A 144179-nucleotide genomic window follows, 5' to 3' on the forward strand; every position below is an offset into this window, starting at 1 on the left:
CACCTCACCTCCGCCTCTGCTTCACTCATGTCTTGTAACACCCACCTCTGCACAGAGCCTGTTCTGGTTCCCAGGCTCCCAGTAGTCTTCCTTTCTCTGATAACAGTGCTTTTAGCTTTATTATCTTGTTTGCTCAGTTTTATTGAAGTGTAATTCACAAATAAAATTGTAGTGTATGAGGGTGCCTGAGTGGCTCAGTTGGTTAAGAATCCAACTTCAACTCAGGTCATGATCTCACAGTTTGTGGGTTCGAGCCCCACGTCCAACTCTGTGCTGACAGCTCAGAGCCTGGAGCCTGCTTCGAATTCTGTGTCTCCCTCTCTCTCTGCCCCTCCCCTGCTCGCACTGTCTCTGTCTCTCAAAAATAAATAAACATTAAAAAAATATCAAAAATTGTAGTGTATGGTGTACATTGTGAAGATTTGATATACGTACCCATTGCGAGAAGATTCCTCATATCTAGTTCATTAACATACCCATCACCTCACGTAAGTACCTTTTTTTTCCTAAAGAAAATTTTGGGGGGGATCAACTTATAATTTATATATATCTACATATTTAAGTTTTTATTTTAATTCCAGTTAGTTAACATACAGTGTAATATTAGTTTCAGGTGTACAATATAGTAACTCAATACTTCTGTACAACACTCAGTGTTCATCACAAGTGCACTCCTTAATTCCCATCGCTTATTTTACTCATCCTCCACCGTGTCCTCTCGGGTAACCATCAGTTTGTTCTCTATAGTTTGTTTCTTGGTTTGTCTCTTTCTCTCTTTTATCCCCCTTTGCTCCTTTATTTTGTTTCTTAAATTATACATGAGTGAGGTCATATGGTATTTGTCTTTCTTTGACTGACTTATTTCACTTAGCATTATACTCTCTAGCTCCATCCATGTTGTTGCAGATGGCAAGATCTCATTCTTTTTTATGGCTAAATATGTATCCCATATTGTTAATAATGGTGCTACAAACAGAGGGGTGTGTGTATCCCTTTGAATTAGTGTTTTTATATCCTTTGGGTAAATACCCAATAGTGCAATTACTAGATCATAGGTTAGTTCTATTTTTAACTTTTTGAGGAACCTCCACGCCATCTTCTACAGTGACTATAACAGTTTGCATTCCCACCAACAGTACAAAAGTGTTCCCCTTCCTCCGTATCCTTGCCAACACCTGTTGTTTCTTGTGTTGTTGATTTTAGCCATTCTGATAGATGTGAGGTGATATCTCATTGTAGTTTGATTTGAATTTCCCTGATCATAAGTGATGATGAACATATTTTCATGTGTCTGTTGGGCATCTGTATGTCTTTGAAGAAATGTCTGTTCATGTCTTCTCCCCATTTTTAAATTGGATTATTTGGTTTTTAGATGTTGAGTTGTATCAGTTCTTTATATTTTGAATATTAACCCTTTTATCAGATATGTCATTTGCAAATATCTCCTCTCATTCTGCCTTTAGTAAGTTGCCTTTAGTATTGTTGATCGTTTCATTCTCTCTGCAGCTTTTTATTTTGATGTAGTCCCAATAGTTCATTTTTGCTTTTGTTTCCGCTGCCTCAGGAGACATATCTAGAAAAAAGTTGCTATGGCCAATGTCAGAGAAATTACTCCCTGTGCTCTTTTATAGGATTTTTATGGTTTCTGGTCTCACATTTAGGTCTTTAATCCATTTTACATTCTTACCTTTTTTGTGTGTGTGAGAACATTTAAGTTCTAGCCTCTAGCAAACCTTGATTATACAACACAATGTTATCAACTAGTACTTCCTATTTATTGAGCTCTTTGAGCTCTGTGCCAAGTGCTTTACAACCATTATCTCATTTGATGCTCACAACAAGCTTGTGAAATAGATAATATTATTACTCTCACTTTATAGATAGGAAAGTAGAGCTAAAAGAGGTCAAATAATTTGTCTGAGGTCCTGGAAGTAGTAAATAGCAGTGGCAAGAACTGAACCCAGGCATTCAGACTTCAGAAACTAGGGGCTTAATGTTCCAACCATGCTGAGCTTCTATTAGGTTTAGAGACAGTCATATTATGTATCATTTACTGGCTGATTCCTTCACCAAATACTTATTAGGCACCAACTCTATTCAAGAGACCTGACTTAACGCCGTTAAAAGTATGTATTAAAATTGTCTCATCCTAGGAGCTCCTGGGTGGCTCAGTTGGTTAAGTGTCCAACTCTTGATCTCAGCTCAGGTCTTAATCTCAGGGTCATGAGTTCAAGCCTCGTGTTAGGGCACCCAGCATGGGTGGAGCCTACTTAAAAACAAAACAAAACAAACAACTGGACTGCAGGACACTTGAGGGAAGCTCCTATGTTTCCTATCTCTCTTTTGTCCCCTACTTTTCTTGCCCACTCACTTAAATGGCTAACAGACTGCTGGGCACAGATGCTCACCCAGCTGGTTAACGTGATTACATGACAACATCCATAGCCTGTGACACATGCCACAGATTCCCATATTGGAGGGGAGGTTAGAAGTGACCTGGTCCATTTTCCTGACTCCAAGCAGCCCTAACTACAACTATATCATTCAAGAAAATACAGTCATCAAATTTAGGGGTTGACAAACTATGGCTGTGGGCCAAATCATGCCTGCCAACTGTTTTTGTAAGGCCCACAAGTCAAGGATGATTTTTATGTTTTTAACTGAATGAAAAGAATGGAAAAAAGAACAGCATTTTGTGATGCATAAAAATCATATGAAATTCAAATTTTAGTACCCATAAATTGTTTTATTGGAACACAGCCATGCTTATTTGTTGCATATTGTCTCTGGCACCTTCACATTGCTGCTGACTGTGCTGTTAATTGCAGGTGCAGTCGTGACTTGACAGTGTTTCAAGGGCAAGCTGATCATTGTACTGTAACATCTCCTTTCATTTTCTATTACCAGTCACACCCATCATGTCAAACAAAAAAAAAAAAAGAAGAGAAAAGTAGACTTCATATGTCCTTCTTTTAAGGCTCAGTGGAACATAGTCTGTTGTCCTTCTCATCATGGAATTAGAGGACAAAGAATTACGTTTATTATGCAGTGATGCTGCTGCTGTGTTGAGATCATACAATCTATGTTGATGTCATCAGACTAAGCACTCATCAGAGGTTTCCAAGTTGGGTGCCTGGGGGGCTCAGTTGGTTAAGCGTCTGTCTGACTTCAGCTCAGGTCATGATCTCATGGTTCGTGAGTTTGGGCCCTGCATCCAGCTCTGCTCTGGCAGCTCAGAGCCTGGAGCCTGCTTGGGATTCTGTGTTTCCCTCTGTCTCTGCCCCTCCTCTGCTCATGCTCTGTCTGTCTGTCTCTCAAAAATAAAAAAATAAAAACATTAAAAAAAAGTTTAAAAAAACAAAGTGCCCAACTCACAGGAAACAATGGTCAGAAAAATCAGGAAACTGAAATTGAGACATATCACAGCAGAATTTCTTTACAAAAAAATGTAAGCAAAACCACAACTAAGTAAGTTTCCAAGCAGCTCTTTTGTTAGCTAAGCAAGGAAAGCTTTTCTAGTTGGTGAGTCAATTAAATCATATTTGATTGCAGTGGCTGAAGAAATGTATCCAGAGAACACAAACTTGGTTAAGGTCACTAGCCTTTTGGTAAAGAGTGAGGACATTGGGAACATCAACCGTCAATAAAAAACAAGGCAAATAAATGGTTTTGAGTGATTTTCTTTGGTTTTTGATGAGTTGGCAGATGTTTCTGATACTGCTTAGTTGTTTATTTGGATAGTTAATACTGAGTTTGAAGTACCTCACAAATCTGAAGTACCTCTGCGATAGTCTGTGCAATACCTGCCTGCAAGCATGTTCTCAAAGTGCAGAAAATACTGATTTCCTGAAGTGGAATCTGCTACTATATGTTACAACTGATGGTAAAAACACAGTTGGAAAAGAGCTTAATTGGAAACATTTTCAAAGCTCATGAAACCGTAGTGTTTAAAGCCTATGATTAATGTTGTGTTATTCGTCAGCAGATACTTTGGACAAAATGTTGGAGTCTTTCATGTTTTTGAACCAATGGTGTCAATGGTGAACTTCACTTCCTCTTGTGCACTTAATCATCCTCAGTTCTGTGATTTTTTTGGGTCAGAAATAGAGGTTAAGTAGTCTCACTCGCTCTATTCCACAACAGTTTGAAGATTTAGCAGTGGTCAAGTTTTTCTGTGATTTTTTGAGTTCAAGGCTAAGCTTGAAATTTTTATTGAATGAGAATTATCTTCATCCACTATTTTTTAATAGAGATGGCTTTGGAAGTTAGCTTTTGTGGCAGACTTGATAATGTTTCTTAATGAATTTAATTTAAATTTACAAGGCAAATGAGCTCTTAAATGTGGAACTCCTACCATGCTAAAGTTGTTTCCGAGATGACTAACACTGTCTAGATCACCAGTAATGTCGAAGTGTGCCTTCCTGTGTGTCAAAAGATAGAATAAAAAGTGAAGCTGTACTGCCACACAAATTTGTAGCAGATGTATTTTCTGAGCTCAACTCTGTACTGGCAGCAGTTTTTTGTTTTTGTTCCTTTTTTTGTTTTTTTTTGGGACCTTGATGCAGGTACAAAGGAAATTTCCGTTTCCATTTAACTATGCAATGGAAGATCTTTCCCCTTAACCTTCAATTGGAAGGACTTACACTCTTTAATGTAATGCTATGTTAAAAGGCAAATATCAAGAGATGAATTTAGTAGAATTCTATAAATATCTTCCAAGTGATGAAAATGCTGAATTAAAATCCTATCTATGGATTGGCATCAGTATTTGGCAATATCTATGTGTGAAAACACATTTTTAAATATGGAATATCTAAGATCTTTTTACACATTAGCATCGGCAGATGAACATTTGCAGTCGATTTTGATGATAAGCAACAGCTCTGAACCTCAATTAGATGAATGGTTACTCCTTAAAAAGAGAATTACATTTTTTTCTCATTGTAGACCCGTATTACAAAAAATTGTATTCAATTATTAATATCATATTTTGAATTTTGTCAATAAAAATTGTGGAAGTTTGTTTTCTCTCTCGTTAAATATAAGTATCAATGTAATATCCTTAGCCACAAATGCCAAAAATATTTATTATCTGACCCTTTACAGAGAGAGTTTACCTACCCCTGATTTATCTATACTGGAAATGTCCAAGGGACAACCCAAACGAGCAGACAGACAATCACCAAAGGATCCCATTTCTTTTATGCTTTGTTTCTTGTCAGAAAATACATTCTCAAATCTCATTCTTGGCCCTGAAGTTGAGCTGATTTCTTCTGGTATCTGGCATCTCATCAGTGAAGAGCAAGGTCAACAGGTCATTGTGGAAATCTGTTTTAATTTGCTCTGAGTCAGTTCTATGCAACAGAATAATGAAGCCCTTTACTTGCAGTAAAGAAACGTACAGGTCTAGCCACCTGTATTTGCTAAGCTGGTTTTCATTTATGGAACTCTCTCCCTCTGAAGCCAGTAAATGCTGCTTGGGGTAGGAAGGGTGAAGTTGAGGACACCCTCTGGAGTACCTGAAGTTGTTGTGCAGGGGGACGAGTTCAAGGGCCTTTGGGCATGCTTGGGCTGGTGGAGAGAGAACTGAGGAATCTTCTATGCCAGTAGGAAAGACTGGGCTCTCAGTGGGGATTAGGCGTGGCTCAGTCCTCTCCCTGGGCCTGAGCTGCGTGTTTCTCCTTCTGTGTCCCCATCTCCTTTCTCTGTCATTTTGTGTGTTTGTTCTCAAGAAGAGGGGGTAGTACCCTATTTTATAGATGAGGGAATCGAAGTCCCGAGAAGCTAAGTAATTGACCTAGACAACATAGTCAGTGTGAGGTGGGACTGGGACTTAACCTCAGGACTTCTACCTCTCAGTCCTCTGCCCACACCCGTGTGTAACACTGTGCCCACACCCCTCCGTAGCACTGCGCTGGCCATAGTAGAGATTTTGAGCCCTTGTTGGTTGACTAACTGAAAAGTATCTGAGAGGACTTTCCCATTCAAATGCTACTGAGCTGCCAACCCACCATTAGACTTGCTCACACTTTACCAAGGCACTTGCTTTTTTTTTTTTTAAGTTTTTATTTAAATTTCATTTGGTTAACATACAGTGTGATATTAGTTTCAGGTGTACACTGGGGTGATTCGGCAGTTCCATACAACATCTGGTGCTCATCACAAGTCCAGGCATCCTCTTTCAAAATGTGGACTGACATAGTAAGGCATTAACACTGGTAAGTTCTTTTTTTCCATTACTCATACCCAAGCCAGGAAAGTTAGTGTTAGGAGTTTGGGGAGTAGAGTCAATAAAGGTTGTGAAAAGGTGAGTGAAGGATGTTGAAGTCAGATTTTTCCTCTCTTCCATTGCTTTGCTCAGGGCCCCTCAGGACTCGTATCACACGGACACTTGTCCTTCTATTCTGGGGCATGAGAGACACAAATCGAAATCTTCCAGGTAATGCCAGTGGTTCCAGGTAACCTTTCAAAAGGTACACCCCATGGTGGTGACCAGCCTGTGCTTGGCCGTGCCCTCTAACGGAGGCGGCCCTCCCCAGGGGGCAGCCTGTGCCATTCCGGATAGTGCTAGTCTTGGGGAACATACATCACTGGGAGATGCAATCTATGTTGGACCTCTGCTCCTTGGTTCCCATTCTACCTTCTGGAACAGTGTAAATCAAGGCTTATTGAATTCTTCCTCCACGTGGTATCACCAAACAATTGGCCAGGCCCCCTCTGACACCTCCTCTTCTCTGTCCCTATCGATTCTGTTCTTGTCACCTTTCTCATGTGATGAGGTCTCCAGAACATTCACAACCCTGGCCGTGCCGTCTCCCGATATGCTACAGTTTGTCAGCTCCTCTCATAAAATGCGGCACCCTGGACTGGCTGGTGCCCATTCAGTTTTGTTTATGTAACAAATATTTATGTGAGCTTGCTCTGTGCCAAACCCTGGGCAAGTGTCTGAGGGCTCCTAATTTTGTGGAACTTGGTTAATACTCAAATAGCCATGTCCTAAAACAACAACAAACTGCAGTACATGATGTGAAGGAGTGTATCATATCTGGAGAGATTCCTGACTGCTGAAGTCAGCATCCAGGTGGTCCTCCTGCTACTGGCCTGTGTGGACAGACCCCGGACATGACTCAAGATGGTAAGTCCTGGGCTTTCATAGAGGGCCTGAGGCACACTTTGACTACCCCCTTCCACAGAGGGAGGAGCCACTTAGGCACCTTCAGACCTGATGTTCTGTAGCCTCCAGTCTCTCTGCCTCACTCCCTTTTCTTTCTATTTTGGGGAAGACACAGGCAGAGATACCAAAGTTGCATAAAAGAGTCTTGGGAAAGGTTCTGGTGGAGTTTTGAGATGTGGCTCCCAGGGCTCAGCTCAGCCAGCTTGCAAAAATGCTTTGTCTGTGTGGCTTTCATTAAAAAAAAATTTTTTTAGATGTTTATTTATTTTTGAGAGAGAGAGAGAGAGGTAGAGAGAGGGAGAGAGCACGAGTGGGGGAGGGGCAGAGAGAGAGGGAGACACAGATTCTGAAGCAGGCTCCAGGCTCCAAGCTGTCAGTACAGGGCCTGATGCGGGGCTCAAACCCACGAACCGTGAGATCATGACCTAAGCCGAAGTCGGATGCTTAACCCACTGAGCCACCCAGGCGCCCCGCATTTTTCTTTTATTTTTAAAAATTTATTTATTTTTGAAGGAGAGAGAGAGAGATAGAGCATGAGTGGGGGAGGGGCAGAGAGAGAGAGGGAGACACAGAATTTGAAGTAAGCTCCAGGCCCTGAGCTGTCAGCACAGAGCCCAATGCTGGGGCTCGAACTCACAAACTGTGAGATCATGACCTGAGCCGAAGTTGGCTGCTTAACCAACTGAGCCACCCAGGCACCCCTGGGCACCCTGCATTTTTAATAGACTTAAAGGGCTGCCCCTCAGCATGATGTGATGTTCAGTCATGAAAGAATTCTTGAGATATCTTCGGTGCCAAAGGTGCTTTTATTAGAGCACAGGGACGGGAACCATGGGCAAGAAGAGATGCACTGGGGTTGTGATGAGTGATTGGTTACATACTTTTAAGTTGAAGGGAGGGGTAGAGATAAAGGAAGTTTCCAAAAGGATCTTTGTACGTTAGAGAAGACTTACAGGATCCTTGAGGTCTGGCTATTGTCACTCTAAGGTTGCTTTTTTCTCTAGCAAAGCATTAATGTTGATGCTGTTGTGAATTCCTCAAGGAATGTCCTATTCTGTCCATCTCAGGGATTTATTAGTGGGCTGAAAATTATAAGGAAATTTAATTGTATCTATATTTATTTTGCCTTTGTTCTCCTCATTAAGCAGAGGGAGAGCTTTTGTTTCCTCCCTGGTCTTACCTGGCTCCAGAATGCCAGTTTAGGCCGAGGTTGGAGCAATTGTCCCAGGATGGGCCGCTGGCTGAGTCTGTGCACACCGTGGCTGGAAAAGTGTGGAGGTCAGTGTGGCACCTCCCATGAGGACACAGACTGCATGGCACACAGTTATGAAGTGAGGTCCTGCTCTGCAGAAAGCTGGGCTCTTCACCTTGACTCGCAAATGACAAGAAAACATCCAGTGACTTCTAATATCATCACTCTTGTTGCCCACGTTATCATTATTATTGCTGTTACTATGCAATGATCGTGGCAAAATCTAAAAAAAAGTTTTATCTCACCCTGGGGTCTCATAGCTCCCTGGGGTCAGAAATAGCCAGAAGGCATAACTGGAAGGGCCTGCCATGAAGAATAGGCCTTCCTCAGATGACAGCACTGGAGCTGGCCCCTGTGGCCGGGTTCTGACCATGCAGAGGGTGAGGCCCATGGGGATGAGAGAGCTGAATGGTTTCAGGCATAGGTTAGGCTTGAAAGGAGTTTAATCTCAGCACATGTAGTGGGTCAGAAGGCAAGGGGCCCACTCTCAATATTCTGTCTTGCCCTAAGTACTGAAGACCTGGATTTGGGGTGGGACCTAGTTATTAGAAGGGAAGAAGGTTATAAAGTCCAAAGAGCTGAAGACAAAACAGAGGCAGAAGGTCTGGAAGAGAACATGAAGGCCGCGTCAGGCCTCTTTGGGGTTAACCTGAAGTCACAAGTTATGGGGCGAGGTCAGCTGCTTGTTCCACCAAAAGCTTTCCTGGAAGGAATTTATTCAGCTCTGCTGTGGGGACAGTTGAGCAAGTTTGCAGTGCCTCTGTAAGGAAGCACCTGGAAACAACCACCCTGAAGTGAAATCAATGCATATTATTCTGTGGGCTTGGGAATTATCTCATAAGAAGTTGTGAGCTTGGTGCTGAGGGATGTTGGAGTAACAAAGGCCAACAAAGAGGTTACTATGCTGTTTAAACAACAACAAAAAAGCAGAGTGGAAGAAGTTTGAATTATTAGATTTCCTTTACCAGTATTCTGGGAAAAAGCATTCTGTTTTTTAATTTAGAATTCCTCTCGGGGTGCCTGGGTGGCTCAGTCGGTTAAGCATCTGACTCAGTTTCAGCTCAGATCATGATCTCACAGTTTGTGAGTTCGAGCCCCTCATCAGGCTCTGCACTGACAGTACAGAGCCTGCTTGGGATTCTCTCTGTCCCTTTCTGTCTGCCCCTCCCCTGCTCTCTCTCTCTCTCTCTCAAAAATAAATAAATAAAAACTTAAAATCCTCTCAAGGTGAAAATATTTTCTGTCCTGACTCCCTGTCTCCTGTAAACTTGTGATATGTGGTATCAGACTCCTTAGTGGTCTTGTACACGTGATAAGCATGTCCCGGTGCCTGGCCTGAGGATAAGGCCTGGTGTCTCATCAATATACATGACTATTGTCATTTGGCTCCTCAGTCAGGTAATCTGCATGTGGTCCATGTGGATAAGACTCCTGGCACCTTGAGACTCCAGGGTGCACCCATGAGCTGGCTCCTTAGCCATCGGCCTCCCAGTAGAGTGCACTTCAGATGATTCCCCAGGGGTGGCTGCTACTTTGCATGTTAGCTTTGCAGCTTTCTGGCTGGCCTGAACCCAGCTGAGAGCTGCCACAAGTTCACCATTAGATTTGAATTTGTAGTTTCTTGTTATGGAAACAGGCTTTTAATAAGAGTCAGAAAAACTGGGCTCACATCCTGACTCTTTCATCAATGAGCTGTGGGGCTTTGGCTAGTCACTTTGCATATGTGTTCCTTAGTTATTTCATGTGCAAAACAGCTGAGAGTGGGAAGGAATAAGGAGTGCATTGGTCCTGTTCCACTGTCAGTCCTGGCTCTAAGATGTGACCGACATGGTCTTGGCAGTGCATCCGGAGTCTGGGAGAGGTACCCATTCCTCCACACTAATCAGCAGCATGAACTCATGGAGTTGCTCTGGAATCTGGCATTTCCAACATGCCTCCCTCTGGACCACAACCTTGTGGTCTTCCTTTTCTGCCAGTTTTCATCTCCTACAATTATGACCAGAAATGAAACGAAATCAATGAAAGCTCAGTTTCTCACCAGGTCCCAAGAGACCATTTGTAGGGAGTGCATGGGATGAGAGTAGATCTCAGATCAAGGTCCAAGCTATGAGGGGGTGGAGGGGATAGAGCTCCTGGGTAGGGGTGAGGTGGCACTGAACTGGCACAGTTGGCACCAGGTTAATTGGATCCCTAGTCGGGATAGGATGTGTGTCAATTCTCCTAGCATAGAGCATGGTCCAGCACCTTGCTCAGGGCTTAGTGGAAAAGTGCTGAGTTGGGATCAGAACAGCAGAACCGCAAGACTGAGTGCTCCTGGGTGTGAGCCTGCCTTGGGCTTGGATGCTTGCTTCTTCCTGACTGGTGGTGAAGCAGCCATACTGCCACTGATCCCTGGGTGTGGAGTAGGCATGTCCTGAGCTCCTACAGTGGGCCTGATGGTCCTCTGAGTGCTCTCTATAGGAATTGGGGGACCCCAGCTAGTGGACTGGCCTGCACGTGGCAGGGTGGGCTCTCATAGATCAGCTCTATTCGGAGGGTTTAGTGAAAGAAAGCCAGCACCTGGGCAGGGGCAGGGGGGCGGCAAGTGACTGATTGAACAACATATACAGGGAATGCTAGATGGGGGTATAGGAAGTAGTAAAGGGTTTTCTATTGGAGTCCTCCCTGGTGCAGAACACTTTAGGACAGGTGACTCAAAATGCCCCTGCATTTGAGCTGTACTTGAGCTGCCATTGAGCTGGTCATTGGAGGCCCTCTAGTTAGGGCTCTGAGTCTTAGGAATGGAGCTCTGATGTTGTTTCTGCAATGCAGGGAGGTGGAAAAGGAGAGGAAATGAAAAAGGATGGCAAGAATGGAGAGATGAGGAGACAGAAGGAGGGGAGAGAAGTGAGAAAGGCAGCTCGTCATCCCTGGGGCAGCTGTAGAGAGTCAGGGACACCTAGGCCATGGAGGGTCTGTGTGCCTGTGACCACTGGCCTACTCAGATTTGCCCAGCCGGCGCCTCATCCCATGTCACGCTGCCATATCAGACATCATACCACCCATATGGGTCTCCAAACAGAACGACTGTTGCTGTTGGGGAGATGTCTGCCATTTTCCAGAGAAGCCATTCCTTAGGGTAGAGAGGCAACCATCCCACATAGACATAAAATCCCACATCTAGAATTCACACAAATCTCTCAAGTTTGTCAGCATTTGGGACCAATTCAACAAACATTCACTGAACATCATCACTACATGTAAGTTACCTTGTGTGGTGCTGGGAATAATAGAAAGCCAAGGGACTTAGGATCTGGTGGTGGTGGTGGTGTATTTGTATAAACAGGACAAACACATAAAATAGATGTGGTGAAGCCGTAACATGCTAGATGGCTACAATGGCCCCTGAGCTACAGATATGAAGGATTTACAGAGGAAAACAGTATATATCTACCTCTAGGTTTGTCAACAGCTAGAACTGACAGGGGAAAGAGAGATAGAAGTTTGTAGTGGGGGATCCCTGCTCCACACTGAACAATGCTAATGGGCTCCTGGGCTCACAGGAGACAGACAAATGCAAGCTGGACATTTCAGTGCTGACATGAAGGTATCTGAAGGCACAGCCAAGAATAACTTCTCAGCTGTGAGAAGTATCAGAGCCTGGGCTAGAGGCTCAGGAAAACAGAGGGGCAATTATTTATTTATTTATTTATTTATTTATAATATGAAATTTATTGTCAAATTGGTTTCCATACAACACCTAGTGCTCATCCCAACAGGTGCCCTCTTCAATGATCATCACCGACTTTCCCCTCCTTCCCACCCCCCATCAACCCTCAGTTTATTCTCAGTTTTTAAGAGTCTCTCATGGTTTGCCTCCTTCCCTCTCTGTAACTTTTTTTTCCCCTTCCCCTCCCCCATGGTCTTCTGTTAAGTTTCTCAGGATCCACCTAAGAGTGAAAACATATGGTATCTGTCTTTCTCTGTATGACTTCTTTCACTTAGCATAACACTCTACAGTTCTATCCATGTTGCTACAAAAGGCCATATTTCATTCTTTCTCATTGCCAAGTAGTATTCCATTGTGTATATAAACCACAACTTCTTTATTCATCAGTTGATGGACATTTAGGCTCTTTCTATAATTTGGGTATTGCTGAAAGTGCTGCTATAAACAGAGGGGCAATTTAAATCTCTTTTCTGGTAGACTAGAAGATTCTTCTTTGGTTGGGATGACTTAAGTATTATTCTGTGAAGAGATAGAAGGATATGTGATTTGATTGAATCATATGATTCTTTCTTTGCAATCTGTTTCTCCTTCCTAGCCCTGGAACACTTTGGAACTGGGGCCAAAGCACTACCCAGCCACCCAAACCTAGGCTCTAGGGCAGAGCCCACAATGGACAAACCTTGTGTCCTTGGGTTAGTTACTTGCTCTCTGTTCCTACATCCACATTTGTTGACCCTGGAGCCAAACAGGGAAAGTGTGAGTGTCTGTAGACACCTGGTGGCAGTTTGAAGGCGTTAAAGTCAGTATTATCAGAGCAAAGCCCTGTAGGTTGTTCAAGTGTGTCTCAGGTGCCCCCAAACACTTCCTGGGTTTGAAGGCTAAGTTATTCAATTTGAGGGGTTCATCATGGGAAGATGGGACTATTTTCTAAGTCAAGTTTGTCTAGAAATTCATCCTTGTTACGAGCACAAATGTTCAGACTTGGTTTAATTTTTACTATTCCTACAATCTGATTGCAATGATTTCCTTTCTTAGTTCCATAGATTTTATTCCAGAGGTAAAATGCTTGTGGATCTAGGACTAACAAAGAGTGTAAAAGGTAGCTGAAGTTTTATCATGCTTACCAAGTGTCTTTCACAGTCCCACTATTATCCCCTTTTATAGATGAAAAAACTGAGGCAGAGAGAAGTGATATAACTTACCCAACCAAGGTCACAGAGCTAGGGAAAGAGACAGGGTTTGAACCCAGACTGTTTTAACCTCACAATCTCTACTTAAAAAATTTTTTTGGAGTTTATTTATTTTTGAGAGAGAGAGAGATTGAGAGAGCATGAGCTGGGGAGGGGCAGAAAGAGAGAGAGGGAGACACAGAATCTCAAGCAGGCTCCAGACTCTGAGCTGTCAGCACAGATCCTGACATGGCTTGAACCCACGAACCATGAGATCATGACCTGAGCCAAAGTCGTACATTCAACCAACTGAGCCACCCAGGTGCCCCCATAATCTCTACTTTTAACTTTTAATAAACAATTGTTGACTGAATGATATATATGTTTATTACTTGAGGAACTCTGGGGGTAGAGTTGTATATTTACTATCAAGTACTGCCCTTTGTCAGGGTTTCTTATAGTGATTTTTTGGAATGTTTTAAAATTATTAAAAAAATTTTTTAATGTTTTATTTATATTTGAGGGATACAGAGCATGAGCGGGGAAGGGACAGAGAGAGATGGAGATACAATCCGAAGCAGGCTCCAGACTCAGGGCTGTCAGCACAGAACCCAACGCGGGGCTCAAACTGGCAAACCATGAGATCATGACCTGAGCTGAAGTCGGATGCTTAACCGACTGAGCCACCCAGGCGCCCCTAAAATCACCTTTTTTATTCAAGTGTAATTAACATAGTGTTATATTACTCTCAGGTGAACAGTATATATTTTTCAACAATTCTGTACATTACTCAGTGCTCATCATAGAAAGTGTACTCTTAATCCCCTTTATCAATGTTACCCATTCCCCACCGACCTCCCCTGTGGCAACCATGCGTTTGTTTTCTGTATATGAGTCTGGTTTTTTGTTTGTCTCTTTTTTTCTTTGTTCATTTGTTTCTCAAATTCCACATGCAGGTGAAATCATGATATTTGTTTTCCACTGACTGACTTATGTCACTTAGCATTGTACTCTCTAGCTCTATCCATGTTGTTGCGAAAAGCATGATCTCGTTCTAAGGTTGAATAATATTCCATTGTAGATATACACCACATCTTCTTTATCCATTCATCTATGGATGGATACTTAGGTTTGTTCCATATTTTGGCTATTGTAAATAATGCTACAATAAATATTGGGGTGTATATATCTTTGCAAATTAGTATCTTCGTTTTCTTTAACTTTTTTGAGGAACCTCCATACTGTTTTCTAAAGTGGCTGCACCAGCTTGCATTCTCACCAACAATGCACATTGTTGTGATTCCTTCACATCCTTGCCAACATTTGTTATTTCTTGCGCTTTTGACTGTATCCATTCTGACAGGTATAAAGTGATATCTCATTGTGGTTTTGCATTTCTCTGATGTGGAGCATCTTTTCATGTTATCTGTTGGCCATCTGTATGTCTTCGTTGGAAAAAAGTCTATTCAGGTCCACTGTCCGTTTTTTACTTGGATTTTCTTTTTTTTGGTGTAGAGTTGCTTAAGTCCTTTATATATTTTGGATATTAACCTCTTATCAGATATATCATTTGCAAACATCTTCTTCCATTTAGTAGCTTGCCTTCTTGGTTTTTTGATGGTTTCCTTCACTGTGCAAAAGCTTTTTATTTTGGTGTAGTCCCAGTAGTTTAATTTTGCTTTTGTTTCCCTTGCCTTAGGAGACATATGTAGAAAAATATTTCTATGGTCGATGTTAAAGAAACTACTGCCTATGTTTTCTTCTGGGATTTTTATGGTTTCAGGTCTCACATTTAGGTCAATAACCCATTTGAGTTTAGTTTTGTGTATGGTGTAAGAAAGTGGTCCAGTTTCATTCTTTTGCATGTTGCTGTCCAGTTTTCCCAACACCATTTGTTGAAGAGACTCTTTTCTGCATTGTATATTGTTTTTGTAGTTCTTTTAAAGGTGTAGACAACCTATGAAGGGTTACAGTAACTCACTGATGTGAATTTATTCATTAGATGTTTTCACTGCTTAGTGAATGGAAGTTCTAGAAGGGGCTAAGAGGAATTGTTTGGTTCTTCAAAGGCATTTCAATAAAGAGTGTTCCCCCCGCCCCCGCTCTTGTTCTGAACAGGATTAAAAATTAAACCTTAAACCAAAAATACAGTAGTGAAAATGCCACCTGTTTTTCTGATAGTGATTAGATTATAGGCAGTGGCTCTAGGTCTGCTAGCTAGGGCTCGCTCATACTAGACCTCAGAATTAGTCATATTTGCCCACCCAGTGGCAACCTTGGGGTGGGGCACACATCCCTGCACAAGTATAGGTCCTGTTATGGCCTGGAGCACCTGTAGTTCCCAAACAGAAGCAGGGCAGACATGAGCCAATTGTTCTTACAAAAATTTTCCAACCAGTCCCTCTACCGTCTCAGGGGTAAAAAGAAAAAAAGGGTGGAAAGAGACCAGGAGTGAGGAAAAGGTGCTCACATCCAGAAGAAACCTTAAATATCAGATTGCACAGATACATTGCATCATTGTACAGGTGCCACAGAATTCCAGGGAGGGGAAAGGATTTTGATAAGTGACTGTTGCAAGCTTGTGAGGGAGATGAGCCAGGACACCAGACATCCTGACTTGGGTCCAGAGCTCCACCTACATCTCACTATGCTGTTCTCCTCCAGAAAGAGGGAACAGTAGGAGTAGGAAGGGGAAGGAGGACAGTAGCAGTGAAGCCAGAGTAGTGGGCCCAGTAAACAGAGCATAGGGTGACCCCTTTAGCACTTTGGAGCATCAGTTGTTGGAATCAAGCCCTCTCTGTCCGGCTGATCTCCTTACATCCTTACAGCTTTACCAAGAGTCAGAGCAAGAAGGACAATTTGAGATCACCTACTTTAATACTAGGGTTCTCCAGAGAAACAACAGAAATACACTATATATAGTGTATATATTTATTATATGGGACTGGCTCATATGATTATGGCAATTTCAAAATCTGCATTGTGAACCAGCAGGCAGGAGACCCATGGGAGCCAATAGTGGAGATCGAGTCTAAAGGCAATCTGCTGGAGAATTCCCTCTTGTTCAGGGTAGTGGGTCTTTTTCTTCTGTTCAGACCTTCAACTGATTGGATGAGATGCACCTCACTCAGTTCATTCATTTAAATATTAATTTCATCCAGGGAGCCTGGGTGGCTCTTAAGTCTCTGACTTTGGCTCAGGTCACGATCTCACTGCTTGTGAGTTCGAGCCCAGTGTCCTGATCTGTGCCATCAGCTCAGAGCCTGGAGCCTGCTTCAGATTCTGCGTCTCTGTCTCTCTGCTCTTCTCCCACTCCCACTCTCTCTCAAATATAAACATTAAAATTTTTAAAAAATATTAATTTCATCCAAAAACACCCTGTAAGTTGACACATAACAGTAATTATTACACGTATTCCCTTGATTGTCCTTGTTGGGCTGGTCATTTTCCCTGATATTAGTTATTTGAGTATCACTTTCATGATTTTTTGCAGTATCTCTGTATCATTTATTTAATATCTTCTTTAAAACAATGTTTACTCCCTTTTTATAACATGGATGGAGCTAGAGAACATAATGCTAAGTGAAATATGTCAGTCAGAGAAAGACAAATACTATATTATTTCACTCATGTGGAATTTAAGAAACAAACAAACAAGTAAGGGGGAAAAAAATAAGAGAGAGACAAAGCAAGAAACAGACTTAATAGAGAACAAAGTGATGGTTACCAGAGGGGATGGGGAGGGGGTGGAGGGATGGGGGAACTAGGTGATGAGGATTAAGGAGTGCACTTGTGATGAGCACTGGGTGATGTATGGAAATGTGGAATCACTAATTTACACCTGAAGCTAATATAACATTGTTAACTAATGAATTAAAAAAAAAACACTTAAAAAAATAAAGCTACTAAGCAGGACCGTTCCATTGCCAGAGGTAGCACGTACCCCTTTATTTATGCCTGGATTATTTCATCTCTAAGATCATAAAAATAAAATCAGATTTTGTAAACACACACACACACACACATACACATACACACATCTTAGCCTTATACTAAAATTCTATTTGAGACAAATGGTGTTAGTTGCACTAGTTGCAGTTTTTTCTAGCACGGGTAAGAATAACTCAAACACTATTAAAAGTGCACGTAGCACCTACAAACCCCCCATTTTGCACACGTCTTTTGGGAAGGAGCATACCAGCCAGGGCTGCAGGGAAGGCGCCGAGGCTCCCAATGGCCACCAGGAGGCGTCAGCGCCCGCCGTCCCAGAGGCCCCAGGTGCTCGACCGCAAGCGGAGGCGAGCGGCCGGGCTGGGAAAGGCGGGGGCGTCACCCGCGGTGGCGGGGGGGGGGGGGGGGTTGCTGCCGGGGCCCGAGCCGAGTCCCTGCCCGCGGAGGTAAGGGCGGGGCTGCACGAGGGCCCTCCGGGAGGCGCGTGGGGGTGGCGCCTGGAGCCGGCCGGGCGCGGGTCCTAGCCGGGGCGCGTGGGGGGGTCGAGGGCTGCGCTTCCGGGCAAGAGCGGTCTGTCTTCGCCCCCTCAGTCGGGAAGGGCGGTGGGAGCGCAGGGGCCCGGGAGGCGGTCCCGGGGCAGCGGCCTCGGGTTCTTAGCTGCTCAGAACCAAGTGGAGACCCCCGGCCGGCTTGGGGAGCACCATGTGGTTGCTGAGGACCCTGACATTTCGTGGGTGCTCCGTGGTGCTGTCACGCTGTCCAGCGCGTGTGCGCGAACACTCCCAAAGCCTCCTGTGCGCACCTTGTCCTGATGTCACCTATGAATATTCTAATGTGAATGGCTTCGCTGATTTACTTAGTTGGAAGTATTTGTTTATTTTAAAAAAATGACTTTATTTTTATTTATGTTCTTTTTCTAGACAGAATGAGCCAGTGTGCCAGAAGGGCAGGGGCAGATGAAGAGAGAGAGAGAATCCCAAGAAGGCTCCACAGACTCTTGGCTCGATCCTATGACCCTGGGACCATGACGAGCAGAAATCAAGAGTCAGGTGCCCCTATTTGTTTATTTTTATTTTTTTAGTTGTTTATTTTTGAGAGAGCGTGCAAGCAGAGAGGGGCAGAGGGAGAGAGAGAGGGAGACACAGGATCAAAGCAGTCTCCAGGCTCTGTATATGGGGCTAGAACCCACAAACTGTGAGATCATGACCTGGGTGGAGGTCAGATGCCTAACTGACTGTACCACCCAGGCGCTCCTGTTTATGTTTATTTTTATTTTTAAATTTATTTGTTTTAAATAGGCTCCACATCCAGTGTGGGGCTTGAGCTCACAACCCTGAGGTCAAGAGTCCCAGGCTCTATGTGTGGACTGAGGCAGCTGGGCGCCTCTTGAAAACATTTATTTTGAAAGGAAACTTTCTTTATGTATAGAATGGTGACAACCATGCCAGCATCAAAAGATTGATTAATGAAATAATGCCAGAAGTGCATGGTGTTACTGTTATTACTGTAGGTGGAAAAGGAGTTCTAGGAAACACTGTTACATGTTCAGAGACGATTTTAATTCTCTTCCAGGAGCTTTGGGAAACTCCTTGACTTCCACTCTATTCTCCTTCCTCCCGTTTATGTGTAGTGTGGCAGTCCTCACTACTGAAGGGAGAGATTCCCGGCAATTCCATTTACCAATAAATAGAGTTGCCAGCAGGTGGCCCCAGAGCACCATGGGTGTATTTGCACTTTTAGGTCCTAACATCTGCCTCACACTCTGGTACAGGATGTGGGGGTGGGGGTATAGGGTTGAATGAAGGTATGGGTAGGAGCCCCTGGCTTCAGGGAGAATATAAATGATTTATTATTCTGGTCTTTTTTTTTCACAAGGTTTTGGCCTTTATTAGATTCATTCATATAATCATTCAACAGATATTTATTGAATGTCTACTCTGTTCCAAATGCTATTCAGAGACTTGATGTGCATCAGTGAATTAGAACAAAGGTCCTTGCCCTCACAGAGCTTACATTCTAGCCAGCAGCAATAAGGATAATGAGTAAATAAATTATATAGTTTGTTAGAAGCATTGTGAAAAAGAAAAGTATAAACCTGAGTGTGTGGGGATATGGGGGTTGGGGTGGGCAGTTCAGAGGATGGCTAATAGGCCTCATTAGGAAAGCAAAATTTGAGCAAAGTTTCAAAAGAAATGAAATTAGCCAGGAAAGAGCTGGGGAAAGAGTGTTCTAGAGACTATGAAAAATTTGCAGCAGTTACATTAGGTACCCTTTTATAGATGACGTAACTGAGGCTCAGAGAAGTGAAAGGACTTGTTTAAGGTCTTATGGGAGGTTACTGGCAAAGTTGGCATAGCTTTACCACCTCATTCCTAGCCCCATGTTCACGTACTGGATCATATTACCACTCTGTGTTTGCCAGGTGATGGCACCTTCTTGTAAAGCTGCCACTACACAGCCTGCTTAAGAGTGACTCAGGTGAGCTGGCGTATTTCCCCCGTTGGGTGATACTAACACTGCCCGTGGTCTTTTTTTTTTTTTAACGTAACGAGTAAATATTTCTTTTGCTGAGTGCTGTGGAGGCAAGAAATGAGCATAGCCCCTGCACCTAAGGGACCAATAATCTATCCGTAAACATTTGGGTCTTCATTTCTTTGATCTACTTTCCCTACTTCCCCTAAACAAGTCCACTGATGATCTCTACCTACAGCTTGGAGTTGAATCAGTCCTCAAACTTGGTCACTCATCGTTAGTTTCTAGGTTCCTGGACTCTCCCTAGATTCGTTTTGCTGCCAGTTGGTACACGGTGCCCTGTGTATCCCCAGGTCACTCCTTCTACTCTGTGTCGGACCCATCTATGAGACAAGGCTTATGCTTTGTCTCCTAGGCTTTGGTTAGATGCCCCACCTGGATCCATTCTTCATTCCCCTTAGAACCATCTCTGTCACCTATATTCACAATTGTTGAGATCTCTCCACTTGATTGGACACTCTGTGTCTTCCTCCTTGGAAACTGTGCTCCTTGGGCATTCTGCTTGGTCTCCTTTGGCTGCCTTTTTGTGCCAGTCACCTCTCTCAGCCTCTGGCCCTGAGAACTCAGGACATGTACTGAGTCACCTTCCTGGCCACATTTGCTGAGAGGAGATTGTGGTACCTGGTGTTAAAGTCCTGGGTTATGGTGCCTGTGAAGCAGCAGAGAAGGACAGAAAGCTGTATTTAGGTAGTTGACAGCTAGTAGTTTAGAGGGGAGATGAGCTTGGTAAGCTTGCAGTGGATAAGAATGAGGAAGCCTGGTGTTGAAGGATGGGTAGAATTAATAGGTGTAGGGGAGAGAACAGTGTGGGGGTGAATGTGGGGTGTTGTGGGATAATGCGAGATTAGCCTGAGTAGAACAGAGAGGGTGTGTTTGGGAGTGCTGTGGGAAACTTGTAGATAGGCAGGGCGGGGTTGGAGCAGGGCCTGGAACACCAGGTCAAGAAGTTTGCATTACAGAATCTTAAACTGTTCTTAAATAAAGCTCCTGGGAAGCTGGCGGAAAGACATTAAGGACAACATGTCATTAGGACCTGTATATCCACCTGCCTATCTTTGAGCATCTCAAATTTACTACATTCCTGAATGCTCCATATAAAAGAGATTCCCTTGGTTATTTTGTCATAGTGTCCTGTTTCTTTTTTTTTTTTTATTAAAAAATTTTTTTTAACGTTTATTTATTTTTGAGAGGGGCAGGAAGAGAGAGACAGAGGATCTGAAGCAGGCTCTGCACTGTGAGCACAAAGCCCGATACGGGGCTCAAACTTACAAACCATGAGATCATGATTTGAGCCGAAATCAAGAGTCAGCAGCTTAACTGACTGAGCCACCCAGGTGCCCCCATGGTATCCTTTTTGTTTCTGTTTGCTTGTTTATTCTCAGTTTCCTCTAGAGTGTCCTAAAATTGCTGCCAAATGGCAAGGACTCTGTCTGGTTCTCTGTTGTATCTAGAATGCAACACAGTAGCTACTAAAGGCTCTTGAAATATTCGTTTACTGAATGAACAGTGTAAACTAAATATCTGTTTCTCTAACTGTGCTTTACCTTCTGGCTACTTGACTTCTGTTAGTGCTAACACCATCTGGCTGGCCTGCACAGTAGAGATCTTGGAGTCAACCTTGATGTTGACATGAACACAGAAACTGCTCCTGAAGTTTACATGGGCTGTACTCCCGCTGAGGCCTTGTTTTATACTCTGTTATGACAAGATAACACAACGTACCCTGTTGGGTTTTAATTTTTTTTTTTTTGACGTTTATTTATTTTTGGGACAGAGAGAGACAGAGCATGAACGGGGGAGGGGCAGAGAGAGAGGGAGACACAGAATCGGAAACAGGCTCCAGGCTCCGAGCCATCAGCCCAGAGCCTGACGCGGGGCTCGAACTCACGGGCCGCGAGATCGTGACCTGGCTGAAGTCGGACGCTTAACCGACTGCGCCACCCAGGCGCCCCCCTGTTGGGTTTTAGATGTGAAGGCTGAAAACATCGAATGTAAACATCGAGGGAAAAGGAGTTAGAAATCATTGGGAAGCAGGGCTGCTGGCAAATTGCAAATTACATATTTCTAACTATGATATTAACTATGCTGATCTTTTCCAAGGGGCAGAATTACATAGTGGTTAATAATAGTATTAATAATAGTATTAGTTGTTAATAATCATGTTAGATTGCCGGGCTCAGATCTTGGTTCTGCTGCTTACTAGCTGTGTGTCTTTGGGAAAGGGGCTTAAGCTCTCTCTGGCTCTGTTTTCTGATCTGCAAAATACAGGTAAGAATAATATCTCACAGAATTATTGTGACAAATTTCTTAGAGCAGTGCTAGCGTGTAGTAAATGATCAACAAGATATAGGTACTATGAGCTATTATTATTCAATGGGCCATTGAGATAACTTATGTTCTATTGCTATTTTGAACTGTTGATCTGAAACAGGCAGCCACATTTCCTCAGGGAATGACCTTTGCAAAATGTGACCAAGGATGTAGTGAAGGGAGGTTGGGATTTGTTGAGGATGGAGTTTCTGCAGGAGAGGTGGTGGCCATAGAGAGAGGTACCAGGTCTGGATGCGATTGTTTCAGATAGAATGTGCACATGAACTCCCTGAAACAATGAAGGATGTGCCACCACTCAGCTCTCTATGTGCGGAGCTGCACAGAAATCTAAAAGAACTCTGCTTCTCCTCTGGTTTTGCTTTGTAGGGGGAGAAGGCAGCCGTGTCTGAAGCCAGGCCGATGATGACCATGGTGGTTGGTGCTTGCCCAAGCCCTCCTTTACACTCTTATCCCCTCCTTCCTCACTGTGACTCTGTCTCTGCTCAGTCAACACAACCAGAAGTTTCATTCCAGGAGCCCTGGTGGTGCAGAGGTAGGACCAGAGGGTTTTGAGATTTTACCAAACTTTTTTTTTTTTGGAAATACAAAATTTTATTTTATATTATTATTTTTTTAATATGAAATTTATTGTCAAATTGGTTTCCATACAACACCCAGTACTCATCCCAACAGGTTCCCTCCTCAATGCCCATCACCGACTTTCCCCTCCCTCCCACCCCCAATCAACCCTCAGTTTATTCTCAGTTTTTATGAGTCTCTTAGGTTTGGTTCCCTCCCTCTCTAACTTTTTTTTCCCTTCCCCTCCCCCATGGTCTTCTGTTAAGTTTCTCAGGATCCACATAAGAGTGAAAACATATGGTATCTGTTTTTCTCTGTGTGACTTATTTCACTTAGCATAACACTTTCCAGTTCCATCCATGTTGCTACAAAAGGCCATATTTCATTCTTTCTCATTGCCAAGTAGTATTCCATTGTGTATATAAACCAGAATTTACCAAACTTTTTTTACCTATAAAAAGTGCCTTTCTCCCCCTGTGCCCCACCATTTCAGGCACTTAGTATTCTCACCACCTCCCTCTGACAAACAGAGCAACAGTGGGTTTGATAATCAATTATTTTATACTTTAGAGTGATTTTTCTTTTACTGAATTTTGAGATACTGGGAAGTGAAACATTTTAGAGCTACAGAGGCAATGGTGGCAGATCTGTGCGGTATTGACGAAGTCTTTCCTGGACCTTCTGGGCTTCCCACAGGTGTCCCCTGAGGCCTGTCAGTCCAAACCAAGGGGCCGGTGGGTGCAGATGTTCATTCTTCCCTTCTAAATGCCAAAGACAGCTAGCAGGTGTGAGACGATGGTATGGGACAGAACCTGTGTTTTTTTCTATCTCGCTTCTGTCTAGAATAGAAAAAAGATCACCTGAACACAAATGGAGGGGAGTTTGGAGAAGAAATAAAGAGTAGGATATAGTGTGTGAGACTTAGCTCTTCCTTTGCCCAGACTGAGTGTGAGGGATGGTGATTTTTTGTGTGTCAGAGAGGGATTGACGTATTTTCTGAATAAGGCCTTGATCAGCATGGCTGGCCGTCTTTATAGCACATTCTCTGTAAGTGAATGTTTCCAATATCAATGAACAGTCCACTTTGCAGGTGTGGGCATGCCAGAGCTGAGAGGACATGGGCCTCCCTGTCTTAGTGTCTCCACGGGAACTTTGTGCCCTATAGGGAGGCGCTCTGGTGCTATGAAGGCATGTCTTGGCATAAGTATTGGAGAAACTCAGCCTCCCAAGTTTGCCTTAGCCTAAAAGTGGCCTGAGAGGGCATTTGTGGAAGTCTAGCGACCCCTGTCCCCTTCCTGGGTTCTTGCCTGTCTTCCTCTTCACCACCCTGGTCCAGTCACTTTTCCAATTCTATCTCCAGGAGGATTTAAGTCTTGCATATTGATTTTCCGCTGTTGTATGGGCCTATTCTGGACTCTAAATCACACGTTTCTTCTTAGGTGGCCTGTCTCCATTCGTTCCTTGACACTTCCCCAGAGCGGTTTTCAGGGTCATGGTCGTTTCCCAGTCTGTCAGCTCTTTATCTGCAGTGTTCTGGGATCGCTCTGCCTGCTCCCTCAGGTCCTTTCAGTCACTCAGCATTGACCCCATTTCCTGACTGAGCGTCTGGGCTTCGACTTTGTGATGATTTCCTTCAGCGTCCCCTCTTCCTTGGTGTGCTCGGCAGCTTCATGTCTAACACACCGGTCTCCAGTTCTCTGCTTATTGGTTGCTGGTAGGACCCACCACTCCTCTTTAATTGAAGCTAGAGTTTTGGATCATGGAATTATACCCTTAGAATTTCAGTGGGATTTGTGAGGTAACTATCTCCTCACCTGACTGAAACCGGGCTTTTCCTGAATGACCCTGCTGTCCAGCTGTTCCCGTGGGTGTACCCCTCTCTCTCCACTGTGCGTGGCCTGGGTTTTCTGCTCCTTGTGTGGCTTCTTTCAACAGCCACACCTCCACTCATACACATACACTCCGCCCTCTTACCATCCTCATTTTTGGCTCAAGTAATCTTCTTGCCCTATAACCATATTCAATGAGAATGTTGGCACCTCTCTCTTGCCTCCCTGGCTTTTGTCATCATTCTGGAAAACTTCCACATTGGTGACACATCTGAATCCTTTGTTTCTTATACCCCATCGATTCCCACCTCTACTCAGCTTCAGCCACCCATTGAAATGGCCACACCTCAGACCTTGTCACCACCCATAATCGTTCCATCTCTGAAGCCATGAACCGTGAAGTTCCAATTATTGATCTCAAAGCACAGCTTTCTTTTTTAAAAACATTTATTTATTTGTTGTGAGAGAGAGCATGCATATGCACACACACACACACACACACACACACACACACACACAAATGCGGGAGGAGCAGAGAGAGACAATCCCAAGCAGGCCCTGCACTGTCAGCACAGAGCCCAATGTGGGGCTCAATTCTCACAAACTGTGAGATCGTGACCTGAGCTGAAATTGAGTCCGAGGCTTAACTGACTGCGCCACCCAGGTGCCCCTCACAGCACAGCTTTCTAGCTGTGACTCCCAGGTTCCCACTAAGCCTGTTCTTAAAAAGTGGTCTGTATTTTTATTTTGAGCAATTGCATGCTTGCCTCCTAGAATTGATACTAATAAGCATTATGTCATATTTGCTTCAAGTCTTACTCGAATGAATAAAACAATAAAGGTACATTTAAGTCTTTCCTGGGGATCTCCTCCCAGCTTCTTTTTTTTTTTTGAAACATTTATTTATTTTTGAGACAGAGAGAGCACATGAACAGAGGAGGGTCAGAGAAAGAGGGAGACACAGAATCCGAAACAGGCTCCAGGCTCTGAGCTGTCAGCACAGAGCCCGACGCGGGGCTCGAACTCACGGACTGCGAGATCATGACCTGAGCTGAAGTCAGACGCCCAACTGACTGAGCCACCCAGGCACCCCTCCTCCCAGCTTCTAATCTGCCCTCCTCCTCAGAAACAACCATCTCATGAATTGAGTGAAAGTGTGTGTATATGTATAAAATGTAATATTGTTTTTTGTTCCTGTACATAAGTTGCAACTTGATTTTCACTCAATGTTGTGTTTTTGAAAAATCTGCAGATACATAACAAATAGTCCATTCCTTCTGAGTGTTCCATAGCATCCCAGTGTAAGAATAGAGTGCGATTTATTTGTCCATTTTCCAACTTCATCAGCACAAAGAGTGCTGCATTAACACCCTTGTAAATAGCTTCCTGCACAGGACAGTCAGTGTGGCGCTGTGGCTGTACGGGACCTCTATGTGCATCTGAAAGGCTTCCTCTTTGCATGGACCTAGTCCTCTGAGCATACAGCTTGGCAAACGGAAGGGCCTGAGTGAAGAGAAGAGTTCTTGGGTGGATGTAGCTTTCTGTTCAGGATGCATGGATTGTTAAGGGTGTATGGATTGAGTTTCTTGGACTTGCTCCCTCTGGGCACCTCTGGACAGGGGACAGATCACATAGCCATCTTTGGTGCCATGAGTTAAGAACAAAAACTTTAGAGGGGTGCCTGGGTGGCTCAGTTAAGCGTATGACTCTTGATTTTGGCTCAGGTCATGATCTCACAGTTCGTGGGTTTGAGCCCCATGTTGGGCTCTGCACTGACAGCATGGAGCCTGCTTGGGATTCTCCCCCCCCCCTCAAAATAAACAAATAAACATTAAAGAAAAAGAACAAAAACTTTATAGAGTGACACTGTTGTGGTTTAGATGTTAGCTTTTGTAGATTCTCAGCACCTGGATCCTCAGCTGGTTAAGTGTACGACTCTTGTTTTTGGCTCAGGTCATGATCTTGAGGTTCAGGAGTTCAAGCCCCACATTGGGCTCTGCGCTGACAGCACAGAGTCTACTTGGGATTCTCTCTCTTTCTTCCTGTCTTCTGCCTCTCCTGCACTCATGCACTCTCTCTCTCTCTCTCTTTCTCTCTCAAGATAAATAAAAATGTGCTAGCTATTGTGACTGTAGCAAACTACTTAATCTCTGTGCTCATCAGTAAATTGGGAATATGGAATTCTTTCTCTCATGGGTTATATAGTAAGGGTTATCAAGAGGATTATATATAGTGGCTTTTAGCATATAGTAAGTTTTACATAAATGTTGGATATTCCTTTAAGGTATAACAGCAGGAGTACAGCTGTTGGTTGGGAGGGTATGCACTTTTTAAATACACCTATTCTTTATCCCATCTCTACTTTTTAAGTCTTTATTTTATATCTAGCCTGGATCCCTAATCACACTTTTGAGACCGTGGGCCTCTGTCATGTTATAGTGCATTGGGATTGTTCTTGGCAATGGGAAAACATCCCAAAGAGGAGCAGACAAGTCACCCAGGCCACTCCCCAAAGTGGGCAGAAGGAAAGGATTGGATTAAGGGTGCAGTAAGAGTGGCCCCCTCCTGCCAGGCATGACGACCCTCCTTATCTAGAGAGGGTCCTTTGAGAGATGTCTCAGATAACAGTAGTGAGTGGGCTGAGCTCATTTTCTTCCTCTAAATTCCTTCCACCCCCACCTCCTCATTCACACACTCCTTCAGCCAGCAGTCTGATACACATTTGTTATTAACAGCTATCAATTTGTTATTACCAGCTGCTTATTGCCTGTTACTTTATTCTTGCTGCTAATTTTCCCACATTATGCTTCTCTCATTTTCTTTAGTCTTGTCAAAAAATACCCCTATATTCTTAATTCTTTCTTAGAATACTCCCTGCAACCCCTTGTTCTACCAGAACTCTGGTTTCCCTTTGATGATCCTGATTCCCTTCACTCTACAAAGTGGAGCCTCTCTAGTCCTGGTGAGGTCAGTGTGGGCTAGCGGATGGATTGAGAGTGAGTTTTGCGGTCAGTCACACTTGAATTCAGACCTGAACTCCATCACAGGCAGACTGTGTGTCCTTGGCCTCATGATAATTTATAAAAATCTCAGTTTGCAAACCTTGATTTAAGGATCTCTGCTCCAAAGAGTTGTGAGGTAAAAAAAAGGGATACGTGACCTCACACTGATACATGGCTTCTAGTATATTCCATATTGTTATTTACTTTTACCCAAAAAGTTGGGGCTACTAGCAAGCCCATCTTTACTACAGTAATGGAATGTAGAGGAAAATTTGGCTGTAACTTTATCCCTCTCGTCACACACATGCAGTTTGGGCTGAGGAGAGGTCCTGTACAGCTCTTTCCTTTCCTCCCATACCTGTAACCCTCACTAGGGATCATGAAGTGTCCGTGGTTAGAGCCTTCACTTTCCCTTGCACCTGCCCTGCCAGTTCCAAGCCCAGCGATTAATTTTATGACTATTATTCTAAATTCACTTTCTGCTATATTGTTTAAATCATTTTTGATCAGTTCTGTTGTTATTTCCTGGACGTTTTTCTGAGGGGAATTCTTCTGTTTCGTCATTTTGGATAGTCCCTGGAGTGGTGTGGGACTGCGGGGCACTTCCCCTGTGCTGTCTTGAATAACTTGCATTGGTGGGCGGGGCGGCAGTCAGACCTGATGTCTGCCCCCAGCCCACCGCTGTGGCCACAGTCAGACTGGTGTGTGCCTTCTCTTCCCCTCTCCTAGGGGTGGGATTCACTGTGGGGTGGCGTGGCTCGTCTGGGCTACTTGCACCCTGCCAGGCTTGTGATGCTGGGGATCTGGCATATTAGCTGGGGTGGATCGGCAAGGTGCATGGGGGTGGGAGGGGGAGGCTCAGCTTGCTTTTCCTCCGGAGATCCGCTTTGGGAGGGGCCCCTCTTCTGTGGGCCTCTCGTCTGCGCTTGGCTCCGGAGACTCCGTTCTGCTAGAACCATCTTCTGGCGGTTTTCTGGGTTATTTAGGCAGGTGTAGGTGGAATCTAAGTGATCAGCAGGAGGCGCGGTGAGCCCAGCGTCCTCCTTTGCCGCCATCTTCCCAGGATCTCTCTGCCCTGCCAGTTCCAAACCTGCAGTTAACCTAACTCCATTTTCTCTGCTGCTCCTGCCAGGCTATTGAGTGTCAGCAGGTATCATATACTATGGTGTGTTAGCTGCTGCTGCACATTTGTGATGTGCAGCCTTATCTAAGCTCTGAAAACTGCCCAGCAGTCTGTTTTCTGGTTCCTGGTTGGTGCCCTTTGTCAGACCTTCAACAGGTATTTCACACTGTTTCTGCTTTTTTCAAGTCTCCCTCCCTCCCCCATCTTCCTTTTAGATCACTTCACCTCTTCCTATGTTAAGGTGGTGGAGTAATTGAATAAACATTAGGAGTCCAGTCTGGAGAAGACTGTTTACTTGAATAAATGACACTGCAGACATTGAAAGGAAAAAAAATCACAAATCACCAAGGCTACATTTAGTGTGTTTATGTGGAAAAAGAGTGGTTTCCCCACAGGATTTTCATGCTTGTAGATGTTAGCATTGCAGACATCAAGAAGTTTTTTTATGTTAGGGAGTTAGAACTTTACAGGAAAGGGCTCCAAGCTTCATTGATTTTGAGAGACTAATTCTAGGTAGAATATTCTTCCTTATTTTTAGCTTATCTCAGGGTGTAAAGACCTTTTTTCCTCTCCATCTGAGGGACCTGGTCGGCTTAGTCATAATTGTGGCTGGTTAAGGAGTTGGTTTTCTTTCTCCATAGGGGCCAATGGATATGAATTCTAAATTCCACTCTTCTGAAAGGAAAGCAGTAGATCACAGACCATTCAAATGCAGTTTGCTGGGCCTCATCAGCTAGAAGTTTTGACTCCCTGGGTGTGGGGTGGAGTCCAAGAATTTGCCTCAGCCAATTCTGATGCAGCTCATCCTAGGACCCCTTTTTAGAACACTGACATAGTGGGGTGCCTGGGTGGCGCAGTTGGTTAAGCGTCCGACTTCAGCCAGGTCACGATCTCGCGGTCCGTGAGTTCGAGCCCCGCGTCAGGCTCTGGGCTGATGGCTTGGAGCCTGTTTCCGATTCTGTGTCTCCCTCTCTCTCTGCCCCTCCCCCGTTCATGCTCTGTCTCTCTCTGTCCCAAAAATAAATAAACGTTGAAAAAAAAAAATTAAAAAAAAAAAAGAACACTGACATAGTTATGTCTTCACTTATTTTTTTATCTCCTTTTTGCCTCAGAAGTGTGAGGTGCCCTGTTCCTTTTCAAGACTGATTTCTCTGTATGTGCTTTTGATTCCATTTTGTCACTTCTTCTCAGTCCTTGGGCCAGCAGTGAATCCCTCTCTCTGGTACTGACTGTCTCACAGTCTCCTTCCCCTTGGCTTATAGATATTATTCATCTGGTAAATTTTTATTTAGTTTCCAGCATACGGTTTAATTGCCTTCTTTGCTGCTTCTCTCCTCCTGTCTATTCTTCTCTTTACCACCCTACGTCTTTCTTTTCCACACTGGAAATCTGGGAAATCTGGGATCTTTGTTTTCCACACTGATTTTTAATAATAATTACAACCACCATAACAACAAGTGGTAAATAAGAATAGCCACTAACATATGCTCATTGATTACTATGTACTGGACACTTTTCTCTTGGGTTTCTTTCTTTTAAGTTTATTTATTTATTTTGAGAGAGAGCACACACCTGCACGTGCACGTGTGTGGGTGAGAAGGAGAGAGAGAGAGAGAGAGAGAGAGAGAGAGAGAGAGAGAGAATCACAAGCAGGCTCTGCATTGCCAAGCATGGAGCCTGATACTGGGCTTGAACTCATGAACCATGAGATTGTGACCTGAGCTGAAACCAAGAGTCAGATGCTTAACTGACTGAGCCACCCAGGTGCCACTGGACCAGACACTCTTCTAATTGCTTTACATATATTGACTTTGTAGCTGATATCCCACATTTCAGTTATAAAATATTAGGACCTGATTCTGGACTGTTTATTCAGTTATATTGATCTGAATTATGTAGGGTATGTACCAATACCCTACCATTTTATTTACTATAACTTTATTAACTACATTTTATGTTCATGCCCATTACTTACTGGAATTCTTTTTGGTTCTGGAACACCACTTTCTTCTGCTTCTCTCCTTGCTTTGATTCATCTTTATCAATGTGCTTCACTGGGTTTTCTTTTCTGCTTACTTCAAATCCATTTATGCCCATTAGAGCTTGCCTCCAGCTTGCTTTTCCTGCTACAGTTCCCAATACTCTCTTTTTGCCCTACATGCGTGAGCCAGAGACACCTCCTCTTTGGTCCCCAGCATACTATTTCCTTGGTAACTTTGCATGGAGTTCCCCTTCTCTGCTGTAAAGTCTGGCAGTATTGCAACAGTGGATTTGTCCCAGCTCTGTGCCTCAGAGTACCTGCTGATTTAAGACCTTCAACACTTGGAATGCTCAAACTTTGTAGATAAGGACCAAGCAGCAGCCAGGAAAGCTGCTCTGGGATAGTTCATCCACAGGGTAGAACACACAGGGCGAAGGAATCAGAGAGCATAGGAGTAGGTAGTGGGACAGGGAATTCTGGGTGTTGGGGGCAGTGGCTATAAGATCTTTGTCTTTTAAAGAGTGTAACACTGTGGGTGGTTGTTTCTAATTAGTCCACAGTGAACTTCAAATGAGGCATACCCTAAGGAGGACAAGGTCAGAAATGCCACCCCCTGGAATGGAACTTAATGAGGACTATTAAATGTGATGAGATAAATAAATGTGAGGACATGAGTTATCTGCAGCAGGGAACCTCCCTTGGAAATTGTTTCTAAGTGTGTTGCTGATGAGTGAGGGTATTTCTCAAGTGTCCCTCAAGGACATTAAGTATCCTTGTATTGAGGGCAAGAAAAGGGGAGTCAGGATTATTATTAGTTGGTGTGTCTTCCGCAGTGCCCAGAAGAGGGAGCTGTTCTGGTTTGAGGTATCTGTATAGTTGGACCTTGAACAACACAGGTTTGAACTGCACTGCTCCACTTATGTGTGCATTTTTTGGGATAAATATAGTACAGTACTGTTAAATATATTTTCTCTTTTTAATGATTTTGTTAACATTTTCTCTAGCTTACTTTATTGTAAGAATGTTGTTATATAATACATATACAAAATATGTGTTATTTGAATGTTTATGTTATTGGTAAGGCTTCTGGTCAACAGTAGGCTGTTAGTAATTAATTTTTGGATGAGCCAGAAGTTATATGCATATTTTCAGCTGTGCTTATTGGGGGGAGGTCAGCGTGCCTAACCTGCTTGTGGTTCAGGGGTTAACTGTAGTTGTTTAAAGAGAAATATTACTAGCGTGGAAGATGTGTTTGTCAGACAGATCTGGTTCTCAAACCTGGCTCTACTAATGTAAGGAACTCACTTCACCTTTCCTTTTTAATAAAATGAATATAAAAAACCTCTAGTCATAAGGTTGTAATGAGAGTGAAACTAAGCAATAAATAATATAAAACACATACTTTAATATTCCCAGCTCACATGGTACTCAATAAAGATGTTAATTTCGTACTCTTTTCCCTTTTAGGGAAAATTGTTAAAATCACCAGGTTACCATAACATGATAGGGCAACCTTTTGAGAATAAAACTCTTTTGCTCTTGAGCTCATTTAACAACCTCTGATAATCTCTTAAATGAATCTATCCAGTGGGAGGGGATATCCTGTGGTGGACAACTGTTTCCTGTTCGCAATGCATGTGTATTTTGTAGTTAGTGAATTAGATCCTTAAGGCTTTGTTTAGTATGAATCTGTCTCTCAGAGCTTGGTTACATCTGAGTGTACAGAAAAAAAAATCAACTTTCTTCATCTTCAGAAGTGAGGTCCAGACTCTGGACAAGGTATTGAGACCCTATTAGATACTGCCTGAAACAATTACCTCACCCTTTTCTACCCTTTAGATTCTGTGGTTCTAACAAAGAGAAGAGAGACACATGAAAAATGGGCTTAGCTATACAACTAGGCATTTGTGTGAAATTTGTTTTCTCTTACTAGAATAATGTTTTTGCTCCTGAACTCTTGAAATTTGGAAGAGGCAAAGAATAAGGTTGGGCTGTTGCCTGGAAAAGGGGTCTGGGTTTGGCCATCATTCTTGTAGGCTCAGGTAGGATGCACTCATGTTGCAGAGTTGATTAGACTCAGGAAAGCTGTTTCTTTGTAACTGAACTCACCAGGGACTGAAGTATGAAAACCAGAATGTCAAGAGGGAACCAGAAAGTCAGAAATGCACTGCCAGAAACACTAGGTGTCTATATTAGTGAATGGATAGTGAATGCTTTCTCTTTTTGGGAAAATTACAGGAAACCAAAATTTGCAGACAGCTCCCTGCTGAGTTTCAAGTTGAGCCAGAAAGTTGGTTGTATGATTCAGATGATGAATATCATCAGGCACTGATGTACTGATACATGTATTTCAACAGCTGGGACATGCTGGAGCAGATACGTCTGTGGGCTAGCTTGTCAGAGTACTTTCTTTCTTGAGCAGACCTTGATGGGCATTCTAACACTGATCTTTGGGCCCTCCTTTTTCTTGTGAAATAATTTGAGGTTTACAAGTTAAGTGTAGGGAGGGAGTAATATAATCAACATTGTCTTGCTGAAGAAAACTTTTGGCTTTGTTATTCTTTTTTTTTAATTGAAAAGCAGTTAGGTTTTTAAAGTTGGAAGCAAGTTTTATTCTTTCTTTTTTTCTTTTTCTCTTTCTTTCAAGTTTCTATTTATTTATTTGTTTGTTTAATATAACTTATTGTCAAATTGTCTTACATACACCCAGTGCTCATCCCAACAAGTGCCCTCCTTAATGCCCATCACCTACTTCACCTTCTCCCCCACCCCCTATCAATCCTCAGTTTGTTCTCAAGTTTCTACTTAAATTCTAGTTAGTTGTCATATAGTGTAATATTGGTTTCAGGAGTAGAATTCAGTCATTCATCACTTACATACAACACCCAGTGCTCATCAGGAATGCCTTCCTCAACACCCATCACCCTTCTCTCCAGAGATAACCACTATCCTGAATTTGGTGTTTCACATTCCCAAAAGGATTTTTATATTTACCAATTATGTACTAACCACAAACAATATATGGGATTGTTATATATGTTGTAAAGCTAAGTAAATGGTATACTATACACATATGTTTTACAACTATTTCACTCAATATTCTACTTTGGGGACTTGTCCATGTTGATACATATATCAAGTAGAAGCAGAAAACTTTTCCCTTCTTCCCTTCTAGGTTCCTTGGCTGCCCTACTAACTAAATTGACAGAAGACAGAGTAAGGTGAGAAAGATTTAATTTCATATGTATGGGAGCCCCATAAAAATATGAGACTCAAAAGCAGTCAGGCAGTTGAGGCTTATATACCTACCATCCTGAGCTAAGGAGCCGCAGGTCTGGGGCTTCAGTGGGGAGGAAGGCAATTCACAGGAAGATGAGAAGAACAGATATGCCGTGCAGATCAAGTCTTTTTGGTATAAGAAGTTATCTCTGGTAATAGCTGTCTCCTGGGACAGATTTCAGTTGGTAGTATGTAAGTATCTAGGAATTTGTCCATTCTGTCCAGATTGTTCAGTGTTGGCATATAATTTTTCAGTATTCTCTTATAATTGTTTGTATTTCTGGGGTGTTGGTTGTGATCTCTCCTCTTTCATTCATACTTTTATCTGCTTGGTTCCTCTCTTTTCTTTTTGAGAGGCTGGCTAGGGGTTTATCAATTTTGTTTATTCTTTCAAAAAACCAGCTTTTAGTTTCATTGGTCTGTTCTGTGTTTTTTTTTGTTTGTTTCTGTATTATTTATTTCTGCTCTAATTTTTATAATTTCCTTTCTTCTGCTTTGGGTTTTATTTGCTGCTCCTTTTCTAGCTCCTTTAGGCTGGAAAGTTGGGCTGTGTATTTAGAACCTTTCTTGCTTCTTGAGATAAGCCTGAATTGCAATGTGTTTTCCTCTTAGGATTGCCTTTGCTGCATCCCAAAGGGTTTGGATTGTTGTGTTTTCATTTTCATTTCCTTCCATGTATTTTTTAATTTGTTATTTAATTTCCTGGTTGACACATTCATTCTTTAGTAGGATGTTCTTTAACCTCCATGTTTTTGAGGGCTTTCCAAATTGTTTTCTTGCGGTGATTTCAAGTTTCATAGGGTCGCGATCTGAAAATATGCATGGTATGATCTTAGTCTTTTTATAACTATCAAGGGCTGATTTGTGACACAGTATGTGATCTGTTCTGGAGAATGTTCCATGTGCACTGGAGAAAATGTGTATTCTGCTGCTTTAGAATGAAATTTTCTGAATATATCTGTTAAGTACATTTGGACCAGTGTGTCATTTAAAACCATTGTTTTCTTGTTGATCTTTTGCTTAGATGATGATCTGTCCGTTGTTGTAAGTGGGATATTAAAGTCTTCTATTATTATCAATTAATTTATTTGTGGTTAATTGATTTACATATTTGGGTGTTTTTCATGTTGGGGGCATAAATATTTACAAGTGTTAGGTCTTGATGTATAGACCCCTTAATTATGATATAATGCCCTTCTTTGTCTCTTGTTACAGATTTTGTTTTAAAATCTAGTTTGTCTGATATAAGTATGGCTACTCCAGCTTTCTTTTGACTTTGGTCTCCATTAGCATGATCGATGGTTCTCCATTCCCTTACTTTCAATATCAGTTATAGAATTTTTAAAATTCATCCTGAACAATAGGTCTATGATCTCTGCAGCTAGGGTTTCTCTGGTGTCTTCTATGCTTTTTTTCAAACCCAGCTAGTAGTCTCATGACTGCTGTTCTAAATTCTTGTTCAGATATATTATATATTTGTTTGAGCAAGTCCCTGGCTGTGATTTCTTCTTGACCTCTCTTTTGGGGAGAATTCCTCTGTCTTGTCATTTGGCTATGTTTTTTTTTTTTTTTTTTTTTTTTTGGTCTTTGCATGTTTTAAAAGCTTGTTATGTGTCCTTCACCTGAGAGTACTACTATGTTAGAAACGGGTCATACACTGTCTAGGGCCAGCACTCCAGGAAGTGTTTCTGGTGTATGCTGTGTGTGCTCTGCTGTTATGTTCTGGCTTCTCTTTCCCACTGGTCAGTCCTCTGCAGAGCTGCTCCTTATTTGCAGTGGTGAAATGTTTGGGACTTTAAGTTGGTGTGCTTTGATTTGTTTGTTGAAGTAATCCTGGGAAAAGAAAGAGGGAGTAGCTTGATTCCATTAGGAACAGGAACAGAAAAAAATCAAACAGGGAATCAAAAAACCATAAGGCTGATTCCAAGGAAAAATAAAGAAAAAAAATAAAAGAGGAAAAAAAAGCAGAAGGAAAAAAGAAAAGGATAAAAAAGCCTGATTCAAAAAGAAAAAAAAAAAGGAAGGAAATGACAAAAACCTAATTAGAGACTATGAACCTGATTCCAAAAGAAAAAAAGAAAATGGTAAAAATGAAAAAAAGAAAAAAAAGAAAAAAGTTTTCTGTTGGTGCCTGGGGGTGGTGGTGGCTGTGCTGGCTCAGTGTCAGTCTTGCCCCAATAAATAAACAGTTGCCAGGCATGGTGGGGCAGGGTTTGGTGTAAGTGGGTCCTAGTTTACTGGGGGCTGCTGTGTTGATCCCACCGTGTTGGTGTTGGGGAGAAATGGCTCCACCCCAATCTCTAGTCATCAGCTGGGGACCTCAACCCCTGCTGTTCAGGCAGCCCTCGAGGATTAGCTGTTCAGGCAGCACCTCGCCCTGTGCCAAAACTGTCTTGCATTTCTCTTACATTTTTTTCTTTGGTGCATGTGTGGGATTCAAAACCTAAAATCTTAAGGACCTGGCACTTGGTGCACAGCTGGGATTCAAAATCCAAAGTGATAAGTGACCGGCATGGCATGGATCCACTCCCCTCCTCTGGAGTAGAGTCTCTCTGTCCTGCTGATGAAAGGCCTTTGGCTGGCACCTGCAGGGTCTTTTGTCCTTGGGGAGGCAATAAATCCTCTTCTAAGAGGAAGGGGACTGTTCTCTCCTGTGCATCCCAGAGACTGCTACACCACACTATGCACTCTGGGGCTAGCTCCCTCCTCCCCAGGAGTGCACGCCATGGCTCCACTCCAAAGAAAATTGCACACTTCCAAAGCTTCCAGGTTGGAGCTCCAAAATCTGTTTGCAAAAAAGAATTGGGACACTCAGTATTTCCAGCTACCCGGTCCGTGGTCCAGAGAGGTTTTCCTCTTGTGCTAACTCGATGCTGCACTTTCTCAACCCCTCTCTTCTCTCCCTTTTGTGTCTCCACAGAAAGTGTTTCCTCCTCTCCACAGCTCCGGCATTTTCTCTTCCCCAATTCATGTCTATGCACTTTGCATCTGCCAAGCTGTCTCCCTCCAACTGTGGAGATCCTTCTGCTGCTCCGCAAATCTATTTTCTGTGTGTTCCAAGTAATCTGACCTCAATACAGCTGTGTTTGAGGAATGAGAAAAACCCAAGGTCCCCTTACTTCTCCTTCATCTTAACTCTTCCTCCTGTGTTTCTTGTTTAAGACTTCAATCTACTTTGAAGTCATAAAAATACTGTCCTGTATTTTCTTTATTGTTTAAAAATTTTTGGCTTATCACACTTTAGGTCTTTATTTGGAACTGATTTTGTGTATGGCATATGAAATGGAGATATAATTTTTTTTTTCACATGGAAAACCAATGATCTTGGCACTATTTGTTGAATGGTTTGTCTTTTCCCACCGAAATGCAGAGTCATTACTAATACAAGTCAAGTATGCATGGGTCTGTTTCTGGATCTTCCACTGTTCTATGTGTCTGTTCTTATAAATAGTTCCACACTGCCCTGAATAATGTAACTTTGTAATATTTTGATATCTGATAAGATGACATTCCTTCTCCTTATTTAAAAATTGTCCTGGACATTTTTAATTTTTTGCTCTTCTATATAAATTTTAGAATTAGTCAAGTTTCACAAAAAGCCTTGTGGAGACTTTAAACAAAATCAACTTTATTGAGCTGTAGTTTTCATATGATAAAGTGCATATGTAATTTATGCACTGTGTAGAATAATTCCCATTACTTTTGGCTCCCTTGTGTTCCTCTTTCTAGCCAGTTATTAAGTTCATAAGTTCTCTCATTCTGAGTTAACCACTGACCTATGTTCTGTTTTTCTATTTGTTTTTAGTAACTTTCATATAAATGGAATCATATTGTATGTACTCTTTTGTGTTTAGCTTTTCTTTTTAAAGTTTTTATTTATTTTGAGAGAGTGCAAGCAGGGGAGGGGCAGAGAGAGAGAGGGAGAGAGGGAATCCCAAGCAGGCTCATTGCTGTGAGTGTGAAGCCCGTCGTGGGGCTCAATCCCACAAACCATGATATCGTGACCTGAGCCAAAACCAAGATTTGGACGCTTAACTGACTGAGCCACCCAGGTGCCCCTGTGTCTAGCTTTTTTTGATCAATATAATGTTTTTGAGGTTAATCCATATCATGTTTGTTAATTCTTTTTTCCTTCCTAAATAATGTTTCATTGTATGACAATACCACAATTTGTTTATCTATTCATTCGTTGGTGGACATTTGGGTTGTTTCAGGTTTTGGGCTGTTATTAAAGCTTTTATGAACATTCATGTAAAAATCTTCATGTGGACATACATTTTAATTCCACCTAAGATCAGAGTTGATGGGTGATATAGTCAGGTATATTTTACCTTGTAAGAAATTGCCACACTATTTTGCAAAGTGACTGTGTCATTTTATTTTTTCACTTGTTACATCTACACTTGGTGTTGCCAGTATTTTTAATTTTGGCCATTCTAATGGGTGTACAATAGCATCTCATCATTCATTCGTTCATTCATTTTGAGAGAGAGAATGTGAGCAGGGGAAAGACAGAGAGAGAAGGAGAGAGAGGATCCCAAGAAGGCTCTGTGTTGTCAGGGAGCCTGACTCAGGGCTCAATCTCATGAACTGTGAGATCATGATCTGAGCTGAAATCAAGAGTTGGATTCTTAACCAGCTTAACAGGTATCCCTCATGATGTTTTAAGATGTTGTTGACTAATAACATTGAACATATTTTTATGTGCTTATTGGCTATTTGTACATCTTTTTTTTTTTGGTGAAATGTCCATTCAGATCTTTTGCTCATTCTTAAATCGAGTTGTTTATCATTAAATTTTAAAATTCTTTGTCTATTCTGGGTTGTTTGTGAAGGACAAGACCATGGAAAATAGCTATTTGAGTTAGTTTCTAGTTTGACTACCTGTGTGTGAGAAGTAAAACAAAGCAGAGATGAGACAGACTTTAGTATATGATCATCATAATTTGCTGTCAATTTTAATGATATCCAGTTATTTGAATCCAAAGACTTGAAACAAATATATTATAGTCAAATCAAGGAGCAATATAGCAGTGGTAGATAGTCTTCCTTTCCATCTGGGCATAAATGATATTTTCCTACACAGAAAGACCAATGAACTACAAAAGTAGGTTGGAGACAGTATATTTCCATGCTATTGCTCTTCCTTTTTTAACCTGGAGCAAATCCTTAGGAGGAGGGGGCAAGAGCTTTATTGCTGAAACCAAGTTAGAGTCCACATTTGTATCCTTTAATCATGAAAATATCCATCCCTGCTCTTTAAGAAAGAATGCTTTTATTCACTGGTGAGGGAGAAGCTCCTAGTGCCACTTTTTAATGCCATTTGTTAGCTTATTGATGAAAGATTTACCCAAAAATAGGGTCTTGGTGGTTTTGATGGGCAAAGAAACTACCAACGCCATGCTTTTTCTTTTAGGATCTTCTCCATTCCATCACCATCCAATGTGGGGAGCACCAAAAATTATGATCCATGTTTCTGTAAGAGAGGCTTTAGCTCCAGAACTGGTAATGCATTTCTAATACTTTGTTCTTTAGGGGTGAAAGTTTGGCTTTGGCATCTTAAAATGACTAATGAGCTCTTGAAATGATATCTCAACTAAACCCCATGCTCCTCATATGCTTTGTATTATTCTTTCAAATGTAGTCCCACACATAATTTGTTCAACTCAGTATTTCCTAACAAAGTGCTCACATATCCTACATTCTCTGAGGGAACCTTAATAACAAGGAATAGAGTACAGTTACGTGTTTAGAAGAAGAAACAGATACACCCACTTTTAAAAGAAGTTTTATAATGAATTGCTTATCTGTAACAGTGCTGTATTTCTTAAATGGCTACTTGAATGAATTTCACTTCTATTTATTATTTATCCTTAGAATTGGCACGCTGCTCTTGGATATATTCATAGAGTGGTGTGCTGCTGTGGAAATTATGGGAACTTGGGCCGGTACTTCCCCCTGCACAGTTATCTCCTCCTCTTTTATAACAGTAGTCACCTTGTCTGTTATCCTCCTTGCAAATTAACAATGTATTGGTAGTGTTGGATCTAGACTGTCCAAAAGAGGGTATCAATTGTCCAGAGCTACAATTCGAGGAGCTTTCTACTTGTCTGCAACTGCTTCCTGATTGCCCTTCATTACAGTTTGATTCGATGAAGCCAGATTCCCATGGACCTTGGCTCCATCCTTGGCTTTGTTGCATACATGTTTTTGATTGTCCATGAATACTCTCATATACATCAGGCCCACTACCTGATAGGCTGTAACACCTACTTCTTTCTTTTTGGCCGCACCCTGACCATTCCTGGCTATTTCTTCTTGATTGATTAGGGATTGAGCCCATATGGGGTCTGTTGTATTCATTATGAGTTCCACTTGAACTTGACCTATATCTCCCTTGTTGCTCATAGCTAGAACACTGACCAGATCTAGAACCACATTGTCCAGAGGTAGATGAGTGACATGAGCCATACCTATATTGCTCAGAGCTAGAACACTGACCAGATCTAGAACCACACTGCTCAGAGCTAGATGAGTGACATGGGCCAGACCCATATTGTTCAGAACTAGAACATTGACCTGAGCTAGATCTGTGTCGTCTACAGCTAGAAGATTGACCTGATCCAGACCAATGTTGTCCAGAGCCAAAAGACTGACCTGATCCGGACCCATTCTGGCCATAGCTAGATGACTGACTAGATCCAGACCCATATTGCCCAAAGCCAGAAGACTGCCCTGACCCAGACTCATGGTAACCATATTGAGAGGACTGACCTGAGCCAGATCTATGTTGGCCATGGCTAGAAGACTGTCCTGATCCAGATGCATGTTGCCCACAGCTTGATGACTGTCCTGAAGCAGAACCATATTGTCCACAGCTAGAGGATTGACTTGAGCCAGAACCATGTTGACCATGGCCATACAATTGTCCTGATCCAGACCTGTGTTGACCATAGCTAGAAGATTGACCTGATTCATAGCCATGTTGCCCAAAGCCAGAAGACTGACCTGATCCAGACCCATGCTGGCCATAGCTAGAAGACTGACCAGTTCTGGACCCATGTTGCCCAAAGCAAGAAGACTGACCTGATCCAGACCCATGCTGGCCATAGCTAGAAGACTGACCAGTTCTGGACCCATGTTGCCCAAAGCAAGAAGACTGACCTGATCCAGATGCGTGTTGACCACAGCTTGATGACTGTCCAGAAGCAAAACCATGTTGTCCATAGCTAGAGGATTGACCATATCCAGATTCATGCTGTGCAGAGCTTGATGACTGACCTAAGCCAGATCCATGCTCAGTGCCAGAAGACTCTCCTGAGCTATATTCATGTTGCCCAAAGCTAGAAGACTGACCTGATCTAGACCCATAATGCCCCAAACCAGAAGATTGGCCTGATCCAGACCCATGATAGCCATATCTAGAGGACTCACTTGAGCTAGATCTGTGTTGACCATAGCCAGAAGACTGTCCTGTTCCAGATGCATGTTGACCACATCTTGATGACTGTCCAGAAGCAGAACCATATTGTCCATAGCTAGAGGATTGACCTGATCCAGAACCATACTGACCATAGCCAGAAGACTGTCCTGATCCAGACTCATGATGACCAAGGCTAGAAGATTGACCTGATCCAGACATGTGTTGCCCAAAGCCAGAAGACTGGCCTGATCCAAACCCATGTTGGCTGTGGCTAGAAGACTGACCTGATCCAGACCCATGGTGCCCAAAGCCAGAAGACTGACCTGATCTGGACTCATGATGACCATATCTAGAGGACTGACTTGAGCCAGATCTGTGTTGACCATGGCTAGAAGACTGTCCTGATCCAGATGCATGTTGCCCGCAGCTTGATGACTGTCCTGAAGCAGAACCATATTGTCCATAGCTAGAAGATTGACTTGAGCCAGAACCATGTTGACCATGGCCATACAACTGTCCTGATCCAGACCTGTGTTGACCATAGCTAGAAGATTGACCTGATTCATAGCCATGTTGCCCAAAGCCAGAAGACTGACCTGATCCAGATGCGGGTTGACCACAGCTTGATGACTGTCCAGAAGCAGAACCATGTTGTCCATAGCTAGAGGATTGACCATATCCAGATTCATGCTGTCCACAGCTTGATGACTGACCTAAGCCAGATCCATGCTCAGTGCCAAAAGATTCTCCTGAGCTAGACTCATGTTGCCCAAAGCCAGAAGATTGACCTGATCCAGACCCATGATGGCCATACCTAGAGGACTGACTTGAGCCAGATCTGTGTTGGCCATAGCCAGAAGACTGGCCTGATCTGTGTTGGCTGTGGTTAGAAGATCGACTTGAGCCAGACCTATGTCGTCCATAGCTAGAAGACTCTATTGACCCAGACCCATGTCTACTGTGGCTAGAAGATCGACTTTGGCGAGACCTATGTCGTTCATAGCTAGAAGACTCTCCTGAACCAGACCTATGTCGGCTATGGCTAGAAGACTCACCTGAGCCATATCCATAGTGTCCACAGCTTGATAACTGTCCTGAAGTAGAACTATTTTGTCCATAACTAGAGGATTGACCTAAGCCAGACCCATGTTGCCCAAAGCCAGAAGACTGACCTGAGCCAAATCTATGTTGTTCATAGCCAGAGGACTGACCTGATCCAGATCCATGTTGTCCACAGCTTGATGACTCACCTAAACTGGATCCTGAGCTAGACTCATGGTATTTCTGACTAGAAGATTGATTAGAACCAGATCCATATTTTCCATAATTAGAGGAATGGCCTGACCAAGACCCTTGATTTTGTCTTCCACAACTCCCTGGATAACCAGCTGAGTTGGATTCATGGTATTTTTGCCTAGAAGGATAACTGGAGCCAGAACCATATTGTCCATAGCTAGAAGACTGTCCAGATCCATGTTCTTCGTGACTGTGGTTAGAAGACTGTCCTGAGCCAGACCCATGGTGACCAGAGGCAGAAGACTGGACCAAGCCAGACCCATGCTTTTGTCTTCCATACCCTCCTGACTGATAACTAGAGCTGCTGCTATGTTTTCTCTGAGTAGAGGACTCATAGGAGCTTGAATGAGTTTTGCCATTGCTTATGGACTGGCCTGATTCAGACCCATATCCCTCATAACTTGAAGACTCTCTTGATTCAGAACCCTGTTTTTGTTGTCTACCAAGTCCCGATTGACCACTTGAATTGGATCTGTGTTGCCTCTGACCAGAAGAATGACTCTCAGATCTCTCTTGCTGATGAGAGCCATGCTTGTTTTTCTTACTATCCTTGAAGTGGCCTGAACTTGACTCTCTCCTTTCCCCAGAGCTTTGCCTGTGCTCTGAACTAGATAAGCCTCCTTGATGACCCATTCTTCTGGAGCTGGACCCAGGCCTGTGTTTAATACTTCTTCTGGAGCCCCCAGAATAGGAATTATTCTCTTCTGTACTTGACCCTGAATGACCTTGCCTTCTGTCCTCCTCTTCTGTTTCATTCTGTTCCTCTTGGTACTGGTGACTGTGGTCTGTCTGCTTTGACCCTGAAGCTTGGCAATAATCTTTGCCAATGATTTTATTACAAGCCTGAGCCAATTTGAATATCATCAGAAGATACTCAGTAAAATCCACTTTCTTGTCATGATCTTGATCCAGATTTTGCATGATGATATCTACAGTGTCTGGATCATCTGGATTCTGTATAGGAACAAGGTACAAGGGACAGCTATGTCACTGTGGACAACACACACCCAGCAATCCATTTGAAAGAAGACTGTAGAAATGTGAATGCTTGGCTTACTTAGGTGGAACTCAACCACCTAGTCCTTTAGGCTGGAGTGTTCTATCCTGAGCCGAAAGAAAGAAAGAAAGAAAGAAAGAAAGAAAGAAAGAAAGAAAGAAATAATAAGCAATGAAGTGAGAATTTTCTAGAAGAGGATGCAACTGAAAGATGTTAGTGAACAAGGAAATTGATTATATTTTGTGAGCAATAGGTTAAATATGAATGATTAACATAATTATATGTGACTTTTCTTTATTTGCCCAGTTATTCATTAACTCATTCAAAACAAAGATTTTTTTGCACTACTATCTGCTTAGCATTGAGTTAGCTGCAGGGGATGAAGCAGTGAAAAAGTTTGTTTTCTGCCAAAATGGAAATTAAAGTTTAGTGGCTCAGACACACAAACTTAAAATTACAGTGTATTGTGATAATGTTTTAGAGAGTACACCAGAGGGGAACCAGTGGGGGTTTAAGGAAGGTTAATGAGAGGAAGTAATGTCTTTTGAAGTATTAGTTGGACTTGGCCAAATGAAGGGGTAGGAAAGAAAGGAGAGGGGACACGAGTTTTCTAGGCAGAGGGAACAACAGAGCTGGAGGTTAGAGGACACATGGCTCATACAAGGAAGAAATTATGGATTGTTAAATTTTGAGTCTCAATAGTCAAGAGATACTGCTAGAGAAACAAATAGGGATAAGATCATGCCTTTTAAGTTATGTGAAGGAACTTTAGACTTTATTTATTTTAAAAGCTGAAGGATTTTGAATTGTGTCGTAAAATGATTAGATTTGCACTTAAGGTTGAGATTGGGAGTAGAAGGTGGCCTGAGCCAAAGGACTAGCAATAGTGATGGAGAGAAATGGGCAGTTTTGAGAGACTGTTGATGAATTATATGGAGGGTGGAGGTGCTTGCTGAGAGAATGAGTTATGAATGGAACCAGATTTCTGCCTTGGGCAGAAGAGGAGAAAGTTTAGAGGGAAAATGATGAGTTTCATATCTGATATACTGAATTTAAGACACCCATAGGAATCCAAATAAGAAATATTTAGTAGGCAGTTGGATATAATGAATTGATGATCAGGAGCTAGATCTAAGCTCCCAAATATTTATTTTCAGAGCTGATATTTTAAGATGTTGGTCACCATGTTTTATGATTTAGGAGGAAGATGCTAACTTTCTGAACTCTGAGGCCTTATAGTGTCAGAATCTCAAAAATAGGCAGTGAGGTCAGTCAGGATGTTCTGGGATAAAGAAAGACAAAGGGAAGAAGATGCATTTCATCTACTTTTTCTGAGAACTATCTAATTTTTTTTTATTCCATAAGAATCACATAGATAGGATATTATATAACCTATGGATTTTATCTGTTCAGTAGGATCACTTCCCTTGGTCCTGTTAATGGAAACAATTGTGGGTCAACTTTTGATCATATTTCAAGCCTTTACCAAACCCTAACCTCTATCACCAAGTAGAGAGTCCTGTAGGAGTCTGACAGATGTGACAAAAAGGTGGGAAGGAGTGAAGAAGAGAATTGTAGCTGTTTTCAGTCCTGAGCTGGGTTCTTACCTTCAGAATTTGTTGAAACTCATTTTCCAAAAGTTCTTTCAGTTCTGCCTTATTCAATGTGTCACATTCCCCATCCTGGGTGGCATATTGGTAGAAAAGATCAATGACAGTGACAATGCCATGTAGGAGTTTAGGCATCTTTTTGTAAATTTAACCTAAAGGAAAAATAAAAAAGGAGAGAGACCCACCTCTTATTACTCCTTTTTCTTGCTTAAATACATAAATAGTTACAATCATTTGTAGTATTTGTTCAGAATTAATTGGGCATGATTAATTTTATCCTGTTGAAATCAAGAACCAATCCAGAGTTGACAGACTTGTTCAAGCCATGTAGCAAGAGAGTGATGAAATTAGGAACAGAATATGTATCTCTTATTTTCATTCCTGAATGAATGTAGGAGTAATGGCTTTCTGTTTTGAGCTTCCTGCTTCTACCAAGGATAATTTTATGAACATTGCTCTGGAGCTATAGAAATCCTGGGCGTGCCGATCCACCTACTTCCTCAATTCCTCTCTAGGTGCCAGCCACCACTATGGAGGGACAGGTCCTTCATCCACATGGCATGCCTGATTCCACCCAACGGACACCAGTGACTAAGGTATACCCTCAAGACTTGTAGGTCAGAGGAAGTAGACAAGGTGAGCAACCACAGGCCTAGGTGGTAAAGAGCTGGGGGCAGCTGCTATTGGGCCCACTTCTGTTTTCATTCTCCAAACAGGGACCGACCCTCAGGCTTTGCTGATTATATAGCAGAGAGAAAAATCTCAGTAGTCCAGGAGCAACCTGTCTAGTGGATAATTAAGCCCCATGATCTTTAAGGAAATGACCCTGAAGAAAGAAGGTGCTATAATTCCCAGTCATCTCTTCATTTTCCTTCTCAGTAAAGTTAAAATTATATCAAAGTCCCCAATGTAGGGGCGCCTGGGTGGCGCAGTCGGTTAAGCGTCCGACTTCGGCCAGGTCACGATCTCGCGGTCCGTGAGTTCGAGCCCCGCGTCAGGCTCTGGGCTGATGGCTCAGAGCCTGGAGCCTGTTTCCGATTCTGTGTCTCCCTCTCTCTCTGCCCCTCCCCCGTTCGTGCTCTGTCTCGCTCTGTCCCCAAAATAAATAAAAAACGTTGAAAAAAAAAAGTCCCCAATGTACATTAGAAAGAAGGCTGGTGTCCAGTGCCTCTTTGTCTTAGAGCACATACTGGATTTATGGCCCAAAGTACTCCTGTTCACTTACCTAGTTCACCAGAGGAACAAGTCGGATGGAGACTGGAATGGCTTACAGGGTGCTGCTAATTGGGGATAGTGGCCTTTTTATAGAGGGGATAATGGTCCATCTTAGGGAGGAGCTGTCCTGAGATGTCCTGATTCACCACAAATAAGCCCAGCTCCACCTCCGCCTCCATCTCCACCTTCCTGGTGATTGCCCTCTTACTTCCTTACATGCTCACCTGTGATTGCACTAGCAGTTCCCAAATCTGGGCTAGTATCAGCCCCACCTGCCAGAGTCTCTGGGTGATGCAGAAAGACCTTTGTGTATTCAACAAAGTATCTAGCATAATGCATCAATAGCCAATTATGTGGACTTTAATTGGAGTGAATGGAATGTGTGCAGGGACATCACGGACTGAATGTCCAACAATCATGGGACCTGATGTTTCAAAGGAACCTTAAGGATCATCCAGTCAAACTCCCATTTTGAGCTGAATTTTCTTATATGGATTTCCAACCAGAGTATCATCCAGGATATTATTACCCATGATATAACCATTCCTCTTGAATCAATAATGACTGCACAGGCCTTCTTGTCTCTTTACCTAACCCTATTTACCAGACCTTAGTGGCCATTCTCAATATAGCTTTCGTTTTAACTACTGTTAACCTTAGGAAGAAATCCATGCTCTTTAGCAAGGTATCCCAGAAATAGCTACTGTTAATTATTTGGTGTATATTCTTTCTGATGTATGCATGTGTGTGTACACACACAGACACATACCCTGATGTATGTGTTTTTTTTTTTTAATTTTTTTTTCAACGTTTATTTATTTTTGGGACAGAGAGAGACAGAGCATGAACGGGGGAGGGGCAGAGAGAGAGGGAGACACAGAATCAGAAACAGGCTCCAGGCTCTGAGCCATCAGCCCAGAGCCCGATGCAGGGCTTGAACTCACGGACCGCGAGATCGTGACCTGGCTGAAGTCGGACGCTTAACCGACTGCGCCACCCAGGCGCCCCTGATGTATGTGTTTATATCACTTCTAGACTATGAGCTCCTTGAGATCAGGGGATGGGCATTATTATCACCTGTGTCACCTGGAGACTCAGCACATTTCTTGGCACAAAGAAGTCCCCAATAAATGTTTGTCGAATTGAATTGAAAGAGGAGTGAGGGTCATGACTGTAGTGCTCTGCATTGATCAACTTCCACTTTTTCACAGGATTGGGGGCTGCCCTCTCTCTTGCTATCTTCACCTCAGAGGACATGATTTCACCTAAATATAAACTGAGTCCTAGGGCGCCTGAGTGGCTCAGTCGGTTGGGCGTCTGACTTCGGTGCAGGTCATGATCTCACGGTTCATGAGTTCGAGCCCCTCATCCAGCTCTGGGCTGACAGCTCAGAGCCTGGACCCCGCTTCAGATTCTATGTCTCCCTCTGTCTGCCCCTCCGCTGTTTGCATTCTGTCTCTCATATTGTCTCAAAAATAAATAAACATTAAAAAAAATTTAAACTGAGTCCTAGGATTGGGAATCAACACATGCCTTCTGCTTATCCCTGCGACCTTGCTCTGCATTTCATCCTTTCTGAACTATGCGTATAACATGGATGTCAGTGAAGCTGGGTGAAGTCACATGGACTGAAAACTTGTGCAATACAATCATCAGGATTTGGGAAGGAGTGGTAGCAACTGTTGGTAAATGATAAATTATGTGATTCCAAATTCAACCATTATGATGCTCTGTGTTTTCTTCTAGGAGCTACCCTGAGGGTTGCACGGTCAGGATCCATGCTGTGGCCACGTTTCTTCTGGATGCCTGATTTGGGCCACTTTGTCATGATTCCATCAGAGGAGTGAGCCTTTTGCAGGTGTGACTAAGACTGTGGGGGTGCAGGGGAGGTGGAGTTTGCTGAGTGAAGACCAATTTTCTTCAGGAGCCAGTGTTTGCCACAGAGGGACGAGGGGGTTGCTGGTGGAGACTAATCCAGGTGAATCATGCTCTCAGTGCCAGTGTTCTCCTAAATGAGGGGTCAGCAAACTTTTCCCGTAAAGAGCCAGATAGTATATGTTTTAGGCTGTGTGGGCCAGACAGTCTTTTGCAGCTACCCAGCTGTGCTCTGGTGGTATGAAAGCATCCACAGATGATATTTAAATGAATGAGCATGCCTGTGTTTAGTAAAACTTATTTATTGACACTGACTTATTGACAATTTAAATTTAATAATTTCACAGGTCACAATTTTTTCCAGCCACTTAAAAATGTAGAACACATTTTTAGCTTGTGGCCCATACAAAAAGTTGGTGACACACTGCATATGGCATTCCTGACCCTCGTTTATATTTGCTTGTCAGGAAGATTCCCCAGGAGAGGAGTCTCAGAGTGAAGAAGAGGGCTGGGAAGGGTGGGACATCAGAACCACGAGTTCCCTTGAGTGAGAAAAGTGTGCATGTCTGTTTGTGAATGTCAGCGTGTGTGGTGGTAGGGAAAGGGACCAGAACAGGGCACCGTTGGGTGCTAATAAAAGGGAGATACCTTTTGACTTGATGTAAGGAAGAAATTTTTAACATCTGCATTGACTAAAAGTGCAATGAGCTTTTTGCAATGTAACTGAATTCATTGCTAGGGGCATTAAAGGAATTGTCATGTATCATATAAGCAGTTTTAGTCCTTTTGGGGCTATATTTTCTGAATACCCTCTGACATCACCAACCAGAGTTGTGTTGAGCTTTATTTCCTGGTTCGTGTGATGAAAACAAGAGGCATATTGAATGTGCATTTTGGCCTCTTTGCTCCCTTTTGAGCATTACTAATGTAAGAGTTGGACTAGGTTATCACAAACATCCTTTCCCAAACACAGAGAGTCATGATTTTACCAGAGCATGTGCTCCACAGTGAAACGGTGGGCATGAAGATTTCCCCTCATGAATTTGGTTCACGGTTTTCCCTTTGGAGATGACAGGGTTCAGGAGAAGAGGTTTCTTATGGTATGTGTCACGTTTTAGGTTTTTCAGTACCTCCACATTTTGGCAGAAGAAAGAGAATTATGGTCCCCTTTATACCAAGCACAGTGCTTTGCATACTTACATTCATCATTTTATTAATCCCCACAACAAGTATATGATGTAGGTATTATTACCTCCATTTTGCAGATGATAAAACAGGCTCAGAGAAGATATCTAACTTGTTTTAAGTCACTTAGCTATTAAGTGGAGAAGACAGGATTCAAACTCAAATCTGCTTCTTCCTAGGAATAGCCAGGGAGTAGGGGACTATTTGTGTCTTAGAAAAGGAAGGGTTTGGAGGCATCTCCTGAGGAACGGAGTGTTTGACCTAAAACAAACAAACAAACAAACAAACCCACAACAACCAACCAATCAACAAACAGATAAAACTGGTGAAGATCAGCAGGTGGAGTTCTCTTCCCATCCCAGTGCACTCGCGCTGCCCTTGTCCCTAAGGCAGTGTTCTTATAGCACCATCTGCTGGGTCTTAGGAAAGTTCTGCAGAAGGTCTTTTCCTCCCTGCCCTTTCTTTCCTCTCCCATCACATCCCCTATGCAATTCCTGGTGATTCTTAATAGCTTAGTGTTTATGAAGGAAGAGACTATGCAAAAACCAGGGACATAACAAGCAGAGAATACTGATGCTCATGAGTTTGGGTTAAGGGGAGTCAAAAGAAGTTGGCTATAAATTAATACTTGTCAATAGGTGTTCTTTCTAGGTACAAGAGTCATTTCCCTCTTATCTCAAAAAGTCAAAAATAAATGTGATATAATCTTATAGCTTAGCATCTATTCTCTAGGGAGTGGGGCCGGCACAGTGATCCATCTTACAGCTCCAGCCCCAGGCTCTGGAACATAGCCTGCTTGAGTATTGGTCTTCCTCTTCAGCTGTTTCTCTCTCCTGTTGGTATTTTCCCTTTTCTCCTCCAAGTTCCAGAAGATGCTCCAGATGCTGGGAATCCAGAGCTCATTCTTACTTGCACCCCCTTATTTATTCTGTCAATACCTTTCTCTAGTGTGTGTTCATCTCCTTAACTTTCTGTCTGATGCTATTATTGGCATGACCATTCATAGCCTGTATCCCTTGTTGCTGCCTACCTGAGGCTTTCTGCATGCAGGCTTGGTTGATCATAGTAGGCAGATGGGGGAGAGTGATGGAAAGTGCTCCTTGGGGACCCTCCAAGTGTTACATGTAGGTGACACAAAACACCTGCTAGCATGGGGGACATTGGGGATGGGGGTACATCTGAGCTTCAGGTATGGGAAGGGAAGAGCCAAGACATAGAGAGCCCTTGGGTGTTGGGAGTCAGATCCAGAGCCTTTGCCTGTGTGTGTGTGTGTGTGTGTGTGTGTGTGTGTGTGTGTGTGAGTGTGAGAGACAGAGAGAGAGGGAAGGATATATTTTTTAAAATTTTTATTCAAATTCAAGTTAGTGAACAGTGTTATATTAGTTTCAGGCGTACAATATAGTGATTCAACACTTCTGGACAACACCCTCTGCTCTTCATGACAGGTGCACTCTTGATCCTCATCACCTATTTCCCCTGTCTCCCCGTCCACCTCCCTTCTGGTAACCATCAGTCTGTTCTTTATGCCTCCACATTTTGGCAGAAGAAAGAAAATTATGGTCCCCTTTATGCCAAGCACAGTGCTTTGCATGCTTACATTCATCACCTATTTCCTGGTTTCTCTCTCTGTCCCTCTCTCTTTTTCAAGAGGGAGGCATACTTTAGTGTGAATGTGATGAGTATGACACTGATCAGGCCCCTTTTTCTTCTCTGACATTCCTCCAGCTCTCTTTCCTCATGGACTCGGATGAAGCCATACTGCTTCCTTGCTATTCTCTAAAACCTCCCAGGCATTCTCTTTCCTTAGGATTGCCATTAGGAATGCTTTCACCCCGAATATCCACTTGGTTTTATCCTTTATTTCCTTCAAGCGCTTGCTCAAGTGTTGCCTTCTAATAAGGCCTGCCTTGACCACTCTGTTTGGTACATGCTCCTAACATACTGTATGGTTGGCTTATTTATTATGCAGGGGTTTGAGCAGAGGAGAGACATGACCTGACTCACTGCTGTGATGATGCTTGACTGTGGGGAGCTGAGGTAGAACAAGGAAGATCAATCAGGTGAGAGGCAAGGGAATGGACGTAATCAGGGGTCTGGCTTGGATGACTGTATGGTGGTGTACGCACTAGGAAAAGCAATCAAGGAGAAAGAGGAGGCTTGAGATGAGGGGAGTGATGATGATTTCTCATCTAATTTATTCCCATCAGATCTTTCTACCTCTTCATAGCCTAACTCCATAGCGCTCCCTGTCCCTCACCTTCCATTTACTTGTCAACACTTTACAATCTGATTATTGCACCTCTTTCAGTCTTTCTTGAGGGCTCCTCTTCCTTGGCCAGTGCTTAAATGTTTTTGCTCTCCAGAGCTCCATCATTAATTTCTCTGCCTGTTTGGGTCAGTTTCCAGCCTTCCCACTTATTAAGTCGAGTAGTGGAGCGTGAAAGAAGCAAGACATATTGTTCATAAATTTTTATTGGCCATTTTTTTTGCATTTGCATAGTCTGAAACCAGAAGCTTGGAAGTTCGATCTGTAAACTCAAAGGAATTGCAGTCACAGTGATGTGATGATGCTGTAACACCTAATACATCTCCTTAAAGGATCATGTATAATATAGAAATTTGCAGAAATGTTAGAACTTGAACTCTCACACTTAACACTCTAATGAACTCCACGTAACAAAATTTTTTATAATATTATTAAAATTTAAACTTATACTGCTAACATGCTGAGGAAGACATACACATTATCCTTCAAAAGAAGGTTAATATTAAGAAGGATTAAAGTAGATTTACATTTTTAAAGGATTTTTTAAAGTTTATTTATTGAGAGAGGGAGAGAGAGAGAGATAGAGAAAGAGAGAGGCAGAGAGAGAGAGGCGGGGGGGGGGGGGAGAGAGAGAGAGAGAGAGAGAGAGAGAGAGAGAGAGAGAGAGAGGCTGACTCCCAAGCAGGCTCCACACTGCCAGTGTGGATCCCAATACGGGGCTTGAATTCACAAACCCACGAGATCATTACCTGAGCCTAAATCAAGAGTTGGCCACTTAACTGACTGAGCCACCCGGGTGCCCCAAATAATTTACATTTTTATTTTTTTATTTTTTTATTTTTTTTTTTTTCTGAAATTTATTGACAAATTGGTTTCCATACAACACCCAGTGCTCATCCCAAAAGGTGCCCTCCTCAATACCCATCACCCACCCTCTCCTCCCTCCCACCCCCCATCAACCCTCAGTTTGTTCTCAGTTTTTAACAGTCTCTTATGCTTTGGCTCTCTCCCATTCTAACCTCTTTTTTTTTTTTTTCCTTCCCCTCCCCCATGGGTTCCTGTTAAGTTTCTCAGGATCCACATAAGAGTGAGACCATATGGTATCTGTCTTTCTCTGTATGGCTTATTTCACTTAGCATCACACTCTCCAGTTCCATCCACGTTGCTACAAAAGGCCATATTTCATTTTTTCTCATTGCCACGTAATATTCCATTGTGTATATAAACCACAATTTCTTTATCCATTCATCAGTTGATGGACATTTAGGCTCTTTCCATAATTTGGCTATTGTTGAGAGTGCTGCTATGAACATTGGGGTACAAGTGGCCCTATGCATCAGTGCTCCTGTATCCCTTGGATAAATTCCTAGCAGTGCTATTGCTGGGTCATAGGGTAGGTCTATTTTTAATTTTCTGAGGAACCTCCACACTGCTTTCCAGAGCGGCTGCACCAATTTGCATTCCCACCAACAGTGCAAGAGGGTTCCCGTTTCTCCACATCCTCTCCAGCATCTATAGTCTCCTGATTTGTTCATTTTGGCCACTCTGACTGGCGTGAGGTGATACCTGAGTGTGGTTTTGATTTGTATTTCCCTGATAAGGAGCGACGCTGAACATCTTTTCATGTGCCTGTTGGCCATCCGGATGTCTTCTTTAGAGAAGTGTCTATTCATGTTTTCTGCCCATTTCTTCACTGGGTTATTTGTTTTTCGGGTGTGGAGTTTGGTGAGCTCTTTATAGATTTTGGATACTAGCCCTTTGTCCGATATGTCATTTGCGAATATCTTTTCCCATTCCGTTGGTTGCCTTTTAGTTTTGTTGGTTGTTTCCTTTGCTGTGCAGAAGCTTTTTATCTTCATAAGGTCCCAGGAATTCACTTTTGCTTTTAATTCCCTTGCCTTTGGGGATGTGTCGAGTAAGAGATTGCTACGGCTGAGGTCAGAGAGGTCTTTTCCTGCTTTCTCCTCTAAGGTTTTGATGGTTTCCTGTCTCACATTTAGGTCCTTTATCCATTTTGAGTTTATTTTTGTGAATGGTGTGAGAAAGTGGTCTAGTTTCAACCTTCTGCATGTTGCTGTCCAGTTCTCCCAGCACCCTTTGTTAAAGAGGCTGTCTTTTTTCCATTGGATGTTCTTTCCTGCTTTGTCAAAGATGAGTTGGCCATACGTTTGTGGGTCTAGTTCTGGGGTTTCTATTCTATTCCATTGGTCTATGTGTCTGTTTTGGTGCCAATACCATGCTGTCTTGATGATGACAGCTTTGTAGTAGAGGCTAAAGTCTGGGATTGTGATGCCTCCTGCTTTGGTCTTCTTCTTCAAAATTCCTTTGGCTATTCGGGGCCTTTTGTGGTTCCATATGAATTTTAGGATTGCTTGTTCTAGTTTCGAGAAGAATGCTGGTGCAATTTTGATTGGGATTGCATTGAATGTGTAGATAGCTTTGGGTAGTATTGACATTTTGACAATATTTATTTTTCCAATCCATGAGCAGGGAATGTCTTTCCATTTCTTTAAATCTTCTTCAATTTCCTTCAGAAGCTTTCTATAGTTTTCAGCATACAGATCCTTTACATCTTTGGTTAGATTTATTCCTAGGTATTTTATGCTTCTTGGTGCAATTGTGAATGGGATCAGTTTCTTTATTTGTCTTTCTGTTGCTTCATTGTTAGTGTATAAGAATGCAACTGATTTCTGTACATTGATTTTGTATCCTGCAACTTTGCTGAATTCCTGTATCAGTTCTAGCAGACTTTTGGTGGAGTCTATCGGATTTTCCATGTATAATATCATGTCATCTGCAAAAAGCGAAAGCTTGACTTCATCTTTGCCAATTTTGATGCCTTTGATTTCCTTTTGTTGTCTGATTGCTGATGCTAGAACTTCCAGCACTATGTTAAACAGCAGCGGTGAGAGTGGGCATCCTTGTCGTGTTCCTGATCTCAGGGAAAAAGCTTTCAGTTTTTCCCCGTTGAGGATGATGTTAGCTGTGGGCTTTTCATAAATGGCTTTTATGATCTTTAAGTATGTTCCTTCTATCCCGACTTTCTCAAGGGTTTTTATTAAGAAAGGGTGCTGGATTTTGTCGAAGGCCTTTTCTGCATCGATTGACAGGATCATATGGTTCTTCTCTCTTTTTTTGTTAATGTGATGTATCACGTTGATTGATTTGCGAATGTTGAACCAGCCCTGCATCCCAGGAATGAATCCCACTTGATCATGGTGAATAATTCTTTTTATATGCCGTTGAATTCGATTTGCTAGTATCTTATTGAGAATTTTTGCATCCATATTCATCAGGGATATTGGCCTGTAGTTCTCTTTTTTTACTGGGTCTCTGTCTGGTTTAGGAATCAAAGTAATACTGGCTTCATAGAATGAGTCTGGAAGTTTTCCTTCCCTTTCTATTTCTTGGAATAGCTTGAGAAGGATAGGTATTATGTCTGCTTTAAACGTCTGGTAGAACTCCCCTGGGAAGCCATCTGGTCCTGGACTCTTATTTGTTGGGAGATTTTTGATAACCGATTCAATTTCTTCGCTGGTTATGGGTCTGTTCAAGCTTTCTATTTCCTCCTGATTGAGTTTTGGAAGCGTGTGGGTGTTCAGGAATTCGTCCATTTCTTCCAGGTTGTCCAATTTGTTGGCATATAAGTTTTCATAGTATTCCCTGATAATTGTTTGTATCTCTGAGGGATTGGTTGTAATAATTCCATTTTCATTCATGATTTTATCTATTTGGGTCATCTCCCTTTTCTTTTTGAGAAGCCTGGCTAGAGGTTTGTCAATTTTGTTTATTTTTTCAAAAAACCAACTCTTGGTTTCGTTGATCTGCTCTACAGTTTTTTTAGTTTCTATATTGTTTATTTCTGCTCTGATCTTTATTATTTCTCTTCTTCTGCTGGGCTTAGGCTGCCTTTGCTGTTCTGCTTCTAGTTCCTTTAGGTGTGCTGTTAGATTTTGTATTTGGGATTTTTCTTGTTTCTTGAGATAGGCCTGGATTGCAATGTATTTTCCTCTCAGGACTGCCTTTGCTGCGTCCCAAAGCGTTTGGATTGTTGTATTTTCATTTTCGTTTGTTTCCATATATTTTTTAATTTCTTCTCTAATTGCCTGGTTGACCCACTCATTCGTTAGTAGGGTGTTCTTTAACCTCCATGCTTTTGGAGGTTTTCCAGACTTTTTCCTGTGGTTGATTTCAAGCTTCATGGCATTGTGGTCTGAAAGTAAGCATGGTATAATTTCAATTCTTGTAAACTTATGAAGGGCTGTTTTGTGACCCAGTATATGATCTATCTTGGAGAATGTTCCATGTGCACTCGAGAAGAAAGTATATTCTGTTGCTTTGGGATGCAGAGTTCTAAATATATCTGTCAAGTCCATCCATCCAATGTCTCATTCAGGGCCCTTGTTTCTTTATTGACCGTGTGTCTAGATGATCTATCCATTTCTGTAAGTGGTGTATTAAAGTCCCCTGCAATTACCACATTCTTATCAATAAGGTTGCTTATGTTTATGAGTAATTGTTTTATATATTTGGGGGCTCCGGTATTCGGTGCATAGACATTGATAATTGTTAGCTCTTCCTGATGGATAGACCCTGTAACTATTATATAATGTCCTTCTTCATCTCTTGTTACAGCCTTTAATTTAAAGTCTAGTTTGTCTGCTATAAGTATGGCTACTCCAGCTTTCTTTTGGCTTCCAGTCGCATGATAAATAGTTCTCCATCCCCTCACTCTCAATCTAAAGGTGTCCTCAGGTCTAAAATGAGTCTCTTGTAGACAGCAAATAGATGGGTCTTGTTTTTTTATCCATTCTGATACCCTATGTCTTTTGGTTGGCGCATTTAATCCATTTACATTCAGTGTTATTATAGAAAGATACGGGTTTAGAGTCATTGTGATGTCTGTATGTTTTATGCTTATAGTGATGTCTCTGGGACTTTGTCTCACAGGGTCCCCCTTAGGATCTCTTGTAGGGCTGGTTTAGTGGTGACAAATTCCTTCAGTTTTTGTTTGTTTGGGAAGACCTTTATCTCTCCTTCTATTCTAAATGACAGACTTGCTGGATAAAGGATTCTTGGCTGCATATTTTTTCTGTCTAGCACCCTGAAAATCTCTTGCCAATTCTTTCTGGCCTGCCAAGTTTCAAAAGAGAGATCAGTCACGAGTCTTATAGGTCTCCCTTTATATGTGAGGGCACGTTTACCCCTTGCTGCTTTCAGAATTTTCTCTTTATCCTTGTATTTTGCCAGTTTCACTATGATATGTCGTGCAGAAGATCGATTCAAGTTACGTCTGAAGGGAGTTCTCTGTGCCTCTTGGATTTCAATGCCTTTTTCCTTCCCCAGTTCAGGGAAGTTCTCAGCTATGATTTCTTCAAGTACCCCTTCAGCACCTTTCCCTCTCTCTTCCTCCTCTGGGATACCAATTATGCGTATATTATTTCTTTTTAGTGTATCACTTAATTCTCTAATTTTCCCCTCATACTCCTGGATTTTTTTATCTCTCTTTTTCTCAGCTTCCTCTTTTTCCATAACTTTATCTTCTAGTTCACCTATTCTCTCCTCTGCCTCTTCAAGCCGAGCTGTGGTGGTTTCCATTTTGTTATGCATTTCGTTTAAAGCGTTTTTCAGCTCCTCGTGACTGTTCCTTAGTCCCTTGATCTCTGTAGCAAGAGATTCTCTGCTGTCCTGTATACTGTTTTCAAGCCCAGCGATTAATTTTATGACTATTATTCTAAATTCACTTTCTGTTATATTATTTAAATCCTCTTTGATCAGCTCATTAGCTGTTGTTATTTCCTGGAGATTCTTCTGAGGGGAATTCTTCCGCTTGGTCATTTTGGATAGTCCCTGGCGTGGTGAGGACCTGCAGGGCACTTCCCCTGTGCTGTGGTGTATACCTGGAGTTGGTGGGCGGGGCCGCAGTCAGACCTGATGTCTGCCCCCAGCCCACCGCTGGGGCCACAGTCAGACTGGTGTGTGCCTTCTCTTCCCCTCTCCTAGGGGCGGGATTCACTGTGGGGTGGTGTGGCTCGTCTGGGCTACTTGCACCCTGCCAGGCTTGTGATGCTGGGGATCTGGCGTATTAGCTGGGGTGGGTAGGCAAGGTGCTCGGGGGCAGGAGGGGCAGGCTTAGATCGCTTCTCCTTAGGTGATCCACTTCAGGAGGGGCCCTATGGCAGCGGGAGGGAGTCAGATCCGCTGCCGGAGGTTTGGCTCCGCAGAAGCGCAGAGTCGGGTGTTTGCGGGGAGCGAGCAAGTTCCCTGGCAGGAACCGGTTCCCTTTGGGATTTCGGCTGGGGGATGGGCGGGGGAAATGGCGCTGGTAGCGCCTTTGTTCCCCACCAAACTGAGCTCTGTTGTCAGGGGGCTCAGCAGCTCTCCCTCCCTTTGTCCTCCAGCCTTCCCGCTTTCCGAGCAGAGCTGTTAATTTCTGACCTCCCAGACGCTAAGTCGCGCTTGTTGTGGGAACACAGTCCGCCGGGCCCCTCCGCTTTTGCAAGCCCGACTCGGGGGCTCTGCTTGGCCGGCGAGCCGCCCCTCCGCCCCGGCTCCCTCCCGCCAGTCCGTGGAGCGCGCACCGCCTCGCCGCCCTTCCTACCCTCTTCCGTGGGCCTCTCGTCTGCGTTTGGCTCCGGCGACTCTGTTCTGCTAATCCTCTGGCGGTTTTCTGGGTTATTTAGGCAGGTGTAGATGGAATCTAAGTGATCAGCAGGACGTGCGGTGAGCCCAGCGTCCTCCTAAGCCGCCATCTTGCCGCAACTCTCCAATAATTTACATTTTTAAAGAAAAGGGGAGAGACATAACTATGTCCTCAAAAAGGAGTTTTTACAATAAATTCCTGTACTTTATATTTTTCTTCTCATGTCTTTGCTTAGTTCCTCTTCTGCTGGTGTCTTAAGATAATGTTCCCTTTCTTCTATTTATAGGGTAGAGTGTTGATACAAAATATAGTAACACCTTGATTTTTGCTTGCTTTCATTGTTACCTGTTGTCTCAGAGCTGCCATTTTGATAAATATCCTCATCCTGTCTGTACCTTCCACTGTCCCTCAGCTGACTATGGTAAGATTCCTGTCTATGCCTTACATTAAGCCCCTTGGTTTTGGTACTAAATGACTAGTAATAGTTCTACTCTCCTATTCTTTTTGGGCCTTTGCTGTTACCAGATAGGTAAGAACTGGAGACCCGAGCTCTGCTTTTGTGAACTTGATTGCCCTCTGTTCATACCAAGATCACCTGGAGAACTGGACATTATGATGCTGCTTTCTATTTACTAGAATTGAGCTGACTGTGGATATAGCTCACTTAAGTGGGTATTACTATGTTTGTATCTTCCAGTGTCATCAAGTTGAGTCCTGGTCCTTTATGGCCAGAAGTCATCTGTCCACTTGTTGATAAGTGCTTTCTATTTGAATATCCTGACTGAATTTCACAGTCACTAGAATGTCCATTGCTGGGTGCTTGTTTTCTAGTGGAAATGTATGATGGACCATGAGGGGAAGTAGATGTAGATTAAAAAAATGACAGGATTATGTGTCATTCAGGGGACTGGCTCTAAGTAGTTGGTGGTCTTCCACCTATGTTAGATCTACACTGACCATTGGTGTCAAATTAAATTTATAGCTTATCTTCGAGTATCCAAAGTTAAATCTTTGCTCCAGACCTTGAATGATCAGAGGTATACCCTGACTGTTCAAGACTAAGCTTGTTTGTACTTCTATTCCCAGATTTCAGTGGACTTGAATCAAGGCTGAGTTTCTGTTGTTTTCATATTATCCATAGTCCTATCCTGTGCTTTTGTAGTTGATGTGTTTGTAGCTATAAACCAATCCTTGCTTTTATTTACACTACTGTGTATATATTATTAGGCTGAAATTAATCTTGCGTTTGACTTGTTTGGCTTCTAAATGTGCTGTTTCTTGCCTGATTATAATTATGACTGATTTGTTCCTCTAGAGAACTTCCTGGATTCTGACTACTTATGGGTTGACATTGTCCATTTATGACTAGACCCTGAATTTCTTGCATTGTCTTCAGAATATTCATGGATGGGTCCTTTTTGGCTTATCTTATTGAGTTCCAGTTGTCCATGGCCCTCCTCATACTGTCCATAGGTTGATATTAACTCTCTATTTGAGTCTTCATCACTACCTCTAAACTGACAATAACTATATCTACACTATCTATTTTTACTAGGATAATGCTGTGTAGATGAAATTTGTCTGTAAGCTGACTTGCATGTCTGGATCTATTTTCTGATTGTTGGTGGCTTGGCACACGTCTTCTGTTGTGCCAGACCTAAATTCCTCATGGGTAGACCCAAACTCCATTAGTGGGTCTCTGGTCATGATGAGATCCTGAATATCTATTATATTTTCCTGCCTGCTCCTAGTGGGAGGCTTGCCTTCTTGTTAGGTTGAATCCTGACTGTCCATGAGTGGCTCTCTGACCCCATTGCAATTCAGACTGTATGGTCCTATCTCCTTGTCTTCCTCTGTGCTGGACACATATTTCAAATGTCTATATCTGGACCATCCATGAGTTAGTGCTGATGCTGTCTCTGAATCTTCTGCTTGTCCTTCACTTTCCCTGACCTGATGGGATACACAAAACTGAATCTTTGATGTCTGCTTGCCCTGTACCCAGATGATGATCATCTGTGTCTGGGCTGAGTCTCTAGAGCTGTGTCCTGTGTGTTTATGGAAAGATCTTTGTCTTCCTCTTATACTTGATCTTGATGGTCCACAGAATCAGACTCCCCACAAACAGTCTCCTGACTTTCATGAGACCCTGAGTGTCAAGACTATTGCAATTAGTCTCCCTCTTTCCTCTTGCTTTGTCTCACAATCTGCGTCCACATAGCAATCAGCCTTTTAAATCAGCTTAAAAGAAATTTTAAACGTGCAAATCAAGAGTGTTACTTTCTTGCTTAAAACTCTCCAAGAACTTTCCATCGTACTTAGAATAGTAGACAAACTCCTTGCTATTATTCTCTTTGTGATTTGATCCTCATCAACCTTTTTGATTGTATTTTGTACCTTTATCCCCCTTGTTGATCATGCTTTAGACATACTCACTTTTCACCTCAAAAGATTTTTCAGCCTGTACACTCCCAAGGACCTTGCCCTTTGATTTGATTGTTGGTTCTTTGTTTTCTGTGTTGCTGACTTCTTTTTTTTTTTTTTTAATTTTTTAGTGTTTATTTATCTTAGAGAGAGAGAGAGACAGAAAGAGAGAGAGAGAGCGCATGAGCAGGGGAGGCACAGAGAGAGGGAGACACAGAATCTGAAGCAGGCTCCAGGCTCCAAGCTGTCAGCATAGATCTTGAAGCAGGGCTCAAACTCACGAGCTGTGAGATCATGACCTGAGCCGAAGTTGGACACTCAACTGACTAAGCCACCCAGGCGCCCCTGCATTGCTGACTTCTGTTTGTAATTCTGTTCTCTGCTCAGATGATGCCTAATACAAGTAACTTTCCTTCCTACCTTCCTACCTAGACACCCTGACACCTTTATTTTACTATAGTATTTATTACCATTTGAAATTTGTTTAGTGTCTGTCTCCCCCTACAGAATGTATAAGCTGTCTGAGACAGTGATTTTGTCTGTCTCGTTCTCTACTATAAACTCAGAAGCTAGAATAGAGCCTGGCTTATAATAGGTAGGCACTTATTAATATCTGTTGTATGAACAAATGAATATTTTTATCTATGTAGAGTCTTCTTCATTATTCCTTAGCACATTGTTTACATTGTTTCCTTTGCATGCTTAGCATGTTGTTCTACATATAGGAGGTAATATACTAAATTGTAGTTGCCATTTACGGGATTATCTCATGTTATGAGTTATCATTTTGAAGGAAATTTATTTTTTTCTCTATCTCCACAGCTTTTTCATCTTTGTGTCTCTAGCATGTATCAAAGTACTTATTTAATGCTAGAACTCAATACATATTACCTGAATAAATGTAATCACTAAATTAGAATTAGATGAATCATTGGATTAGAATTTAGTCATTGCTTATCGAGATAATAGAGAATCATGGAATTGGTCTCCTTAGATCACCTCTCCTTAGATCTACCTCACTGAAGACTTGTCTAAATTATCATATAGCCAAAAGGAGTAGAAGGACACACAGAATTTCCTACATCTTTAGATTCAATAGTGCAGGAGGCAGTATGACTCATCTGTTCCACAGTAAGAGCTATATGATATTTACATAAAACTCTGAAAATCGACAATGCTGAATCTCTTTTGGCCTGCCATGTTTTAGGGCTGTATAATGCAGCAATGCAAAGTGAGTGTAGAGCTGTCTCAGAGAAGGCACACCTCTGTCCCTAATTTCCTCTCCATACAGGCTCTAATGACAACAGAGTAACAAAAATAATCAAAGCATGTATTGATGTTATTCCTAGATTCAAGATGCATGAAGATTGTATATGCCGGAATGAAATGGTGTGAAGCTTTAATAGAGGTCATTTGAATAGTGGTAGATGTTAAAAGCTGAATTTGGGAATAAAATAGCAATGTAAGCACAAGATAGAAAATATGTATTTTAGCAGAAATATGTATGAGACTGTGTGTGTGAGAGAGACAGACAGACAGAGAGATAGAGATTGCGAGTGGGGGAGGGGCAGAGAGAGAAGGAGACAGAGAATCTTAAGCAGGCTCTCCACAATCAATGCAGCGTGCGTGGCTGGAACTCACAAACCATGAGATTCTGACCTGAGTCAAAAATCAAGAGTCGGATGCTTAATCGACTGAGCCACCCAGGTGCCCCTTTACTTAGATGTTTAAAAGACTGAATCCTGGAATAGTGGACCCTGTCCCCACTGAGAACTTTTTCTCTTCCCATTGTGACCAGACAGAGTGGCACAGGTGTTTCTTAGTCATGTTGACTTGCACAGTGAAGCCAAGATTTAGTAAGGGGTGAAAGTGACCAAACTCTCCAAAGGCAGAGATCAGTGACAAATAATAGTTTATATAATTTCAGACGGTTGTCCCATTAGCAATTCTGTAGTCTTCCTGCTCGATGAGCTGGAAAAGTAATATCCATTCTGTTTCTGTAAGGTCTCTCTGACGCTGTTGTGGGCCAGTCATGGTTGGTCACGGGAAATGCCCTTTGAGATGTGTAACCATAATTGTAGGACTGAAGAGGAGTTGCAGTTTTTGTTGAGTGGTTTCCAGAAGGAGGTATTTGTTACCACTTAAGGAGGAGTGATTTTGAAGTTGGTATTCCAGGTGAAATACTTTACTGTATTCCACAGCTGAAGCCAATAGTCCTGCACACCCATCAGGACTATTGGCTGCAGTGTCTGTTAAAAAATAACCCTGGTCAGGACTGTCTTAGTCTGGGCAGGATGATGGTCAGGCTGACCCCACACACATTTTGCAATTTGTCTCTGGTGTTCTTGCTCTCTGTGTTCACTACAATTGATTTGCTAGGTGATGCTCTGCTCTTAGAGGTGAAAGTGAGCCAGTTAGGGCAAGGAGAGTTTATAAGTTGGTAAAATACTCAACACATTCAATCTTTTTATTCACTGCTGCATCACTTGAGACATGGAAGGAGACATTCTTACCAGAAAATGGCTGGAATGCCTGGAAAGTGAGTACTTTGGGAGGATGTCTCTATAGCTAAGTATCAGACACCTCCTTGTGGCTATCGAGGCAGGTGGGAAGAGCACAAAGAAGAGCTAGACCTCATGAAGGACTCTCCTGCCTCCCCCACAAACCCCAGGTGGAGCCATGTTCTGGAGGGATAAATATAGTTCTGTGTAATTGAGGGAAGTTCAAAAGAAGAATCTCAATATCCTGAGGTCATCATTTCATTCACAAGCATTTTTTGAGGGCCTACCGCATGTAGGGCACCGAACTAGTCATTGGGTTATAAGTACAAAGAAGACATGGCGTCTGCCCTCAAGTGGTTCATAATCTAATGCAGGGTGTAGACATGCAGCGACCGCCTGGAATATGAGGTAATGATTCTAATCCAGGTGTTTCCAAATTGCTGTGTAATGACAGATGAGGGAGTAACTTGTTCTCAGAAAGATCATGGAATGTCTCCCAAGAGGTGCTGCAGAAGCAGACCCTTGCTTGCTAGATTATTCCATTCCTCACTGTGTTCTCAGTGCTTTGCAGAATGCTGGACATGTAGAAGTACTCAATAATTACCTGTTGATCATGCATTCTAGGCAGGGGGAGCATCCTGAGAAGGGCAGTGATTCTCACAGTGTTGGTAACTATTGGTAGCCCAGTGTAGCTAGTTGATGGCTTGAATACGGGAAATGTGCAGGTAAGGAAGGCCACATGAGAAAGGTCTCATTTGGAGTACCTCATAGAGTGAAACAGGACTTGAAATATTTTTGAATTAAATTAAGCTAAAATTTTTTGAATAGATAATATATACAAAAGGCATAAAAGGATATACAAAGATGAATTTCATTCATACCCCTGCCTGTCACTGCTGAGTTTTACTTACCCAGAGGCAATCAGTGATACTATTTTATCTGTAACTTTCCAGACATAGTCTGTGTACATCCAAGCAAATACTTGCATGTAAATATTTTTCCATTTCCCCCTGTAAATGATGGCATATATACTTTCCTGGAACTTAACTTTTCTCACTTGATAATACCTTTTGGAAATTGTACTAGCACATAAAGAATGTCTTCATTTCTTTTTACGCTGGTTAGTATTCCATCCTGTGGGTGTACCCTGTTGTCTGAGGTGACTGGGGGTGTGTAGGGGGTGTCCTTTCATTTTGTTCTGCTTTCATTGCCACCCTCCCCCCCCCCCCAGCCTATCTTTCCTTGTAAGAATCTTCACACTTGGAATCATGGTTTTCTGGTGACCTCTTGCTTGCCTCTTGGTAGTTTACCATTTTCTTATCCTTCATCCCTGATCGTGGACATTATTGATCTGGCTTTGCTAGGACTCTGTCTTTGCCACACTGTTCTCCCCCAGGTTTGATAGGATTAGTCAGGAGGCCTGAAATAGGTGGAGAGAGGAGGATTATGCAGACTCACCAGCATAGTATTTGTTTTTTTCCAGCCCACACATAGCTTGGAGAAGAGTATTCAGGAGACAATGACAATAGTATCCTAAAGTATCCCGAGCTGTGAATCGCTCTACAGCCAGAGTACTCACTGAGGTGGGGTTCTGGAAGTCCTTCAAGGATGGCCTCATGTCAACAACAGTGCATGTTTGGGCTGAGGCTGTCAATTCCTTAAGGAGTGCAGGTCTTGTTGGGGAGAAACCTGGCTCAGTCTCTCCACAGCATTTTCTAATTCTCTTATCAGCCTCTCTTTGTAGTGAGCTGCTTGCACAATGTCCTGTCATTTCCTAGGGATTCCTCTCTATTTTAGGGGGTCTTCTCTATTTTAGGGTGTCCTAAGCAACCTGGGAAAAATCTCTTGAGTCAGGAGCTGACATTTTTAGTGGTGGGCTCTGTGGCGGGAAGCATACCAGGGCAATGGTGTGGGACCCAGGGCCTTTGACTCTTGACTGCTTGAGGATGAATTCCCTTCCCTCCTGGGGTACACCTCAAGGGAGTTGGGATGGTCTTTGCTTCCTCCCTTTGTTCAAAATGTTTGATTCACATTCCCTGGAACCCAGCTCTGCTCCCACTTTTTTCTCATCCTTTCTCTCTTGGACCTATTAGTGCTCATGCACAGTATATTTCTGTCACCCAAAATAATTTTTGCTGAATTACACATAATTTGTATATAGTGTGGCTATGTTTTATTGAATATTTTAATTTTCCTTATGCAGTTCCTGTTCTTAAGAAGCCTTTTGAGGAAAGTTAGTTTGATGGGGTTGACTTAACATACCTGTCGCTACATTGGTGCCCTTCTTGTGTAGACCAGGCCACAAGCCAGCCTGGAACCATGCCAGCTGCAAAGGTTCTAGAGTTGGCTCACCTGAGTGCCTCCCAGCTTTTTCCTTCACTTCTCTGTGACCTCAGGCAGCTACTTAGCCTCTCTGAGTCTGTTTCCTCATCATTAATATGAGGATAAAGTGCCTGTTTTAAAGGGTTGTTGAAAGTATTAAATAAACTAATCATGTCAGTTATCTGGCACATTACCTAACATTTTAGTTATATTAAAACTCATAGATATTATTGTTCTATAATTATCAGAGTTTAGTTGCCAACCTAATGTTCGCTGTTTTAATTGTGTGAACGTAGGTACTCGTATGTGTTTCCAGTAAGAGGGGATGTGAGAATGTAAATGCCTTTTTCAAGGACTTTTCCCTTTGAAGGTTATTTTCCTGGAGGCCCCATGAAGAATGGCTCAGGGGGCACAGTGTGATCTGAGTCCTACCCCGTCCCCCATCTAAACTTCAGAAATCACCATAGGTCTCTGTCTCTCGGAGCACAGCTTCAGGGGAATTGTGGTTTCTGACTGAGTTCCTCCAACTAGTGCTTTTTGCTTTTAATCTGATTTCCTCTGTATTTCCAGAGGAATGAATGAAGAAGCCCTTACTGGAAAAACATAGCAAAAGAGCCAAGAATGTAGTGAGGAGAAATAGTAGTAGAGAAATGAGACTAGGGTGGGGATCCCACTCAGAATTTGCATTTGTTCCTTATTTTTGTCCCTGACTTCAGATGTCCTGTGTTATGTGTTCTCTTCCCTCCAAATGAAAGATGATCTGCTATCTAAAGTCACATTATATGCAGTCAGCGAGACTTCATTTGGAGGGACACAGTTAAGTACCTGGCTGGGGTTTTGTGGGCCTGTGTGTAGGAACTTTTTAGCAGGAGAACGTGTGTCTGTAGGCCCTGGCCGCTCTGCGTCCTGCTCTAGCCTGCACCTGCAGCTCTGCTCCGTGAGCGCTAATCTTCCTTTCTTCTGATTTCAGTCTCTGGTTATTTCTCTCCTTCTCTATCAAGACCCTCAGAGGTCAGCATCCCCAAACTTAATTCCCAGGTGCTTTTTGTCTCCCTTTAAGCTTTCCCACCATCCTAGAGTGTTCTCCCTCACTCCTAAGATTATTTCATGATAATTTTGTGCTTCAAACCTTTTGGCATCTTGAGGTTCTCAGCATTCAGGGCACTGAAATCTAATCTTGCCATGTGGGATTGAAGGCAGAATTAGAAAGTAATTATCAGGGAGTTCTCAAATGACTAGCGGATGTCTAGGAGAGGGAAGCATAGGGGAGGAATACAAGTTACCTTTGGTGGGAGGGATAGGAAGAGCAGGGAAGATGAGCAAGGGATTCTACTTCTTCACATGCTCTCTGCATCCTAATCTCCTATTTTTTTCCGTGAACCTTTTACTGAAGCATAATATGTATACAGAAAGATACACAAATCAGTAAGTGTATAAATTGATGAGTTTTCTCAAAGTGAACTCTCCATGTAACCAACACCCAGATTAAGAAACAGAACACTACCAGGGCCCCTGGGTGGCTCAGTTGGTTAAGCGTTGGACTTCAGCTCAGGTCATGATCTTGCGCTCTGTGAGTTCAAGCCCCACATCGGGCTCTGTGCTGACAGCTCAGAGCCTGAAGCCTGCTTCAGATTCTGTGTCTCTCTCTCTCCCCTCCCCAACTCGTGCTCGCTCTCTCTCTCTCAAAAATAAATGTTTAAAAAATTTTTTTTAATTAAAAATAAAGAAACAGAACATTACCAGCACCCCCAGAAAGCCCACAATTGTATCCCCTTCCAGGTATTCCTGACTCCCCAGAAGACTATGATGCTAACTTCTTTTTTTTTTTTTTCAACGTTTATTTATTTTTGGGACAGAGAGAGACAGAGCATGAACGGGGGAGGGGCAGAGAGAGAGGGAGACACAGAATCAGAAACAGGCTCCAGGCTCTGAGCCATCAGCCCAGAGCCTGACGCGGGGCTTGAACTCACGGACCGCGAGATCATGACCTGGCTGAAGTCGGACGCTTAACCGACTGCGCCACCCAGGCGCCCCTATTATGCTAACTTCTAACACTATAGATTAATTTTGCCTATTTTTGTACATAGCCATGGTTATTAATTTTCATCGTTCTACTTTATTGCATTATATGAATGCATTACAAATTACATATTTTTTCTACTCTTGGATATTTGAGTTTCCAGTTTTTGACTATTATAAATGGTGATACTATCTATGTACATTTTTGTACATGTGTTTTGCTTATGTAAGTATGCAAGTCTGTTCTCTTCATAGTTTGCTGAGAGTTTTTAACCAGAGTGGGTGTTGAATTTTGCCATAACAGTAAATGATTATTTGGTTATTGGCAAGTGACCTATTATGTTTCCAAAAGAATATGTGGAAAGTATGAGGCTAAGGCAGAGAACCAGTAAGTCACAGCATTCACCATTGATTGTTTAATTTGAATATTTTTGCAGTCTACTCATTTGAACTCATGGGCCCATAGGACATGTCAGTGAGTTCAAGAGCCTCTGAGTCCTAAAGGCCAGACAATGATTGTAGACAGTCTTTATTCCTGACCCAACTCCTGAGTTGTGTAGGGATGCAGTATTCCACATTGCCAGGAATAGAAGTCTTGGAGTTTTACTGCCAGGGATTAAAATCTAGTCCCAGCCTTACTTCCTGTATGTCCTTGGGCAAGTCAGTTACCTTACTTATTATGTTCTAATTGTCTCATCTCTGAAAAATGGATAATAACAGTACCTACCCCAAGGTTATTATGAAGATTAAATGAGTTAATCCAAGTATAATCTCCAGCAGAATGCTTGGCATATAACAAGCAGTCAACATATCATACAACTTTGTAATGGAATGTGCTACAAGATGTTACAGGTGCAGCTTTGGACTCCAGAATCAGAAATCTAGGCCTGTAGTTTTAACTCCTTGGAGAATTGTGACCGGCTTTTACAAGATTAATTTATAACACCTCAAAAAGTCAGAAACTTTAGCTTGGAGATTAGAGAGATTTTTGGTTGAATCTCAAATGAAATAAGTGTCTTCAGGGGCACTGGCTAGCTTAGTCAGTAGAGCGTGTGAGTTTAATCTCTACATTGGGTGTAGAGATTACTTAAAGTTAAATAAAATTACTTAAAAATTAAAAAGATAGAGTGGTATGATTTAGCTGTTCAGAAAGTAGATGACAAGAGAAATGAGTGTCTCAACTCTCTGTCCAGTGCTTGGCAAATGGTAGGCAGGCAAATTTTGGTTTTACCACAGTTTTTCTCCCATTTTTCCCACTGTTTTCACCCAAGAACCTCAGGTACTTATAGAATACCTAAACCCTAAGAATAAAATTACATTTTAGAAAGGCTAACCAAAATTCTCTTTGGAAATAACTAGAGTTTACATAAATAAAATACTTGTTTATGAACTAAAAACAGAGTTAGTTTCACCTCCTTTTCATTCTGATAGAATCATCAGAACGAATGTTTTTGTTTTTGTTTTTTTTTTTCTATGAAACCTTTCTTTTTTAACTCAGGATTGGAGACAATCTTCCTGCATGCATACTCTGTTGAGAGTGCCAACTTAAACTGGATTCCTTTTGTTTCTAGTTAGGAGAATATGGAAATGAATTAATGAGAAAGGCTACAGTTGAGAATTTTATTTGCCAGTAGGCTTATGTTGATCAAAGCTTGGTGACTGAGTACTCCTCTCTTATTTTAATTTTATTTTCGTCCTCTATAAATCCTGGATCACCATCTCTTTCCCTTTATTTCTATTACTGTGGAGAATGGTTGTTAGTCAGCAGTGAATGATTGGAGATAGATTAAACTCTCTGTCCTCAACATCCCCGACTGAGGAAAGTTTGACTCATGTCCTTTGATGTCCAGTCCAGTAGGTCACTAGAGTTCTTATCTTCTCCACGCCCAGAAGCAAGACAGCCAGTTCTATGCTCTTCTTTGCTAAATCGCCTGAAGGAACAAGGATTTAACTTTCAACAACAAGCTGCACTAAACTTGGTTTCACTCACTCTTTCTGTTCCATGAGTGACCTGGGCTTGACCTATGCTGTTCCTTACCTGATCCCTCTATGTTCCTTTGAGTGACCCCACTGTCTCCATTCCTCCTCTTCTGCACTCTCCTCACCAAGAGGGGGCTAACTCCTATGATTTTCATTCCTTTTCTCTTGTTACTAATGAATAATACTTAGCTTTGACCTTGATGCTGATGGTACAGCTTTCTGTTACCAGTGTTGGACTTGTCACTGATGGTCCTGAATTCCTGTGTACCATTCTAAAACAGTTGCTCCGTTTTGTCCAGTCTTAGCATGGTCTCCTAGTAATGGTAGTTGTAATCTTTGCTTGGGTCTCTCAATGAGCATTCAGGGAACTTTAATGTTTAACACTGTTCAGCTACATCTCTAGAAAATTTTCCTTTTCCCTATCTACTCCTTCCCCTCCCCCACCATATCCTAGCTGGTTTCGAGCCTTTCTGTGCTTTTAAAAAATGTACAAATATGCTGTTTTTATTTTTAGAGAGGAATAATGATTTGCTTATTTACTTATTAAGAAGGATATTACAGGGCGCCTGGGTGGTGCAGTCGGTTGAGCGTCCGACTTCAGCCAGGTCACGATCTCGCGGTCCGTGAGTTCGAGCCCCACGTCAGGCTCTGGGCTGATGGCTCGGAGCCTGGAGCCTGTTTCCGATTCTGTGTCTCCCTCTCTCTGTGCCCCTACCCCGTTCATGCTCTGTGTCTCTCTGTCCCAAAAATAAATAAAAACGTTAAAAAAAAATTAAAAAAAAAAAGAAGGATATTACAAAATGTTCAAGCACTGAAGAAACTATAAAAAAGAAATTAATACATTACCTCACATCCCACTACATAGAAATAACTAGTGTTATCATTCTAGGAATATTTCTTTGTTTATATACAAATGGATGCATTGATGGATAATAGACAAATAGACATATAGGCAGATAGAGAAAAATGGCATCTTATATTTCATACTATTTAAAATAAAGTTATTAAATTTAATTTTATATAAATTTCCAGAAGAAAAAGAAAATGAAGTGAAAGTGGAGTATTTTCTGGCCTTCAGATAAATATTTCTTTATCACAAGGAATCACAGTTTTTTGAATAATAACCTACTGTTAAGAAAAAGAATTATGAAAAACCTTGAGATGTGGTAGTTTATGTTTCAAGTTTTGACTGTATTAATTGGCTTGGTTAATTGTGAGCAATTTTCTACTTCCTGTCACCTGCCTTTCTCCTCTTTCCTATTCTTTCCAATGAAAGGGCGAGGTAATGTTGTCTACAGATTTGGATAATAGCATGTGTGTATATACACATCTATGTTGTTTTGTTATATATGCTGTTATCTGAATCTGTACACATTATTCTTTTTCTATTTTTATGTATAATTATATTATGTGTTAAGATTTTTTAATATTTACATTCTATTGGCAAATATAATTCTCATAATTGTTAGCCTTTTTTGAATTCTTTTGAGTTCATATTTTAGGTTTATATGTTTGAATGATAGCTTCACGGATGCCATATTCTCTGAGGTCTGTGACATTTGAGACCATCTGCTGCTTGAAGGACCCTGGCGAGGCACTATGTTCTTGATCACAATTTCCTTCAAATGCTGCTGTTGCTGTGAGCTGGCCTTGAATTTTGGGTAGCAAAACTTGAATCTGACTTTGTGCTTTGAGAAAATATTCTTTTTCTTCTTCAAGGTTTGGAAAATTCTTTAACTCTTAAGTTTAGTCATTTCTTTCAAGTTTATTTATTTATTTTGAGAGAGAGCAAAAGCAGGGGAGGGGCAGGGAGAGAGGGGGAGGGAGAGAGAATCCCAAGCAGGCTCTGCAGGGTCAGCGCAGAGCTGGACATGGGGCTTGAACTCACGAAACTGTGAGATCATGACCTGAGCCAAAATCGAAAGTCAGACGCTTAACTGACTTAGCCACCCAGGCGCCCCTAAGTTTAGTAATTTAGTTGAGATATGTCATTTTATATTGATTTTTTTCTGGTTATATGATGGACCCTTTCTTGGTATCTAGCTAGTTTTTAATTCTGGGGAGTTTTCTTTGTTGTATATCTCTGAACACCTTCTCTAGTCCATTTATTTGTTTCTCACCAAAGGTTTATTAACTATCTTCCTACCTTTAAACTTCTCGTTAGTAACTTTAATCCTTCTATCACTTTTCTGCACTTTCAGTAGGATTATTTTAAGTCTTTTCACCCAGTTAGTAACTTGATTTTGAGCTGTTTCTTCATGTTTGTAATTTATGTGTTAGATTTGCAAAAGGATTGTTACTAGGGATGTTTGTCTGACTTCCTACAAATCTAACTTAAAGCAGGCTGGCTTTCTGGGTGGTTTATTGTAGATAAGGGGTTGGTTTCCTGGTCAGGTTTCTGCAGTTTGTGGGTCAGAGTTCTATTATTTTTTTATTTTGAGAGACAGAGAGTGAGTAAGTGAGACAGAGAGAGAAAGAGAGAGAGCCAGAGTGCATAAGTGGGGGAGAGGGGCAGAGGGAAAGAGAGAATCTTAAGCAGGCTCCATGCTCAGGATAGAGCCTGACATGGGGCTCAATCCCATGACCCTGAGATCATGACCTAAGCGGAAACCAAGAGTTGGATGCTCAACCGACTGAGCCACCCAGGCACCCCCAGAGTTCTGTTTTTATAGATGGTCTGGCCATTGTCTGGATGAAGGTAGAAACTGCCAGTCTTTTTAAAGACTAGGCCTGGAAATGGCATAAGTCACTTCCACTTTAACTCTGTTGGCCTGAGCAGTCACAGGACAGCCCAGACCAAGAATAGGGGAAATAGACTTCACCTGTTGATACCAGGAGTGTTAAAGAGTTTTTAGCCATTTCAGATCTGCCACAGGGTGCATGTATTTTACCCCTGGAAATATAGTTCTCTTCTTATTCTTTAGAATTCTTCATGAAGGATTTAATGTGAAAATTGACTTATCTCTCATAGCTGACACATTATGAACTCTGTCCCAGGAAGATAGATACCCAAGGATACACACAAGAGAAATGCATACTCCTCAAGGTTCAGCCTCATATCTTGTCTGCTGTCTTATCCAGATGACCTCTGTGACCAAGGAGAACTTCATGAATTTCTTTTAGCCATTTAGTTTGAGACCTGGAAGAGTGGCTAGCCCAGCAGCTTGTTTTAGGTTTCCTGCTTCCAATCCCACTCTGATTCCCTCTTGGCATTTTATACTACCAGACATCTCAGAATGTATGAGAGATCCAGTGATAAAAAGAGAATTTTAAGCCTTTTTATACCATCATGGAAAGGCCCACCTCCTGTTCCTTTTGGTACCAGTTTTTTCTTGAATGATTTCAAGTTTACCTGTGACTGTGGAGTGAAATGGGGGTTGGTAGTGGTAAGGGGAGCTTCACTGTACTTTAGGCATCAGGGGCGCCTAAAGGGATCAGGTCAGAGATGGAGTTAGGCAGGTAGATGATCTAAATAAGTGAGGCCGCCTTCAGTTAGAGGGCATGAGGGCTGGTATCAGTCTAGCCAGTGGGTGGCAATCTTACTTCTCAAGTATTGCTGATTGTTACTAGAAGATGCTAATCCACAGATGCCTTAACTTAGAATTTTGAAGAGAAGTCCTTTCTTTGAAGCTGTCTGTGTTTTTATGTGGAATCACCTAAAACAAACTCAGATTCAGAATACTTGGGTTAACATGTGCAAGCCAAGTAAAACTCATCTGTAGGCTAGATTTGGCCCTCAGGTGATTAGTGTATCATCTCTGGTTGGCATGTGATTCAATGGTAAAATTCTTAGAGAGTGCATTCATTTATAAAAACATTGCTTTTCCACCTCAGACATGCTCTGTTTACTTAGAAGTCCAATCCAGAAATCTGGCAGATTACCCAAGACTCTTTCCGCCTGCACGATCACCACCTTCTATCTGTCCCTGCATCATATCCATGTTATCTGTCATGTCTTTGACACTCCACACTGCTTTGCTCTTACTGATTAGATATTGCAGCAGTCTCCCAGCTAGTCATCTTGCCACAAATGTCACCCCCTTCCTGTCTTGCCACCAAAATGACCTCTTAAAATACAGATCTAGGGGTGCCTTGGTGGCTCGGCCGGTTAAACCTCTGACTTTGGCTCAGGTCATGATCTTGTGGTTTGTGAGCTTGGGCCCCGCGTAGGGCTCTGTGCTGACAGCTCAGTGTGTCTCTCTGCCCCTCCCCCACCTGCTCACGTGCGCGCTCTCTCTGTCAAAAATAAATAAACATTAAAAAAAATAAAATGCAGATCTAATTATGTGACTTCTCTGTTTAAAACCCTTTGTTGGTTCTTCCTGTCAGAAGATAAGAGGAGTTAAGGTGGCAGAGTGGTAGGGATATCCTATGCTTGCCTCATCCCTCGAGACAGCTAGATAAATATCGAATCATTCAGAACACCCAAGAAATTGATCTTAGGACTGAGAGAGCAAAACTGCACCTCTAGAGGTATAAAAATGGTCACATTGGGGAAGGTAGGAGCTGCGGAGATGTGATTTGGGGGAGAAAAGAATCTCGGATGCTGAGGAGAGCAGGGAGCCCTGATCACAGAGAGGGGTGTAGAGAGAGAGCAGCACACAGGAGACTGCACAAGAGAAACAGTTCCCCAGAATCATTGACTGGGAGAGTGAGAGGGGCTGATTATTGTGAGTTTTTACAACCAGTGGAGCTCAAAGGCTGGGGTTTTAGAAGTCCATGTCATGGAGGGTGTGGAACCCAGCAGGCACAGTGGTGCTCCCATGGAGGAGGGCGGAGGCCCTGGAGCACACAGCATGGTCTGAGGAACCTCTGAGTTGCACTGGGAGAGAAGGTTCCTCTTCTTGGAGTGCATTTGGGAGAGGTGGCACTGCCTCTCAGGGACAGAAGAGCCAGGGGATGCCATTGTGCTGTCCTGTTCATTAGCATAGGGGCAGAGACACCTGCTGAGGGCTGCTAACCTGGACACTGGTGCTTTGCTGTGTTTTACTCTAAACTCCAAGCCCCTGTGTGTTTGTGAAACTGCCCTTCTGGGACAAATGGGCACCAGCCACAGCCCAGTGAGACCCTTCTCATGAGGATCATCGAGGGTCCATGGTGCACTGGATACCTAAAATTTGGAGTTTCGAAACTCAGCTGGTGTATCTGATAGAAAACACAGGTGCACTGTGCTGCAGGGCAAGCAGACGGCCCCATCACAGACAGGATTGAGGCAGGGATATGAGGGAGGCCAGTACAGACAGGATCAAGGCAGGGATATGAGGGAGGCCAGTGCAGACAGGATCGAGGCAGGGGTATGAGGGAGGCCAACGCAGACAGGATCGAGGCAGAGATATGAGGGAGGCCAGCGTAGATAGGATCAAGGCAGAGATATGAGGGAGGCCAGTGCAGACAGGATCGAGGCAGGGGTATGAGGGAGGCCAGCGCAGACAGGATCAAGGCAGGGGTATGAGGGAGGCCAGCACAGACAGGATCGAGGCAGGGATATGAGGGAGGCCTGGGACAATGAGAGGAGATTGTTCACTCTCGTGTGAGAGCTTCCCAGACAGTAGCAGTTGTGAACTCCCCTCTCTACAGATGAGGAAGTGCTGGTGGCACTTTTCCCTCCCTCCCAGACTAACTTTTGTGAGCAGCATGGGGCCCACAGTGGAGACTTGAGCCTCTTACATCAAGGTCCCCTCTCCTGCACTCTGCAGATACTAATGAACTAGGGCAGGTGTGTCTGAGAGCCAGAGAGGGAGTGAGTCCCTCCCTCAGAAGGCCAGCACGGACCACACACACCAAGTCTACTGACCATAGAGTGCTAAAAAACTTCAGTTCTAGTGAAAATAAGATCAGGCCTCTTTTAACAAGCGGACCAGAGCACACCTAGTTAAAACTCGCCATACACTAGACAAAGTCCAAACATTCTCCACGACAGGCAAAGAGAAGCTCTGCAGAGGACTGACCTGAGGGAAAGAACAGCCAAAACACAGCAGCAGAGTGCACACGGCACACACCAAAAACATTTCCTGAAGCACCAGCACTCTCAGGAGCAGGTAACATAGCTACTGTCGAAAGAACAGAAGATAACAAATGTGGGTGAGGATGTGGAGAAATTGGGACCTTTGTGCACTATTGGTGGGAATGTAAAATCATACAGCTGCTGTGGAAAATAGTATTGTGGTTCCTTAGAAAATTAAAAATAAAATTGCTCTATGATCTAGCAATTCTACTTCTAGATATATAGCCCAAAGAATCAAATCAGGATCTGACAGAGGTATTTGCACACCCCTGTTCATAGCAGCATTATTGTAAATAGTCAAAAGGTAGAAGCAAACTAAATATCCATAGAGGAATGAATAAACAAAATGTGGTATATACAAAGAATGGAGTATTATTTAGCCTTAAAAAGGGAGGAGATTCTGATACATGCTACAATATGGATGAACCTTGAGGACAGTGTGATAAGTGAAATGAGCCAGTCACAAAAAGACAAATACTCTATGATTCTATATGAGGTATCTTAAATAGTTAAATTAATAAAAACAGAAGGTAGAATGGTGATTGCTAGGTGCCAGGGGGAAGGGGAAATAGGGAGTTATTATTTAATGAGTATAAAGCTTCAGTTTTGCAACATGAAAAAGTCCTGGAGATTGGTTGCACAACAATGTGAATACACTGTATACTACTGAACTGTGTCCTTAGAAATGGATAAAATGATAAATTTTATGTGTTTTTACTGTAATTAAAAAGCATCAGTCTTCTTACTGTGACTTCCAAGATGCTACATGATCTGATCCCTGCTTAATTCTCAAAAATTATCTCTTGCAAACTGTTTTCCCAACCTCCACCCCTGCAACCCCTCCACCCCAGGGCACTTAGGGTTGGGAAAAACTTAAGGGATTTGGTTAGAAAATAATTTTTGGCTTTCTTATAGGAGTAGTGAGGCTAGTTCATTACTTCAAACTTCCTTTTTTATATCTAATTCCTTAAAAACCATTTACACCTAAGCCTTCCAACAGAGTTTGTATCACCTCGCTATAGCTGTTTCCAAGTCAAATGTCAAAGTTACTAATTCAGTGAACATATTTCATTCCTCATTTTATTTGACCATTCTAGGGTACTTGAACTGTTGAAATGTTAACACTCTCTCCTTTTCATTGAAAAGTACATAGAAATCAGAATCAGGTTTCATATCTTGCTTCTACCGCCTATTTGTATGTGACTGTGGGTGGCTAATGGTAGGTTTTCTCAATATTCTATCCTTGGTTCTCACTCTTCACCCTCCCATTTCAATCATTCCTATAGCCTCATCCATAATGGCAAACATTTATTGAATGCTTATTATGAGCTAGGCACCATCTTAAGTATGTATTACTCATGTATCACCTCAATTTTCACAACCATGTTAAGGTAGGTACTTTATTATCTATAATTTTTAGGTGAGGATACCAAGGCATAGAGATCTTGAGTAATTGCTCAAAGTGCACAGAATATTAATGAGAAAGCTGAGACTGTCCCTAGACAGCATTTGGCTCCAAAGTCTGTATTTTAACCAGTTCAGTAAACTACTTCTGTGTGAATTGCTCTGATATGAGCTCTTGTTTGATGTATAGACACACATATCCATTTGCTCAGGAAAGCTCTGCCTGACTCTCTCTTGGGACTCTCAAGCTCACAGTGTCCAAAATGGATCTTACCGTTTTTCCTTCTCTAATCTTACTCTTTACCTCACTGAATGACCTCATCCTTCATCCAGTTGCTGAAGGTAGAATCCTAGGAATAACCTTAGATTCCTTCCCCTTCTCTACCTCCAGATTCAATTGATGACCAAATTCAGTTGACTTCATTGTTCGTATGTTACTGTCATGAAGAGTGGTTCACACTCTTGTATTTCTCCCTTGCACCATTGCCCTCTCACAGACAGGCCTCTTTACCTCTCGTCTTCTCTAGGATAGAGAAGGTCCATACCATTTGATGTAGACATTTGATTAAGGAATTTCTCTGCTCACAATTCTTCTGTAGCTTATCTACTGGGTAAAATCTAAATAACCATTTGTAGTGAGAATTATAGAACAGTGTTTTTAAAACTATTTAGGTGTGAAAGATCAGGATTTACCTTTCTTAAGGGACTGAGACTTTCTTAAAATAAAAATAGTCATTATTGACAATAGCTGAGATATGGAAGCAGCCCAAGTATCCATTGATAGATGAATGGATAAAAAAGATGTGACACATACATACACATACACACACACACACACACACACACACACACACACACATATACGTACATACACATACCTACAATGGAATATAACTCAGCCATGAAAAAGAATGAGATCTCGCCATTTGTAACAACATAGATGGACCTAGAGGGTATAGTGTTAAGTGAAATGAGTCTAACAGAGAAAAACAAATACCCTAAGATTTCACTCCCATGTGTATTTAAGGAACAAATGACCAAGGAAAAAAAGATACCAAAAAAATTGCCCTTAAATACAGAGAATCTAAAAACACAAAACTTGTAGATATAGAGAACAGAATGGTGGTTGCCAGGGGGAGGGGTGTTGAGAGTAGGTAAAATGGATGAAGGGGCTCAAGAGGTATGAATTTCTAGTTATAGAATAAATAAGTCATGGGGATGTAATGTACAGCATGGTGACATAATCAGTATTGTAGTGCATACTGAAAGTTGCCAAAAGAGTAAATCTTTAAAAAGTTTTCATTGTAGGGGCACTTGGGTGGCTCAGTTGGGTAAACTTCTGACTTTGGCTCAGGTCACGACCTCATGGTTTGTGAGTTCAAGCCCTGCATCAGGCTCTCTGCTGTCAGCACAGAACCTGCTTCAGATCCTCTGTCCCCTTCTTTCTCTGGCCCTCCCCACTGGTTCTCTCTCTGTCTCTCTGTCTCTAATAAATAAACTTAAAAAATGTTCTCATTATCATAAGGAAAAAAAAATTATAACTTTGTATGGTGACAGATGGTACTAGATTTATTGTAGTGATCATTTCATGGTGTACACAAATATCAAATCATTATATTGTGCATCTGAAATGAGTATAATGTTATATGTCTAGTAGACAACTAAAAAAATTAAGGAGAAAAAATAAAATGTTTCCAGAAAGTCATCACTTAAAAAAAAACCAGAAAAAAAATATAGAGGACAAACTAGTAGTTGCCAGAGAGGAGGTGGGTAGGGGATTGAGTGAAATACATACAGGAGATTGAGGGTACACTTATCTCAATGAGCAGTGAGAAATATGTAGAATTGTTGAACCATTATAATGTACACCTGAAAGTAATATAAGACCACAAGTTTATTATTCTTCAATAAAAAAATAAAAGTGGTCAAACCTTGAATATTGCACCACTGCTAAATTGTTATAAAAAGTTTCTAAATCTTCACCCTTAATTTCTGTGCTTACCTTGCTCTGCACCAAGAACAGTGTGCAGACCAACAATGGAAGGCAGGCCCATACTTTAAGACTTGTCACATGAGACTGGCTGTGAAGTCTGATTGTGAATAATAAGCCTGTGTTGGTCTCTTTCACTTCCCTATTCTACTGCTCTGTATCCCTCTGTCCATCAGATAAACTTGCCATGGATTGGTATACTTTGGAGGAAGTTTATGTGCAGGTAAGAGCGAGCTAGGAAAATGTCTGCACCTTAAGAGTGTCCCAGTGAAAGAAAAACTCAGACATTTAGTTATTTTGCATGAAGATCGTTGATTCACATATGAGGGAGTTGGCTGATTGAGTTAAGGAACAGTCAAAAACATGTTTCATAAGGGAAAGAGAGGACAGAAAATTGTAACTGGGATTTGCCCAGTGAATCTTGCTTGTATCTTTTTGGCTAAACCATTTTCTCTCAGCTAGCAAAGAGGAGTGTCTGGTGATTCCCTTGCTGAGTGGACAGAGATATGAAAGAAAACAATTTCAGTTGTCTATGGGTTCTTCTGAAAGTGCTGAGAGATATACATACCTGGCTATCTCTGTTGTAATGACTGTCCATCATTCCATCAGTACCTCCACCTTAGTTAGGCTAGGTCTGCACTGTTTCCCTCATTGTAATTTCTAGTTCTTCAGCCTGTTAGTTAGGCCTGACTCCTCTAGGGAAGGGCCTCAGAAGCTGAACTAGCTGGTTATGACACTGGAGGCAAGGTGGCAAATTGTGCCATAGAAATGGAGAGAGGAATTGTTTTCACATTCCTGATGGTGCAATTCAGTGGGGCCTGCACAGCTGGTACCTTCTATAGGTTTTGCAGATTTGGTAGGGGTACCTGGGGACAGCACTTCAAGCAGGGAAGGAGGAAGCCAGTAGGGGGTAGTGCCCCCTTCGAGTGGCTTGTGGAGAGCAAGCATAGAAAGAATATTGTTTGAGAACACTTAGAAAAAAATGAGCTTGTTTGTTGCTTTTCATTAAATACCTGTCCACATTGGGGATCATTTAAACCTTGGCCGTTAATTTCACTTTATCTTGATCTGTTCAAGTAAAAGTGAAGGAGAGATAGCTTTTGTAAGTACTTTTATAAAACTCAGAATTAGGAGACTTGAGGACTAATTGCTGTTTTGGTATGGATTATTTGTGTGACACATGCATCTGCAGAATGGGAGCACTGGCCTAGATATTCTCTAATGTGCATTCTGGTCTGATGTTATGGAGAGGGAAAACTTGGGTATGGTTCTCACAGAGGGATATTGCTTCTAATGGTAGAACTTGTACACATTTGTACTGTTCTTTCTTTATTTCTTCACCTGCCAGCATCAACTCTTTGTGTTTTCTTTCCAGGGCGGAGAGGGCATTTTCTTTGTTGCTTTTCCTTTGTCAAAATATTTCAGCAAAAAAGTCTCTGCTTTCATTAATCTCCATTGGAAAACAGCTCCTAGTGTCTTTGGAAGAAGGACCTGTGGTTAGTAATTTCTGTGTACTAATCTTGGTTTGACTTGGCTAATACACACTTGGGTTGATGTTTGGGTAATAATTATGGTGTGATTCATGATTAAGCTAAGCCTTTTTTCAACCTGAAGGTGATTGTGTGGGACAATGATTATGTTAAGTTCTTTTTTCCTTGGGCTCCTTATTATTTTGCATGGTGTATAATTGCCATTTGGTCATATATCTTTCTAGTGATATAAGAAAAAGACATAATTTTGGCTATGGGGAAGTAAGTTTTCTGGGATCTATGACAAATAAGCATAGAAGAGATACATTATGACATATGCCCAATTGTTTATTTTGAATCTTTATGCAATTCACTTTTTGATTTTAATGAAGCAAGAATAATATAGAATTCCATTACAAGGATAGTCCAGAAAGATGTACTGAGCCCTGATAATAACATTGGAGGTTTGGCCACTAGAACAGTGATTTTATAATTTTTGCCACTAAAACAGTGATTTTATAATATTTTTCACAAAGATCAGTGCACAAATCTACAAAGGTCCTAAAATTTAAGCTCACAAAAGAAAAATGCTTACTTTAACCCCAACACCCCAAATACTGTGTTTTGTAAATTTAGGTCTAAATAACATTGTTTATTCCCATTCACCATTTCCAAACAAAGGCGTAAATCTTCTAGAGAATAAACTAAACTACGCCCAAGGGAAGAAATTGTGTAACGTATTCAAAATAAAATGGTACCGTAAACCCGTTGGAAGTATAATGAGAAGTTTCTTGATGCAAAGTTATGTCTTGTTTCACTTACCTACTCTCAGTATTAATTATTGTTCTATTGGGTTCTCACTCATAATAATAATATCTTTCGAACTGACCAAATCCCAACTGTTTTAAATTATCACTTGAATGACCGTATGACCGTGACTGCATATTACTGTCTGATATATTGGATGTTGTAAATTCATCTCCAGAGTGAGGTCTGTCCCTGAATGCCATATTGGTGCAATCATAACTTATACGACCATACTGAGACTGTCCAAAATCTGAATCAGACTTCCCGCAATTTTCTCTCTGCCCTGGAAGAGACGCTGATTTCTGGTAGAAATAAGACCCTGAGTTTTCAGAACTGCCACGCACATTATCATGTCTTCTTTGACTGGACCTAGACCGTTCCTGGACTGACCCTGACTGAGTATATGAGTCTTCTGATTGTCCTTCACTGTCACTGGCCTGACCAGTTCTGGATCCCCGGTGTCTGCTGTTACCAGATCCAGAAGAGCTTTGTCCACGTCCAGCACCCGAATGTCTGGAGCTGTCGTCTGACTGCCGAAGGTGGCGCCCTTGCGTTTCCCTGGTGGTGGATCCTGACTCTCGGTGGGCAGAGTCTGACCGCCCACGGGAGGCCGTCTTCCCTTGACGGGTCCCTGAGTGCTCAGACCTGTCTCCTGACTGCCCATGGCTAGACCCATGTTCCTTCCTCAAAGTGGACCCAGACCTTCCGAGGGTGTTTGAAGATTCTCTACCTGCACCTTCTGAATGTCCTTCGCTGTCGCTGGCCTGACTCACACTGGACCCCCGCTGTCTGCTTGCCCCGTATCCAGAGGACGATTGTCCATGTCCAGTGGCTGAGCGTCTGGAGGTGTCTGCTGACCGGTAATGCTGGGATTCTTGTCGTCCTCTTGTGCCGGATCTTGACTGCCCACGGGAGGAGTCAGTGTGTCCCCGAGAGGATGTCTCTCCGTGATGAGACCCTGATTGTGTGTAGCTGTCTACAGAGTGTCCGTGACTAGATCCTTGTCGTCTTCTGGTACCAGAGTCTGACTGTCCATGGGCAGAATCAGAGTGCCCATGATTGTCTCCCTGCCTTTGATGAGAGTGAGAGAGTCTAGAGCCTTCTCTCGCATGGCCATGGGCAGACCCACGTTGGTTTCCTGAACCAGACCCATGCTGTCTGTCCAAATCTTCTGAGTGTCCTTCACTGTCGCTGTCCTGACTGACACTGGACCCTCGGTTTCTCACTGGCCTGGATTCAGATGAGGATTGTCCATGCTCAGGGTGTGAGTGTCTAGAGCCGTGTGCCTGAGTGGATGACTGATGGTGACGAGATCCTCGCTCCGAGTGTCCACCATCGGCTGCCTGACCCTCAAGGGATCCTGCCTGTCTAGAGCTGTCACGTGCCTGCTCAGAGAGGGATCCTTGTCTCCCTCTGGTGCTGGATTGAGACTGCCCATGGGCAGAATTCAAGTGTTCTTGGGAGGGTATCTGGTAGAAATAAGCCCCTGAGTGCTCAGAACTGCCACGTACATTGTCATGTTGTCTCCTTTGACTGGACCTGGACCGTTCCAAGACTGACCCTGACTGAGTATCTGAGTCTTCTGATTGTCCTTCACTGTCACTGGCCTGACCGGTTCTGGATCCCCGGTGTCTGCTGTTACCAGATCCAGAAGAGCTTTGTCCACGTCCAGCACCCGAATGTCTGGAGCTGTCGTCTGACTGCCGAAGGTGGCGCCCTCGCGTTTCCCTGGTGGTGGATCCTGACTCTCGGTGGGCAGAGTCTGAGTGCCCACGGGAGGCCGTCTGCCCTTGACGGGTCCCTGAGTGCCCGGATCTGTCTCGTGACTGCTGGTGGTGGTGCCCTTCCCTTTCCCTGGAGGTGGATCCTGACTCTCGGTGGGCAGAGTCTGAGTGCCCACGGGAGGCCGTCTGCCCTTGACGGGTCCCTGAGTGCCCGGATCTGTCTCCTGACTGCTGGTGGTGGCGCCCTTGCCTTTCCCTGGAGGTGGATCCTGACTCTCGGTGGGCAGAGTCTGACCGCCCACGGGAGGCCGTCTGCCCTTGACGGGTCCCTGAGTGCTCAGACCTGTCTCCTGACTGCCCATGGCTAGACCCATGTTCCTTCCTCAAAGTGGACCCAGACCTTCCGAGGGTGTTTGAAGATTCTCTACCTGCACCTTCTGAATGTCCTTCGCTGTCGCTGGCCTGACTCACACTGGACCCCCGCTGTCTGCTTGCCCCGTATCCAGAGGACGATTGTCCATGTCCAGTGGCTGAGCGTCTGGAGGTGTCTGCTGACCGGTAATGCTGGGATTCTTGTCGTCCTCTTGTGCCGGATCTTGACTGCCCACGGGAGGAGTCAGTGTGTCCCCGAGAGGATGTCTCTCCGTGATGAGACCCTGATTGTGTGTAGCTGTCTACAGAGTGTCCGTGACTAGATCCTTGTCGTCTTCTGGTACCAGAGTCTGACTGTCCATGGGCAGAATCAGAGTGCCCATGATTGTCTCCCTGCCTTTGATGAGAGTGAGAGAGTCTAGAGCCTTCTCTCACATGGCCATGGGCAGACCCATGTTGGTTTCCTGAACCAAACCCATGCTGTCTGTCCAAATCTTCTGAGTGTCCTTCACTGTCGCTGTCCTGACTGACACTGGACCCTCGGTTTCTCACTGGCCTGGATTCAGATGAGGATTGTCCATGCTCAGGGTGTGAGTGTCTAGAGCCGTGTGCCTGAGTGGATGACTGATGGTGACGAGATCCTCGCTCCGAGTGTCCACCATCGGCTGCCTGACCCTCAAGGGATCCTGCCTGTCTAGAGCTGTCACGTGCCTGCTCAGAGAGGGATCCTTGTCTCCCTCTGGTGCTGGATTGAGACTGCCCATGGGCAGAATTCAAGTGTTCTTGGGAGGGTATCTGGTAGAAATAAGCCCCTGAGTGCTCAGAACTGCCACGTACATTGTCATGTTGTCTCCTTTGACTGGACCTGGACCGTTCCAAGACTGACCCTGACTGAGTATCTGAGTCTTCTGATTGTCCTTCACTGTCACTGGCCTGACCGGTTCTGGATCCCCGGTGTCTGCTGTTACCAGATCCAGAAGAGCTTTGTCCACGTCCAGCACCCGAATGTCTGGAGCTGTCGTCTGACTGCCGAAGGTGGCGCCCTCGCGTTTCCCTGGTGGTGGATCCTGACTCTCGGTGGGCAGAGTCTGAGTGCCCACGGGAGGCCGTCTGCCCTTGACGGGACCTTGAGTGCCCGGATCTGTCTCGTGACTGCTGGTGGTGGTGCCCTTCCCTTTCCCTGGAGGTGGATCCTGACTCTCGGTGGGCAGAGTCTGAGTGCCCACGGGAGGCTGTCTGCCCTTGACGGGTCCCTGAGTGCCCGGATCTGTCTCCTGACTGCTGGTGGTGGCGCCCTTGCCTTTCCCTGGAGGTGGATCCTGACTCTCGGTGGGCAGAGTCTGACCGCCCACGGGAGGCCGTCTGCCCTTGACGGGTCCCTGAGTGCTCAGACCTGTCTCCTGACTGCCCATGGCTAGACCCATGTTCCTTCCTCAAAGTGGACCCAGACCTTCCGAGGGTGTTTGAAGATTCTCTACCTGCACCTTCTGAATGTCCTTCGCTGTCGCTGGCCTGACTCACACTGGATCCCCGCTGTCTGCTTGCCCCGTATCCAGAGGACGATTGTCCATTTCCAGTGGCTGAGCGTCTGGAAGTGCCTGCTGACCGGTAATGCTGGGATTCTTGTCGTCCTCTTGTGCCGGATCTTGACTGCCCACGGGAGGAGTCAGTGTGTCCCCGAGAGGATGTCTCTCCGTGATGAGACCCTGATTGTGTGTAGCTGTCTACAGAGTGTCCGTGACTAGATCCTTGTCGTCTTCTGGTACCAGAGTCTGACTGTCCATGGGCAGAATCAGAGTGCCCATGATTGTCTCCCTGCCTTTGATGAGAGTGAGAGAGTCTAGAGCCTTCTCTCGCATGGCCATGGGCAGACCCACGTTGGTTTCCTGAACCAGACCCATGCTGTCTGTCCAAATCTTCTGAGTGTCCTTCACTGTCGCTGTCCTGACTGACACTGGACCCTCGGTTTCTCACTGGCCTGGATTCAGATGAGGATTGTCCATGCTCAGGGTGTGAGTGTCTAGAGCCGTGTGCCTGAGTGGATGACTGATGGTGACGAGATCCTCGCTCCGAGTGTCCACCATCGGCTGCCTGACCCTCAAGGGATCCTGCCTGTCTAGAGCTGTCACGTGCCTGCTCAGAGAGGGATCCTTGTCTCCCTCTGGTGCTGGATTGAGACTGCCCATGGGCAGAATTCAAGTGTTCTTGGGAGGGTATCTGGTAGAAATAAGCCCCTGAGTGCTCAGAACTGCCACGTACATTGTCATGTTGTCTCCTTTGACTGGACCTGGACCGTTCCAAGACTGACCCTGACTGAGTATCTGAGTCTTCTGATTGTCCTTCACTGTCACTGGCCTGACCGGTTCTGGATCCCCGGTGTCTGCTGTTACCAGATCCAGAAGAGCTTTGTCCACGTCCAGCACCCGAATGTCTGGAGCTGTCGTCTGACTGCCGAAGGTGGCGCCCTCGCGTTTCCCTGGTGGTGGATCCTGACTCTCGGTGGGCAGAGTCTGAGTGCCCACGGGAGGCCGTCTGCCCTTGACGGGACCCTGAGTGCCCGGATCTGTCTCCTGACTGCTGGTGGTGGTGCCCTTCCCTTTCCCTGGAGGTGGATCCTGACTCTCGGTGGGCAGAGTCTGAGTGCCCACGGGAGGCCGTCTGCCCTTGACGGGTCCCTGAGTGCCTGGATCTGTCTCCTGACTGCTGGTGGTGGTGCCCTTCCCTTTCCCTGGAGGTGGATCCTGACTCTCGGTGGGCAGAGTCTGATCCCCCAAGGGAGGCCGTCTGCCCTTGACGGGTCCCTGAGTGCCCGGATCTGTCTCCTGACTGCTGGTGGTGGCGCCCTTGCCTTTCCCTGGTGGTGGATCCTGACTCTCGGTGGGCAGAGTCTGACCGCCCACGGGAGGCCGTCTGCCCTTGACGGGTCCCTGAGTGCTCAGACCTGTCTCCTGACTGCCCATGGCTAGACCCATGTTCCTTCCTCAAAGTGGACCCAGACCTTCCGAGGGTGTTTGAAGATTCTCTACCTGCACCTTCTGAATGTCCTTCGCTGTCGCTGGCCTGACTCACACTGGACCCCCGCTGTCTGCTTGCCCCGTATCCAGAGGACGATTGTCCATGTCCAGTGGCTGAGCGTCTGGAGGTGTCTGCTGACCGGTAATGCTGGGATTCTTGTCGTCCTCTTGTGCCGGATCTTGACTGCCCACGGGAGGAGTCAGTGTGTCCCCGAGAGGATGTCTCTCCGTGATGAGACCCTGATTGTGTGTAGCTGTCTACAGAGTGTCCGTGACTAGATCCTTGTCGTCTTCTGGTACCAGAGTCTGACTGTCCATGGGCAGAATCAGAGTGCCCATGATTGTCTCCCTGCCTTTGATGAGAGTGAGAGAGTCTAGAGCCTTCTCTCGCATGGCCATGGGCAGACCCACGTTGGTTTCCTGAACCAGACCCATGCTGTCTGTCCAAATCTTCTGAGTGTCCTTCACTGTCGCTGTCCTGACTGACACTGGACCCTCGGTTTCTCACTGGCCTGGATTCAGATGAGGATTGTCCATGCTCAGGGTGTGAGTGTCTAGAGCCGTGTGCCTGAGTGGATGACTGATGGTGATGAGATCCTCGCTCCGAGTGTCCACCATCGGCTGCCTGACCCTCAAGGGATCCTGCCTGTCTAGAGCTGTCATGTGCCTGCTCAGAGAGGGATCCTTGTCTCCCTCTGGTGCTGGATTGAGACTGCCCATGGGCAGAATTCAAGTGTTCTTGGGAGGGTATCTGGTAGAAATAAGCCCCTGAGTGCTCAGAACTGCCACGTACATTGTCATGTTGTCTCCTTTGACTGGACCTGGACCGTTCCAAGACTGACCCTGACTGAGTATCTGAGTCTTCTGATTGTCCTTCACTGTCACTGGCCTGACCAGTTCTGGATCCCCGGTGTCTGCTGTTACCAGATCCAGAAGAGCTTTGTCCACGTCCAGCACCCGAATGTCTGGAGCTGTCGTCTGACTGCCGAAGGTGGCGCCCTTGCGTTTCCCTGGTGGTGGATCCTGACTCTCGGTGGGCAGAGTCTGAGTGCCCACGGGAGGCCGTCTGCCCTTGACGGGACCTTGAGTGCCCGGATCTGTCTCCTGACTGCTGGTGGTGGTGCCCTTCCCTTTCCCTGGAGGTGGTTCGTGACTCTCGGTGGGCAGAGTCTGAGTGCCCACGGGAGGCCGTCTGCCCTTGACGGGTCCCTGAGTGCCCGGATCTGTCTCCTGACTGCTGGTGGTGGCGCCCTTGCCTTTCCCTGGTGGTGGATCCTGACTCTCGGTGGGCAGAGTCTGATCCCCCAAGGGAGGCCGTCTGCCCTTGACGGGTCCCTGAGTGCTCAGACCTGTCTCCTGACTGCCCATGGCTAGACCCATGTTCCTTCCTCAAAGTGGACCCAGACCTTCCGAGGGTGTTTGAAGATTCTCTACCTGCACCTTCTGAATGTCCTTCGCTGTCGCTGGCCTGACTCACACTGGATCCCCGCTGTCTGCTTGCCCCGTATCCAGAGGACGATTGTCCATTTCCAGTGGCTGAGCGTCTGGAGGTGCCTGCTGACCGGTTATGCTGGGATTCTTGTCGTCCTCTTGTGCCAGATCTTGACTGCCCACGGGAGGAGTCAGTGTGTCCCCGAGAGGATGTCTCTCCGTGATGAGACCCTGATTGTGTGTAGCTGTCTACAGAGTGTCCGTGACTAGACCCTTGCCGTCTTCTGGTACCAGAGTCTGACTGTCCATGGGCAGAATCAGAGTGCCCATGATTGTCTCCCTGCCTTCTATGAGAGTGGGAGCGTCTAGAGCCGTCTCCTGCATGGCCATGGGCAGACCCACGTTGGTTTCCTGAACCAGACCCATGCTGTCTGTCCAAATCTTCTGAGTGTCCTTCACTGTCGCTGTCCTGACTGACACTGGACCCTCGGTTTCTCACTGGCCTGGATTCAGATGAGGATTGTCCATGCTCAGGGTGTGAGTGTCTAGAGCCGTGTGCCTGAGTGGATGACTGATGGTGACGAGATCCTTGCTCTGAGTGTCCACCATCGGTCTCCTCACCCTCAAGGGATCCTGCCTTTCTAGAAATGTCATGTCCTTGCTTGTGTCTATTTTTCCCTTTTCCTTTTAGTCCTTTGGATCTTGTCTCCTTCCTTTTTTCATGGGTTTTTCCTGATTGTGTGGATTTTCTCAATTTTTCTTCTTTTTCTTCTTGTACTTCGTCTTCATCTAAATCATCGTCTTCATCTTTTGTATGGTGTGCATGGTGGTTTTGGTTTTGCTCTGTTGCTTGGAAGTTCTGATATCTGTTCGACTCATAGTATGCTGTAGCCAACTTGAATACCATTAGAAAGTATTCAGTGAAGTCAATTTTCTTGTCATGGTCTAGATCAAGAATATGCATGAAGACATCAGTAGTGTCTGGGTCATCTGGATTCTGTACATATGGAAGATACAGGGAGATTAGATGAGAGTGATTCACATGGACAGTTGAATAATCCAACCAACTGATGATTCTGATTTTTGGTAAGGAAATGTGTGACCATATGTGGTTTTGTGTCTTTGCTAATGTTCAGTTTATGATTAGTTACAGGAAAGTGTAGATTATGTACCTAAAAATATGTTAAATAGTTTGTGAAAAGTAATATATGTTAATATATGTTAAATAGTTTGTGAAAAGTAATAATATGGATGGGTCATATTCCTGTTTTTTTTCTTTTTAATGTACATATGTTATGAAATCCATCAGTGCATTGTCTTTTTAGTGGAGCTTGTTAGCATTCTTGAGATTAGGAAACATAATATGAAGAACTAATTTTTGGTGTTCAGTTTTTGTCATTAAGTATTTATATTTCTTTCATAGAAGATGAATGTGTGTTTGTGTGTTGTGCACATTTTTGTGTGCACATAGTATATCAAATGTGTAAAGAGAGGAAAATAATACTTGTTTTGAAGTAAGATGAAGTCTCTTTTCTTTTCCAAAAGTAATAATTTACAAAGACTTAACAGATATTGTCACAATGCTGCTGCAAAACAAACATGATACACCCTTGGGTCCTGGCTGATATCCCTTACCTTCAGGACTGGCCGAAACTCTCTTTCCAGGAGCTCCTTCAGTTCTTCCCTGCTCAGTGTGTCAGTCTCCTTGTCTGTTGTTGAGTACTCATGGAATAGGTCGATGATGGCAATGATGTTTTCCAGGAGAGTAGACATCTTTTGGTAGTAAAGGTGAACCTGGAAGGAAGAAATAAGTACTTTTGTATGTCTTTTCTTCTTCTTCTTCTTCTTTTTTTTTTTAAAAAAAAAGATTATTTAGTTGAGAGAGAGAGAGTGCGAGCAGGGGAGGGGTGAGAGATGCAGAATCCAAAGCAGGCTCCAGACTCTGCGCTGTCAGCACAGAGCCTGATGTGGGGCTTGAACCCGGGAACTGTGAGATCATGACCTGAGCTGAAGTGGATGCTTAACTGACATAGCCACCCTACTGCCTCTGTCTTTTATTTTTCTAAGGTCTTATCAATTATTAGATTGAATTTCCACCTTTGTTTAAAATCAACATTTCATGATGTATACAGTATTTTTAATTGGATAGGGTGGCTTTAATAGCTTCTCAATATTATACATTTTTGTTGTTGTTGACTGGCTTTCATTTTGCCACTTAATGAAGAGCATTTAAGACATGCTCAATTTATGTAATTGGTGAACAACGAAATTACTAAGCAGGTCAATAAATCTAAGTAAGCATTTATTTTATAAAAGCATTGTAATGACATCTAAATAAGCATTTATTTTATAAAAGCATTGTAATGACTACTTTAGAAGTTATAAAACCAGATGAAACTAATATGATATAGGAAACAATAATGTGAAAGACATGACTGAAATCGAGCTAAAGTATGTATGGACCTTGGATTATTTTATGAGAGGAAATAGGTGTTATTTCTTGACATTGTTAAACCTGTATTTTGATAAGTTTATGAGTAACCACTAAAATAATGCAGTTTATAACTTCTCAACCATAGAGAGGAAAAATAAAAATTAAAACAAAAGCTTCAATCAATGCATTGGAAACCAGGAAAGAAGAAAATAAGAAGCATAGATAAGGGAGAGTAAACAGAAAGTGTAAAATATAAAAGTAGGATTACATATAATTTTATCATGAATTATGTATGTGAGTTGATCAGACTGGTTGGCTAAAAGACAGTTTGTAAAGATTGAATTAAAAAATACAGTTGTGTGCTTTTTACAAAAAGAAATTAAGATTTTTTTCAGGCACTGTCATTTATGTTGATATTCCAGACGTTGAACTTATGTGTAATTGTGCTGTCCCGAAAAGTCTGCATCTCAAGGATTGCACTTTCTGACCTCCTCTTGTACTCTGATTTCAATAATTCTGTGGCCTCATTGTTTATTTCTGCTTTATGTATTCACTTCCCTCTTTACTCTAGTTAGACATTTGGTTAATCTCTGTCATTGCTTCTAGCATGTACCCCGTCTTTCTTGTACTTACTGGCAAAAGCTCAACAGTGACTTTTTGTACTTTATCTCACAAGAAGTCCTTGAGTTTTATTCACTGAGAGCTTGGAAGCCAATGAAAAGAATTTCCTCACTTTGCCAATTTCTGATCTTCCAGCCTCGTGCATCTGTGTCCATAGACTTTAACCAGCAGTGATGTTGTGTATGTGTACAGTCTGTGCTCCTGTCCTCTGTTTTGGCACTGGAACCCCTTTGCCTACTCAAACAGTTTGCTTTTGCAATTGTCGTCCTTCTCTACTGGATATATTCATATATCCATACTGATGTGGCTCTTTTAAAAATTTTTTAATGTTTATTTACTTGAGAGAGAGAGAGAGAGAGAGAGAGAGAGCGAGAGAGAGAGAAAGAGAGAGCAAGAGAGCGATAGAGCGAGAGCGAGCAGGGGAAGGGCAGAGAGAGAGGGAGACACGGAATCTGAAGCAGGCTCCAGGCTCTGAGCTGTCAGTACAGAGCCCGATTTGGGGTTCAAACTCATAGACTATGAGATCATGACCTGAGCCGAAGTCAGACGCTTAACTAACTCAGCCCCCAGAATGATCTTTTAAAAACATGCATTAGATTATCTCATTCTTTATGCTGAATACTCTCCAATTACTTCTGATGTAGTTAAAGTAATGTACAAATTCTACTATGCCTCTCTTTACATGGTTTACTCCATCTAGCTCTCTGATGTCACCACACACCATTGTTTTTTTTGTTAAATATGCTCTAGGCATACTAGCTTCTTTTTATTCTTTGAAACAAATTGACTCCTATTTAGAATCTTGCCCTTTGCTTTGGCTGGTTCCTTTTGTCATTAAGATCTCAGTTTAAAGGAGAATTCCCCAGAGAGATCTTCCCCGGCCTTCTAATCTAAAATTCTCTCCTCCCATCACTTTATTATACCACTCTCTTATTTTCTTCATTGTTCTTAGCACTATTTGAAATTCTTGTTCATTTATTGTTTACTGGATGTCTCCTTCTACTAAATGCAAGCTCCTTAGAGTAGGGAGTTTATATCGTCACTGCAGCATAATCAGCCAAGTGCAGCACTTGGCAAATAGAAGGCAGTTTGTATATATTTATTGAATGAATGAATAAATGGAAACTCCAGCAATACAGAGAGTATTGAGTAGCTTCATAGGAAACACATTTATACTTCATTTTCCTTTTATATCAAAATAAGGTTTTAGTAACAGTTCCACTAAAAATGAAGATCCTCAAACATCCAGAACATTTCCCTCAGAGCACACATACCTCCCGTATTTCCACCTTGCTTAATACCAAGCAGGCAAAGTTAGATGTATTCCCTTTTACTTACGTTCTTCACCAGAAGAGTAAGTAGAATGTAGCCTGAAGGAGCTTTGCTGGGTGCTGAAGTCTGGGATAGTGGCCCTTTTATAGCAAGTCCATCCAGGGAGGAGCCATTCTCTGTAGGATGGTCTGAATCACTCCTAACCAAACCCAGATCCACCCGTATCTCCACCTGTATTTCTCTAGCAGTGTGTTTACCTCCCAACTTCATCACGTACTCATCTGTACTTGTTTTACCAAGTTCCAAATTTAGTTTTACATAAACCCCATGTACTGGATGTTTTGAGGAAGGTTTTCTTTGGTGTGCAGGGTCCACACCTTCTACTTTTTTTTTTATAACCCCCACTTTGACTTGGTAGGTGCTTGATTAAATATCTATTGACAAATATACTTTCTTAATTGTGTCTTTAGAGAAGTAAAATACACATTTTGAGATCCTCAAATTGAGTTTGGGGTAGAAAAACATCACAGGTACCCTCTGCATGTCCCTTTTTATCTATGAATTCTATGTGTGGATACTGGGAGAACTTGGCATGAAATGAATATTGGTTTTCTAGAAGTTATGGTGAACAGAGGAGAGATAGGCAAATTTAATTTTGATTTTTCAAAAGGAAGCAAGAAAATGAGCTCTTAAGTTAAAAGCAGTGATCACCAGAAGCTAGCATGACTTTATTAGACACGAACCATTAATCTAATTTTACATTGTTTTCAAGGTTATTACCTTGGGATATCAGAGATATGTTCTACCTAGTCTTTCTATAGGTTAAACTGTGGGTTTTCTCACTTATTCTCATAAATATACAGGAGGCTTCTTTTCTTGGCCTCTCCTTTGATTTCCAGACTTTTATGTTGAACAGACTATGGCTCCATTTAGATGTCCCCTGGTTACTTCTGCCCATGCTATTCAAAACTGAGCTCATTGTCATGGCTTGCACCAAAGTGTACTGTCTTCTAGAAGTCCACATATTGGTTACTGACATCCCTATCCACTGAGTGTCTCAAGCTATTCCCAGTCACTTTTCATTTCTCCCTCTCATTTACCCCTCATATGCTGCCACATCCTGCCAGTTCTCTGTAGATTACCTTCCTGCACATGTAGGCCTGTTTTCTATCTCTAGAGCTGCAGTTTTAGTTCTGAACTTCATCATCTTTCACATGGCTGTTTGTAAAAAGTGTCATAACAAGCCCCTCTGCTACAGGCTGCCTGATTCATCTTCTAATCTTATCGCGTCATTCTCTCTTGTAGAATTCCAACGTTTTTCTAGACCTAGACGCTCCTTCACAATAGACATGAACCTGTATCTTTCCAGCTGCCTCTCTTACTGTTTGTATTCTATGGGAAAGTCACTCTAGACTGATCGACATTTCTTGGATGATCCTTTAATGGTCTACCACTATTTAAAATCTCTACATGCTGTCCTTACTACCCGGAGTGTCTCTCAGTCGTAGCTTCTCCTCATCCTTTAAAACTATCTGGGATCATCCCCTCCTTCATAAAGCTTAACTGAAATCTCCATATAGATCACAGTTTCCTCATATGCTCTATGTTTATCTTTCTTGTGGCATTGGTGATATTTTATTGTAATTATTTACTTATGTGTCTGCACCCCCTCCTTTCCCATTTTGTGTTTCTTCTCACCCTGGTATTTACTGGGTCTGAGTCATCTTTTGTATCTTATGAGTTTCTGGAGAATGATAAAAATAAGATGTGCAAGGAGGTGGCCAATCTTATTTAGGGCCAATGAGATAGAAATATGTATGAGTTTTAAAAACTGGGTTTAATGCTCTTATTTCCAACGAAACCATCAGTTCTTTCTTTTGTGGAACATTAGTTAACATCTACAGGACACAGGGCTTCATTTTTCTCTCCTTTTCTTCTTGGGTTTAATTGTCTTTCTGGGCCAGTAGTTACTGTGTTTTTGTCTTTCTCACCATGCTATAATAATAAAAGTAACCTGTATTGCTTAGATTATGTGCTGAGGATGGGCTAAGATTTTGCACGTATCACTTCTAACCCCCAGAACAACCCTGTGAGGTCATTACTATTATCCCTATATTTGAGATGAGGGAACTGATAGTGGTAGGATACCCACAGTTACCCAGTGAGTAAGTTACAGCACCAGGATTCAATCCCAGGTCATTGTGAATCCAACTCCCACATTATTTCCACTGTCCCACACAACTCTGGGTGTGAACTTTTCTCCTTTTTTGTTAGGCTTATTTATCTTTTTAGTGTATTAAACAGCGGTTTCTCTGAAATTACCCTAAGTCCTGGGTGAACTTACTTGCGGAGACCATTGTAGGGGCAGCAGAAAGACTCGGCTCTGGCATATGAGCTCGGAAAGGTGGAGTCCAGAGAATGGCAAGGATGAGGCAAGCTGGGATCTGATGTTTTAATGGCAGAAGACCAAAATATTAGATTCATATAAATATGGAGGACAGTCTGTTGGTCTGCTCCAGGACTATTTTCTTGGCCACGATCATAATCATTACATCTTCATCAGTCACTTGGATGAAAATATGGGCACCTGGCAAATAATTTTAGGATAGACTGAAGCTCCAAGAAGATTTTAGCATGTCACAACACAGCTCAGACATAATAATAAATCCTCCTGAAAGAAAAGTAGAATTTTGACTTTGGGTCTAAATTAACCTTTGCAAGGACAGGGTAGAAGACATAAGTAAAAGCAGGGATCCTGTGATGGCAGCAGTGTGATGTAGTATCCAGAAGGTAATGCTGATTTAGGCTGCATGAAAGAAGCACATTAGCTAGAACAGAGTAAGTGGTGCTGGTCTTCACTTGGCATTTGCCAGATTGTTTCTGTAGGTTTTTGTTCAGTTATATATGGTCACTTTTCAGTAAAGATGTGGACAACTTGTTATGGGTTCCGAGTAAAGTAAACAGGATGATTGGCCAGATGGGTGGTAAAGGGAACTGAGTGAGAAGTAGATGGATGGGAGATAAGTGTCTGTCTTCAATTATATGAGTGGCTGTTACATAGAATTAGGATTATACATAGGTTATATAAAAAAGTCAGATAAGTGGGTAGAAACTGCAGGGAAGCATATTTGACTCTGTATAGGGAAGAACTTTTTACTAGTCAGAATTATCCAAACATGAGAAGAATTATCTTTGGAGATAGTGAGTTCCCTATCACAGCCTAGAAAATTTTGAATCATTTGAGAAGTTGGTAGTCAAGTAGTCTAGCCTCATCATATTGTAGTTGATGACCAGCAGGTCCAATATAGTGTTGCTGATGAATCAGAAAGTCAGGACCCAGGCCTCCAACTCAGGACTTTTCATTGTAAATCCCCTTTGCTTTGCATCAGGTTATATCAGCTATCAGAGATGAGCATGAGACCAGGGATATTTTGGAGGAGGATTATTAAGTAGAGGAACATTGGACAAATGTCTGATAAATTCCTCTTTCAACCTGAGAGCTATGATTCTCTTATTCAAGTAAGTTTCTTTGCCTGACTTGATTCAGATGACGATTTGATCAGTGCAGTTTAATAACTGCAGGGGTGACAGGACTATCAGTTCCATTTTATAGCATGAACTGGAAGATAGCACTTGGCTTTCCATACCCCACTTCCTGCCAACACAGCTGATCCTTTTGCATATTAGTTTTTTACCCTTAGAATACCAAGTAGTTTTTCCCTCTAAACATTTTAAATTACTGACCATGGAACAGTGACCTCTGAGATATGGGGCATCTTCTCTATCCTCAGAACTTCTTCTTTGTTTCATTGTTACTAGATGATGAAATGGCTTCAGAAGCATTGTAGGTGTCCAGTTACATATTGTGGCTGCCAGAGTGTGTTGGGGGTAAAGAAAACTCCCCAAAAGTTAGCAGTTATTGACAAATCCCAAATTACAGGATTTCAATTACAATCATTCAAGTGGTTGTCCCTCCCTTTTCCTATCCAATGGGCTGGAAAGGCCTTATGTTGCCATTTGGCCTCGGGGCTGCTGATGTGGGTCAGATTGTCACGATTCAAGGGACCAGCCCTTTGAGATGGGTGACAGGCTGTGGGAGTGAAGGGGAGTTGGAATTTGTGGTTAAATGATTTCCTACAGGAGTTGTAGTCATCTCCTGGGAGGTGCTGTTTGGGGTTGGCACTTTTCCATGTTGGATATCCACTTGGATTCCTTGGCATGGTAGTCGCCATGTACCTGCTTAGCCCTACAGAGTGGAGCACAATCTGGCAAGAACACCTGTATTTGCAGCTTGTATTTGCCAGGACAGAGGTGAAAGAGAGAAAGGTTGATCCCATAAAAAAATTTCAATTTGTCTTCAGTGACCTCAGAGTCTGCTTTCATTAGCCTCTTCTCTCTGTGTGTGTATGTGTGTGGAGAGAGAGAGACAGAGACAGAGAGACAGAGACAGAGAGATGGAAAGACAGACTGAGAGATGGAGAGATGGAGAGAAGGAGGGAAGGGACACTAGAGTGGGGGGAATACAAGTGAGAAAGAGCTTTTTCCAGATAAAGCCATTAAAATTTTTTTAATTCCCCTCCCCAAATTTAATTCCAGTGTAGTTAATATACAATGTTATATTCATTTCAGATATATAATATTGTGATTCAGCAGTTCTGTACATTACTCAGTGCTCATCAAGATAAGTGTACTCTTAATATAAACAAGCCATTTTATGCCAGTCTGGATTGCCTTGCAGTTTTTTCCATGCCCAACACAGTTGTTCCCAGGCACTCACTGACAGTTTCTATGAGGTATGGAGAAGATATACTGTGTGTGTGTGTGTGTGTGTGTGTGTGTGTGTGTGTGTGTGATTTCTGCATCTGCAGTAGCTGGAATACCATGTATTACACTTGCCCAGTGAGAATATGTGTGAGAGACAGTCACAGAGAAAGCATGATCAAAGACAGGTCTTTTGAACAGTGGAGACATATTCTTCAGGAAGCGCTTATATCAGTAAATGTGATTTTTCTAAAAATCATGATGGACATTTAGGCTTTTTCCACAATTTGGCTATTGTTGAGAGGGCTGCTATAAACATTGGGGTACAAGTGCCCCTATGCATCAGTACTCCTATATCCCTTGGGTAAATTCCTAGCAGTGCTACTGCTGGGTCATAGGGTAGGTCTATTTTTAATTTTTTGAGGAAACTCCATACTGTTTTTCAGAGTGGCTGTACCAGTTTGCATTCCCACCAACAGTGTCAGAGGGTTCCCATTTCTCCACATCCTCTCCAGCATCTATAGTCTCCTGATTTGTTCATTTTGGCCACTCTGACTGGCGTGAGGTGATATCTGAGTGTGGTTTTGATTTGTATTTCCCTGATGAGGAGTGATGTTGAGCATCTTTTCATGTGCCTGTTGGCCATCTGGATGTCTTCTTTAGAGAAGTGTCTATTCATGTTTTCTGCCCATTTCTTCACTGGATTCTCTGTTTTTTGGGTGTGGAGTTTGGTGAGCTCTTTATAGATTTTGGATACTAGCCCTTTGTCTGATACGTCATTTGCAAATATCTTTTCCCATTCCGTTGGTTGTCTTTTAGTTTTGTTGATTGTTTCCTTTGCTGTGCAGAAATAAGATACCATATGTTTTCACTCTTATGTGGATCCTGAGAAACTTAACAGAAACCCATGGGGGAGGGGAAGGAAAAAAAAGAGGTTAGAGTGGGAGAGAGCCAAAGCATAAGAGACTCTTAAAAACTGAGAACAAACTGAGGGTTGATGGGGGGGTGGGAGGGAGGGGAGGATAGGTGATGGGCATTGAAGAGGGAATCTTTTGGGATGAGCACTGGGTGTTGTATGGAAATGAATTTGACAATAAATTTCATATATTAAATAAAATAAAATAAAATAAAATAAAAATCATGGTGGTTCATTAAACCATCTATACAACTGCAGAGATTGCCAGAGGCATTGCATTCTAGGGTGATGGATATATCTATGCAGTTGCTATGTTATATTTATGAAAGTTGTTCTTAACAATTAATGATAAAAGTAAGAACAGAAAAAATCATAGAAGGAATAATAGAAAAGCAACAGATCACCCCATGTAGTTAAGGGAAAAGTTTTTCTGACTTAACTTTTGAATGGTTATGAGAAAGGACAGTATGAGATCTTTAGAGTGGCCATGTCAGCAGTGCCTAGTATCAGCAGTAAAGGATGGGCCATCACCATTCCTCGTCCCATAGAAACATTGAACTGTGGTGACAGTGGTGCAGCCCTGGGAAAACTGGAAAAGAAGGACTGAGGAGCAAGCCAGGACAGAGACATGATAGCTGTTCTGACCAGATTTCACCAGTGTCTTCTGTTTACACAGGATCTAGAATAGGCCAGCAATTACAGATCAATGTGGAAGATTAGGAGGGCTAGAATTGGAATAAGTGCCCACTCCCCTTTCCTACCTGCTCACTGTATATGTAGGGATATTATAGACAGGTGGATAGACTAGAGTGTATTCTAGAGGGGAAATAGGTGTCAGAGGGAAGTTCAGATTAAGAGACAGGTCACAGTGTTCAGGGATCATTCATTCATTCAACAAACATTTGTTACTAGCTGACTACTCCCTAGTCACAATGCTTGTCATAGGCCTATCAGTGAAGTCATGCTCCCTGTCCTCAAGGAGTTCATAATCTAATGAAGAAACAATGTGACATGTGTTATAATAAAGGTATTTACAAATTATTGCAGAAAGATGAGGAAGCAACTCATTCTTTTCTATTTTTAAAAATTTCCCCCACCTTTATTGAGGAATTATTGGAACATGATAGTTGTATATATTTAAAGTGTATATGTGATGATTTAAACATGGAATGATTACCAAGATCAAGATAATTAACACATCTATCACCTCACATGTTTTCTCTTGTTTGTGTATGTGTGGTGACAATACTTACAATGTGTTCTCAGCAACTGTTAAGTATATGATGTTGTATTACTAACTATAGTCATCATGTTTACAAGAGATACCCAGAACTTATTCTTTTTATAACTAAGTTTGTACCCTTTGACCTACATCTCCCGTTCCCTGACCACCACCCCTGCCCAGCTCCTGGTAACCACAATTATTGTTTTTTGTGTCTATGAAATTGATGTGTTTTTTTTTTGTTTGTTTGTTTTTAGATTCCACATATAAGTGATACCATACAGTACTTGTCCTTCTTTCTCTGTCTGACTTACGATACTTAGCATAATGTTCTCCAGGTTCATCTATGTTGTTGCAAATGGCAGGATTTCCTTCCTTTTTTTTTAGTAGCTGAATAATGTTCCATTGTATGTATATACCACATTTTCTTTATCTGTTCATCTGCTGAAGGACATTTAGGTTGTTTCCATATCTTGGCTATTATTAGTAATGCTTCATTGAACATGGAAGTGCAGATAATCTCTTAGAGATACTGATTTCAGTTCCCAGGAATTGGGTGGGGTTTCTTGATCATATAGTGGTTTTATTTATTTTTTTTTGAGGAACTGCCATATTGTTTTCCATAGTGGCTATACTAATTTACGTTCATATGAACAGTGTATAAGGGTTCCCTTTTTTCCACATCCCCACTAACATTTGTTATCTCTTGTCTTTTTGACAATAGCTATCCTAAAAGGTGTGAGGCTGTGGTTTGTTGTGGTTTTGATTTGCATTTCTCTGATAATTAGTGATATTGAACATCTTTCCATGTACCTGTTGAGCATTTGTATGTCTGTTTTGGAAAAATGCCTCTTTAGATATTTTGCCCATTAAAAAAAATTTTTTTTTTCAACGTTTTTATTTATTTTTGGGACAGAGAGAGACAGAGCATGAATGGGGGAGGGGCAAAGAGAGAGGGAGACACAGAATCGGAAACAGGCTCCAGGCTCTGAGCCATCAGCCCAGAGCCTGACGCGGGGCGCGAACTCACAGACCGTGAGATCGTGACCTGGCTGAAGTCGTACGCTTAACCTACTGCGCCACCCAGGCGCCCCTATTTTGCCCATTTTTAAATTGGATTATTTTCTTTTTTTTTTCCTTTTAACTTGTTTGAATTGTTTTTTTTTTTTCTTCCAAGATTTTATTTAAATTCAAGTTAGTTAACATATAGTGTAGTATTGGTTTTAGGAGTAGAATTTAGTGATTCATCACTTAGATATAGCACCCAGTACTCATCATAACAAGTAAACTCCTTAATGCCCATCACCCATTTAGTCCATCCTCCCACCCGCCTCCTCTCCATCAACCCTTCCTTTGTTCTCTATAGTTAAGTCTCTTATGGTTTGCTTCTCACTTTTTTTCACTTCCCCCATGCTCATCTGTTTTGTTTCTTAAATTCCACATATAAGTAAAATCATAGGGTATTTGTCTTTCTCTGACTGACTTATTTCATTTAGCATAATTTTGATATTAACCTCTTATCAGATATATGGTTTGCAAACATTTTCTCCCATTCTGTAGGTTGCTTTTCAGTTTATTGCTTGTTTCTTGTGCTGTGCAGATGCTCTCTAGTTTGATGTAGTCCCATTTGTTTATTTTAGCTGATTCCCTTTTAGAAGATCCAGACAAGGTGATATTTGAGCTCATCTTTAAAGAATGAGCCTTTGGATTGTGTGGGAGAAAACAGGGCAGTGGACCTGGAAGACTATATGGAAAGGCCTCAAAAGCCATGCTAAGTGATGGGGATGTTATCATATTTACATTGGATAGCAACTGAAGAGTTTTTGTTATTATTTAAATTTTATTTAGTTAACATACAGTGCATTATTGGTTTCAGGAGTAGGATCCAGTGATTCATCACTTACATATAACACCCAGTGCTCATCACAAGTGCCCTCTGTAATGCCTATCATCCATCTAGCCCATCTCCCACCCACCTCCCCTCATCAACCCTCAGTTTGTTTCCTATCATTAAGAGTCTCTTGTGGTGAAGAGTTTTAAAAAAATGTTTTTTTAAGTTTATTTATTTGTTTTCAGAGAGGGAGCGAGAGAAAGAGAAAGAGAGATAAAGTGCAATTGTGAGCAAGGGGAGGGGCAGAGAGAGAGGAGAGAGAGAATTCCAAGAAGGCTCCCAGTGCTGTCAGCACAAAATTCAGTGTGGAGCTCGACCTGAGCTGAATTCAAGAGTTGGATGCTTAACTGACTGAACCACCCAGGCTCCCTGTGGTGCAGAGTTTTTTAAGTAGAAAAGTGACAGGACCAGATTTTTATTTAGTAAAAATAATTCTGCTAAGAATATGAATGGTGAATAGAGTTTGACACTGGCAAGGATGCAGACAACTTGAAAAAGGGAGGGGGGATAATGAGGTTTCATACTAAAGTGTTAGCAGTGGTATTGAAGGGAAGAGGTATTCAGAAGTAGAGCTTGACAGTGCATTAGATGTGGAGGCTGAGGGAGAGCAAAGCCCAAGGGGCAATAGGTCAGAGTCTTGGGAAGACAGGTTAGGAAGGGACAATCTCAATAAAGTAGAACTCAATGACGAAGAAGCCAAGTATAGTTGCTCTCCCTCTTGCTCTCCCTCTCGAGAGGAAGAGAGAGAGGGAGAGAGGGAGAGTGAGTGAGACAGATTTAGAAGGGCATGTGATGGGCAGCTGGTACCACCAGGACCTTAGGGTTCATCTTTCAGGCCAGGATTTTAATTTTGGAAGTAGGGAAGACCAAAAAATAAAAGAGATTCTAACATGAGACGCTCAAAGACAAAGAACCAGGCAGAGACCTTGTTACCATAACTGACAGGCATCAAAGCTAAATTATCAGCACAGATGATCTGATACTGATTCCTGAGTTCTGAGGAATGACCATCCTTAAATTCCTCCTGCTGAAGGTCAGTACTTGTTCTGGGTGCTGGGAAATCTGAACTCCTGGTACCTGAAGACCCTTCCATCTACTCTTCACCCACTTTTTATCAGCTTGGACTTTAGTCCCCTGCTTGCAAGTCTCTTGTTTATTCATCCATCATAATTTCCTGCCTACACCCTGTAGATTAGGCAGATGCTTGATTGATAACCCCCATGATTATTGGTATAGCTAGCTCCAGACTCTGACTACACCACACCTCTGTCACCCGGGCACAGCCAGGGGAGGACCCAGAGTAGTGTACGTGGCTTAGCTTCAGGGCCAGCAGTGTTGCATGGTCGAATCACCTGGGAGTTGATGGGTTCAGAAGGTGAACATCAGAACCACTCTGAAGTTATACTGGAATATTATTTACAACTTGTGCTTACAGCAAAAGTTAAAAACAGTCATGCAGGACTCTAAAGTACCATATGTCCCCAATAGTCACTGAGACCCAAGCCTCCAAAGTCTTTAAAGTGTGACTGTAAGATGAATGAGATTCTTCTTGTTACTTTTCTAGATTTTCACATCACTGGTGATCTTGTTGAAGTAGAGATGGACTCTTGCCCCACCAACATGTCTCCCTTTTTGTCAGCATTGCCTGAAATACCATATTTTTCCAATTTCTGAGAGCATTCATTTCAGGGGATATCCAGATAACTTGGGGCAGAGTCCCCTGGGCTGGATCAGACAACTTTTTTGGCATCCCGTATTGCGTATTATTGAATGGGTGTGTCAGTCTGGAGCCCATATCTTTTGTCTGCAGTTTTTTCCAGGATGACTTCTCTGCTCTTCTGTGGCAGTTCTTGAGAAATTGAGGTAGTTTTTGCCCTCAGTTTTTATTTAATAATTTTAATCCATATTTCCCTGATTCTACCTCTTTAACTCATTCTATCATTTTTCCAACCAGAACCTCAGTTACTCTTGCAAAATGTACTGTGGCAGTAATTAATATATATTTATGTTTAAGAGCAATTCACAGAAAACTATTTGCAGTTCTTTTTACAGTACAGATTTAGTAATTCAGGCAATTGGTTTTTTTTTCCATGAAATTCCAAATTATAAGAATTTTTTAGATGAGGTACATGAAATGATTGGATTCAAATAACACTGTGGTCACAGTATCAGAGCTTTAGTAAGTGCCACGATCACAAAATCCATGGTACAGTTTTGAGAGCACTGTGTTGCAAGCTGCACAGACTTGCCTCTGATTGTTGGCTACTCCAGTTACTGGGTCTGTGACTGAGCAAATTTCCTAATCTCCCCGAACCTGTTACCTCATCTTTAAGGTAAGGATGATAATGTACACTTTGCATGGTTGTCACAGTTATTAAATGAATTACATACAATGGTTTGACACTGTGCCTGATATTAATAGCAGGTGTCCAATAAATTGTAATTACTAATATTATGTAATTCTGAAACCTTATGGAATTAGAACCCAGTATAAGGCATTCTTTTTTTAACGCATTTTTATTTTGATTTAATTTTTACATGTGTATGGTTTCCATCAAGAGAGAAGAGCAGAAAATACGTATTTTTTCTTTTCTTTTTCAAGGACTTTTCCTTCAAGAGTTGACCCTGTCTCCCTGAGATTATGAAACTTATTGGAGGTCCTATAGGAGCAGTGTGATCTGCTGGATTCCTTTACTAAATTTAGGAGATAAGGGAGATGGTTTTCATTTGTTTTAGGAAGAGAGTAGCTTTAGATGAATAGTGAATGATAAACGTAAATACTAAAAACTTGGTGAAAATTACTCTAGGTACATTTATTGTTTGCCTCCCTTGTATACATTCTACCTTCCACAACAAGTCCCTGATTTTCACGAGGTCATTCCCTCAATGCCCACTCTTACTCAATGTGGTTGTGGTGGGGTGGAGGGTCTACTTTTGACTTGGAAGGTGAAGAATGCTACTTGGTTATTAGTGGGCAGTGGTGTGTGGGCATGTAACCTGGGTTAACTAAGGCAGAGTGGATCTCAGGACTGCCGGCAAGGAGATACCATTCCATGCTCCTCCACCCCCTATACCTTGAGATTTGAGCCTGGAAGTTTGTAGGCTGAGCTGCTGCAGCCATCTTGTGACTGTATGCCAACAGTCTGCCTGAAAATGGAGTCAGCAGAGAGAAAAGTAGACCTGAGAGACTGAGAGATTCACTCAACCATGATGATACCCTTTGAGCCTACAAGATCCATCCAAGACTTTTCAATTACACAAACCAATACATTCTCCTTTTCATTTATCAAAATTTTAGTTGAGTTTTGCTGATTGCTTTTGACTATGTTCCGCATTTTTTTAAAAATTTTTTTTCTATGTTTATTTATTTTTGGGACAGAGAGAGACAGAGCATGAACGGGGGAGGGGCAGAGAGAGAGGGAGACACAGAATCCGAAACAGGCTCCAGGCTCCGAGCCATCAGCCCAGAGCCCGACGCGGGGCTCGAACTCACGGACCGCGAGATCGTGACCTGGCTGAAGTCGGACGCCCAACCGACTGCGCCACCCAGGCACCCCGACTATGTTCCACATTTATAATAAATATAAAAAACAAGATAACTAGGGCATATTAAGGAAAGAGTGGTAATAGTGAAAAGGGATGAGGAATGAACAAACCCTCCCGCCCATTCTTTCGTGGCTCACCTTTCCCTCCAAAGAAAAGACTGAGCCAATATCAGTCACATAATACTTTATTTTTAAAGGGTATATTCTTTTGGGAGCAAGAGCAGGGGGCCCATCTGGGGATGTTGGGGACCTGCTTCTAGGAACTTCTGCAGAAGTAGATGTGTGAGTCCGTGGCCCCAGTGCTGTTCTACTTTGGGAACTACCTGACTATCCTGCTTTAGAAAATGATTTAACTGCCCCCTTGTCTAACTTTCCTTTTATCTTCTCAAGTCAGAGATCCAGACTCCAGATCCATTTGTTCTTAGGTCTTCTAATCTCTCCTAGGCCTTCACCCTTCCCAAGGATGTTCATCCCTTCTCACATTCCATTTTATGATCTTATACAGTTAACCATTCATAGAATTTAGCCCTAGACTTTTTGCTGATTTGAGACTATCAGCACCTAGCATACTGAGGTCTATTTTTAAATTCCAGTTGTAGAGATTTGAGTCAACTGTAATCCTCACTTCATGGCATATGTCAGTATTGGTCTATGCAGATTCTTTTTTGGAATGGTTGATTGATTGATGAACTCTTATTTCCATTTTTCACTCTCATTCCTCCCTATACTTCCCCCAACCGACAGTTGCTCTAATGAGTTTACTTTGTATCTCTTAATTTGTATGGGTTCCTTAAGAATATGCATTGTTATATTTGTGTGCATAGTTTTCTTTTATATACATGCTCCTATGTGGTAGATCTCATTCTGTTTCTTACCTTTTTTCACTTTGTCCATTTTGCTTTATGTATATTTAGTCCATCACCTGTTACTGTGCCACTGTTGTGCACTATGCACTCCCCCCAGTGATGGATGCTCAGATTGCGTCTAGTTACCCAGTGCCAAAAACAATGCCATGATGAATATCCTCTTATCTACATCCATTATGGGTCTATGAGAAGTGTTTTCTGGAGGCTGTAAACACAGAAGTAGAGTTGCTGAGTAGTAGCATGTGTGTATGCTTGATTTGACTGAACACTGAGAGCACCCTTTGGAACAGCTGTATGCTTTGCTTTCCTCCCAGAAGTGCCTGATGTTTCCTAAACCCACGTTCATCTCTTGATGCTTAGTATTATCTAGTCTATTTCACTGTTATGTCAGCTTGTGTTTCTCTAATTAATAAGTTTGAGTACCCCAATGTATATTTCTAAACTATTTTGATTTCCTGTTCTGTAAATTGCCTCTTCAAATACTTTTACCATTTTCCAGTTATTTTATTTATTTTTTACTTGAAGGAGTTCCTTGTATGTTCTAGATACTAGTTCATTGTTAGATTTAGACATTGCGAATAATTCTCAGTCTGTTATCTGTTAACTTTATTCATGGTACCTTTCACTGAACAGAAATCTTTATGATGTAATAAAAGGTAATGACTATTTTTGTTTTATGTTGTATGCATGTAAAGTTCTATCTATAATGTCCTTTCCTACAATGTCCTTCACAATGGAATATTATTCAGCCATCAAAAAGAATGAAATCTTGCTATTTGCAACAACATGGATGGAGCTAGAGAGTATATGTTAAGTGAAATAAGGTGATCAGAGAAAGACTAATACCATATGATTTCACAATGGGGAATGTAAGAAACAAATAAGCAAAGAATAAGGGAAATACATAGGTATTTTCCTATATTTTCTTCTATTTACATTATTGTTTTAAGTTTTGCATTTAGACATTTATTGTATTTGGAGCCTATCTTTGATGTAGTTTTAGGCACAGATCCAGTTTTATTTTAATCTATAGCATTAGCTAGATTTGCAATTCCATCTATTAAATGATCTATTCTTTTCCCATTGATATGTGGTGCCCACATTACTGTATATTCAATTCCCTTGTAAACATGGTTATATTTCTAAACTCTTCATTTATATTTCATTGATCTATTTGTTACTGCAATAATATTATACCCTTTTATATTTTTATTATGTTTGTGTAGTATTTCCTAATACCTAGTAGGGCAAATTCCTCCTCTTTGCCCTTCTTTTGAAATGTTGACTTAACCTATTCATGGATCTTTATTCTTCCATAAAAATTTTAGATTAAGGTTAATCTAAATTTTAGATTAAGAGTGGCTCAGTTGGTTAAGTGTCTGACTCTTGATTTCGGCTCAGGTCACAATCTTATGGTTGTGAGATTGAGTCCCATGTGGGGCTCTGCACTGGGCATGGAGCCTGCTCAAGATTCTCTTTTTCCCTCTTCCTTTGCCCCTTCCCCCCAACCCCCTGGTCTCTCTCAAAAAATATTTTAGATTAAAGTTATCACCTTTCTCAAAAAATTCAACAAAACATTTTGAAGTATTTGTGATTGTATTCAATTTATGGATTAATTTGATCAACTAATTTGGGATAAATGGATATAGTTATAATATTAAGTTATCCCAACCAAGAACTGAAATGTCTCTCCATTTATTCAGACGATTTTCTGTATTATTTATTAGATCCCCAAATTTCCTCCATGAAGAGGTAATGTATTGTCATTAACTTCTAGTTACTTTATGTTTTTATTGCTACTCTGCATATATTTATTTAAAAATTTTTTTAATGTTTGTTTATTTTTAAGAGACAGAGTGCTAATGGGGGAGGGGCAGAGAGAGGAAGACTCAGAATCTCAAGCATGCTCCAAACTCTGAGCTGTCAGCCCAGAACCCGATGGAGGGCTCAAACTCACAAACTGTGAGATCATGATCATGAGCTGAATTTTGACACCCAACCGACTAAGCCACCCAGGTGCCCCTGAATATATATATATATATATTTTTTATGAAATTTATTGACAAATTGGTTTCCATACAACACCCAGTGCTCATCCCAAAAGGTGCCCTCCTCTATACCCATCACCCACCCTCTCCTCCCTCCCACCCCCCATCAACCCTCAGTTTGTTCTCAGTTTTTAACAGTCTCTTATGCTTTGGCTCTCTCCCATTCTAACCTCTTTTTTTTTTTTTTTTCCTTCCCCTCCCCCATGGGTTCCTGTTAAGTTTCTCAGGATCCACATAAGAGTGAGACCATATGGTATCTGTCTTTCTCTGTATGGCTTATTTCACTTAGCATCACACTCTCCAGTTCCATCCACGTTGCTACAAAAGGCCATATTTCATTTTTTCTCATTGCCATGTAATATTCCATTGTGTATATAAACCACAATTTCTTTATCCATTCATCAGTTGATGGACATTTAGGCTCTTTCCATAATTTGGCTATTGTTGAGAGTGCTGCTATGAACATTGGGGTACAAGTGGCCCTATGCATCAGTGCTCCTGTATCCCTTGGATAAATTCCTAGCAGTGCTATTGCTGGGTCATAGGGTAGGTCTATTTTTAATTTTCTGAGGAACCTCCACACTGCTTTCCAGAGCGGCTGCACCAATTTGCATTCCCACCAACAGTGCAAGAGGGTTCCCGTTTCTCCACATCCTCTCCAGCATCTATAGTCTCCTGATTTGTTCATTTTGGCCACTCTGACTGGCGTGAGGTGATACCTGAGTGTGGTTTTGATTTGTATTTCCCTGATAAGGAGCGACGCTGAACATCTTTTCATGTGCCTGTTGGCCATCCGGATGTCTTCTTTAGAGAAGTGTCTATTCATGTTTTCTGCCCATTTCTTCACTGGGTTATTTGTTTTTCGGGTGTGGAGTTTGGTGAGCTCTTTATAGATTTTGGATACTAGCCCTTTGTCCAATATGTCATTTGCGAATATCTTTTCCCATTCCGTTGGTTGCCTTTTAGTTTTGTTGGTTGTTTCCTTTGCTGTGCAGAAGCTTTTTATCTTCATAAGGTCCCAGGAATTCACTTTTGCTTTTAATTCCCTTGCCTTTGGGGATGTGTCGAGTAAGAGATTGCTACGGCTGAGGTCAGAGAGGTCTTTTCCTGCTTTCTCCTCTAAGGTTTTGATGGTTTCCTGTCTCACATTTAGGTCCTTTATCCATTTTGAGTTTATTTTTGTGAATGGTGTGAGAAAGTGGTCTAGTTTCAACCTTCTGCATGTTGCTGTCCAGTTCTCCCAGCACCATTTGTTAAAGAGGCTGTCTTTTTTCCATTGGATGTTCTTTCCTGCTTTGTCAAAGATGAGTTGGCCATACGTTTGTGGGTCTAGTTCTGGGGTTTCTATTCTATTCCATTGGTCTATGTGTCTGTTTTTGTGCCAATACCATGCTGTCTTGATGATGACAGCTTTGTAGTAGAGGCTAAAGTGTGGGATTGTGATGCCTCCTGCTTTGGTCTTCTTCAAAATTCCTTTGGCTATTCGGGGTCTTTTGTGGTTCCGTATGAATTTTAGGATTGCTTGTTCTAGTTTCGAGAAGAATGCTGGTGCAATTTTGATTGGGATTGCATTGAATGTGTAGATAGCTTTGGGTAGTATTGACATTTTGACAATATTTATTTTTCCAATCCATGAGCAGGGAATGTCTTTCCATTTCTTTAAATCTTCTTCAATTTCCTTCATAAGCTTTCTATAGTTTTCAGCATACAGATCCTTTGCATCTTTGGTTAGATTTATTCCTAGGTATTTTATGCTTCTTGGTGCAATTGTGAATGGGATCAGTTTCTTTATTTGTCTTTCTGTTGCTTCATTGTTAGTGTATAAGAATGCAACTGATTTCTGTACATTGATTTTGTATCCTGCAACTTTGCTGAATTCCTGTATCAGTTCTAGCAGACTTTTGGTGGAGTCTATCGGATTTTCCATGTATAATATCATGTCATCCGCAAAAAGTGAAAGCTTGACTTCATCTTTGCCAATTTTGATGCCTTTGATTTCCTTTTGTTGTCTGATTGCTGATGCTAGAACTTCCAGCACTATGTTAAACAGCAGCGGTGAGAGTGGGCATCCCTGTCGTGTTCCTGATCTCAGGGAAAAAGCTCTCAGTTTTTCCCCATTGAGGATGATGTTAGCTGTGGGCCTTTCATAAATGGCTTTTATGATCTTTAAGTATGTTCCTTTTATCCCGACTTTCTCAAGGGTTTTTATTAAGAAAGGGTGCTGGATTTTGTCGAAGGCCTTTTCTGCATCGATTGACAGGATCATATGGTTCTTCTCTTTTTTTTTTTGTTAATGTGATGTATCACGTTGATTGATTTGCGAATGTTGAACCAGCCCTGCATCCCAGGAATGAATCCCACTTGATCATGGTGAATAATTCTTTTTATATGCCGTTGAATTCGATTTGCTAGTATCTTATTGAGAATTTTTGCATCCATATTCATTAGGGATATTGGCCTGTAGTTCTCTTTTTTTACTGGGTCTCTGTCTGGTTTAGGAATCAAAGTAATACTGGCTCATAGAATGAGTCTGGGAGTTATCCTTCCCTTTCTATTTCTTGGAATAGCTTGAGAAGGATAGGTATTATGTCTGCTTTAAACGTCTGGTAGAACTCCCCTGGGAAGCCATCTGGTCCTGGACTCTTATTTGTTGGGAGATTTTTGATAACCGATTCAATTTCTTCGCTGGTTATGGGTCTGTTCAAGCTTTCTATTTCCTCCTGATTGAGTTTTGGAAGATTGTGGGTGTTCAGGAATTTGTCCATTTCTTCCAGGTTGTCCAATTTGTTGGCATATAATTTTTCATAGTATTCCCTGATAATTGTTTGTATCTCTGAGGGATTGCTTGTAATAATTCCATTTTCATTCATGATTTTATCTATTTGGGTCATCTCCCTTTTCTTTTTGAGAAGCCTGGCTAGAGGTTTGTCAATTTTGTTTATTTTTTCAAAAAACCAACTCTTGGTTTCGTTGATATGCTCTACAGTTTTTTTAGATTCTATATTGTTTATTTCTGCTCTGATCTTTATTATTTCTCTTCTTCTGCTGGGCTTAGGCTGCCTTTGCTGTTCTGCTTCTAGTTCCTTTAGGTGTGCTCTTAGATTTTGTATTTGGGATTTTTCTTGTTTCTTGAGATAGGCCTGGATTGCAATGTATTTTCCTCTCAGGACTGCCTTTGCTGCGTCCCAAAGCGTTTGGATTGTTGTAGTTTCATTTTCATTTATTTACATATATTTTTTAATTTCTTCTCTAATTGCCTGGTTGACCCACTCATTCGTTAGTAGGGTGTTCTTTAACCTCCATGCTTTTGGAGGTTTTCCAGACTTTTTTCTGTGGTTGATTTCAAGCTTCATAGCATTGTGGTCTGAAAGTAAGCATGGTATAATTTCAATTCTTGTAAACTTATGAAGGGCTGTTTTGTGACCCAGTATATGATGTATCTTGGAGAATGTTCCATGTGCACTCGAGAAGAAAGTATATTCTGTTGCTTTGGGATGCAGAGTTCTAAATATATCTGTCAAGTCCATCTCATCCAATGTCTCATTCAGGGCCCTTGTTTCTTTATTGACCGTGTGTCTAGATGATCTATCCATTTCTGTAAGTGGGGTGTTAAAGTCCCCTGCAATTACCACATTCTTATCAATAAGGTTGCTTATGTTTATGAGTAATTGTTTTATATATTTGGGGGCTCCGGTATTCGGCACATAGACATTTATAATTGTTAGCTCTTCCTGATGGATAGACCCTGTAACTATTATATAATGTCCTTCTTCATCTCTTGTTACAGCCTTCAATTTAAAGTCTAGTTTGTCTGATATAAGTATGGCTACTCCAGCTTTCTTTTGGCTTCCAGTCGCATGATAAATAGTTCTCCATCCCCTCACTCTCAATCTAAAGGTGTCCTCAGGTCTAAAATGAGTCTCTTGTAGACAGCAAATAGATGGGTCTTGTTTTTTTATCCATTCTGATACCCTATGTCTTTTGGTTGGCGCATTTAATCCATTTACATTCAGTGTTATTATAGAAAGATACGGGTTTAGAGTCATTGTGATGTCTGTATGTTTTATGCTTATAGTGATGTCTCTGGGACTTTGTCTCACAGGGTCCCCCTTAGGATCTCTTGTAGGGCTGGTTTAGTGGTGACAAATTCCTTCAGTTTTTGTTTGTTTGGGAAGACCTTTATCTCTCCTTCTATTCTAAATGACAGACTTGCTGGATAAAGGATTCTTGGCTGCATATTTTTTCTGTCTAGCACCCTGAAAATCTCTTGCCAATTCTTTCTGGCCTGCCAAGTTTCAAAAGAGAGATCAGTCACGAGTCTTATAGGTCTCCCTTTATATGTGAGGGCACGTTTACCCCTTGCTGCTTTCAGAATTTTCTCTTTATCCTTGTATTTTGCCAGTTTCACTATGATATGTCATGCAGAAGATCGATTCAAGTTACGTCTGAAGGGAGTTCTCTGTGCCTCTTGGATTTCAATGCCTTTTTCCTTCCCCAGTTCAGGGAAGTTCTCAGCTATGATTTCCTCAAGTACCCCTTCAGCACCTTTCCCTCTCTCTTCCTCCTCTGGGATACCAATTATGCGTATATTATTTCTTTTTAGTGTATCACTTAGTTCTCTAATTTTCCCCTCATACTCCTGGATTTTTTTATCTCTCTTTTTCTCAGCTTCCTCTTTTTCCATAACTTTATCTTCTAGTTCACCTATTCTCTCCTCTGCCTCTTCAAGCCGAGCTGTGGTGGTTTCCATTTTGTTATGCATTTCGTTTAAAGGGTTTTTCAGCTCCTCGTGACTGTTCCTTAGTCCCTTGATCTCTGTAGCAAGAGATTCTCTGCTGTCCTGTATACTGTTTTCAATGAATATATTTTTTTTAAATCTTCTGCATAGCAAAGGAAGTAATCAACAAAACTAAAAGGCAACCTATAGAATGGGAGAAGATAATTGCAAGCAACATATCTGATAAAGGGTTAATATCCAAAATATATGAAGAACTTCTAAAATCCAACACTCAAAAAACAATAATCCAATTTAAAATGGGTGGAAGATATGAATAGACATTTTTCCAAAGAACACATCCAGATGGCCAATAAGACACATGAAAAGATGCTCAACATCACTCATCATCAGGAAAATACAAATCAAAACCATGATGAGATATCATGTCACAGAATTGCTAAAATCAACAACACATGAAACAACAGGTTTTGGTGAGGATGTGAAGAAAGGAGAACGCTCTTGTACTGTTGGTGGATATGCAAATTGGTGAAGCCACTCTGAAAAACAGTATGGAGGTTCCTCAAAAGTTAAAAATTGGAACTACTTTATGATCCAGCAACATACCAATTCAAAGGGATATATGCACCCTGATGTTTATAGCAACATTGTCTACAATAGCAAAATTATGGAAAGAGCTCAAATGTCCATCAACTGATGAATGGATAAAGAAGATGTAGTGTATACACAATGGAATATTATTCAGCCATCAAAAAGAATGAAATCTTGCTATTTGCAACAACATGGATGGAGCTAGAGAGTATATGTTAAGTGAAATAAGGTGATCAGAGAAAGACTAATACCATATGATTTCACCATGGGGAATGTAAGAAACAAATAAGCAAAGAATAAAAAGGAGAAAGAGAGGCAGAAGCAGAGTTAAGAGTTAAAACAGATTCTTAACTACAGAGAATAAACTGATGGTTATCAGAGGGGAGGTGTTAGTGGGGGGATGACTTTTAATTCTTTTACGTTGACCTTACCAAATTATCTTATTGTAATGATTGGTTGATTGTGTTTTATTTTGTATTTATTTTTAAGCTGGAGGATCATACCATCTACAAATAGTGACAGTCTTTTCTCTCCTTTTTCTCCCCCAATCAGTATACTTCTTATTTCTTTTTTTTTCCTTTGTAGCATTGGGCAGGATACCTCATTCTTTGTTAAATACTAACAGTGATATTATCCCTGGCTATTTATTTATTTTTTATTTTTTTAATATGAAATTTATTTTCAAATTGGTTTCCATACAATACCCAGTGCTCATCCCAACAGGTTCCCTCCTCAAATGCCCATCACCCATCCTCTCCTCTCTCCCACCCCCCATCAACCCTCAGATTTTTCTCAGTTTTTAAGAGTCTCTTATGCTTTGGCTCCCTCCCTCTCTAACTTTTTTTTTTCCTTCCCCTCCCCCATGATCTTCTATTAAGTTTCTCAGGATCCACATAAGAGTGAAAACATATGGTATCTGTCTTTCTCTGTGTGACTTATTTCACTTAGCATAACACTCTCCAGTTCCATCCATGTTGCTTCCAAAGGCCATATTTCATTCTTTCTGCCTTTGTTTCTAAAGGGAATGCCTCTAAAGTTTCTTCATTAATTACAAGGTATATTATAAATTTTGATGTATAACTTTTACCATGTTAGTAAACTGCCTATTTCTAGTTTGAGTTTTTATTTCTGATGCACATTAAGATTTGTCAAATACTTTTCTGCTTTGAGAGAAATATACTCTTTTTTCTCTTTTAGCATATTAATGTGGCAGATTACAAACCTGGGTTATCTGATTTGGAATCATTTTTGGATTCTTGGTATAAACCTGGGTGGATAATGGTATATTTTTAAACACTTTGTTGGATATAGCTAGGTAATATTTTATTTAGGATTTTTGAATATGCTTCGTAAATTAAATGAGACTGTAATTTTATTGTATTGTTCATTCATATCTAGTTTTAGAATCAAGGTTACTCTATTTTATAAAATTTGTTGGGGAGGTATCACTTTATTCTTTTATTCCTTCTTGCTGTTCTCCTGTGCCTTCATTTGAATGTTTCGCACATTTATTTTTACCCTCTTTTCCCCTAATAAGTGTATTTAATGCCATAAATTTCCCTCTAAGAACTTTTTTATGTCTGTTTCACAAATTTTTACGTGTAATATTTTCATCATAATTTAGTTTTAAGTGCTTTTAAGTTCTCTTTATTATTTATTTTTAACCCAAAGACTAGTTGGTTTCCAAAAATATGACTTTTTTTTAATATCCATTTGTTATTAATTATTTATTGTATTACAGTCAGAGACTATAGACCATATGATATTGATCTTCAGGAATTTATTCTTTTATTGCTTGAATGGTCTGTTTTTCAGACTATCTCATCTGAAGAATACATACTCTCAGTTTGGGGGATGGAATTCTGTATGTTTGTAATAGCTTGAGCTTTTACTCTATTTTTAGTTTTTTAAAAACAGCTTTATTGGTGTATAATTGATGTACAAGTAACTGCACATATTTAGTGAATACAAGTTGATGAGTTTCCCCATATGCAAACACTCTTGATCCCTTTACCACAGTCAAGGTAATAGGCATATCCAACACATGTCAAAATTTCCTTATGTCCTCCCTCCACCCCCCCTTTTTCATGGTAAGAACCCTTAACATGAGATCTACCCTCTTTTTTCTTTCTAATTTGAGTATAGTTGACATACAGTGTTACTTCAGTTACAGGTATATGACATAATGATTGAATTATGCTCTCTTAACAAATTTTGAAGTACACAATACTATATTATTAAATATAGGCCATCTGTTGTAGAGCAGATATTTAGAACCTATTTTTCTAGCTTAACAAACTTTTTACCCATTGAACAGCAACTCCCTATTTCCCCCTTCCTCCAGCCCCTGACAACTATATTGTATTCTCTATTTTCATGAGTTTTACTACTTTAGATACCTCCTGTAAATGGAATCATGCAATATTTGTCCCGTGACTGGCTTGTTTCATTTAGCATAATGACCTCCAGGTTCTTCTATGTTGTTGCAAATGGTAGGATTTTTTTTTTCTTAAAACCTAAATAATATTCCACTTTAAGTGTAAACAACATTTTTCTTAAAATTTTTTTAAATGTTTTTATTTTATTTTTGAGAGAGAGAGAGAGACAAAGCACAATCAGGGAAGGAGCAGAGAAAGAGGGAGACACAGAATCTGAAGCAGGCTCCAGGCTCTGAGCTGTCAGCACAGATCCCAATGTGGGACTGGAACCCACGAACTGTGAGATCATGGCCTGAGCTGAAGTCAGATGCTTAACTGACAGAGGCACCCAGGTGCCCCTACAGCATTGTTTTATTTATTTGTTAATGGACACGTGGGTGGTTATAAAATTTTGTAGATATTTGACATCTCTGCTTACTTTTTGCCTGCTTGTGCTATCAGTTTCTGAGAGTGCATGTTAGACTTTTAAAATCATATTTATTGATTTGTCTATTTCTCCTGCAATTCTGTTAGTTGTCTGTTATATTTTGAGCCTGAACATTAGCTGCACATATATTTTGATAGTTGTATCTTTTTTGTTCCCTATGTTTTCCAAGATTATTTTCAGGTACTAAGAGCTCGTCTCCAGCTACGTTTGGTTCATATTTGTCTGATTTATTTTTTCATCCTCTTATTTGCAACTATTCTATGCCTTTTGTGGCAATCGTGTCTCTTGTAGATAGCATTTTGTTGAATCTTTTTTGTTGTTATCAAATCTGAAAGTCCCTGTCATTTCATTGGTTAGTTTAGTCCATTTACACTTGTGAAATTATGGTAATATTAAGACTTATTTCTGCTATCTTATTTCTTACTTCCCAAGGGCTGTAGGTTTTCTTTTTGTGATAAGCTGAACTGCTATTTTTGTATTAACAGATATAAACTCAGATTGGATAAATAAATAACCCACATTTTTCTATATATTGTTTATTAGAGACGTACCTACAATAAACCTACTACAATGAAAGGATGAAAAGAGAGGAATGGAACAGATATGCCAGGAAAACACTAATAAAATTAATATCGGAAAGAATTTTTAAAAATTTTATTTTAAATTTAAAAAAATTTTTAAAATGTTTATTTATTTTAGAGAGAGACAGAGTGTGAGTGGGGGAGGAGCAGAGAGAGAGGAAAATACAGAATCTGAGCTGTCAGCAAAGAGCCTGATATGTGGCTGGAACCCATGAACTGTGAGATCATGACCTGAGCTGAAATCAAATGCTCAACTGACTAAGCCACCCAGGTGCCCCCAGATAGAATTAAAGGTAAAACATATTAGTAATTAAAAGCATACCATATTGCTAAAAGGAAGAATTCACAAAGAAATATCTCTTAACCCTAACACCTTTAAGCACCTAATATTTTTTTGAGGTTTATATATAAAGTAAGAACTAATTACAATAAAGAAAAAAATGCACAAATCTATAATTATAGTAGGCAACCTTTACACTTTTGTTAAAAGTCAAAATCATTAAAAGATATAGAAGACTTGAGTAATATAGCTAACAAGCATTCATAATTTGATAGCTATGTAGTTGGTCCTCACGTAACACATAGGGTTGGGGCACTAACTCCTGCAGAGTCAAAAATCTGCCTATAACTTTTGACTTCCCCAAAACTTAACTACAAATATGCTACTGTTAACTGGAAGCCTTACTGATAATATAAACAGTTGATTAACACACACTTTCTATATTATATGTACTATATACTATATTCTTACCATTAAGTAAGCTGGAAAAAAGAAAATGTTATTAAGGAAATCATAAGGAAGAGAAAATACATTTATAGTACCATGCTGTATTTATAAAAAATTGCATAAAAATGGACCTGTGCAGTTCAAACCTGTGTTGTTCAAGGGTGAACTATATATCTAATTCTGCTTTCAACAGAGAATATGCATTCTTTTCAATAGCACATGCAAAGTGAATAAAAATTGACCATATATTAGGCTACAAAGGAAGTGTTAACAAGGTGCAAAAATTGGATATCAGACATACCACAGTAATTAACTAAAATGAAAAAATAGAAGTAAAAAATGAAGGATAGGTAAAACAAAATCCAAGTAATCCATATATCTTGAAATGTTAATTTCACACATATCAAAAACACACCTCTAGGTAATTCATGAGACACAGACGAAATAAAAATGGATATGCAAAATATCTGGAATCAAATGACAACTAAAGCAATATATTTAAAATCCATGAGATACAGATAAAGCACTCAGAAAAGAACTTACAAGCTTATATACACTTACAAAGCTTATATACACTTACAAAGAAAAATTGGGAAAAAATTAAGCTTTCAGGTAGAAAAGGAATGGCAAAACAAACCTAAAAGAAATAGAATGAGGAAGATAATAATGATAAAAGCAGAAATTGATGGTGAAAACTTCTATGTCTTTCACAAAACCATGAACATCTTTTTAAAAGAATAATAGCATAAATAAGAGAAGAGCAAACAAAAATGACTTTAAAGAACAATAAAAAAAAAAACCTAACAGGAATAGCTACAGGTAAAATAGTAATTTCAAAATAAGTACTATGAGCAACGGAATACTAATCAAGTCCAATGGATTCTTTTTTCAGAATATATAAACCACCAAAATTTGCCCAGGAAATCTATATTTCTGTTTCTTTTTGGCTATTTCAAGTATGAAAGATTGACTGTTTCATGTGGATGGAGCTAGAGAGTATTATGCTAAGTGAAATAAGTCCGAGAAAGACAAATACTGTATGATTTCACGCGTATGTGGAATTTAAGAAAAAAAAAAACAAACAGCAAAGGGAAATAAAAAGAGAGAGGCCATCCAAAACCAAATTCTTAACTATAGAGAACAAACTGATGGTTTCCAGAGGGGCAGTGGGTGTGGGGATGGGTTAATTAGGTGATGGGGATTAAGGAGTGAATTGTGATGAGCACTGGGTGTTGTATGGAAGTGTTGTATCACTATATTGTACATCTGAAACTAACATTACACTATATGTTAACTAACAGGAATTTGAATAAAAACTTTAACAAATAATTTAAAAAATTAGATCAATTTTACTATAAATACAGAGGTGCAAATATCCTTTATTTTTTATTTTTATTTGTTCATTCATTCATTCATTCATTCATTATTTAGAGAGACAGCATGAGCTGGGGAGAGGGGCAGAGAGAAAGAGAGAACCTTAAGCAGTCTCCATTCTCAGTGCAGAGCCTGAGGTGGGGCTTGATCTCATGACTGTGATATCATGACCTGAGCCAAAATCAAGAGTCAGACACTTAACCAACTGAGCCACCCAGGCACTCGAATTTTTTTTTTTTTATTTTAAAGATTTTTTTCTAGAGGTGCAAATACCCTAACAAAATATTAGCATATAAAATCTAGGAGAGTATCAAATATATTTCACAAGGACTAAATAAAGTTTACCAGATGATTGCCAGATCAGTTCAACCTTTGAAAATCAATTAATGTAATTCATAAAATATGTTGGAAAAAAAAAAGGAGACCATCCCTCTAATTCTCTAAATGGATTGAAAAAAAACACTGGTAAAATTCAAAACTCACTTGTGGTAAAAATTCTCAGTAAACTATGACTAGAAGGAGACTTCTTTGATCTGATACAGGTTATTTAACACAGAAACAAAAAATTGTAGCAAACATTATGAAGCATTGTAGAAAGATAAGATTGATAAGACAAGGATACTTGCTATCACTAGTATTTCATAGCCCTAGCCAGTAAGAAATGAAGTAGGAGTTCTGCTTCTGGGTAGGTACCCAGAAGAATAAAAAACAGGATCTTAAAGAGATAATTGCATACCTGTATTCATAGCAGCATTTTTCACAATAGCTGAAAATGTAGAAAAAACTCAAATATCCAAAGACAGATGAATTAATAAACAAAATATGGTTTATACATACAGTGGAACCTTATTCAGCCTCAGAAAGGAATGAAATTCTGATACATACATATGGGTTCCTGGATGAACCTTGAAAACACACTGTATGAACAAACTAAGCTGGACACAAATGACGAATATTGTATCATTCCACTTATTTGAGGTCTAGAGCAGCTAAATTCATAGTGACAGAAAATAGAATTAGTTGCTAGGAACTGGGGGTAAGGAGAATGGGTAGTTATTGTTTCATGGATAGAGGTTCAGTTAAGGAGAATGAAAAAGTTCTGGGGATGGATGGTGGTGATGGCTACACAACAATGTGAATGTGCTATTGCCACGGAGCTGTATAACAAAAGATAACTAAAATGGTAAATTTTATGTTTGTGTATTTCACTACAAAAAAAGAAGTGAGAGATATATATGGAAAAGGAAGATAATTTATGTATCAGTTTCAGACAAAATGTACTGAAGAAAATTGATATTCAAAGAAATTAAGAAGATACAAGATAGCCAAATACACAATTAGCATAAACAAATTAGTAACTTTCTATATAATAGAAATTGTCAATTCAAAAATTAAATAGAAAAATCCCATGTACATTAACAATGAAAATAGAAAGCGTCCTCAAGTAAGGCTAATGAAAAAGTACAATATCTTTCTAGGAAAAAAATTTTAAAAATTTACAGAAGGACATAAAAGAACCCTTGAATAAATTGAGAAAGATAGCATGTTAAGATGGCAGTTAGTCTCCATATTAGTTTAAACATTTTAATGCAATTCCTTTTACCATCCTTGAGACAATTTCTATAGAATCTGATAAAATTCTATAGTTCATGTAGAAGCATACATATATAAGAAAAGTCACCATTTCTTTGGAATACAAGAACAAAGTGGGTAGAAATTGGCCCCTAGTGATCTACACATTTATTAAGTTTTAATTAAAACATGGTATGGAGGGGCACCTGGGTGGCTCAATTGGTTGAGTGTCTCTGCCTTTGGCTCAGGTCATGATCTCATGGTTCATGAGTTTGAGCCTGGCATCGGGCTTGCTGCTGTCTGCTCAGAGCCTGCTTTGGAGCCTCTGTCCCCCTCTCTCTTTGCCCCTCCCCTGTCCATGTGTTCTCTCTCAAAAATGAATACACATTTAAAAAAATTTTAAAGAATAAAACGTCTGGACAATGGACTAGAGGAAAAAACCAGGAACAGACTTATCTATAAATGGGATTTTGGGATATGCTAGAGGTAGTGTTTCAAATACATGGAGAGATTATTATTGAAAATGGCATGGGACAATTTTCTGATGATAAAACCAAATAGATAACTCTATAGAGAAAATCAGATCATGCCTCATGCAAAAATGAATTCCAGATGGATAAAAGACACACCCAAACAAAGTAAAAAAGGCTCTTAAGTTATTTGAAGAAGATAAAGGAGAATGAAAAATAAATTTTTTATTTCTAGTAGAAGAGGCATTCTTGAATATGTCCCTAGAAACTGAATTCATATAGAAAAAGGTAGATACACTTAATGACATAAAAATTTTAAATTTTAAATTTCTTGTTTGACAAAAGGCACTATATGGTAAAACAGAACTGTTGAATCAGAAGAAAATATTAGTAATGTATTTAAAGCAAAGACTTGATATTTGAACTACATAAAGAGATAAGATATCTAGATGCAATAACCAAATAAAAGGATCAAGGATTAAAATAAACATTTCATAGAAAACCATTTTTACATCTTTTTATCCTGTATATTGCTTAACTAATTATTATAATCATAGTTATTTTTACTACTTTTGTCTTTTAACCTGAATACTAGCTTTATAAATGATTAATCCACTACCTTTACTATATATATGTACTTTTTTTAAAATACGAAATTTATTGTCAAATTGGTTTCCATACAACACCCAGTGCTCATCCCAACAGGTGTATATATACTTTTAAAAAATGTTTATTTTTGAGAGAGAGAGAGAGAGTGCGTGAACCAGGGAGGGACAGAGAGAGAGGGAGACACAGAATCCAAAGCAGGCTCCAGGAGCTGAGCTGTCAGCACAGAGCCTGATGTGGGGCTCGAACTCACGAGCTATGAGATCATGACCTGAGCTGAAGTCAGATGCTTAACTGACTGAGACCCCCAGGCACCCTATATATAGGTACTTGTACAGTGGCTTTCTTTGATATATTTTCTTATTACTAATTAGTACCCTTTCTTTTCATCTTCTTTAGAAGTCTCAACATTTCTTAGAAGGCTGGTTTAGTGGTGATTAGCTCTTGCTTTTGCTCTGGAAAATTCTCTCTCTCCTTTGATTCATAATGATAACTTTTTCCTGGTAGAGTATTCTTGGTTAGAAGTCTTTTTCTTTCAGCACTTTAAATATGTTATGGTATTCCTTTTTGGCCTGCAAAGTTTCTGCTGCAAATCTGCTCGTAATCTTATGGGGGATTCTCTTGTATGTAGCAAGTTATTTTTCTCTTGATGCTTTTATGATTCTCTCCTTTAACTTTTGACATTTTAATTATAATGTGTCTTGGTATGGGTGTCTTTGTGTTCCTCTCATTTGGAACTCTCCAGTCTTCTTGGATCTCAGTATATGTTTTCTTCTCAAGGTTAGGGAAGTTTTCAGCCATTATTTCTTACAATAATATTCCTGCCACATTTCACATCTTGTAAAATGTGACATCAAAAACATAAAACATGACAGGGAAGAGTAAAAATATTGTTTTAGTATGAGATTAAACTTCGGTTGTTATCAAATTAAAATAGGCTGCTACAGATATAACATATCTGCATGTAAGCCTTAATGTAACCACAAAGCAAAAACCTTCTGTAAATACACAAAAGAGAAAGAGAAAGAAATACAAACATACTACTAAAGAAAGTCAATAAACCACAAAGGAAGAGAGAAAGAGAAGAAAGGAACAGAGAGGGTCTATAAAAACAACCAGAAAACAGTTAACAAAATGGCAGTAAGTACATACCTGTCAATAATTGCTTTAAATGTAAATGGACTAAATTCTACCATCAAAAGACATAGTGGCTGAATGGATAAAAAAAAAACCCATCTTTATCTGCCTACAAAAGGCTCATTATTTCTTCTTCTCCTTGTCCTTCTCCTCCTCCTCCTCCTTATTCTTATTCTTATTATTTTTTTTCAACGTTTTTATTTATTTTTGGGACAGAGAGAGACAGAGCATGAACGGGGGAGGGGCAGAGAGAGAGGGAGACACAGAATTGGAAACAGGCTCCAGGCTCTGAGCCATCAGCCCAGAGCCCGATGCGGGGCTCGAACTCATGGACCGCGAGATTGAGACCTGGCTGAAGTCGGACGCTTAACCGACTGCGCCACCCAGGCGCCCCTATTTTTTATTATTATTAGAAAGCACACAAATGGTGGAGAAGGGCAGAGGGAGAGAGAGAGAGAGAGGGAGAATCTCAAGCAGGATCCACACTCAGCACGGAGCCTAATGTGTGGCTTGATCCTATGACCCTGGGATTATGACCTGAGCTGAAATCGAGAGTCAGAAACTCAACTGACTTAGCCACCCAGGCACCCCCAAAAGACTCATTTTACATGTGAGGACATATAACGACTGAAAGTGAAGGGATGGAAAAATATATTCCATGCAAATGGAAACCAAAAGAAACCTGAAGTAGCTATATTACATCAGACAAAATAGACTTTAAAATAATGAGTATAGTAACAGACAAAGAAGGGCAGTATTTAATGATAAAGGGGTCAATCCAGCAAGAGAATACAACATTTGTAAGTAGTTATGCACCCAACATAGGAGAACTTAAATGTGTAAAGCAAATATTAACAGGCCTAAAGGAAGAAATAGATAGCAACTCAATAATAATAGGGGACTTTAATATTCCACTTACATCAATGGATAGATCATCCAGTCAGAAAATCAATAAGGACACATTGTTTTAAATGACACATTAGACCAGATGGACCTAACATATTTACAGAATAGTCCATCCAAAAGCAACAGAATATACATTCTTCACAGGTGTTCATGGAACATTCTCCAGGATAGATCATATGTTAGGCCACAAAACAAGTCTTAATAAATTTAAGAGGATTGAAATCATATCAAGCATCTTTTCCAGCCACAATGGTATGAAACTGGAAATTAATTACACAAAGAAAAATTTCACAGATATTTGGAGATTAAACAACATTTAAACAACTGAACAATAAGTAGGTGAAGGAAGAAACCAAAAGATAAATAAAAAATATCTTGAGACAAACAGCAGTGGAAATCTACTAAAATTTATGGGATGCAACAAAATCAGTTCTAAGAGGGAAGTTCATAGCAATAAATTCCTACCTCAAAAAATAAGAAAAATCTCAAACAAACAACCTAACTTTACACCTCAAAGAACTAGAAAAATGACAAATAAAACCTAAAGTTAGTAAAAGGAAGAAAATAAAGATTAGAGCAGACATTATTGAAATAGAAACTTAGAAGAGATCAATGAAACTAAGAGATAGTTCTCTGAAAAAATAAACAAAATTGACAAACCTTTAGCTAAGCTCATTAAGAAAAAAAGAGAGAGGACTCAAATAAAATCAGAAATGAAAGAGAGGTTACAACTGATACCACAGAAATACAAAAGATTATATGAATAATCATATGCCAACAAATTGGACAACCTAGGAGAAATGGATAAATTCCTAGAAACATACAACATACCAAGACTGACTCATAATGAAACAAAGTCTGAATGGACTTATTACAAAAGAAGATTGAATAAATAATAAATCTCCCAACCAACAAAAGTATAGGGCAAGATAGCTTCACTACCAAACATTCAAAAAAAGACTTAATACGAGTCTTTCTCAAACTCTTCCAGAAAATAGAAGACTCTTCCAAATTCATTCTATGAGGCCAGCATTACTCTGGTACCAAAACCAGACAATGACACTACTAGAAAAGAGAATTACAAGGCAATATTCCTGATGAACATAGATGCAAAAATCCTCAAGAAAATATTAGGAAGCTGAATTCAGCAATATGTTAAAAGGATCATTTACCATGACCAAGTGGGATTTAAGATAAAGGAGCCAAGAAAATATTTTGGTGAAAGGATAGTTTATAAAATGGTACTGGAAAAATTGGACAGCCACATGCAAAAGAATGAAACTGAATCATTATCGTACACCTTACATAGAAATTAAATCAAAATGGATTAAAGATTTGAGCACAAGATCTGAAACCATAAAACTCCTAGAAAAAAACATAGGCAGTAAGCTCCTTTACATAGATCTTGGTGATGATGTTTCGAATCTTACACTAAACACAAAAGCAACAAAAGTGAAAATAAACAAGTGGGACTACATCATGCTAAAAACCTGCACAGCAAAGGAATCCATCAACAGAATGAAAAGGCAACCTACAGAATGGGAGTAAATATTTGCAAATCATATATTTGACAAGGAGTTAATGTCTACAATATGTAAGTAACTCATACAACTCAATAGCAAAATAACAACTGATTAGGAAATGGGCAGAAGATCTGAATAGCCATTTTTCCAAAGACATACAGATAGAAAACAGACACATGAAAATATGCTCTATGTCAGTAATCATCAGACAATGAGAGATCACCTCACATCTGTTAGAATGGCAATGATAAAAAAGATAAGAAATAACAAGTGTTGGCAAAGATGTGGAGAAAAGGGAGCGCTTGTGCACTGTTGGTGGAAATGTAAATTGGTACAGGCACAATGGAAAATTTAAAGTAGAATTGCTGTATGATACAGCAATTTCACTTCTGGGTATTTATCCAAAATGAAAACACAGGCTTGAAAAGACATAGGCACTCACATGTTCATTGCAGCATTATTCACAATAGTCAGATACAGAAAAACCTAAGTGTCCACTGGATGAATGGGTAGAGAAAATGTGGTAGATATATACAATGGGATATCATTCAGCCATAAAAAAAGAATGAGGGGAGCTAAGATGGCAGCATAGTAGGAGGACAGAGGCTTGCTTCATCCCTTGAACACAGCTAGACAACCATCAAATCATTCTGAATACCCATGAAATCAACCTGAGGACTGACAGAACAAACTTCACAACCAGAGGTTGAGGAGAGGACACATTGAGGAAGGTAGGAAGTGAGGAGACATGGTTTGGGGGAGAAATGGATTGCAGGTGCTTCAGAGGGGAGGGAGCCCTTGTTGTAGAGAAAGGTGAGAGGGAGAGAGAGGGAGAGAGATATAGAGATAGAGAAAGAGTGGGGAGGGGGGCAGGCACACAGTGGAATGCACAAGAACACTTTCCAAAAGCCACTAGCTGGGAAAAGGAGAGGGTCTGATTTTGTGAGTTTTTGCAACAAGTGGAGCTCAAAGACTGGAGTTTTAGTGGTCTGCAGGCCTGGCTTGGATAGAGCCCTGAGGGCACTGCCCTACTCCTGAAGTGAAGGCAGGCAAACAACCCATGGGAAGATGGCACAATCTGAGGAATGCTAAGGTGAATGAGGAGAGACTGCTCTTCTTGGAGCACATCTGTAGGAGATCATGTTCACAGAGTTGCCTCTCAGGGACAAAAGATCCAGTGGGCACAATTTCCCTCCCTTCCCCCCAGCATGGGCTCAGAGATACCTGCTGAGTGTGGCTAAATCAGATGCTGTTTATCTTGCTTTACTCCAGATCCCATGGTCCTATGCTCTGGCATGAGTGCCCTTCTCAGTCAAACCTCCATCAGTCCCAGTGCATTGAGACCCTCCCCCAGAAGACAGAAGACCAGTACAGGCCCCCACCACACCAGGTCCCTAAAGTTTGGACTTTTAAAAAGTCAGCAGGTATGGCTAGGATAGAGCCTGAAGTGCACTGTGCTGCTCCAGGCAGGCAGACAACCCAAGACAGCGTGAAAACAGTGATCTGAAAAATGCCTGGGATGTGTGAGGAGAAATTATTTGCTCTTCTGGGAGTGCTTCCTTGAGAACAGTAAGCAGTGAGTCCTGTCTCTGGGAAAAAAAGGAAGTTTCTGGTGTCATTTGCCTCCCCCACACCTCAGGATAAACTAACTTCAGTAAACATCACAGTGCCAACACAGGCTGCTTAACCTGCTTACACTGAGCCCCACCCCCCTGAGTTCTGCTGGTACTGCTTTTATTGGGCAAGTGTGCCTATGCATGAGGGCAGCAGGCCCCTTCCCCAGAAAACCAGCAGAAACCTCTGCATGCACCATGTCTATTGACCATAGCATTCTGCAAGGCTTCAGTTCTAGTGGAATTAGTATCAGGTCTCACTTAACAAACAGACCAGAGCACGTCTGTTCAAACTCACTACACTCTGGCCAAGGTCCAAATACTGCCCACTGTAAGCAAGGAGAACCTCTACAGATGACTCACCTGAGGGGTAGAGCAACCAAAACACAGCAGCAGAGTACACACAGCACACACCAGAGACACTCACTGAAGTGCTATGCCCTGGACAGTAAGTGACCTCTTCATGAAACCATTACTCTCAGGAACAGGAAACATAACAGTCTTTCCTAATACACAGAAGAAGACAGAGATCTAGACAAAATGCCAAGATGGAGGAATTCACTCAAAAAGAAAGAAAAGAAAAGTTCGTGGTGAGAAATATAATCAAAACAGATATAAGTAATTTGCCTGCTGGAGAATTTAAAGCAATAATCATAAGGATACTCACTGGGCTTGAGAAAAGCATGGAAGACATCAGGGAGACCCTTACACCCAGAGGTAAAAGAGCTAAAAAACAATCAGGTAGAATAACTGAGATTCAAAACCGACTGGATGTAATGACCACAAGGATAGAAGCAGCAGAGGAACAAATAAGTGATAAAGAAGATAGAATTATGGACAATAATGAAGCTAAACAAAACAGAGAAGGAAAAATTATGGATCACGAAAGTACAGTTAGGAACTCAGTGACTGCATCAGACCTAATAACATTCTTATAATAGGAGTCCCAGAAGAAGAAGAGAAAGAAAAGGGGGAAAAAGGTTTATTTGAGGAAATAATGGCTAAAAACTTCCTTAACCTGGGGAAAGAAATAGACATCCAAATCCAGGAGGCACATAAAATTCCCATCAAAGTTAAAAAAAAAAGCAGACCAATACCAAGACACATTGTAGTTAAATTTGTAAAATATAGTGATAAAGAAAAAATCCTAAAAGCAGCAAGGCAAAAGAAGTCCCTAAATTACAAGGGAAGAACCATACAGCTAGCTGCAGATCTCTCCACAGAAATTTGACAAGCCAGAAGGGAGGGGCATGAAATATTGAACATGCTGAATGGAAAAAATATGCAGCCAAGAATACTTTATCCCTCAATGCTATCATCATTATAGAAGGAGAGTTAAAGAGTTTCCCAGACAAACAAAACTAAAGGAGTTCATGACACTAAATCAGCCCTGCAAGAAATACTAAAGAGGACTCTGAGGGAGAAGGAAAGTCCAAAAGTGACAAAAACTGGAAAGGAACAGAGAAAATCTCCAGAAACAATGACAAAACAAGTAATACAATGGCATTAAATTCATATCTATCAATAATCACTCTGAATATAATTGGACTAAATGTTCCAAAGACATAGACTATAAGAATGGATTTAAAAAAACCCAAAACCTCTCTATATGCTGCCTACAAAAGACTCATTTTAGGCCTAAAGACACCTGCAGATTGAAAGCGAGGGGACAGAGAAACATTTATTATGCAAATGGATGTCAAAAGAAAGCCAGAGTAGCCATACTTAAATAGACAAGCTAGACTTTAAACCAAGATATAATAAGAGTTGAAGAAGGGCACTCTATCATAATAAAGGGCACTATCCAATAAGAAGATCTAACAATTGTAAATATGTATGCCCTCTACTTGGAAGCACCCAAATACATAAAACAATTAATAACAAAGATAAAAGAACTCATTGATAATAATACCATAATAATGGGGGACTTTAAAACCCCATTTACATCAATGGACAGATCATCTAAGCAGAAAACCAACATGGAGACAATGGCTTTGAATGACACAGTGGACCACGTGGATTTTTTTGTTTGTTTTTGAGAGATTGGGGGAGAGAGAGGCAGAGGGAGAAAGGGGTGGGGAGAGAATCTCAGAATCTTGAGAATCCTGATGTGGGGCTCAGTCTCACAATCGTGAGATCATAACCTGAGCCAAAATCAAGAGTCAGACACTTAACTGACTGAGCTACCGAGGTGCTCCTATGGACCAGATGAACTTAACAGATATTCAGAACATTTCATCCTAAAGCAGCAGATTACATGTTACTTTTGAGTGCACATGGGACTTTCTCCAGAATAAACCACATACTAGGTCACAAATCAGGCTTCAACAAGTACAAAAAGATTGATATTATACCGTGCATATTTTCTGGCCGCAATGCTATGAAACATGAAGTCAACCAAGAGAAAAATTTAGACGATTTATGGTCTATAAATACATGGAGGTTAAACAATATGCTACTAAAGAATGAATGGGTCAACCAGGAAATTAAAGAAGCAAATACATGGAAAGAAATGAAAAGGAAAACATGATGGTTCAAAACCTTTGGGATGAAGCAAAAGTGATAAGAGGGAAGTATATCGCAATATAGGTCTACCTCAAGAAGCAAGGAAAGTCTCAAATACAAAACCTAACCTTACCTGAAGGAGCTAGAGAAAGGACAACAAAGCTTTAAGCTAGCAGAAGAAGGGAAATAATAAAGATTAGAGAAGAAATAAATGATACAGAAACCAGAAAAACCAAACATACAAAACAAACAAAAACCCACAGTAGAGCATATCAATGAAACTAGGAGCTGGTTCTTTGAAAGAATTAATAAAATTGATAACCCCCTATCCAGACTTATCAAAAAGAAGAGAAAGGACCCAAATAATAGAATCACAAATGAGAGAGGAGAGATCACAACCAATGCCACAGAAATACAATTTTAATAGAATATTATGAAAAATTATATGCCAACAAATTGGGCAATCTGGATGGAATGGATAAATTCCTAGAAACGTATAAACTACCCAAACTGAAACAGGAACAAATAGGAAATTTGGACAGATCAATAATCAGCAAAGAAATTGAATCAGTAATAAAAAATCTACCAACAAACAAAAGTCCAGGGCCAAATGGTTCCCAGGGGAATTCCACCAGACATTTAAAGAAGAGTTATAATACCTATTCTTCTCAAACTGTTCCAAAAAGTAGAAATGGAAGGAAAACTTCCAAACCAATTCTCTGAGGCTGGCATTACCTTGATTACAAAACCAGACAAAGATCCCACTAAAGAGGACAATTACAGGCCAATATCCCTGATAAAAATGGATGCAGAAATTCTCAACAAGATACTAGCAAATCAAATTCAGCAGTACATTAAAAGAATTATTCACCATGATCAAGTGGGATTTATTCCTGGGCTGCAGGGCTGGCTTAATACTTGCAAATCAATCAACATGATACACCACATTAATAAAAGAAAGGATAAGAACCATATGATCTTCCCAATAGATGCAGAAAAAGCATTTGACAAAATACACCAGCAATTCTTGATAAAAAACCTTCAATAAAGTATGGATAGAGGGAATATACCTAAACATCATAAAGACCATATATGAAAGACCCACAGCTAATATCATCCTCAATGGGGAAAAGCTGAGAGTTTTTCCTGTACAGGGATGTCCACTCTCACTACTGTTATTTAATGTAGTGTTGGAAGTCCTAGTCTCAGCAATCAGACAACAAAAAGAAATAAAAGGCATCCACATCAGCAGGGAAGAAGTCAAAGTTCTCACTATTTGCAGATGACCTGATACTCTATAAAGAAAACCAGAAGACTCCACCAAAAAATAGAACTGGTATGTAAATTTGATAAGTTCTGATATGTGTACACACACACACACACACACACACACACACACACACAATGTAATATTATTCAGCCATCAAAAAGAATGAAATCTTGCCATTTGAAATGATGTGGATGAAACTAGAGCATATTATGCTAAGCAAAATAAGTCAGAAAAAGACAAATACCATATGATTTTACTCATATGTGGAATTTAAGAAATAAAACATGAACATGGGGCAAAAAAAGGAGGCAACCAAGAAACAGACTCTTAACGATAGAGACCAATGAGGGTTCCTGGAGAGGAGGTGCCGTGAGGGGATGGTTATTAAAGAAGGTACTTGTTATGATGAGCACCAGGTGTTGTATATAAGTGATGAGTTGCTAAATTCTACACCTGAAACTAATATTACACTGTATGGTGACTAACTGGAATTTAAATAAAAATTTGAGAAAGAGAGGGGCCTGTGTGGCTCAGTTGGCTAAGCATCTAGTTCTTGATTTTGGCTCAGGTTGTGATCCTGCTGTCGTGAGATTGAGCCCTGCATTGGGCTTGTGCTGAGCATGGAGCCTGCTTGGGGTTCTCTCTGTCTGTCTGTCTCTGCCCCTCCCCTGCCCGTTCTCTCTCTTTCTCTCAAAATACATAAATAAACATTTAAAAAACCCAAACAAACAAAAAACAAAACTTCAGAAAAAAAAGGAGTGAAATTGTACCATTTTGACAACATGGAGGGAACCTAGAGGCATTATGCTAAGTGAAATAAGTCATATAGAGAAAGACAAATGCTATGTGTAGATATAAATGAATGAATGAATGAATGAATGAATGAATGAATGAACGAATGAATGAATGCCAAGCTCATAGACACAAAGAGCATATTGGTGGTTGCCAGAAGTGGGAGCTGGGCGTGGGTGGTGGAAGAAATTGGTGAAGTGTTAAATAAATGTTCATCTATGGTCAAGCTTCATGAATAGTAACTATTCAGTACTTCCCTATGTTTAGGATGACTTATTTCCTTTATTTATACCTAACAGTTGATGGTAATGGCAAAGAAAAAAAAAAAAGAAAAAAGCCTAACAACACAATAAAATTTAGAAAAGACACTAACTCACTGGTACTCAGGAAAATGCAAATTAAAATGATGATAGATGCTATTATTTACCTAAAATATTGATAAAACTTCCAAAGTTGATAATATAAAGTTTTGGCCCAGAGTTGGGAAAAGGAACCTCTAATAGGAATGTAAATTGGTAGTTACTTACAGGTCGATTTGGCAATATCTATTAAATTTAAAATTCAATTGCATACACCCTTTGTGCCAGTAATTTCATTTCTAGGACTCCACCCTAAGGAATACACAAGTGTGGACAAGGAGACAAGGGCAAGATATTTATTGCAGCATTGTTTGTAATACTAAAAAACTCCAAACAACTTAGATGCCCACCAATAGATGAATGGCTAAATTAAAATTTAGCATATCCATATCATGGAATTCTATTTGACAAGTTAAAAGAACAAACTAGATTTATATAAATCAACATCTCCAAATATTCAGTGAAAAATGTATAATGAAAAATAATAAATACAGTATAACATCTTTTATATAAAACACACACACTAAATGTTATATATTTTCTTTTTGTCTCTGTTTATGTGTGTAAAAATATTTTAAGGTATTTGGAGGGAATCAAATTCAGCTATCCGGTGGTTATCCATGGGGAGGGGAGGGAAGGGGTTGATCTGAGATGAAGGTCAGAGGAGACTAGGTTTATGCACAAGTATTCTAAGTTTTAAAAGGAAAAATGTATTTTTTATTATTTCATAATTAAAATTAATTTTAAAAATAGTTGCTATTATTCTGTGGTATATTTGTGTTGAAACAATGCATTGTATGTACTGATGGTTTGCAGTTTTTATGCTTATGTGTTGGTGTGAGTTTTATTTATAATAGTAAATTGACTCATTGTACTAGCAGGCTTTCATGTTTATGTAATATGCAGATATATGAAAAGAAAAAATATTGAGACTACTTAAAAATCTGGACTCTCATGTTGAATTCTCTTTTAACTTCAGTCCATACCTACACAAATTCATTTTTCTTTGGTCTATTTCCAAAAAGACAGACTATGGTAGAAAAAGCCCTGGGCTGGGATATGGTCTGCGCTTTGTTCTGATTAAACAGTTGATACTTATTAGTTGTATGAGATTGGGATTTACTTTCCCCAAACAAAAAACAAAGGAATTATCATGGGGTCTCTAACTTGGCAATATCTAGGAATGGACTTTTCAGGGTCCCTGAAATTACAGGAAACAATGATGTGTAGGTAGGGATGTGCATGTTTTTTGATGGGACGGCATTTGGGAGAGAGAGTCTTAAATGGTTCTGGAACAACAAAAACAGCAGAAGGTTTAGAGCCATTGATCCAGCTGATCTTCATTGTCCTTTTCAGCTATGAAATTCTGTTGAAGGTAATCACTGAGTCTCTTTTATACTGTCCTTTTCTCTTTCCACTCATCAAACTCCTAAAACAGAGACAAAACAATTTAAAAGTTTCATCAATTATAAAATAAAGACTAATAATACTTAATTCTCAAAGTCAACGTGATTATTAAATGGAATAATCCATGTAAAGCCCTTTACCACCATCTGCACATAGTAAGCTAACAACAAACAGATCTTTTAAAGAATTGTAATGGAATTTGTTAGTGTTAAAACAGCAGCCTTGATTCCTTACGCCAATAAATAAGCTAGTCCTGTGGATTTTTCGCTCCTTGGAAAATTGTGAAGCAATTAATGTTTAGGGCTGGAAAGCTCTGAAAGGTGAGCTCTGAGATTAAGAAAATCAGCTGAAACCCAATAAAATGAGAGTTTTAGCTTTTCCTAAACCTGGAAAATGATAGGCAGTCAATATTAGTTTTGTCCAGAGTTTGGCTTTGTATTCCAAAATTTCCTCACTTTTCTTACCTAGAGGATCCAAGGCCTAGAAAGCTTATTCAAAACCTAACAACCAAGAATAAAATTCCATGTTTTCAAGTGCTTGCTAAAATTTTCTATGGTGGTGGCTCGCAAAATGCCTTGGGGTACATGTGAAGTCACAGTGTATTCTTTTCATCCTAATATCAAGACATTATTTGTCTTTTTTTTTCATTGCCATTCTTTCACAAGTGTATAGTAGAGTTTTCCAGAAGCAGAGTATAACAAACAAAAATTATTAAAAAGCAATTCTAATACCTGTTAGGTCTCTTAAAGTACGTTAAGGGGTTAAATTATGAGTCCACCATAACGCTTCTTAAAAATTCCTTCTGTGTTCCATTTCTCTCTTATTCTATAGTTGGCTCCAAACTTGTCTGTGTATACTTTGTACTTTTGTAAGTGTAAACATGAGTTGTTTTAGATGTTATTTTTAATCGATATTTTATTTAAAAGGATATATACATATCATTTATAAAAGTCAAGCAACACAGGGGGCACTGGGTGGCTCAGTCGGTTAAGCATCCGACTTTGGCTCAGGTCATGATCTCGCGGTAACCCCTCTTATGCACACCAGGTAACCTCTGTCATCTTTTACCTGGATTATCATAGTAGTTTCCAGATTGATCCTCACATTTCCAGTCTTGCTTCTCTGCCACAAAAAAAATTTTTCTGAAATGAATATATGATCATGTGATTTTTTAAAAAGGCCTTTGATGATTCTTCATTGCTTATAGATGAAGACAAAAATTCTTACCAAGCCTTATAAGGTTCATTGTGATCCAGCCTCTGCTTATCCTTCTAGCATCATTTCTTGCTGTGTTGCCATGTACAACCTGAGTATTAACTATGTGGAATTATTTTCACATTTCCTAAGCTCACCATGGTCTTTTTTATTTTAGATCTTCCACAGACTTCATATTTATATATGCCTGGATTAGTCTTCCCAAGCAATCCTGAGTAACTTCTGGCCCTTTCTGGAGACCCACTGCAAAGTTCTCCTTTTAAGATTTCTTTGAATCCTTTTTCTTCACTTTTAATCAGCCTATCACTTCACTGCAAACACAGTCCCTTGGTAAGTCATTTATAGCACTTGCTACAATATTCATGTCTATTGCTTTCTCATATGTTAGTCTCCTCAGTGAACATGTAAACTCCTAAAGGACAGGGACAGTGTCTTTCTCATATTTGTAACTTTAGTACCAAGTATAGTGTCTGTCAACTAAGTAGTTATTAACTTCCTTCCAATGAATGAATGAATGAACGAGTGACCCTGGTGTTGCATTGACAACACCCACATTATCTGGATCATCTGGATTCTGCCACCAAACTAATCAGAGAGGGATTGCTGATCAGCCTATCCCACATTCTTGGATTACTTGTTGAAGGAGTGCTGTAGAAATGTGAGTATTTTGTCACACATAGGTGGAGCTAAAACATTTATTCCCACAGGCTTGGCTAGCTGAGCCTGATAAAACTTGTTGGAAAGGTGTTAGGAGAAGTGAGGAAGGATTTGAAAGAAAAGAACAGTAGGAACTAGACAGTAACATTGCTGGAAAATAAAGCTCTCAGGTATTCCCCTACTCCAAATATTCAAAACTGGAGTTTATGTGGTGTGCTTTGACAGGCAACATTAACCCTCATCCAGCCAATGGAATTGCACCAATTGGAAACAATTACAGGCTGTAATGCATGTTTTATTGCTACTTGGAATAAATTAATTTGAATGAAATGTGATTTTGTTTATTGATTGATTGGCTTTTAAGACATCCAGCCAGGGAAGCAGTTCAACAACATCAGAGCTGATAAAAGTCATCTTGAGAATATGAGGAAGAAGGGTTGAATGGTTTTATTAAAGCCCTCTTGACAAAAGGGAAAGACACTGCTAAGTGAGGTATTGAGAAGATGTTAACATTTAAAAAATTCAATAATCTCTCTCTTATCTCTATCTATCTATCTGTCTATCTATCACTTATCATCTGCCTGCCTACCTACATATCTACCTATCTACCCACCTACCTATGTTTATCTAAAAGAAGAGACATGAACTGACTTTTAGAGGAAAGAAGGTAAGGGAAACCAGCATTGGATGTGTGCTCTCTGGGTGTCAGAATTTTGTATTGTGTAGCCTGAGGGATAGACGACACCTGGGCTTTTGTGTTTGTGGGGTCTGACTTCAATGCTGCTTTGCTGCTTACCAGTTGTGTGGATTTGAGTAAGTTTTTTTTTTTTTAATTTCTCTGACCCTCAATTTTGTATTTAAAGTATGGATAATTTTTTATGTGCAAGATTGTTATAGGGAAAGTGAAACATAGAAAGTAGGCATTCAATAAATTTTAGGGTTTTTTCCCCTTTGATCCACAATAGAATAAATAACACAAATATTGAATGTTTTGTAGTAAGTAATAGCAGCAGACTAGAACCCAGTTTTTTGATCCCCAGCCCTAGAGGAATCTTGAAGTAATGATTTTAAGCTGGTGGTAGTCTGCCTATACTGTTATATGAGTTCTTGAGCTCCTTAGGTCCTGTTTTTGTTTTTGTTTTTGTTTTTCAGCCCAAGCAGATCATCTCATTTGTATATTTCAGTCTCTCTATATTTCCTCTTTTCTTTTTCTTTTTTATTTTTTTTAACGTTTATTTATTTTTGAGACAGAGAGAGACAGAGCATGAACGGGGGAGGGTCAGAGAGAGGGAGACACAGAATCTGAAACAGGCTCCAGGCTCTGAGCTGTCAGCACAGAGCCTGACGCGGGGCTCGAACTCACGGACCGCGAGATCATGACCTGAGCTGAAGTCAGCCGCTTAACCGACTGAGCCACCCAGGCGCCCCTATATTTCTTCTTTTCTAATAGCTGTACTATGGAAAATTGCTTCTCTTACCTTTCATGTCTATGTTCTAATGAAGGGCTGATAGCCAGTCAACCCTTAAAGCTTTAATCCTAAAGAAAGGAGGAGGTAAAGCCAGAGACACATCTAAGTGATTTGGAGTGACAGGATGACTCTCCACTCTATTCTCTTCCTAATTGCTGTACTTTATGGTAGGCAGTCAGGAGGACACAAGATTTTTATCAATGTACATCATGAAGAAATGGAAAAATCAGCAATAGAAGAGACATTTTAAAATATCTAAATAATCTTTTAAAAAGAGACTCATTTCCCTTGCAAATTCCATATTTCCTTGTGCTAGGTGGCTTTATAATATAAGATAATACTTCTAAACTTCTATGGATAACTCTATGTGCTTGTAAGCAGAGCTTCACTTTCACTTACCATGCTCCCCAAAGATTAGGTAAGATGTTGCTTAAGATAACTTTCAGAGTTTGCATTAGTGGCCTTTTAATAATGCCATATTATTTATTATCACAGAGGGAGCTGTCCTCTGTTTACTGGCTTGGTTTATTTCCAGTTGAATCCAGAATTGTCTCAATTTTCATCCTTTCTCTTGCTCATTGCTCTTGAAGCTTATACCCTCATGTTTAATTGCATTAGATTGTTCAACACAGGTTGCACTCAGTTTGAGGTATTCTATTAGAAGGTCCTTTCTGGTTATGAAAACTCTTATAACACAGGGCACCAGGACTTATGTGCATGTAGTATCTCTGGTACAAACTGACATCCAATTTCCCACATCCAAATGTTTCTTTACCTAGAAAGCTTGGAAGAAGAATAGTTTTGCCTTGTTTCTTCTAATTTGGCCACTCAAAGTCCCCCTCTTGTTTTGGAATACTTTTGGTGTAACTTATAAGGTACAACTGCCTTCAATTGGATTAAAACAAATTATTGAATGTTTTAGTGATCTGGAATATAAATTTTTTTGCATTACATATAAACTTCAAATGAATGCATTCAAAGGATTATAGGAATCATTTGTAAATATTTGATCTATATATTTATACATACACATATATACACAGAAACACATACAGTAGCAGCAAATTAAATTGATTCAGGAGACTGGTAAAATTTCAGACACTCCTAAATTTATACTCAGAGATTAAAGAATGTAACATTACAGATGTATGGACAGAACCCCTAGCAGAGTAGAAAGAGGCTTGAGAATCAGAAATCTATACCCTGGTGATAGCAGCACTTCTCATTAGCTGCATGATATAGACAGGTTAATCTCTCTGTCATATATTTTACCTACAATAGAAATTGTTTGGATGACATTAAACATAATATTTAAATTTCTTTTTTTCCTTCATTTTTTTGTTGCAAGTTTTTATTTAAAAATTTTTAAATTTTTTAATGTTTTTTATTTATTCTTGAGAGAGAGAGACACACACACAGAGTGTGAGTGGGGAGGGGCAGAGAGAGAGGGAGACACAGAATCTGAAGCAGGCTCCAGGCTCTGCGCTGTCAGCACAGAGCCCGATGCAAGAGTCGAACTCACGAACTGTGAGATCATGACCTGAGCTGAAGTCGGACGCTTTACTGACTGAGCCACCCAGGTGCCCCTACAAGTTTTTATTTAAATGCAAGTTAACACATAATGTAATATTAGTTTCAGGAGTAGATTTTAGTGATTCATTACGTATTAACACCTAGTGAGCATCACAACAAGTGCCCTTCTTAATACCCATCACCCATTTAACCCATCCCCTGCCCACCTCCCCTCCATCAAACCTCAGTTTGTTCTCTATTGTTAAGAGTCTCTTATGGTTTGTTTCCCTCTGGTTTTTCCTTCCCCTATGTTCATTTGTTTTGTTTCTTAAATTCCACTATGAGTGAAATCATATGGTATTTGTCTTTCTTTGACTTATTTCTCTTAACATAATACACTCTAGCTCCATCCACATCATTGCAAATGGCAAGATTTCATTCTTTTTGATGGCTGAGTAATATTTCATTACACATATATACCACAACTTCTTTACTCATTCATCAGTTGATGGACATTTGGGCTCTTTCCATAATTTGGTATTGTTGATAGTGCTGCTATAAAAATTGGGGTGCATGTGTCCCTTTGAATCACTATTTTTGTATCCTTTAGGTAAATCCCTACTAGTGCAGGTGCTGGGTCATAGGGTAGTTCTATTTTTGTTGTTGTTGTTGTTGTTGTTGTTGTTTTAATTCAAATTTTGTTAGCTAACATACAGGACAATATCAGTTTCAGGAGTAGAATTCAGTGATTCATCACTTACATACAACACCCAGTACTCATTACAGCAAGTGCCCTCCCTAAATACACGTCATCTATCTAGCCCATCTCCCATCTACCTCCCTCCATCAACCCTCAGTTTGTTCTCTATTTTAAGAGTCTCTTGTGGTTTGTACCCCTCTCTCCTTTTTGCCCCCTCCCATATGTTTTATTTCTTAAATTCCACATGCGTGAAATCTTATGGTGTTTGTCTTTCTCTGACTTCTTTCACTTAGCATAATACATTCTAACTCCATTGACATCATTGGAAATGGGAAGATTTAATCCTTTTTGACAGCTGAGTAATAGTACATTATATTATACATGGAATTATACATATCCATTCATCTTTATCCATTCATCAATTGATGAACATTTGGGCTCTCTCTAGTTTGGCTATTGTTGATAATGCTGCTATAAACATTGGGATGCATGTACTCTTCTATATTTTTTATTCTTGGTGTATATTCTTTTTTTTATTTTATTTTATTTTATTTTATTTATTTTATTTTATTTTATTTTATTTTATTTTATTTTATTTTATTTTTTCTGAAATTTATTGACAAATTGGTTTCCATACAACACCCAGTGCTCATCCCAAAAGGTGCCCTCCTCAATACCCATCACCCACCCTCTCCTCTCTCCCACCCCCCATCAACCCTCAGTTTGTTCTCAGTTTTTAACAGTCTCTTATGCTTTGGCTCTCTCCCATTCTAACCTCTTTTTTTTTTTTTTTTCCTTCCCCTCCCCCATGGGTTCCTGTTAAGTTTCTCAGGATCCACATAAGAGTGAGACCATATGGTATCTGTCTTTCTCTGTATGGCTTATTTCACTTAGCATCACACTCTCCAGTTCCATCCACGTTGCTACAAAAGGCCATATTTCATTTTTTCTCATTGCCATGTAATATTCCATTGTGTATATAAACCACAATTTCTTTATCCATTCATCAGTTGATGGACATTTAGGCTCTTTCCATAATTTGGCTATTGTTGAGAGTGCTGCTATGAACATTGGGGTACAAGTGGCCCTATGCATCAGTGCTCCTGTATCCCTTGGATAAATTCCTAGCAGTACTATTGCTGGGTCATAGGGTAGGTCTATTTTTAATTTTCTGAGGAACCTCCACACTGCTTTCCAGAGCGGCTGCACCAATTTGCATTCCCACCAACAGTGCAAGAGGGTTCCCGTTTCTCCACATCCTCTCCAGCATCTATAGTCTCCTGATTTGTTCATTTTGGCCACTCTGACTGGCGTGAGGTGATACCTGAGTGTGGTTTTGATTTGTATTTCCCTGATAAGGAGCGACGCTGAACATCTTTTCATGTGCCTGTTGGCCATCCGGATGTCTTCTTTAGAGAAGTGTCTATTCATGTTTTCTGCCCATTTCTTCACTGGGTTATTTGTTTTTCGGGTGTGGAGTTTGGTGAGCTCTTTATAGATTTTGGATAGTAGCCCTTTGTCCGATATGTCATTTGCGAATATCTTTTCCCATTCCGTTGGTTGCCTTTTAGTTTTGTTGGTTGTTTCCTTTGCTGTGCAGAAGCTTTTTATCTTCATAAGGTCCCAGGAATTCACTTTTGCTTTTAATTCCCTTGCCTTTGGGGATGTGTCGAGTAAGAGATTGCTACGGCTGAGGTCAGAGAGGTCTTTTCCTGCTTTCTCCTCTAAGGTTTTGATGGTTTCCTGTCTCACATTTAGGTCCTTTATCCATTTTGAGTTTATTTTTGTGAATGGTGTGAGAAAGTGGTCTAGTTTCAACCTTCTGCATGTTGCTGTCCAGTTCTCCCAGCACCATTTGTTAAAGAGGCTGTCTTTTTTCCATTGGATGTTCTTTCCTGCTTTGTCAAAGATGAGTTGGCCATACGTTTGTGGGTCTAGTTCTGGGGTTTCTATTCTATTCCATTGGTCTGTGTGTCTGTTTTTGTGCCAATACCATGCTGTCTTGATGATTACGGCTTTGTAGTAGAGGCTAAAGTCTAGGATTGTGATGCCTCCTGCTTTGGTGGTCTTCTTCTTCAAAATTCCTTTGGCTATTCGGGGCCTTTTGTGGTTCCATATGAATTTTAGGATTGCTTGTTCTAGTTTCGAGAAGAATGCTGGTGCAATTTTGATTGGGATTGCATTGAATGTGTAGATAGCTTTGGGTAGTATTGACATTTTGACAATATTTATTTTTCCAATCCATGAGCAGGGAATGTCTTTCCATTTCTTTAAATCTTCTTCAATTTCCTTCATAAGCTTTCTATAGTTTTCAGCATACAGATCCTTTACATCTTTGGTTAGATTTATTCCTAGGTATTTTATGCTTCTTGGTGCAATTGTGAATGGGATCAGTTTCTTTATTTGTCTTTCTGTTGCTTCATTGTTAGTGTATAAGAATGCAACTGATTTCTGTACATTGATTTTGTATCCTGCAACTTTGCTGAATTCCTGTATCAGTTCTAGCAGACTTTTGGTCGAGTCTATCGGATTTTCCATGTATAATATCATGTCATCTGCAAAAAGCGAAAGCTTGACTTCATCTTTGCCAATTTTGATGCCTTTGATTTCCTTTTGTTGTCTGATTGCTGATGCTAGAACTTCCAGCACTATGTTAAACAGCAGCGGTGAGAGTGGGCATCCTTGTCGTGTTCCAGATCTCAGGGAAAAAGCTTTCAGTTTTTCCCCGTTGAGGATGATGTTAGCTGTGGGCTTTTCATAAATGGCTTTTATGATCTTTAAGTATGTTCCTTCTATCCCGACTTTCTCAAGGGTTTTTATTAAGAAAGGGTGCTGGATTTTGTCGAAGGCCTTTTCTGCATCGATTGACAGGATCATATGGTTCTTCTCTCTTTTTTTGTTAATGTGATGTATCACGTTGATTGATTTGCGAATGTTGAACCAGCCCTGCATCCCAGGAATGAATCCCACTTGATCATGGTGAATAATTCTTTTTATATGCCGTTGAATTCGATTTGCTAGTATCTTATTGAGAATTTTTGCATCCATATTCATCAGGGATATTGGCCTGTAGTTCTCTTTTTTTACTGGGTCTCTGTCTGGTTTAGGAATCAAAGTAATACTGGCTTCATAGAATGAGTCTGGAAGTTTTCCTTCCCTTTCTATTTCTTGGAATAGCTTGAGAAGGATAGGTATTATGTCTGCTTTAAACGTCTGGTAGAACTCCCCTGGGAAGCCATCTGGTCCTGGACTCTTATTTGTTGGGAGATTTTTGATAACCGATTCAATTTCTTCGCTGGTTATGGGTCTGTTCAAGCTTTCTATTTCCTCCTGATTGAGTTTTGGAAGCGTGTGGGTGTTCAGGAATTCGTCCATTTCTTCCAGGTTGTCCAATTTGTTGGCATATAAGTTTTCATAGTATTCCCTGATAATTGTTTGTATCTCTGAGGGATTGCTTGTAATAATTCCATTTTCATTCATGATTTTATCTATTTGGGTCATCTCCCTTTTCTTTTTGAGAAGCCTGGCTAGAGGTTTATCAATTTTGTTTATTTTTTCAAAAAACCAACTCTTGGTTTCGTTGATCTGCTCTACAGTTTTTTTAGTTTCTATATTGTTTATTTCTGCTCTGATCTTTATTATTTCTCTTCTTCTGCTGGGCTTAGGCTGCCTTTGCTGTTCTGCTTCTAGTTCCTTTAGGTGTGCTGTTAGATTTTGTATTTGGGATTTTTCTTGTTTCTTGAGATAGGCCTGGATTGCAATGTATTTTCCTCTCAGGACTGCCTTTGCTGCGTCCCAAAGCGTTTGGATTGTTGTATTTTCATTTTCGTTTGTTTCCATATATTTTTTAATTTCTTCTCTAATTGCCTGGTTGACCCACTCATTCGTTAGTAGGGTGTTCTTTAACCTCCATGCTTTTGGAGGTTTTCCAGACTTTTTCCTGTGGTTGATTTCAAGCTTCATGGCATTGTGGTCTGAAAGTAAGCATGGTATAATTTCAATTCTTGTAAACTTATGAAGGGCTGTTTTGTGACCCAGTATATGATCTATCTTGGAGAATGTTCCATGTGCACTCGAGAAGAAAGTATATTCTGTTGCTTTGGGATGCAGAGTTCTAAATATATCTGTCAAGTCCATCTCATCCAATGTCTCATTCAGGGCCCTTGTTTCTTTATTGACCGTGTGTCTAGATGATCTATCCATTTCTGTAAGTGGTGTATTAAAGTCCCCTGCAATTACCACATTCTTATCAATAAGGTTGCTTATGTTTATGAGTAATTGTTTTATATATTTGGGGGCTCCGGTATTCGGTGCATAGACATTGATAATTGTTAGCTCTTCCTGATGGATAGACCCTGTAACTATTATATAATGTCCTTCTTCATCTCTTGTTACAGCCTTTAATTTAAAGTCTAGTTTGTCTGCTATAAGTATGGCTACTCCAGCTTTCTTTTGGCTTCCAGTCGCATGATAAATAGTTCTCCATCCCCTCACTCTCAATCTAAAGGTGTCCTCAGGTCTAAAATGAGTCTCTTGTAGACAGCAAATAGATGGGTCTTGTTTTTTTATCCATTCTGATACCCTATGTCTTTTGGTTGGCGCATTTAATCCATTTACATTCAGTGTTATTATAGAAAGATACGGGTTTAGAGTCATTGTGATGTCTGTATGTTTTATGCTTATAGTGATGTCTCTGGGACTTTGTCTCACAGGGTCCCCCTTAGGATCTCTTGTAGGGCTGGTTTAGTGGTGACAAATTCCTTCAGTTTTTGTTTGTTTGGGAAGACCTTTATCTCTCCTTCTATTCTAAATGACAGACTTGCTGGATAAAGGATTCTTGGCTGCATATTTTTTCTGTCTAGCACCCTGAAAATCTCTTGCCAATTCTTTCTGGCCTGCCAAGTTTCAAAAGAGAGATCAGTCACGAGTCTTATAGGTCTCCCTTTATATGTGAGGGCACGTTTACCCCTCGCTGCTTTCAGAATTTTCTCTTTATCCTTGTATTTTGCCAGTTTCACTATGATATGTCGTGCAGAAGATCGATTCAAGTTACGTCTGAAGGGAGTTCTCTGTGCCTCTTGGATTTCAATGCCTTTTTCCTTCCCCAGTTCAGGGAAGTTCTCAGCTATGATTTCTTCAAGTACCCCTTCAGCACCTTTCCCTCTCTCTTCCTCCTCTGGGATACCAATTATGCGTATATTATTTCTTTTTAGTGTATCACTTAATTCTCTAATTTTCCCCTCATACTCCTGGATTTTTTTATCTCTCTTTTTCTCAGCTTCCTCTTTTTCCATAACTTTATCTTCTAGTTCACCTATTCTCTCCTCTGCCTCTTCAAGCCGAGCTGTGGTGGTTTCCATTTTGTTATGCATTTCGTTTAAAGCGTTTTTCAGCTCCTCGTGACTGTTCCTTAGTCCCTTGATCTCTGTAGCAAGAGATTCTCTGCTGTCCTGTATACTGTTTTCAAGCCCAGCGATTAATTTTATGACTATTATTCTAAATTCACTTTCTGTTATATTATTTAAATCCTTTTTGATCAGCTCATTAGCTGTTGTTATTTCCTGGAGATTCTTCTGAGGGGAGTTCTTCCGCTTGGTCATTTTGGATAGTCCCTGGCGTGGTGAGGACCTGCAGGGCACTTCCCCTGTGCTGTGGTGTATACCTGGAGTTGGTGGGCGGGGCCGCAGTCAGACCTGATGTCTGCCCCCAGCCCACCACTGGGGCCACAGTCAGACTGGTGTGTGCCTTCTCTTCCCCTCTCCTAGGGGCGGGATTCACTGTGGGGTGGTGTGGCTCGTCTGGGCTACTTGCACCCTGCCAGGCTTGTGATGCTGGGGATCTGGCGTATTAGCTGGGGTGGGTAGGCAAGGTGCTCGGGGGCAGGAGGGGCAGGCTTAGATCGCTTCTCCTTAGGTGATCCACTTCAGGAGGGGCCCTGTGGCAGCGGGAGGGAGTCAGATCCGCTGCCGGAGGTTTGGCTCCGCAGAAGCGCAGAGTTGGGTGTTTGCGTGGAGCGAGCAAGTTCCCTGGCAGGAACCGGTTCCCTTTGGGATTTCGGCTGGGGGATGGGCGGGGGAAATGGCTCTGGCGAGCGCCTTTGTTCCCCACCAAACTGAGCTCTGTTGTCAGGGGGCTCAGCAGCTCTCCCTCCCTTTG

General features: G+C 41.1%; 1 protein-coding gene across 1 annotated transcript; it reads right to left on the reverse strand.

Annotated features, from left to right (window-relative positions):
* Positions 1 to 38814: 38814 nt before the first annotated feature.
* LOC122479454 (hornerin-like) lies at positions 38815 to 92594 on the reverse strand. Its single transcript, XM_043573354.1, has 14 exons — positions 92255 to 92594; positions 89497 to 89655; positions 88488 to 88858; positions 86862 to 87056; positions 86486 to 86614; positions 85676 to 86392; positions 84938 to 85066; positions 84254 to 84844; positions 83516 to 83644; positions 82832 to 83422; positions 82094 to 82222; positions 81555 to 82000; positions 45214 to 45362; positions 38815 to 43563 (listed from the first exon to the last, which is right to left on the reverse strand). The coding sequence occupies exons 1-14, from the start codon at positions 92456 to 92458 to the stop codon at positions 39754 to 39756; spliced, it is 7749 nt and encodes a 2582-aa protein (XP_043429289.1). The 5' UTR covers positions 92459 to 92594; the 3' UTR covers positions 38815 to 39753.
* Positions 92595 to 144179: the final 51585 nt, after the last annotated feature.

Source organism: Prionailurus bengalensis, chromosome C1, assembly GCF_016509475.1.
Source record: "Prionailurus bengalensis isolate Pbe53 chromosome C1, Fcat_Pben_1.1_paternal_pri, whole genome shotgun sequence".
NCBI lineage: Eukaryota > Metazoa > Chordata > Mammalia > Carnivora > Felidae > Prionailurus > Prionailurus bengalensis.

Bases quoted from the DNA above. Each gene is read 5' to 3' on its own strand.
- LOC122479454 (XM_043573354.1), bottom strand. From the start codon at position 92,458: ATGAAGTTGGGAGGTAAACACACTGCTAGAGAAATACAGGTGGAGATA. The intron at 86,615-86,861 runs GTCTGGTTCAGG...TCCCGTGGGCAG, and splicing joins GATTTGGACAGACAGCATGG to TCAAGATCCGGCACAAGAGG. The intron at 43,564-45,213 runs GTAAGAACCCAG...GTTCCTATACAG, and splicing joins AGTTTCAACAAATTCTGAAG to AATCCAGATGATCCAGACAC.